The 127,873-nt window shown below is 49.5% G+C and overlaps 2 protein-coding genes and 2 non-coding genes across 7 annotated transcripts; 2 read left to right on the top strand and 2 right to left on the bottom strand.

The window, feature by feature from the left end:
* The first annotated feature begins 48,299 nt into the window (after nt 1-48,299).
* Nucleotides 48,300-91,711, top strand: LOC140207333 (C-type lectin domain family 7 member A-like). 3 transcript variants are annotated; one of them, XM_072275853.1, is made up of 8 exons: nt 48,301-48,371; nt 55,604-55,776; nt 68,230-68,324; nt 82,132-82,245; nt 84,333-84,452; nt 88,574-88,716; nt 89,511-89,575; nt 90,613-91,711. In XM_072275853.1, exons 3-8 carry the CDS (start codon nt 68,258-68,260, stop codon nt 90,800-90,802), a joined length of 699 nt encoding a protein of 232 aa, XP_072131954.1. In that variant the 5' UTR covers nt 48,301-48,371; nt 55,604-55,776; nt 68,230-68,257; the 3' UTR covers nt 90,803-91,711. The 3 variants fall into 3 exon arrangements, with proteins under 3 accessions (XP_072131955.1, XP_072131954.1, XP_072131953.1); XM_072275852.1 differs by having other exon boundaries at nt 68,235-68,324; XM_072275854.1 differs by lacking the exon at nt 84,333-84,452 and having other exon boundaries at nt 48,300-48,371; nt 68,235-68,324.
* A 6,426-nt stretch (nt 91,712-98,137) lies between these two features.
* trnac-gca (transfer RNA cysteine (anticodon GCA)) lies at nt 98,138-98,209 on the bottom strand. Its single transcript has one exon. It is a non-coding gene; the product is annotated as a tRNA-Cys (tRNA).
* Nucleotides 98,210-102,043: 3,834 nt separating this feature from the next.
* On the top strand, nt 102,044-102,113 carry trnac-gca (transfer RNA cysteine (anticodon GCA)). Its single transcript has one exon. It is a non-coding gene; the product is annotated as a tRNA-Cys (tRNA).
* Nucleotides 102,114-107,572: 5,459 nt separating this feature from the next.
* Nucleotides 107,573-118,691, bottom strand: LOC140207801 (uncharacterized). Of its 2 annotated transcripts, none has more exons than XM_072276365.1 (9): nt 118,624-118,691; nt 117,847-117,933; nt 117,293-117,364; nt 115,748-115,867; nt 112,971-113,087; nt 111,689-111,934; nt 110,597-110,739; nt 109,728-109,792; nt 107,573-108,676 (listed from the first exon to the last, which is right to left on the bottom strand). In XM_072276365.1, the coding sequence occupies exons 2-9, from the start codon at nt 117,911-117,913 to the stop codon at nt 108,487-108,489; spliced, it is 1,020 nt and encodes a 339-aa protein (XP_072132466.1). In that variant the 5' UTR covers nt 117,914-117,933; nt 118,624-118,691; the 3' UTR covers nt 107,573-108,486. The 2 variants fall into 2 exon arrangements, with proteins under 2 accessions (XP_072132466.1, XP_072132467.1); XM_072276366.1 differs by having other exon boundaries at nt 108,591-108,676; nt 109,704-109,792.
* Nucleotides 118,692-127,873: the final 9,182 nt, after the last annotated feature.

Here is a 127,873-nt window from a genome sequence, read left to right on the forward strand (position 1 = left end):
AAAAGATCACTCCGTACTTGCAGTTAGTTTTCTTCTTTCGCTTCGTCTTTCTCTCCTTTCATTTCGATAAGTGTATAACTCAGATAAATATTATTCGGGGATTTGTGACAAATATGATTACATGATATACAAACCCCATTTCCAGAAAAGTTGGAGTATTTTCCGAACTGCAATTAAAAAAAAATCTGTGATATGTTAATTCACGTGAACCTTTATTTAACTGAAAAAAGTACAAAGAAAAGATTTTCAATAGTTTTACTGGCCAACTTACTTTTAATTTATAAACATACACAAATTTCGAATTTAATGGCTGCAACACACTCAACAAAAGTTGGGACAGAGGCATGTTTACCATTGTGTTACATCATTTTCCTTTTAATAACACTTTTTAATCGTTTTGGAACTGAGGATACTAATTGTTGTAGATTTGCAATTGGAAATTTTGTCCATTCTTGCTTGATATAAGACTTCAGCGGCTCAACATTCCGTGGTCTCCGTTGTCTGATTCTCCTCTTCATGATGCGCCATACATTTTCAAGAGGAGATAGATCTGGACTGGCAGCAGGCCGGTCAAGCACACGCACTCTTGTCTACAAAGCCACGCTGTTATAGCCCGTGCCGAATGTGCTCTGGCATTGTCCTGGTGAAATAAGCATGGACGTCCCGGATGATACGTCGCCTTGATGGCAACATATGTCTCTAAAATCCTAATATACCCCTCAGACTCAATGGTACCTTCACATACATGCAACTCACCCATGCCGTGGGCACTGTTGCACCCCCATACCATCACAGATGCTGGCTTTTGCACCTTTCGCTGATAATAATCTGGATGGTCGTTTTCATCTTTGGCACGGAGAACTCGACGCCCGTTTTTTTTTTCCTGAAAACTAGCTGAATTGTGGACTCATCTGACCACAGCACACGGTTCCACAGTCTTTCGGCCCATCTAAGATGAGCTCGGCCCAGAGAACTCGCCGGTGTTTCTGCATAGAGTCGAGGTATGGCTTCCTCCTTGCGTAATACAGATTGAAGTTGTATTTCTGGGTGCAGCGACGGACTGTGTTGAGTGACAATGGTTTTCTGAAGTACTCCGGAGCCCAGGTGGCTATAATTGTCACAGTAGCATGACGGTTTCTTAGGCAGTGCCGCCTGAGGGCTCGAAGATCACGCGCATTCAACAGTGGTTCCCGACCTTGCCCCTTACACACTGAGATGTCTCTGAATTCTCTGCATCTTTTCACAATATTATGTACTGCAGATGTTGAAAGACCTAAATTCTCCGCAAGCATACGTTGAGAAATGTTCCTTTTGAACTAAATAACCATTCACTCGGGAATTTTGGAACAAAGGGGTGAGCCACGACCCATCCTTGCTTACAAAGACTGAGCCTTTGATGGACGCTACCTTTATACCAAGTCATGATACCTCACCTGCTACCAATTAGCCTGCTTAATGCGGAGTCCTCCAATCCGGTGTTACTTGAATAGTCTGTGCACTTTTCAATCTTTTTTTAACTCTGTCCCAACTTCTTTTGAGTGTGTTGCAACCATCAAATTCTAAATCTGTGTATATTTACAAAATACAATTAACTTCGTCAGTAAAACTATTGAAAATATTTTCTTTGTACTTTTGTCAGTAAAAAAAAGGTTCACGTGAATTAACATATCACAGATGTTTGCTTTTAGGCAGGATACTTCATAGTGTGGAGGAGCAGAGGGATCTCGGGGTACATGTCCACAGATCCCTGAAAGTTGCCTCACAGGTGGATAGGGTAGTTAAGAAATCTTATGGAGTGTTAGCTTTCATAAGTCGAGGGATAGAGTTTAAGAGTCGCGGTGTAATGATGCAGCTCTATAAAACTCTAGTTTATCCACACTTGGAGTACTATGTCCAGTTCTGGTCACCTCACTGTAGGAAGGATGTGGAAGCATTGGAAAGGGTACATAGGAGATTTACCAGGATGCTGCCTGGTTTAGAGAGTATGCATTATGATCAGACATTAAGAGAGCTAGGGCTTTACTCTTTGGAGAAAAGGAGGATGAGAGGAGACATGATAGAGGTGTACAAGATAATAAGAGGAATAGATAGAGTGGATAGCCAGAGCCTCCTCCCCAGGGCACCACTGCTCAATACAAGAGGACATGGCTTTAAGGTAAGGGGTGGGAAGTTGAAGGGGGATATTAGAGGAAGCTTTTTACTCAGAGAGTGGCTGGCGGTGGAATGCACTGCCTGAGTCAGTGGTGGAGGCAGATACACTAGCGAAGTTTAAGAGACTACAAGACAGGTATATGGAGGAATCTATGGTGGGGGCTTATATAGGAGGCAGAGTTTGAGGGTCGGCACAACATTGTGGGACGAAGGGCCTGTACTGTGCTGTACTATTCTATGTTCTATGTTCTATGTTCAATGTTATTGCATCTTGGAAAATATCCAAACTTTTCTGGAGATAGGGTTTGCATACAGTATTTGAAATACATCTTATGGAAATGTTTGATGATGAACTTCTGTAAAAAATACAAAAAATGCTGAAGATGAAAAAAGAATGGGTTCTACAACAGGAGGATGATCCTAAACACACCTCAAAATCCGCAACGGACTACTTCAAGAGGCGCACGATGAAGGATTTACCGTGGCTTTCATAGTCCACCGAACTCAACATCATCCAAAATATGTGGATAGACCTCAAAAGAGCAATGCATGCAAGACGGCCCAAGGATGTCACAGAACTAGAAACATTTTGCAATGTAGAATGGGAGAAAATCCCCCAAACAAGAATTGAAAAACGTTTAGCTGCCTACAGAAAACGTTTACACGCTACCACACTTGCCAAAGCGCCTGTTACAAAGTACTGACCATACAGGGTGCCCAAACGTTTGCTTCGGGCCCTCTTCCTTTCTGTTATTTTGAAACATTAAAATATGGAATTAAAAAAGTAATCTTGCTTAAAATATTACAGAAATGTGGCATCTTTAACATGATGCCTTTTGGAAATCAGGTCATCTTTTACTCGGTTATCTATTCACAGTAACAGGAATTTTGAGCAGGGGTGCCCAAACTTTTGCATGCCGCTGTATATGCATCAGGACCTCCGGCTGCTCACTCACCCACTTAAGAATCATTGAGAAGGAATGGTGTGCTGAGAGAAGAGGAAGGAAGGGGAGGAGAGTGGAGGCGACAGAACGGGTGTTCAGCTTGCAGCCGTTGGAGCAGAACGTGTGAGTCGCCATTTTCTTCCACCCTGTTTCTGACTGGAAGCTGTTTAAACACCAAAATCCCCTAACCTATGACTTTGAATCAGACACAGAGTATATCTCCCTCCACACCGACCCATTGCACACACCTGGGGTAAGGCACAGAATTAAGCTCCCTCCACACCGTCCCATCACACACTCCCGGGGTCAGACACAGTGTGAAGCTCCCTCCACAGTGTACCATCACACACTCCCAGTGGTCGGACACAGAATGCAGCTCCCTCCTCACCGTCCCAAAACCCACTCCCTTGTTTAGACACACTGTGAAACTCACAACATATTATCCCATCCTTCACCCGCGGTCAGATATTTGAAGTACACCCGCACCATCGCGGCAAACTCTACTGAAGTCAGAAAATGTGCACAGTCCCCACCCTCTGCCGCTCTCCTCACTCACCAATACCCAGCACTTCGGCGTTCCAGTAGTCTCGAACTGTGTGTGCCTCTCAGAGATGGTGTCTGTGTGTGTGTGACCGGATGGTGTGCTGCGTGAAGGGGAAAGGGAAGGAAGGGGAGGAGAGTGGAGGCCAGGGAAGGGGTTGTGAGATTGCACATACTGATGCAAATGGTGTGGAACCACCTGACCGGCCTGTGCATGCAGAGCTTGGAGAGGCTCAGAGCCTGGCGATAGATATTCGGTGGAAGGGGTAGGTGCAGCAACACACATCATTTTTCCCTCAGACTTCCCACAATTGCCGCTGAACACAGAGAGGCAGGCGCGAGGGGCGGTGGCCGAGATTTGAAGAGTTTTACTGGATGGAGCTTGTCACGGTGAAGGGCTGGGCGGTAAGGAAGTTAGGGAATGTGTGCAGGTGAGGCAATGGGTCACGAAGAATGGTAGGGTGAAAGGAAGGGAGGCGTGACGGAGACGAAAGAGGTGTAGTGGAGGGAGTATGTGACGGGGACGAGGAGTAGTGCAGGAGAGGGAGAGTTTGACGGATTCGGGGAGGGATTTTAGCGAGGGAGGGTACAGTGCATACAGGAAGGGGTGTTTCCGTGTTACTGTGAAAGGCCTGACTCTGCGTCGCTGTCTTTTGGTGGTGAGGTTCTGCTACGGAACAACGTCTCGTTGTATCGGTGTCACGATGCGGGGCGTGTTCCTGTCACGACAGGGGTTGTGTCAGTGATCTCAGAGCTTGGATACATAGATGGAATTGTGATTTAGAGGCTATTACCGAGACTTGGCTGGCACCAGGGCAGGAATGGATTCTCAATATTCCAGGATTTCAGTGCTCGAAAAAGAATGGGGGTGGGAAAAGATGGAGAGGGGTAGCTTTACTGGTTGTGGATAATATTACAGCTACAGAAAGGGTTGGTGATGTAGCAGAATCAGCATTTGAGTCAGTATGGGACGAATTCAGGAACAGGAAGGGAGCAGTTACTCCATTTGGTTAATTCTATAGCACCTCTCCTCGCAGCAGAGATACCGAGGAGCAGATTGGGAGGCATATTTTGGAAAGGTGCAAAAATAATAAGGTTGTTACCTTGGGAGACTTTAAATTCCCGAATATTGTTTGGCACCTGGTAAGTTCCAATGGTTCAGACGGGACAGAGTCTGTTAAGTGTGTCCAGGACGGATTCCTGTAACAGTATGTCGACCGGCCGACGAGGGTGAATGACATATTAGATCTAGAAGTAAGTGACGAACCGGATTTGCTCACAGATCTCTCAGTGGGTGTGCATCTGGCGGACAGCGACCACCGTTCCGAGGCCTTTAAAGTTATCGTGGAAAGGGATAGAATCAGAGAGGACAAGAATGTTTTTAATTGGGGAAGGGCAAAATATGAGGCTATAAGGCTAGAGCTTGTGGATGTGAATTGAGAAAGGTACTATGGACATTTGGTCGATGATTAGGGATACCTTTCAGAATGTTAGCGACAAATTTGTCCCGGTGAGGAAGATAAAGAATGGTAGGGTGAAGGAACCATGGGTGACAAGTGAGGTGGAGAATCTAGTCAGGTGGAAGAAGGCAGCATACATGAAGTTTATGAAGCAAAGAGCAGATGGGTCTATTGAGGAATATAGTAATAGCAAGAAGGAAGCTTCAGAAGGGGCTGAGGAGAGCAAGAAGGGGGCATGAGAAGGCCTTGGCGAGTAAGGTAAAGGAAAACTCCAAGCCATTCTTCAATTATGTGAAGAACAAAAGGATGACAGGAGTGCAGACAGGACCGATTAGAGATAAAAGTGGGAAGATATGCCTGGAGGCTGTGGAAGTGAGCGAGGTCCTCAATGAATACTTCTCTTCGGTATTCACCAATGAGAGGGAACCTGATGGTGAAGACAATATGAGAGAGGTTGATGTTCTGGGGCAGGTTGATGTTAAGAGAGAAGAGGTGTTGGAGTTGTTAAAATACATTAGGACAGAAAAGTCCCCAGGGCCTGACAGAATATTCCCCAGGTTGCTCCAATAGGCGAGAGAAGGGATTGCTGAGTCGCTGGCTAGGATCTTTATGTCCTCGTTGTCCACGGGGATGGTACTGGAAGATAGGAGGGAGGCGGAAGTTGTCTCCTTGTTAAAAAAAAGGTAGCAGGGATAGTCTGGATATTATTGTCCAGTGAGCCTTACGTCTGTGGTGGGAAAACTGTTAGAAAAGATTTTTAGAGATAGGTTCTATGGGCATTTAGATAATCATGGTCTGATCAAGAACAGTCAGCATGTCCTTGAGAAGGGCAGATCGTGTCTAACAAACCCGATTGAGTTCTTTGAGGAGGTGAAAAAGGGATATAGACGAGGGTAGTGCAGTGGATGTGATATATATGGATTTTAGGAAGGCATTTGACAGGTTTCCACACAGTAAGCTTATTCAGAAAGTCAGAAGGCATGGGCTCCAGGGCTGTTTGGCCAGGTGAATTCAGAATTGGCTCACCTGCAGAAAGCAGAGAGTCATGGTGGAGGAAGCGCATTTGGATTGGAGGATTATGACTAGTGTTGTCCCACAAGGATAGTTTTTGGGACCTCTACTTTTCGTGATGTTTATTAGTGATCTGGATGTCTCGGTAGAAGGTGGGTTGGCAAGCTTACAGATGACACAACGGTTGCTGGCGCTTTGGATAGTGCAGAGGATTGTCTAACATTGCAAACGACATTAATACAATGCAGAAGTGGGCTGAGAAGTGACAGATGGAGTTCAACCCGGAGAAGTGTGAGGTGGGACACTTTGGAAGGACAAACTCCAAGGCAGAGTACAAAGTAAATGACAGGATACTTGGTAGTGTGGAGGAGCAGAGGGATCTCGGGGTACATGTCCACAGATTCCTGAAAGTTGCCTCACAGGTGGAAAGGGTAGTTAAGAAAGCATATGGCGTGTTAGCTTTCATAAGTCAAGGGATAGAGTTTAAGAGTTGCGATGTAATAATGCAGCTCTATAAAGCTCAGGTTAGGCCACACTTGGAGTACTGTGTCCAGTTCTGGTCGCCTCACTATCGGAAGAATGTGGAAGCATCGGAAAGGGAATAGAGGAGATTTACCAGGATGCTGCCTGGTTTAGACAATATGCATTATGATCAGAGATTAAGCGAGCGAGGGCTTTATTCTTTGGAGAGTAGGAAGATGACAGGAGATATGATCAAGGTATACAAGCTGTTAAGAGGAATAGATAGAGTGGATAGCCAGCGCCTCTTCCGCAGGGCACCACTGCTCAATACAAGAGGACATGGCTTTAAGGTGAGGGCTGGGAAGTTCAAGAGGTATATGAGAGGAAGGTTCTTTACTCAGAGAGTAGTTGGTGCGTGGAATGCACTGCCTGAGTCAGTGGTGGAGGCAGATACACTAGTGAAAATTAAGAGACTATTAGACCGGTATATGGAGGAATTCAAGATGAGGCGGGGTATATGGGAAGCAAGGTTCAAGGGTCGGCACGACATTGTGGTCCGAACGGCCTGTACTGTGCTGCACTATTCCATGTTCTATGTTCTATGAAAACGAAACACTGTGAGGGGTCTTTCAGCATCACCCTGAAGTCGGTGACCGTGCCACAGTGAGGTCCGTGTGTCTCATTCACAGCCTTTGCCGTCTGTGAAGTGGTACTTCCCTCTGCTTGACAATGCATCGTCAATTTCCCTGATCTCCCCAACCCCCTGCTTTTCCCGTCAGGTGAGCGCAAATCTCTCTGATCTTTCTGCAGAGCAGAAAACCTTAATCACAGTACAGAACAGAACCTTAGGCCCAAAGATTGTGATATACCAATTTAACTGAATTCCTTCTGTTGACACAACGTCCGTCTCCCTCCAATCCCTGCATACCAACGTGACCGTTAAAGAGCCAATTAAACGCCTCTATGAATCTCCCTCCACCACCAGGGCTGGGAGTACTTTCCAATCACCAACCCATCTCTCTGAAAAAAAAAAAACTTGTCAAACTCATCTCCATTGAGCATACCCTCTCTCGCCTTAACCCGGGCCCTCTGGCATTAGACATTTCCACCCTAGAGTTAAGAGATACACGCCTTCTGTTCTATTTGCATCTGATTGTGATGTATACCTCAATAAGAAACTAAACCCAAGGTAATACCTATGCTTTTCTGTAATAACCTTGTATCCAATGGTATTACCATCACTAGATGCAACGCGGTCCCCTGCACAAACTTCTGTCCCCTGCCTTGTCTCATTCCGTAGGATAAGATCAAGTATTGCACTCTCTCGTTAGACTTCATACGCACTGATTAAGGAAACTGTCATGAAAACATTTGACAAACTAACCCACTTGTCCTTTCACAGTATGAGGATCACAGTCAATCCCTGGAAAGTTAAAATCACCCAGTATCACAACCTGATGTCACTTGCAACAGTCTGCAAAATTTCTACAGATTAATTCCCCTATGTCCCCGGGAATTTTCTTTTAGGCGGTCGATAATGTCGCCCCATGAACGAGTCCATGCATTTCTTATTCCTCAGTTCCACTCTTAAAGCCTCACCTGGACAAGTTCTGCAGTCTGTCCTAACTGAGCACCGCTGTGATGTTTCCCCGACGAGTGAAGCAGCCTCTCAGCCTAAATTATATATGCCTTAGCACGACTCTAAACAGCGGCAAACTGGAAGACTGAGCTAACAGACCTGCCCCTCCTGCACCAAAGTCTTACTGATTGCTAAACGATCGTGCTTCCAGGCGTTGGTCCCTGCCTTGTGATCACCTGCCTCACGGACAATACCTCTTGCATTGAGACGAACGCAGTTCAGAACACGAGTCACAGCAGGTTTACACTTTTGTTTACTAACGTTGTTGAACTCTGATCAACATATGACCCATCTGACTCCACTATCTGTTATGCCATTCTGTTTTTCATCCCCTGCAACTCCACACCGACACCTTTTAATGACAAACCTTCCACCTGGGATATTAGTTCCACTGTAGTTCAGGTATAAACTGAAACAGTTGCTCGCTGGGCCAGGAAACCACGGAGCTGCACAGCGTGCGGGGGGCGGGGAAGGAGGGGGGGGGGGTGGTTGTCGCGGCCTCCAGACTGTGTCTGTGCTGCCCCCCAGTGTTCGTTCGGCAGAAGACAAGCGATGTTCTGGCAGATTGTCGATTTCAGAGTCAAATTACGTAGGGCCTCAAGCTGTATATATATACGCGTGAGTTTGTGTGTGTATGTGTATGTATGTGTCTTTCTGTATGTGTGTCTGTGTGTATCCATATGATCCATATATCTGAAGCCCTCGTTCCGACACCAGCTCTTTAGCCCCTTGTTAAATTGAATTTTGTTTCTATTTCTGCAACACCTGCACATACAGAACTTTACAGAACCGCCTCCCTCTTCCTACCGATACACAGGGCCGAGTGATCGATATCCGGTGCTGGGGGCGAAGGGTGATGTAACACCACAGTCACCGGTCCGTCTTCCTCCCCACAATCATATGTACTCAGAGAGGGAGGAGTGTAGAAGAGGGAGAGGGTTGATGGAACCGTGGAGGGCTGTAGGAAATGGAGTGGGTCAGGGCGACGGGAAGAATACGCTGGGGAAGGAGGAGATAACGTAGACGACACGGGTGTAGGGGACGGATCGGTGATGGAGACGGGTTGTGTTGAAGAGGAAGCTGATGACGGAAACAGGGCGGGGTTTAGGGGATGACGCAGCTGCCGATGACGAGGTTGGACGCCGGGGAAAGAGGATTGACAACGAGGGGAGTTGTAGGGGACGAAGAGGCTGATGGAGACAGGGAAGGGTGCAGTGACTCCTGGTGGTAACAGAGACTGGCGGTGTGGAGAAGAGCGAGGGTGTCATGGAGACGGGCAAGAGTGAAAGGAAATGATAGGTTGACGAGACCGGGAAGTGGTGCAGAGGAGAGAGGGATTGATAGAGTCGGTGGAAGAGAAGAATAGGTGAGGAAGGGGTGTCTGACATGGGTAGCGATGCAGAGGAGGGAGTGGGTCACAGAGATGGGGAGAATTTTACCGGTGAGATGGGGTGACGTGAACCGGTTATGCTGTCGGGGTGGGAGTAGATGACGGAGACGTGGAGGGATGCAGGTGAGTACGTACACGAGTTGTGAAGTCACATTGCAGTTGAACAAGACGTCGGCGAGGGACACATTGTTCGGCACAGCTCGCCCCCTTCTCTTCTGTGACCTCTGTTCGAAGTCAGATGTAAGAATCATCCTTTAGGTTGGTAAACCCTCGCAAGGCATCAGGTTCCGAAGGTGTACCCGGTAGGGCACTGAAAACATTTGTCGATCAACAGGCTGGATTGTCCACGGAGTCAGTAGTGAGGAAGGCAAATGCAAAGGCAGCACTCAATTCCAGAGCAAGAATTTAATTTTACGGCACTGATCAGACATTATCTGGAGAAATGTGAGCAGTTTTAGGTCTCTTACATAATCCAGCCAGATGCGTTTGCATTGGAGCGGGTTGATAGAAGGTTCCGGACAAGGATGTCAGCACCTCAGTGGATCTATCTTGGGGCCAACATATTCATGCAAAAAATAAGGTGTCAAGAGGCCATTTCCCGGCGTGTGGTCAGCTGCTGCTTTCTCTTTAAGCCTCAGACGGCCAATTATTGCCTGTAACATACCTTAATCGAATGTCTGCAGTTAAAGGCCTGCGCACCATCCCAAACATCCACAGCTCTCTCGTTACAGAAGGGATTACAACGTCAGGAGTTTGAGAAGATTTGGTCTCTCATTGAAAACTCGCAAATGATCGCTGGGAGCATTCTGGCTTGTCGCATCGCCGCCTGGTGTGGAGGCTGCAACGCACAAGGTCGCCAGAGGCGGCAGTGGAGAGTAAACTCAACCAGCTCCATCACGAGCACAACAGTCCCCAGCATCGAGGACATCCTCAAGATGCGATTCCTGGAGAAGGCGGAATCCATCGCTCGGACAGCTCACTCCGGGACAAGCTCCCTGCTCTTTACTACCAGTGGAGAGTAGGCACAGGAGTCTGAAAACTCAACGATTCAGGAACCCCTTATTCTCATTCTCCATCATATTCTTGAATTCATGAGCACCACCTCGACATTTTAGCGGTATTTAGCATGTTTTTCTTTTGCATTTTACAGTAAGTTTACATTTTGCAGCTCCACTAATCCAACAAAAGATAAAATCTCAGGTGGTATAAGTCGCAGATTATAACACCGACAGCGAAGCCGGTGGAAAACACGCGATACAGGCGGACACGGTATTTGACACGCCGGCCTTCATCAGTCAGGACACTGAGTACGGGAGTCGGAGGTCACTTTGCAATTCTGCAAGATGTCGGCGAGGCCTCACTTAGAGTACGGTGTTCAGTTCTGGTCGCCCTGCTGTGGGGAAGATGGCGCTAAGCTAGGGAAAAAAAAGTGCAGAGGGAGAGATCGGACAATGCTGCCGCGACACGATGGACTGATTTATGGAGCGAGATAAAACGAATACGTGCACTCTATTCCCCCAGGGATGGGGGTACCGGGAACATTAGGGCACAAGATTCAGTTGAGCGGAGCTGAAAAGAGAAGAGGTAGAGAGAGTGGGAGTAGCTAAACGAAAGAATGGAATGGGGAGGGAGGGGTAGAGAGGGAGTAGAGAAATGCGGGAGAGAATGTGAAGAGATGGGAGAAGAGTTGTGGGGAAAGGAGCCAGAAAGCGAGGAGAAATAAAATGGAGATGCAATAGGTGAGGTGGGAGGGGAGGAAGATGAGAGAGAGGGTTTAGAGGGACGGAGGTAAAGGGATAGAGGAATGGCGAGTAAGAGTGCGATAGAAGGAAATAAGAGAGTTGGGATGGGGCGAGGGACAGAGAGGAAGCAGTACTGAGAGTCGGGAACAGAGATCGGCGAGAAAGAGGATGTTCCCATTTGATTAAAGCCGGCCCCTCGGGCTGTTGACAGAGGTCCGGTATCATACCAGAAATATCCGTGTACAAAGGTGCAGGCTTCTCACAGATGAAACGGTGCTGATCATTACTGCAACTCGGAAACCAACCGGGTTTCCATTCACTGCATTCGAACTTTCCAGCGTTCATTTTGTACACGACGTCAGAGGCCACTCTCCTGTCAATGAGGGGTAAACAAGCTCATAAGGGACAACCCTGTGTCAGTCCCCAGAATCACTGAACACTCCCTTACCAGTGACCCGTGGCAGGCCCCAAAATCTCCCACTGCCACACCGTCCCAGCACAGTCCTGTGTCAGTCTCCAGGAAACTCCCACTGACCCACTCTCTCCCTTCAGCCCTGCTTCAGTCCCCATATTAATCCCTTGCCCCACCCTGTCCCCACAGACCGGTGTCAGACACCAGAATAATCACAGTACCCGATGTTCTCCCCACAGTCCCGTGCCATTCCCCAAATTACCCCCGCAGCGCCACTCTCTTCCCAAGGCCCTATGTCATTCCCCACTATTTCACTGTCTGCCACAGGCCTGCTTTATACCCTAAAACACTCACACCCCCCACTCTCACCCTACAGATCTGTGTAAGTCCCCAGAGTACACCCACTACCTCACTCACATCGCACAGTCCCGCGTCGGTCCCCAAAATACTCGCACTTCCCACTCTTACCCCACAGCCTCGTGACAGTCCCCGAAATAATCTGACTGCCCAGTCATCTCTCTACAGACCTGTCAGAAACCAAAACACTCCCACTTCCCTCTCTTTTCCCACAGACCTCTGTCAATGCCCATACTATCCCACTGACAAATTCTCTCTCCTCGGATCTGTGTCAGTCCCCAAAGTACTCCCACTGCCTCACTCTCTCCCACAAACTGTGTCAGTTTCCAAAGAAACCCACAGCTCTACTCTCTGCCCAATGCCCCGTATCAGTCCCGAAAATGATCTCTCTGCTCAGCCTTCTCGCTACAGACCTGTGCCAATCACCAAAACAATCCCACTTCCCACTATCTTCCCACAGTCCACGTCCGTCCCCAAATTAATTCAACTACACACACTCTACCAAAATAATACAATTGCCCACTCTCATCCCAAATATCTCTGTGTCCCAAATTAATCCCAGTGCCGCACTCCGTCCACACAGTGCTCCACTGACAAATTTCCTCCCAACAGACCTCTTTTCACAAAGGGGGCGCTGAGCGTTGATGGCGGACCCAAATGCAAGACAGAGACACTGAAGTACTAGGAACAGGACTTAGCTAGAGTAGGGACGTGACAGGATTCAGGCAAGGAGCAGGGAGAAGATCGCAGACTTGGACATGGACAAGACAGTGAAACTGGACAAGGAACTATGCACCAGGAGCCTGGGCTAGAGTCCGGACAAGGACCAGAACCTGGGTCTTGCCCCGGGATCGGGCCCCAGAACCAGTCAAGGACATGGCATGACTACAGGACAGAGGCTGGGGTCTTGAGGCTGAGCTAGGAGACAGACTGCGGTCTTGAGTCTTGAGGCTGCAGGCTGGGATCTTGAGTCTTGGTATACGGAGGCTGATAACTCTGAGACTGGAGATCGGAGACAGACTGGGAACTGTACATCAACATAGAGCCGGGACTCATATTTAACACGACACTAACAGGAGACCGGACAGGACATAGACATAGAGCCGGGACTTATCCTTAGACAAGCCAGGACTCAACATGATCTCCACACCAAGGTGGGACAGATCCATCGGTCGGGTAACGGCAGGACGGCCGGACTACCCTACAGAGGCGAAGACAAGACGAGACAAGACAGGACACCCCCCGCTGGGCAACGGAAGAACGGCCTGACTTACCCCACGGAGGCGAGGACAAGACAAGACAGGTCCCCCCGCAGAGCCACAGCAGAGCGGCCTGACTTACCCCACGGAGGCGAGGACAGGAAGAGACAAACACCGAAAAACGACAGACAGTTCCATCTCTGCATCGGGGTTGCTCCAAGTCGCAATTCGGCCAGCAACCTCAGCTGGCTCCGGAAAGAAACGGATCCCTACCTCGCTCGGAGTGGCTGGCAGCCGCTCAGCTGGCCCGGGAAACTGCCGAATCTGTACCTCAAAGACAGCTACGACTACCGACAAAAAGGCTCCATGAAACGATGCTTCTCCAACACGGCCTAAAGATGGCAAGTGGCCGCTCTAGCCTTCCACCGGCAGGTTGCTCCCAGGAAATCTTGACAAGACAAACCAGCAGCCCACAGTCATCCCCAAGGCACTTATATTCCAAACAACAAGATGGGAATCAGGTGCCTATGATTAACTCAACCAAAACAAGGGACAGTTGGAAGACCCGGGGACCTGAGTACACGGACCGGACCGTGAACCTGAATGCGGACTTCACGGACCGGGCTATAACACGTCTGTCGGTCCCTAAAACCTCGCTGTCTCTCCGCAGTCCTTTCTGTGTCCCCAAAATGCCCCCAATCCCCACAGAACTAGTCAGTCCGCAAACTAATCCCTCTGCTCACTCTCTCTCGCAAACCGTGTCAGTTCCTAAATTATCCGCACTGCAAGGGAAGTTCCTACTTCCTGCTTCAGCGCCTAACTAAACTCACTGCCCACTCGCTGCTCGCAGCTTGCAACAATCCCCAAACTAATCCAACGACCAACTCTCTCCTCAGAAACTTGCATGACCCAAAATCTCACCCGGCTTGGCATTTTCCAATCCATTCCACAGCGTCACATCACACACTCCCTGGTTCTGAAACAGAGCGTAAACCCCTCCACAGCGTCCCATGACACAGTTCCGGGGTCAGACACAGAGAGAACCTCCCTGCACACCCTCCCATCACACATGCCAGGGTCTGACACAGAGTGAAGCACTTTCCTCTCCGTCCCATCACACACTCGCTGTTCAGACATTATGTGTATTTCCTCTTCACCCATTAATTACAAGAGCAAGACAATGTAAGTTCAAGGATGTAATTTTAAGGTTAATAAGGAACTGTGAGGCCACATTTAGAGAAGTGTGAGCAGGTTGGGATCCCTTATCGAACAAAGTGTGTGCTTATATTGGAAAGGGTTCAAAGGATGTTCACAGAAATAAGCGGAACAAGTGCTACACATACCTTTACACTTCCTCCCTTACCATCATTCAGGGCCCCGGACAGTCCTTCCAGGTGAGGCGACACTGCACCTGTGAGTCGACTGGGGTGATATATACTGCGTCCGCTGCTCCCGATGTGGCCTTCTATATACTGGCGAGACCCGACGCAGACTGGGTGACCGCTTTGCTGAACACCTACGCTCTGTCCGCCAGAGAAAGCAGGATCTCCCAGTGGCCACACATTTAGATTCCACATCCCATTCCCATTCTGACATGTCTATCCACGGCCTCCTCTACTGTAAAGATGAAGCCACACTCAGGTTGGAGGAACAACACCGTATATTCCGACTGGGTAGCCTCCAACCTGATGACATGAACATCGACTTCTCTAACTTCCGCTAATGCCCCACCTCCCCGTCGTACCCCATCCATTATTCATTTATAAACACACATTGTTTCTCTCTCTCTCCTTTTTCTCGATCTTTGCCTCTGAGTATACCCCTTGCCCATTCTCTGGGTTCCTCCCCCCCTTGTTTTTCTCCCCGGACCTCCCGCCCCATGTTCCTCTCACATCCCCTTTGCCAATCACCTGTCCAGCTCTTGGCTCCATCCCTCCCCCTCCTGTCTTCTCCTATCATTTTGTATCTTCCGTCCCCCTCCCACTTTCAAATCTCTTCCTAACTTTTCCTTCAGTTAGTCCTGACGAAGGGTCTCGGCCTGAAACCTCGACTATACCTCTTCCTACAGATGCTGCCTGGTCTGCTGCGTTCACCAGCAACTTTGATGTGTGTTGTCTACATAAATCATTCCAATATTGAATGGCTCGTCATAGGAAGACCGTTTGAGGATGCCGCAACTTCACTCGTTGGAATTCAGAATAATGAGGGGTGACCTTATTGAAAGTTTTCGGATGGTGAAAGGTCATGGCAGAGTTGGTGTGGAGAGAATGTTTCCTAATTTATGGGACTCTAGGATCAGAGACACAGCCTGAGAATACAGAGGTCTCATTTAGAAAGGTGAAGAGGAGGAACTTTCTTCGCCAGAACGTGGTGAATCTGCGGAAATCCAAGCCGCAGGCAGCAGTAAGGACCATACATTCCGTTTATTTAAGGCATAGATTGAAGACTTATTGATTATTCAAGGCATGAGGGTATACCGGGAGAAGGCGGGAGATTGGAGCTCAGAGGACAATGGATCAGCGATGAAATGGCCAGCGGACTCGATGGCCTAATTCTGCTCCAGTGTCGTATGGTTTTAATTGAAGTTCAGCGGTTAATGGGTGACAGCAACTCAGTGGATCTATAGTGGCCCAACATGTTCATGCAAACACAAAGAAGGTGCCATGTGCCCGAGTGATCAGGACAGGAATCCACGTTTCCGCACGTCCATTTCCCGGAGTACGGTTAACTGTCACTTTTCTTCTCAGATTCAGAGAGATAATTATTCAATGCCACATTCCATCATGGAAAGTCTATCGTTAAAGGACTCCAGCCGAGCACTCAGTGCTTAACCGTAAGAGTTCCGTCTCCAGTAAAACTGCTTGTGATGTCGTCTTTGGTTTGCGATCGTGACGTCTTGCTTACTTCGAGACTGAGTCTGAATTACTCCAGACCTTACTCTGCATTTCAGTTGAACGCCATCCGTAGCTGCCTTGTTACAGAAGGCATCCGAGCTTCAGGAGATTGAGAGGATGTGCCCTCTCAGTGAAGATGAGGAAAATTCCATCGATGTTCGGTGGAGAACTTTCTGACAGGCCGCATCGCCGCCTGGAGTGGATGCGGTAACGCACAGAGTAGTAACGGGATACAGAGGATTCCAGCCTCAGCCACCACTCTGACGTCACATCCCTCCACCATCGAAGACATTTTAAAGAGGCGATGCCCTGAGAATGTGGCAACCATCACTGAGGACCCTTCCTACTCGGGGAAACCCTCTGCTCATTACTACCATCGAGGGGTCGCATGAGTCTAAACACCCAGACACAACGATTCAGGAACTAGATTCTGCCCCTGCGCCACCCCATCTTTGAACGCACGACCACTGACTCGACATTTTTGCAGTATTTATTAATGTTTGTAATTTACATTAATTGTACACCTTAGCGCCGTACTGATGCTGCAAAACAACAAATTCCAGGCTGTATAAGCTTCAGATAATAAATCAAATATCGATTCCGGTGAAAAAAGAAATCCCATACGAGTGGACAGGACACCTGGCACGCTGGTCTTTACCAGTCAGGGCACAGAGTACAGGAGTCGGGAGATCACGTTGCAGTGGTACAAGGCGTCGGTGATGCCGCGCTGATTGAGGGAAAAACGGTGATCTAGATACAGGGAGCTCTACGGGGATATTGCCAGAACTCGAGGGACTGAGTGATGGGCAGAGTGAGGGAAGGTTACGACTTTGTTCCGTGGTGCGTAGTTGTAACCTTACAGAATTCCATAAACACAAGGGGGGCACAGACAGAGAGAATCGGCATAGTCTTTTACACAAGGTTGTGTTATGGAGAACCCGACGACACGAGATTGAGGTGAGAGTGGGTGTAAAGGAGAAAGAAAGAGAGATCAGAGGGAACGGGGGAGGGGCGGAGGAGAGAGCGCCGTAGACAGGGCGGGGGGGGGGGAGGTAGAGAGTGGTGAAAGAGGTGGGCAGAGGGAGCAGGGAGAGAGCGGGCGGAAAAAGCTCGAGTAAATAAGGGGAGTTGAGGGGTGGAGAGAAAGGTGGAGGGAGCGGGGAAGAGCGGGACGGGGAGAATGGCGAGAAAAAGGGAATAGATGGCGAGAGAGGTTTGACGATGTTTCGCGGGGAGAATATGATGGAGACAAGAGGAGGAGTATGAGTAGAAGGGAGGGGCAGAGAATGTGAGGAGGGAATTTGAAATGATCGGTGAGTGAGAGTGAATGGGGAGAGAAGGAGGAGAAATTGGGCTTAATCACTTGATTCACGGCGCCTCCAGTGGCTGTCGACAGAGCTCCTGGATCTTTTCAGGAATATCCGGGAACAAAGGTGCCGACTTCTCGCAGATGAAACGCCGATCTCGATCGCAACGGTAGTTCCGTCTGCTCGTTTCGCACTGACTGCAGGCCGGCGTTCCAGAGTGCACCTTGTACAGGAGACCCCAGTCAACATACCTATCCAAGAGGGTGAAGCAATTTTAACAGAGACAAAACAGGTTCAGCAGAGAACCCGAGCCGAGACCGCCCACACGCTAATCCCATGACATCGCTCTCTCCTAACAGTCTGTGTCAGTCCGCAAATCTTCCCACTCATGCACTCTCTATCCACAGCCGCGTGCCAGTACCCAGACAGATACCACGGTCCCAATGTCTCCCCACAATCCTGTATCAGTACCCAAGCTAATCGTAGTAACCCAATGTCACCCCACAGCCCCGTTTCACCGCAAACTAATCCTACAGAACCGCTTCCTCACCACAGTCCTCTGTCAGTCCCCATACGAATGGATCAGGCTCACCCTCTCCCCTCAGATCTATTTCAGACCCCGAACAAATCCCACTGTCCCACCGTCTCCCCACAGACTTATGGCTGTCTCGAAATGAATGCAACTGGTCCACACTCTTCCATCAGACCTGCGTCGGTCCCAGATTAATCCCGTTGCCCCTCCCTCTACCCAGAAATTCGTGTCAGTCTGTTAACATATCCCACTGCACCGCGCTCTCCCCAGTGCCTCTGGTCCGCCTCCAGACTTATACCACTGGCGCCCTCTCTGGCAGATCCGCGCGTCATTTTGCAAATTAATCCCATTAACCCCCTGTCTGGCCAACGCCTTGTATCGGTCTCCAAACACATCCAGTTGTCCTACTCTCGCCCGTCAGATCTATGTCATTCACCAAACTAATTCCATGGTTGCTCCCTCTCCTCACAGCCCGGCGCCAATCTCCAAAATAATCCCACTCCACCGCGATCTCCCCACCGACATGCATCATTACCAAAATAACATAATCCCTGTGTTCTGATCTCTCCCTACTGCCCATTGGCAGTTACCGAAATATTCCTACTGTCCTGTTCTTCCCCGACAGAAATGTGTCGGCCTCAAAATGTTCCCCTTGTAGCACACTCTCCCGACAACCACGCACAGTCTCTTCGTAAACTTATCCCATCTTCTCCCTTCAGGACTATGTCAATGCCCACCACACAGATCAGTCCAAATCTCACCCGTCTTCGCATTTTCCAATCCAGTACGCGCGGTTTCGGTGCAGAAGTTTGTGGAATACAAAGTTCTGGAAAATAAATTTATTTGATTTATGCCAAGAATCGAAAACTATGTATGGAGCTTCTCTCAGTTGATTACAACAGGAATCTGTGATGGGATGTTCGGAGAGAGCTTCACTGTGTGTCTGACCCCGGGTGTGTGTGATGGACGGTGTGGAGGGAGCGTTACTCTGCCCGAGCCTGAGATTGTGTGATGGGACGGTGCGGAAGGAAGTTCACCCTTTGTCAAACCCCTGGAGTGTACGATAGGATGGTGTGTAGCGAGTTTCACTCTGTGTCTGACCCCTGGTGTGTGTGTTGGTACGGTGTGGAGGGAGATTCAATCTGTGTCTGACCCCGGAAAAGTGTGATGGTACGATGTGAAGGGGACATCACTGTGTGTCTGACCCCGGGAGTGTGTGATGGTATGGTGTGGAGGGATATTTACCCTGCCTCAGACTTCGTGAGTGTGGGCTGGGAGTGGATGTCGGGTTTTCACTCTTTGTCTGACCCCTGCAATTTGTGATGGGACGCTTGGGATGGAGCTTCACTCTGTGTCTCACACCATGAGTATGTGATGGGATGGTGTGGAGGGAGTTTCACCCTGGCTCTGACCCCGAGTGAGTATGATGGGACCCTGTGAACGGAGCTTCACTCTGTGCCTGACCCCGGAAGTGTGTAATGGATGGTGTGGAGGGAAATTCACTCTGTGCCTGACCCCGGGAGTGTGTGATGGGACTGTGCGGAGGGAGATTCACTCTGAGTCTGACTCCGGGAGTGTGTGATGGGATAGTGTGGAGGGAATTTCACTCTGTCTCTGATCGCGGGAGTGTGTGATGGGTGTGTATTCTGGATGTTCACTCTGTGTCTGATCTCGCGGGTGTGTGATGTTTCCTGTGTTACGGTAGGATCTTCTCTTGCTGTGATACATACCGCTTCATCCCTTGAATCGATTTCCAGTAGCCTTGAATCAAGGTTTGAGCATTTTTGCAACGCCCAATGGAAAGATTTTTCAAACGTGGATACGTAATAACACCGGTCTTTATTTGTGATCCATCCCTCGGAACACGGTTGTCCTTGAAATCAGGAACAAGGAAGAGTGAAAAACAGAGTGAATCTTCCTTCACACTTTCCCATGACACACACGAGGGGTGACACACAGAGCGAATTTCTCTCCTCGCGGTCCAATCACGCACACCTGAGGTCAGACAGAGTAAATCTCCCCCAAACCGTCCCATCGCACATGAACAGGATCAGGCACAGAGCGAAGTTCCCTCCACATCATCCATCACGCACTCCCAGGGTTAGACACGGAGTAAATCTCTTACAAACTGGCCCAAAGCACACACTCCGGAGAGTCACAGAATGAAGTTCCCTCCACGACGTCCCATCACAAATTTACAGGGACAGGCAACGAGTGAAGTTCAATCCACATCATCCATCACAGACCCTCCGGTCAATCACAGATTGAGCTACCTCTACCCCCTCCCCAGATACACTCACGGAGTCAGATACAAAATGATGCTCGTTCCATACCGTCCCATCACAGAGTCGGGATGTCAGACACAGAATGATGCTCCCTCCACACCGTGCCATCACAGACTCCAGGGATCAAATACTGAATGAATCTCACTCCACAGCGCCTTATCACACAGCCTCTGCGTTAGACCTAGAGTGAAGTTCCCTCCCCACTCTCCCACAGCAATGGGTTCTGGCACAGAGTGATGACCCAACGAATACATTCACTGGGTCAGAGGCGTACTTTCCTATCTAGACTCTCACGGAATCAGATAGTGACTGATGTTCTCGTCCCACCACACGTTCCCGGGGTCAGAAACATAGTGAAGCTCCCACCACACCCTCTCTTTCCAGCGCACACTACTGGGGCCAGACGTGGAGGGATTCTTCACCTCTGCCACTCGTCAGAAATTGGCAAATTTCACCCTTCGTCCATTTGAAAGTTCTGAGCTTCGTTTCGAAGATGGAGAGGTTGTTTTTGAAGACGGAAAGATTCTGAAGACAGTCGTAGTTGGTGAGATTCAGCTCATGGATCTGTTGTCCATATTCGGTCTGTGTCCTGTTCATCTCCAAATACTGTTCCCAAAGCAGCTGGTATTTTATGTCGGAGATGATCTGAGACTGACGAATCTGTGATACTGAGAGAGATGGTGAAGGGTGTTTTGCGTTTATAGTGACAGGTGAGACAGCGTCACGGTGCTGGGCGGTTCTCGGTAATCGGAGTGTTAGTGTCATCTTGTGGTGCGATAAGATTCATATTGAGGAGCGTGTAGGTGTCACGGTGCGCTGCGCTGCGGTGGATGTTGAGAAGCGTGCAGTTGTCACGGTGACGAGATTTACAGTGAGAGGCGTGCTTTCGTTACGGTACAGATCTTTCCTGTGGACTGGTGAGGGGCCTGTCAGTGTCAGGAGAGAGCGGCGTGTTGATGACAAGGGAACGGGTGTGTTGGTGCCACAGTGAGGGGCAACTCTGCCACAGTGAGGTGCCTGTCTGTGTCAAGCTGACGGGTATATCAGTGTCCCGCGAGGTTTTGGTTGGCGTTACGATGGGGGTTCCGTCAGTATCACGATGATGACTGATTCTGTGACACAGTGAGAGATAGGTCAGAGTTGCGGTGAGGGACGTGTCTTCGTCACTATGATAGGTGGTTCTGTATCTCCGTGAGAGGTGTGCCGAGTCACTGTGAGGTTTACCTGGATGTCATGGTGAGGGATTTGTCGGAATCACAGTGAGGGGTCTCTCGGTATAACGGTGAGTGGAGTGTCTGTGCCATCGTGTTTGGTGCGCTGGTGTCACAGATGAAGGTGTCGCCGCTAGGAGCGTAACAGTAACACGGCCAGGGGCATGTCGATGTTACAGTGAGGGGTACACTGCTGCCATGTCTGTGTAACTGTGAGGGTCGTGTCCGTGTCACGGTTAGGAGCACTTGTGTGTCGTGTACAAAGGTCTGTCGGTGCTATGGTGAGAGGGTGGTTAGTGCTATGGTGAATGGCGAGTCGGTGTGAGAATGAAACTTGATTGTGTAACAGTACATGTCGTGTCATTGTCACGGTTAGGGGGATTGTCCGTGTCAGGTCGAGGGGCGTGTGTTATCACGGTGAGGTTTTACGCAAACTCTTCATTCCCCTCTGTTTGTTTATGTTCTGACTCCATACGGAGCCCGTTCGACTCACCAAATATCGAGAGCCCGGCAACTATCGCGATGAGAGCCAACGTAACTAGGCAGATTAGGCAGATCTTACAGTGTGATCTGTTTCCGTCGTTCTCTTCCGGCTCCTGTTGATGCGGACCTGTAGGGAGACCATTCAGCGTGCGTGTGAATGCAGCTGTGACCCTCAGAGGGACTCCCGAGCACCCACCGTCCACGATATCTCCTTTTCCCACGATGACGCCCTCCCTATCGCAATCTCATCTACTTTCTAGCCGTCTTCGCTGAGAGTCTCAAATCCTACACTTGGCAAATGCTGACTAATGTCTGACTGTCTTTGTTTCTCTTTCTTAGCTGATCTATGAAGTTTGAATCGTGGTGAACTGCATTTGGGCGTTTGACCAGGTTCCTCAGGGAAGGTTTATCCAGAAGATCATGATACAGGGGATCCACGGGAATTGGCTGTCTGGTTTCAGAGTTTATCATTTTTTCACAGTTGTGTTATTGTTTGCCAGCTTTGTTCTTGTTTACACGTGGGATACATGACGGACTTGTGCGGATGAACATGTTGTGGGCGGAACGGTATTGTTGAGATGAGCAAACACATTACAGTCCCAGCGAGCCGGGTTGAATTCCCGCTGCCGGCTGAAATGAGTTTGCGCCGTATCCCCGTGACTCAGCGGGATTCCTCCGAGTGCCCCGGTTTGCTCCCACAGTCCAAAGACGTACCAGTCGGGACGTTGACAGGTAAATTGCCCCGACATTAGGGTAGGATTAATCTGGGGAATTGCCCGGCAGCGCGGCCTGAAGTGCTGGAAGACCCGATTCCACACTGTTTACTTAATACATATGTAAATCTTAGTACAATTTCAAAACACTGAATCTCAAGGTTGTATATGATGCATAGGACCGACTTCAAAGAAACTGGAGATGAGTGGGTTGGTAAAATGGCAGATGACATAAAGATTGGTTGTGTGGTGGATAGTGTGGAGGATCGGCGATACATTCAATGGGTTTGGATCCGTTAAAGATCTGAGTCAAAAATGGTAGATGAGTTTATCCCGGGTTAGTGTGAGGTTTTGCGCTCTGGAAATTCAGTTGTATAGGGACAGGACACCTGCAACGGCAAGGCGCTTAACTATGCATTCGAAAGAGATTTTGGCTTTATTACGCAGGTCAATGGGGTGTTACAGAGTTGACTGCAGACGGGCCTTTTATATAAATCTTCTGGTGGGAGCTTCATTCACAAGATTGCGATGCATGGGATTCACGGTGAATGGGCCATTTGGATTCGAAGTTGACTTGCCCACCGAACAGAGTGGGCGGCGGTCGCAGGTTGGCCGCCCGTGACTGGTTGTGTTCCGCACGGATCGGTGCCGCCTGTGGCAAAGACTTGGACGGAAGCTTCGTGTTCAACACGGCTTTGTGCGTTTAGGACATGCTGCCTCGCAGATACCGTAAAGTATTTGCACACACAGAACACAGACTGACCAGCACAGCCCCTCGGCCCACAAAGTTGTCCCCGATACATGAATTCCTCATCAAATGGATAACCATCCTCATCTCTTTTGCCTACACAATCTCCATATCTCTCCGTTTCCTTCACATTCATCGGCTTACCTAAATATCTCGTTAAACTCTTTACTGTGCCTGTCTCTAACCCCAACCCAGGAAGCGCAAATCCAGGCACCACTCTCTGTGTCCAAACAACAGACTCTTTACACCTCTATTCAAACCTCACCAATTCATTTCGGTTGCATGCACTCTGGGATTTGATATTTCAGCCCCAGGGGAGAAAATAAAAAAAAATACGGTTTGTCTGTCTATCTCTTTTTCTCATAATCTTACAAAACTCTATCCGATCTCCTCTCGTCATCCTCAGAGCCGGTGATGACAACTCAATTCTGTACATCCTCTCCGCACAGCTTGTGCCCTCTCATCCAGGCAGTATCCTGGTGAACCACTTCTGCAGCTTCTCCAAAGCCTCGGCTCCTTTCTGTAATGGGGCGACCAGCAATGAACAGGAGGCAAAGTGTGGGGATAAAAGGTGTCTTTCCTGGTTGGCTGCCGCTGACTTGTGATGTTCCACAGGGTTTCTGAGTTGTGACCGATTCTTTTTATTTTATGTCAAAAACTTGGATGATTGAATTAATGCGCTGTGTGGAGATTGGTGGAGGACAGGCAGCTTTGAGGAAGGAAGGGGCCGTAGAAGGACAGGAGTCACAGGTGGACAGGGCGGTGAAGAAGGTGTTTGGCACACTCGCGTTCACCAGTCAGGGCACTGAGTTCGGGAGTTGGGAAGTCACTTTGCAGTTGTACAAGATGCCGGTGAGGCCGGAATCGGAGCTGGGTGTTTAGCTTTGTTGGCCGTGCTGTAGGAAAAATGTCACTCAGCTGGAAAAAGTGCAGAGGGAAATTTACGAGGATGTTGCGGGGACTCGAGGGACCTAGTTAGGAGATGTCGTGCAGTTCTGAACTTTAATCCTTGGAGCGTAAGACTGACCTTACAGAGGGACATTCTTCCTTGGAGTGTGCTGGTGACCTTACAGAGGTGTATAAAACCACGAGGGGCACAGACAGGGTGAATGCGCATATCAAGGAGAATCGCGGAAGAGAGTGCACACGCAGAAAGTGAGAGAGTAAAAAAATAATTGGGTACCCTTGTGACAAAAGTTTGTAACCAATTGGCGGTCCGTATGTGGAACGAGATGCAAGAAATGTAGCTGAAGGAGAGAAATGTTAAGCACTTAAAAATACACACACTTCCGCATAAGACATAATGAGGTCATAATGGTGAACTCTGACCTGTTTGGGCATTGGTTGTCTGCTTGCGGGGTCCTGCGGCAAGGGAGGGGCCTCGTCCTCATCGATGACGGGCTCGTCTTTCGGACAGTTCACCTCTGCGTAGGTGGAGCTCAGACCAGCTGGGGCGTCGAGCGAGGGAGGATGAGAGAGAAGGGAAGAGAAAGAGGAGGGAGGACAGCGACAGCGAGCAGTTAGAGGCGAAGGGAGAGCAGGGAGAGAGAGTATGTTAAGTGAAGCGGTGAAAGGATGAAAGACAAAGAGAAAGAAGTTGAAGGAACGGGTGAAGACGGGGGAGAAAAAAGATGAGAGATGGATGGAAAAGAGGAGACAATGATGAACGATAGGGGCAATGGACGACGAATTGGGAGTGAGTGAATGGGGAGAGAGTATGGGTATGAGATACGGAGAGAGTGGCAGAGGGAAGAACGGAAGGGAGAGGGAGAGGGGAGAGAGAAAGCAAAGAGAGCGGAGGAAGATAGGAGACAGATGGAAGGAGAAAATTAGGAGTGCGAGTGGGTAAGAGGCAGAAGAAGAGAGAGAATGTGAGAGGGGGAAAGGAGAGGAGGGAAAGCATGAGCGAGAGGGAAAAAAGGGAAGGGATCATCAAAGAGATGATGTTGCGGAGCGGGAGATAAGCGGAAAATGGGGCGAAGGGGAGAGAACAAGGAGAAAGTGAAGGAAGGAGAAACGGGGCAAATTGCAGAAGGTCAGAGAATGAGCACAGAATGAGGGAAAGAGTGCGAAGGAGAGAGCGAGAGTGAGGAAGGGAGAATGGTGGAGTGTGATAGAGGGGCCAATACGGAGAGTCGGGCAAGTGAGGGAAGGGAGAGTGGTTGATATTGGGGGAAAAGGGGGAGTGGGTGGAAGAAGGGCGGGAAAGAGGAGGGGAGAGTTTAGTGGGAAGGGAGAGAGGGATGGGGAGAGAGAGAGGGGTGTTGATAGACGAGCGAGTTTACAGAGAGTGGGCAAAAGAAGGGGAATGGAGAGAGGGGTAGTGGGAGAAAGTGGTAGAAAAGATGGAGCGGTTTAGAAGGGAAGGGAGAGTGGAGGGAATGAGGTGTGAGGAGAAGGGGGCAAAGGAGAGGGGAGAAGGGAGGGGAAGTAGGGAGAGAGAGGAGGTATAGGAGAAGAGAAAGAGGGAAACAGGGTGCTCAGAAGAGAGAGAAAGATGGTTAGAATTTTCGGAGAATCGTTCAAATTCTGCAACGCTGTCTCCTCTCCGCCTCCTTCATGTCCCCCCTCGTCCTCAGCACCCCTCCAATGGTGTTCCCGACTTACCAACCCCTCCCACAGATGTCCCTCCTTTCCTCACCGACCGCTCCAACGGCGCTCCTTCTGCTCCGTGCCCGACACAGCTCCCCGTCCTCAATCTCCCTTTATCCTCACCGATGATTCACACGGCAATCCCTCCTCACCCAATTCCATGGCACACCCTCCACTCCACGCCTCCCAGAGCACCCCTCCTTTCCGACGCCTTCCACAGCACTGCCCCATTGCCGATCCCACAACGCTTCGTCCACACATCCCCTCGCAGACCGCACCGTCCCCACCAAACACAGCTCCTTGCTGCCATGGTGCTGAATGCCCACCGTACCTCACAGAGCGCACCCTCCACACCGACACTCCCACGGACCTCCCACATCATGGCCAAAGCCACCGGTTCCCTCCGTCTTATTCTGCAGCAGCTTATCAATAGGGTCAACTGTGCGCATGCGCTGAGATCTCTCGACGGGAGCGGACACGTTACCTAAACACAGTCAATTCAACAAAAATGATACTGACCTCCATCTCTCCGGACCCGAGGAGCGGAGAGGGCCGTGACGTTAAGTTCCACGTACGATACATCAGGTTCAGCTGGGAACACAACAGTAAGGGTGAGAATCAGGTTGAAGATCCCTCCGCACCGTCGCATGTTACACTCCCGGGTTCAGACACAGAGTAAAACTCCCTCCACAACTTCACATGACACACTCCCGGGGTCAGACACAGACTGAAGCTCCCTCTACACCGTCCCATAACAGCCTTCTGGGGCAGGCACAGAGTGAAACTCCCTCCACGCAGTCCAATCACCTATTTCCTAGAGAGAAACACAGTGAATCTCTCTCCACACTGTCCCTTCACAGATTCCAGAGTCAGTCACTGAGTAAATCTCCCTTCACAGCGACTCGTCATAAGCTCCTGGTGTCAGGCACCGAGTAAAGCGCCCTTAGCACTGACCGACCAACCCTCCTCCCCGGTGTCAGGCACAGTGTGTAGCTCAGTACACGCTGTCCCATCTCATATTTCCAGGGTAACAGACACAGTGTTTAGCTCTCTCCCTCTCTCTGCACCACTCACCTCTCGAAGGAGATTGTGAGTCCGCTCCTGTGAAACGCATGTTCGCGTAGGTCTCGCTCTCATCCATCGTATCGAGTTCTTGATCTCCTGAAAGGGATAGGAGAGTGATTGAGTGTGTGTGGGATGAATGTGGTGGGGGCAGGATAGTGTGAAATAGAGGGAGAAGAGTGATATGGAGAGTGACTGGACACAGGACACAAACCCAACCCACTCTCCCTCTTCCTCGTCCTCTGTCTTTTCTGTCTTCCCTTCCTTATCGCACGGCAGTCTCTCTCTCTCTGTCTCTCTCTCTCTCTCTCTCTCTCTCTCTCCCTCTCTCTCTCGCTCTCTCTATCTATCTCTCCCTCTCATTCCCCTCTCTCTCTCTCTCTTTCTCTTTCTCCCTCCTTCCCCTTCTTTCTCCTATGTCCCATTCCTCATTTCTCTTGCATTCCCTCTCTGTCTCCTTCCACATCTCCCACCATATTTATCGCTTCCGACTTGTCGAAGGTGGGGAAGGCGTTGGGTGTTTTTTTTGGCTCGGGTCAGCCATCCCTCTCTCACATTCTTCAGTGCAATTCCCCACCTCACCCCCTCGTTCACTCCGTCTCGCTACTTCCTGTTTGTGTCCCTTCTGTCCACACGCTCCTTCGCTTCCCCTTTCCCTCCCCCACACCGTTCCTCTTTCCCCCTGCACTACTCGTCCCTCCGTGCCCCTCCCCCACCTGTCTCTCACACTCCCACCCTCACCCCCACCCGCTCCTTTTCTCCCTCTCACCATTACACCCTTCCCCACCACCTCCCTACCTCCAGCCGTTCCTGAAGTCTTGAATTGTGTGTCTGCTTCTAAGATTCCGTGTGTGTGTGTCTGAGAGCCGTTGCGAAGCAGAGGAAACAGGAAGGAAGCGGAGGCATGGAGTGGGCGGGGACCGGGTGGTGAGATTGCACATAGGAGAGGAATCACATGGTAGTTTTATCCACACAGAACTGTTGAGAGCCTCAGAACCGAGAGACCGGTATCCGATATAAAGGGAGTAAACCCCTATCGTACTCAGAAATCCCGGTGAACACAGAGAGGGTGAATTGGAGAGGAGGGGCTTGGGTTGGACCCAGAGATCTGGAGGTCTGCTGGGGATGGAGTGGTCTACGTAAACAGGGAGTAGCTTCAGGGAGTTTGGGGATGAGGGAGATCGGTACAGTCGAGTAAGGAGGTGAAGGATTTAATAGAGGTTTAGGGAAAGGAGGGTGTGATGGAGACGGGGGATTACTCTGAGGTAGAAAGGGGTAGTCGGTGACAGAGAGTCGGTGTAAGGGATTATGGAGGGGCCGGATACTCCAGCGCTGTCAGGAGCTCATGCAGCTGGTCAGTGGTGAGGGGTGAGAGATTTTCTGCGATCTCTGTTTCGGGGCACAGGGTCAGAACGCCCTTGAGGTGGGTGAACGCTCACCAGGTGTCAGGCCCCGATGGTGTACCTGGAGTGGGCCCTGCAGACCTGTGCCGACCAGCAGACCGGATTGCCCGAGCGTCTTCCTCAGTCTCTCACTTCTGCATTGGAAGCATCCCATCCGCTTCAAAAGGGCGACGATCATACCAGTATTCAGGAAGGGTGGGCTAAGCTGCTTCTGCGACCATCGAGTGTAAAATAACGCGTTAGTGTTTATTGGCTGGAACATAGTAATCTACAGCACATTACAGGCCATTCGGCCCACAATGTGGTGCCGTCCAAGTAACCTTCCCCAGCAGCTGCCAAGAATTTCCCTATCACATAGCCCTCTATTTTACTGAGCTCCATGGACCTATCCAAGAGTCTCTAAAAGACCCGTTTTATCAGCCTCCACCACCGTCGCTGTCAGTGCGTTCCCCGCACTCACCACTCCCTGTGTGAAATCCTTACCCCCGACATCGCCTGTGTACCTACTTCCAAGCACCTTAAAACTGTGTGTTCCCGTGTTAGCCATTTCAGCCCTGGGGATAAAAGCTTCTGCCTATCCACAAGATCAACGCCTCTCATCATCTGATACACCTCCATCAGGTCACAGCTCATCCTCCGTAGCTCCAAGGAGAAAAGGCCGCGTTCACAGAACCTATTCTCGTAAGCCATGTTCCCCAATCCAGGCAACGGCCTTGTAAATATCCTCTGCACCCTCTCTATAGTATTCACATATTTCTTGTAGTGAGGTGACCAGAAATGAACACACTATTCCAAGTGCGGTCTGACCAAGTTTTTCTATAGTTTTAACATTACCTCCCACGGTTGATGAAGGCCAATACATCGTAAGCCTTTTAACACGGACCCAACGATCTCTATAATACTCCACACTGCCAAGAGTCTCGCCAATAATATTAAGTCCTGTCTTCATATTTGACCTGCCGAAATGAACCACTTCACACTGATATGGTTGAACTCCTCTCGCCAGTTGTCAGCCCAGTTCTGCATCCTATCCATATTGCGCAGTAATCTCTGACAGCCCTCCACACTATCCACAACACCCGCAACTTTTGTGACATTGACAAAGAGACTAAGCCACCTTCCAGCTTTCACAACGAGCAGGAGTCCCAGAACAGATCCCTCTGTTATACAGCAGGTCTCTGGCCTCCATGCAGAAGGACATCGACCCTCTGCAATGTGTCTGTCTCCACAATAGTTCTACTACTGTTGTCATCTCAGTTGCTCTCCTCTGGGCCCCGGACCATCTGGAAAATAGCAATACTTACGTCAGGCTGCGGTAACCTGGCAACAGCTCAGCGTTCAGCACAATTATTTCCTCAGTTCGAATCAACAAGCTGCAGATCCTGGGCTGTGCGAGGGCAAGAATAGTAGGATCAGGCAGATGAATGCGTAGCTGAGAGTCTGGTGCAGGAGGCAGGGCTTCAGATTCTTGGAACATTGGGATCTCTTCTGGGGGAAGTATGACCTGCTCAAAATGGCCAGGTTACCCCCAAATCCGAAGGGGACAAATATCCTGGCGGGAAAGTTTAATAGAGCTGTTAGGGAGAGTTTAAACCAATTTGGCAAAGGGGTGGAAACCGGAATGACAGAGCGGAGGGAAGGGAAAACAGAAATAAATCTAATATAATGAGCAGTAAAGATTTCAGGAAAGACAGGCAGGTGATGGGGCAAATTTGTAGCCATTGGGTGTCATGGTCCGGATCGGGGTGCCTTTAAATTTACCTTGTTTATGATACGATCTGGACGGTTGATTCCTTGTTTTCCCGTGTCCGTCGACTTTGATATTTAGAGGCAATTAACGCACGGCTGAACCGGTAGTTTATAGTCTCCTGCTTTCACCCGTTCGGCGCGGGAGTGTCTGCAAAGTCACGGCGGCCAATGTCACCAGGCAGGAACAAGCCGAATCTCTGCCGAAGCGAGTGCCGGAAATTCGCCTCTCCTCACCGGAGCAACCCTGTCCAGTTACCTCGCCATAGCGAGCCTACAAAGTTTCCTCGCTGAGGTGGGTCCGTCAGTTAACCTGCCGGAGGGAATCAAGAAACGCTGTCCAGTACCCGGGACTAGTCGAGAGCTCGCCACTACCCGGAGGTTCCAAGTCATGTCCTGTCTCCGGCGGCATGCAAGCACCTAGTCAAGTCCTGCCTCCGGCGGCATGCAAGCACCCAGTCAAGTCCTAGTCCTGGCGGCATTCAAGCACCAAGTCGAGTCCTGTTCCTGGCGGCATGCAAGCACCAACTCAAGTCCTAGTCCTGGCGGCGTTCAAGCACCAAGTCGAATCCTGACCCTGGCGGCTTCCCAGTTCTAAGTCAGGTCCTGGCCCTGGTGGTCTGTGATTCCTGTCCTACCCCCCCTGCCTGAATCCCTTCTCTGCCCCTCTCGCCTCTAGCCCTTGTCTGCAGCCCCCGCCTGCACTCCGGTGTAGTACCATCGCTGCAGCTAGATAGGTACTGTCTGGTGTTCATTCGTGTTGGTCTTGTCTTGTCTTGTCCCCGCCTCGGTGGGGTAAGTCAGGCCGACTTGCCGTTGCCCCGCGGGCAGTCATGTCTTGTCTTGTCCTGCCTCCGTGGGGTAATCAGGCCGTCTTGCCATTGCCCCGCGGGGAGCCATGTCTTGTCTTGTCTTGTCCTTGCCTCCGTGGGGTAAGTCAGGCCGTCTTGCCGTTGCCCAGCGGAGGGTCATGAGTCCCTGCCCTATGTCCTGTACCCAAGGAGGGGTCCCGACTCTCTGTTCTGTGTGCGATCCCGGCCCTATGTCCTGTACCCAAGGAGGGGTCCCGACTCTCTGTTCTGTGTTTGAGTCCCGGCCCTATGTCCTGTACGCAAGGAGGGGTCCCGACTCTGTGTTCTGTGTATGTGCCCATGGTTCCCTGTATCTGCTCCCCGAGACCGAGGATCTGTGTTACTATGTTCCTCCTCTCCCTAGCCCATGTCCTGTCCTTGCCTGGTTCTGGGATCCGAGCCCATGGCAAGACCCAGGTACTGAGCACTTGCCGAGTCTGTGGCTCGGAGCCTATACCCTAGTCTCTTCAAGTCTCCTCCAGTTCTGGGAGCCGATTCCGAGACCTAGCCCAGACCCTTGATCCCAGCCTAGTCGTAGTCCTGAGTCCCTGTCCAGTTCGGTATTTCCTGCTCCTGCCTTGCTCTCCAGGTATCGAACAATAAACTAAATCTAAGTAGCCTCTCAAGATGTGTCTTGCATTTGGGTCCACTCTTGCTCCCAATGCCCCCACCAGTGTGACATTGGAATGAGTTGCAGTGCAAAAAAGTTGCAGTGAAATCAAAGCGAGAAGTATCAAATACTGGTCTTAAGGTGTTATACTTAAATGCACGCAGCATAAGCAATAAGGTGGATGAAATTGTCGTACAGGTACAGATTGGCAGGTATGATACTGTGGCCATGACTGAAACCTGGCTAAAGGATGCATGTCTCTGGGAGCTGAACGCCCAAGGATACGCGGTGTATCGGAAGGATAGGCAGGGAGGCAGAAGGGGAGGTGTAGCTTTATTGATAAGAAATTACATTAAATCATTAGAAAGAGGTGCTATAGGATCGGGAGGTCAGACAGTTTATGGGTTGAGCTAAGTAATAGCAGGGGTGAAAGGACCATGTTGGCAGTTATTTATAGGTCTCCAAACCAGCTACAGGGATGTGGACTACAAATTACAACTGGAAATAGAAAAGGCTTGTCAGAAGGGCAGTGTTATGATAATTGTGGGGGATTTTAACATGCGAGTGGATTGGGAAAATCAGGTCGGCACTGGATCTCACGAGAGAGAATTTGTAGAATGTCTGCGAGATGGCTTTGCAGAACAGCTTGTTGTTGAGCCCACTAGGGGATCGGCTGTACTGGATTGGGTATTGTGTAATGAACCGGGGGTGATTGGAGAGATTGAGGTGAAGGAGTCTTTTGGAGGCAGTGATCATAACATGATTGAGTTCACTGTGAAATTTGACAAAGAGCAGCCGAAATCTGATGTGTCGGTATTTCAGTGGAGTAAAGGAAATTACAGTGGCATGAGAGAGGAACTGGCCAAAGTAGACTGGAAAGAAACACTGGTGGGAAAGACAGCAGAGCAGCAGTGGCTGGAGTTTATGCGAGAGGTGAGGAAGGTGCAAGACAGGTATATTCCAAAAAAGAAGAAATTTTCGAGTGGAAAAAGGATGCAACGGCGGTTGACAAGAGAAGTAAAAGCCAAAGTTAAAGCAAAGGAGTGGGTATGCAAGGAAGCAAAAAAAGAAGTGTGAAGATGGAGGATTGTGGAAATTTTTAAAACCTTACAAAAGGAAACCAAAAAGGTCATTAAGAGGGAAACGATTAACTATGAAAGGAAGCTAGCAAATAATATCAAGGAGGATACTAAATGCTTTATCAAGTATATAAAGAGCAAACGACAGGTGAGAGTAGATATAGGACCGATAGAAAATGACACTGGAGAAATTGTAATGGGAGATAAGGAGATGGTAAAGGAACTGAACGAGTATTTTGCATCAGTCTTCACTGAGGAATACATCAGCAGTATACCGGACACTCAAGGGTGGCAGGCAGGAGAAGTCTGCGCAGTCACAATTACGACAGAGAACGTACTCAGGAAGCTGAATAGTAGGTAAATCTCCGAGACCAGATGGAATGCACCCGCGTGTTCTGAAGGAAGTAGCTGTGGAGATTGCGGAGGCATTAGCGAAGATCTTTCAGAAGTCGATAGCTTCTGGCATGGTTTTGGAGGATTGGAAGATTGCAAATGTCACTCCGCTATTTAAGAAGGGGCAGGGAAGCAAAAAGGAAATTATAGATCTGTTAGATTGACATCGGTGGTTGGGAAGTTTTTGGAGTCGATTCTCAAAGATGAGGTTACAGAGTACCTGGAGGCATATGCCAAGATAAGCAGAACTCAGCATGGAACCCTTAAACGAAAATCCTGCCTGACAAACCCATTACAATTTTTTGAGGAAATTACCAGTAGGCTAGACAAGGGAGATGCTGTGGGTGTTGTATATTTGGATTTTCAGAAGGCCTTTGACAAGGTGCCAAACATGAGGCTACTTAAAAAGAGCCCATGGAATTACGGGAAAGTTACATACGTGGATTGAGCGTTGGCTGGTTGGCAGGAAACAGAGACTGGAAATAAAGGGATCCTATTCTAGTTGGCTGCCGGTTACCAGTGGTGTTCCACTGGGGTCCGTGTTGGGGCCGCTTCTATTTACATTGTACATCAACGATTTGGATTATGGAATAGATGGCTTTGTGGCTAATTTTGCTGACGATATGAAGATAGGTCGAGGGGTCGGTAGTGAAGAGGAAACGGAGAGTCTGCAGAGAGACTTGGATAGATTGGATGAATGGGCAGAGAAGCGGCAAATGAAGTACAATGTTGGAAAGCGAATGGTTGTGCACTTTGGCAGAAAAAAAAAATGAACGGGCATCTATTATTTAAATGGGGAAAGACTTCAAAGTTCGGAGATGCAACGGGACTTGGGAGTCCTCGTACAGGATGCCCTTAAAGTTAACCTCCAAGTTGAGTCTGTAGTGAAGAAGGCGAATGCAATGTTGGCATTCATTTCTGGAGGAATAGAGTATAGGAGCAGGGATGTAATGTTGTGGCTCTATAAGGCGCTGGTGAAATCTCACTTGGAGTTCTGTGGGCAGTTTTGGTCTCCTTATTTAAGTAAGGATGTGCTGACGTTGGAGAGGGTACAGAGAAGATTCACTAGAATGCTTCCAGAAATGAGAGGGTTAACATAAGAGGAACATTTGTCCGCTCTTGGACTGTATTCCTTGGAGTTTTGAAGACTGAGCGGAGACCTCATAGAAAGATTTCGAATATTGAAAGGCGTGGGCAGAGTGGATGTGGCAAAGTTGTTTCCCATGATGGGGGAGTCTAGTCCGAGAGGGCATGACTTAAGGATTAAAGGGCGCCCATTCAGAACAGAAATGCGAAGTTGTTCTTTTTTTTTAGTCAGAGGGTGGTGAATCTATGGAATTTTGTTGCCACGGGCAGCAGTGGAGGTCAAGTCATTGGGTGTATTTAAGGCAGAGATTGATAGGTAACTGAGTAGCCAGGGCATCAAAGATTATGGTGAAAAGGCGTGGGAGTGGGACTAAATGGAAGAATGGATCTGCTCATGATAAAATGGCGAAGCATACTCGATGGGCCGAATGGCCATCTTCTGCCTCTTTGTCTTATGATCTTATGGTCTAAAAGGGTGCATAGGAGACTTACAAGCATGTTGCCTCGATTGGAGACCATGTCTAATGAGAATAGGTTGAGTGAACTCGGCCTTTTCTCCTTGGAGCGACGGAGATGAGAGGTGACCTGATAAAGGTGTATAAGTTGATAAGAGGTTTGCTCTCCTGGATAGTCAGAGGCTTCTTTCCAGGGCTGAAATTGTTGCCACAAGAGGACACGGGCTTAAGTTGTTGGGGAGTAGGTAAAGAGGAGATGTCAGGGGAAGTTTTTTACTGAGACAGTGGTAAGTGCGTGTAATCGGCTGTAGGTAACAGTGGTGGAGTCGGATACGATAGAATCTTTTAAGAGACTTTTGGATAGGTACATGGAGCATTGAAAAATAGAGTGGTATGTGTAAGCCTGGTAATTTCTAAGGTAGGGGCATGCTCGGCACAAATTAGTGGGCTGAAGGGCCTGTATTGTGCTATAGGTTTTCCGTTATTCTAAACATTTTGGTTCACCTGCATGGAGCCCAGCCGAAAGTTCGCATATCCTTTTTCTTTTTTATCTAAGAGGGACAAATCGACTCATAGATCACACAAATTAGGCCTCACCAGTGTCTTTTAAAAGCTTGCAGTCAAATGTTTGCATTTATATTCTCGCCCTCTGGAAAGGAGCGCGAACGTTTGATTTGCCTTTCTCACCACCGACTCCACCTGTAAGTGAACCAGCAGGGAATTGTGCAATAGGATCCACAAATACCTTTGCGCCTCAGCAATGTGCTGCCCAATATAGATCCTGAGAGATGCTATCACCCAGGAAATGTAAGAGACTTTATTAGAGAGGCTTACGGGGTCATGTTGGTCAAAACTAAGACACAGTTAGCAATCAGAAGGTTAAACATGTTCTCAATAGTGTGCTGAACTGCATACATTTCAATAAATGAAGTCCGCAGGAGAGGCGGATAGTTGTGTTGAAGATGAGGCAACTGGTTTACAAACAGAGGCTTTGTGTCGTGAGGAGAGGCTATTGACGGCAAATTTGCAGTCAGTAGGATGAGTTGCAATGTAGGAGGTGGACACAATCGAGGATGATTTCAGGCGTGAAGATGTTATATTTGAATGCACACGGTACACGGGATAAGAAGATGAATTTAGCGCAGTTGCTGATTGGGAAATATGATGTTGCATGCATTACTGAATGATGGCTGCAGGAGAGATTCACATGGGCATCGGATTGATTAACCAATAGAAAACAGAGAATGGGATACATGGGCGTTACTCTGTTTCGCAATCAGTGATGAGCACTGTGCGCAGGCGTCGGTGCTGGGTTTGCGGCTGCTCAAGATATACATTAATAATCTGGAAGAGGGGATCCAGTGTCGTGAATCTGAGTTTGCTGATGATACTAAATTGATTGGAAAAACTAAGTGTGTAGAAGATACTGAGAGTCTGCAGAGAGAGATAAACAATTTGACAATAGACAATAGACAATAGGCAAAAGAAAATAGATGCAGGAGTAGGCCATTCGGCCTTTCGAGCCAGCACCACCATTCACTGTGATCATGGCTGATCATCCACAATCTGTATCCAGGTCCTGCCTTATCCCCATCACCTTTGATTCCGCTGTCTTTAAGAACTCTATCCATCTCTTTCTTGAAAGCATCCAGACACTTGGCCTCCACAGCCTTCTGGGCCAGAACATTCCATATATCCACTGCTCTCTGGGTGAAAAGTTTTTCCTCAACTCCGTTCTAAATGGCCTACCCCTTATTCGTAAACTGTGGCCTCTGGTTCTGGACTCATCGTTTAACGGGAACAAGCGTCCTATCTCCAGCGTGTCCAATCCCTTAATAATCTTATATGTTTCAATAAGATCCCCTGTCAGCCTTCTAAATTCCAGAGTATACAAGCCCAGTCGCTCCAATCTTTCGACATATGACAGTCCCGCCATCCCGGGAATAAACCTTGTGAATCTACGCTGCACTCCCTCAATAGCAAGAATGTCCTTCCTCAAATTTGGAGACCAAAACTGCACACAGTACTCCTGGTGTGGTCTCACCAGGGCCCTGTACAGCTGCAGAAGGACCTCTTTGCTCTTATACTCAATTCCCCTTGTTATGAAGGCCAGCATGCCATTAGCTTGCTACACTGCCTGCTGTACTTTCATGCTTGCTTTCAGTGACTGATGTACAAGAACACCTAGATCTCGTTGTACTTCTCCTTTTCCTAACTTGACTCCATTTAAGTAATAATCTGCCTTCCTGTTCATACCACCGAAGTGGATAACCTCACATTTATCCACATTAAACTGCATCTGCCATGCATCTGCCCACTCACTCAGCCTGTCCAAGTCACCCTGCATTCTCATAATATCCTCCTCACATTTCACACTGCCACCCAGCTTTGTGTCATTGGCAAATGTGCTAATGCTACTTTTAATTCCCTCATCTAAATCATTAATATATATCGTAAACAGCTGCGGTCCCAGCACTGAACCCTGCGGTACCCCACTGGTCACGGCCTGCCATTCCGAAAGGGACTCGTTAATCGCTACTCTTTGTTTCTGTCAGCCAGGCAATTTCCATGTCAGTGCTCTGCCCTCAAAACCACGTGCCCTAATTTTGCCCACTAATCTCCTATGTGGGACTTTATCAAAGGCTTTCTGAAAGTCCAGGTACACTGCATCCACTGGCTCTGCCTTGTCCATTTTCATAATTACATTCTCAAAAAAATCCGGAAGATTAGTCAAGCACGATTTCCCCTTCGTAAATCCATGCTGACTTCGACCTATCCTGGCTGTGCATTTAGATCTCTGCAGGGGCTCAAAAGCGAAAGATTTGATAACCTCTGGCAGATTCCATTCTCCCCGCAATTAACTGTGAACATCAAGAGAGAGATTTGACAGTGGGGGAAAGCCACTGAGACGTGGAGGCCTGCATGGATTGTTGTTGGTCACGGAGACGGAAGGGTCCACGGTGAGTTAAGGGATGAAGGAGACTTGGAAGTCTGCAGGGGAGGAATGGGTCACGGAGACGGGGCAGCTTGGAAGGGAAGAGGGTGACGGAGACGAGGGTGTGTGTGACAGTGACGGGGAGGAGAGTAGCAGAGTGACATTTTGACAGAAACTGGGAGGGTATCTGGAGGGGGTTATGGAGACGGGGAGGAGTGTGTCCGTATCACGGTGCATGGCGTCGATATTAACGTGTCACGATGAGGGGCGCGTTGTTTTCACTGCGAGGGATGTCGGTGTCACGGTGAGGTGCGTGTCACTGTAACCATAATGGGTCACTCAGGATCCCGTTGAGGGCTGTGTCCGCGTCACGGTGAAGGCTGTGTGGCTCGTTCACTGCCTATGCAACCTGTGAAGTGGCCGTTCGCTTTTTTCACAATCTATCGTAAAAATTCTTGAGCTACACCACCCTTTACCCTTCCTACGCAATGACTTCAAATCACTCTTTGCTCCCGTACAGAACAGAGGACGTAAATTGCCGAACAGAACAGACGCATCGGGCCGAAACGTTGTGATATACCAATTCAACTAAATCACTTCTGCCTGCACAACATCCAGCTCTCTGCATACCCTGTACACACACGTCCCTGTAAAAGAGCCACTTGAAACCTTCTCTCGCTGTTTTTGTCAATGAAGCGAATGTGACTAGAAAAACAGCCCTCACCCTTGAATTGTTTCCGCTTCATCACGACTAATACAACTGTAACACGGAATGTTGAGTGTTCCGCCGGTTCTGCAACCTCGTCTCACTAAGGTCTACAATATCATAATTCCCGTCGCAGACCCTGCCCTGAGCTCATCTGCCTTTCGTACAATACTTCTGCATTGAAACGCACTCAGCTCAGAACATGAGACCCAGCAGGCTCAACCTTTTGCTTCCTGACGTTGTCTAAGGTCATAACAACATCTGGCCCAATAACCACTCCACTGTCATTTCCTGTGCAGAGGCTCCTTGTGGCCAACCCTTTCTTTGACAGGTATAACAGCTTCGATACTTCTGGATGGGAGGAGAGAGGAGCAAGCAGAGGAAAATCTCACGGGTCATGTCTCTGACACTGAGTGTAGTTCTGTGGCTCAGAAGGGAATAGATTGTGGGATGGTGGAGATGTGACGAGCTGTAGCGATAGGGTTTTCTTGGTTACGGAACCGAAAAGAGGTTCTGAGGACCAGGACGAGATTCCTCGTTGGTATGTTGCCGTTATTGGTGACAGTAGTCATATAGTCATCTTTGGTTATCGTTACAGTTGCACTATGAATAATTAAATAGTAATAAAACCATAAATAGTTAAATAGTAATATGTAAATTATGCCAGGAAATAATTCCAGGACCAGCCTATTGGCTCAGGGTGTCTGGCCCTGCAAGGGAGGAGTTGTAAAGTTTGTTGGCCACAGGCAGGAATGAACTCCTATGACGCTCTGTGTTGCATCTCGGTGGAATGAGTCTCTGGCTGAATGTACTCCTGTGCCCACCCAGTACATTATGTAGTGGATGGGAGACATTGTCCAAGACGGCATGCAACTTGGACAGCATCCGCTTTTCGGACACCACGGTCCGAAAGTCCAGTTCCATCCCCACAACATCACTGGCCTTATGAATGAGTTTGTTGATTCTGTTGGTGCCTGCTACCCTCAGCCTGCTGCCCCAGCACAAAACAGCAAACATGATCACACTGGCTACCACAGACTCGCAGAACATCCTCAGCATCGTCCGGCAGATGTTAAAGAACCTCAGTCTCCTCAGGAAATAGAAACGGCTCTGACCCTTCTTGTAAACAGCCTCAGCGTTCCTCACTGCTATCGGTAGGAGCAGAGAGGCTGTTCTGAGAAGTTATTCATGTGCAGATGTGGCTAGAAATAGAAAGAACATTGACATTAACACGGGATTATGGACTTAGCGTCGGAACGAAGGCTTCCGATATGTGGATCGTTGGGCTCTATTTCAAGGAAGGTGCGACCTCTGCAGACGAGACGTTTGCATTTCAGTTCAATTGATTTCAATTTAAGTTTAATTGTAATTCCATCATACATGAACTCCCGTGAATACAGCCAGGACAAAGCTGCAAAACACAATACCAACACACATACTCGTATATATGCATCTATGCAGCTTCTTGAGACCCAGGGGACTTTGAATGCCACCAAAATCTATAATCCAAGGCAATAAAGCTTGTTCTGCCGAACGAACACTAGGGGGCGTCACAGACTCTTGCCTGGAGGCCGCGCAACACCGCCTCCATTGTGTCAGCCCCTTAATTTCCTCTAGCATTTCCTCTTTCAGTTTTAGATTATGAGAGCACTCAGTCCTCTCTTATTGTCATTTAGAAATGCATGCATACATGAGGAAATGATACAAAGTTTCTCCAGAGTGATATTACAGAAAACAGGACAAACCAAAGACTAACACTGACAGAACCACATAATTATAACATATAGTTACTGCAGTGCAAAGCAAAACCATGAATTGATAAAGAACAGACCATGGGCACGGTTAAAAAAAATTCTCAAAGACCACGAGTCGATCGATTCCCGATTCCCCGATAGAGAAACTCCCTGCTATAAACCTCCAGGCACCGTCAACTGCCGATGCCTTGGAAGCAGCCGACCACAGCCGACACGGAGTCCGTCCATCCGAAAACTTCGTGCCTCCGACTAGCCTCTCCGATACAACCTCCCGAGCGCCATCCTCTGCCGAGCGCCTTCGACCTCGCCCCGGCCGCTGAAACACGCAAAGCCGTGGATCAGGCCTTCTGCTCCGGAGATTCCGGTTACCACACAGTAGCAGCGACAGCGAAGCGGGAATATCAGAAGTTTCTCCAGATGTTCCTCCGCACTATCACGTATGTCTCCATCAAATCAGAATTGTGTACGGTCCCCTACTTCACAGATGACAGATACCACCCACCGGGGAGTCTGTGCGCCTGAACTGGAATGGAACTAATATCCAAACGGGAAGTTTGCTATTAAAATAGGGAGTGGTGGGGTTTATTCTAGAGTTACAGGGGAATGAAAACCAGAATGGCATATCATGCAGTGGAGTGGTTAATGGGACAAAGTCAGAAAGCAAAAGGCTGAGCCTGTTGGGACTCATGTTCGGAGCTGCGTACATTTCAATACAGAAAGTAGCGTCCTAAAGCCAGATGAGCTGATGGCAGGGACCAACGCCTGGGAGCATGGCATTTCAACATAGAGAGCAAAACCTATAAGTAGAGCTCGGAATTTTTCCGTTTCTTTTCTCTGTAGCGGGGCAGTCTGAGGGAGCAGCTACAGTTGTTTATATCATTACGAGAGACACAGACAGAGCAGATAACAGGTATTTTTAGCCCGAGGATGGAAATGTCGAATAACAGAGGTGAGAGCTGGTAATTTCAAGGGAGAGGAGTTTGGCAAGTTTCTGTTGTCACAGAGAGTGGGTTGTGATTGAAACGTGCTGCCAGCGCTGGTGGTGGAGGGAGGGTCATAAAGGCGTTTAAGAGGCTTCTTAACAGGCACGTGGGTGTGCAGGGAATTATGAGAGACGGGCGTTGTGTCGGCAGAACGGATTAAGTTTAATTGGAATATCACGACTTCATGAGCCGAAGGGTCTGTTCTCTTCTGTGATCCACGTTTTTTGATCTGCCGAAACAGCAGAAAGAGATTTCAACCCATCGTTAGAAACGTAGAAAACAGGCCCTTCAGATCACAAGGCCGTTTCGAACATGACCTTACCTGAGAAATTACCTGGGGTTACCATTGCCCTCTATGGGAGGAGCAGGAGGTTTGGCAAATCAAGGAATTTGACGATCTATTGACGTACACAGGGAAAAGCCACAAAAGAGCTCAGACGCTGTGAACGAGACAAACAACACTCACCGTGACACTCAAGGTCTCTTTACAGTGTTTCGGTGACACCGACACAACCCTCCCCGTGACAGGAACACGCCCCTCTTCGGCACACCGACACGTCCTGCACCATAACAGGAATCCACCATATCAACGATACCGACACAGATTTAGGCGGTTCACCGTAGCACGGACACACTCCTCCCTGTATGCATAACTCCCTCCCTTTTCAAAACCCCTCCCCTTCTGCGACAACCTCTCACTCTCCTGCACTACTCCCCGTCATTCCCTACCTTCCCTACGGCACACCCCGTCTCCGTGACCGGCTGCATCCTCTAGAGACTTCCCCAACTCAGTCGCCACTGCACATGTCTCCCTTTCTGTGATCACAGACAATTGTGGAGAGTGTGAGGGAGATTTGACGTCTGACGCTACGCCGCCCTTCACCCGGATATCTATCACCAGGTTCTGAGTCTCTCCACAAAGCTGCATGCACTGGCTGGTGGAGTGCTTCTACTCCAGTTGATAGTGGCTGCAACCTCACCACCCTTTCCCTGGCCTCCTCTCTCCGCCCCTACCCTCCTCTTCCCGCAGCACACCACCCGTCACCACACACAAACACCATCTCCGAGAGACACACAATTCGAGACAACTGGAACGCCGTTGTGCGGGGAATTGGTGAGCGGGGAGATGGGAGGAGGGAGAGAGCTGCGCAACTGTTCTGACTCCAGTACAGTGTGTTGCAATAGTGCAGGGGGTACATCACATTTCTGACTCCGGGAGCGTGATGGCAAAATATTCAGGGAGCTTAATTGCTTGACTGACCCCGCAAGTGAGTGGTGGGATGATCTGCACGGAGCTTCACTGAGTGTCTGACCCCGGGAGTGTGTGACGGGACTGTGTGGAGGGAGATTAACTCTGTGTCTGACCCCGGGAGTGTGTGACGGGACTGTGTGGAGGGAGATTCACTCTGTGTCTGACCCCGGGAGTGTCTGATGGGACGGTGTGGAGGGAGATTCACTCTGTGTCTGAGCCTGGGAGTGTCTGATGGGACGGTGTGGAGGGAGATTCACTCTGTGTCTGACCCCGGAAGTCTATGAACGGGCGGTTTGGAGGGCGCTTCACTCTGCGTCTGACGCCGGCAGTGCGTGATGGGACGGTGTGGAAGGAGCGGCACTGCATCTGACCCCTGGGTCTGTGTTATGTAGCGGGAGCTTCACACTGTGTCAGATTCTGGGAGTGTGTGACCGGATGGTACGGAGGGTGTGTCACGGGATGGTACGGAGATTGCCTCACAATCCTCAACGGGACAGGGTACGACCACTTACGATGACAGTTTCACACATCACACCGTGGCACCGACACATATCTCACCGTGAGATGAACCCGCTCCTCATCTTACCCCGACACACCGACACGCCCTCCCCGTCCCTGTAACTCACTTCCTCTTCAAATTACTCCGCGTTTCTCTCAACCCTGTAGTCTACTAATCTTCTCCCAGTTTATCACATCCTAACTCCACTGCACCCCTCCCGTCTCTGTCACTACCTCCCTCAAAAACTCCCTATAACCCTTGACCCACTCCCTCGCCCACAACCCTCCCCCCGCTACGATCTGTCAACTGTATCAAGGCTCAAGTCTGTGAATTGTTGACCAGCAGAAGAGCTGAGGTACCATCCTCCTCTTTAACCCGTGATCATCACAGGACAGGCATAGCGAGAGGAAGCGTCAGTTTTTGATTAACATCGGGAGTGTGTGGGAGAAGGTACGGAGGGAGAGTCACTCTGTGTTTGACCCGTTGAGTCCATGACGGGGTTGCCTGGAGGGGGATTCACTACCTGTCTGACCACTGGGCTGTGAGACGGAGCAACACAGCTTCACTCTGTGCCTCACTCCGGGAATGCCTGATTGGACGGTATGGATCCAGATTCACGATGTGTCTGACCGCGGGAGTGCGTGATGAGACAGTAGTCAGAGAGATTCACACCTTGACTGATTCCTGAAGTGTGTTTCTGGACCGTGGAGAGAGTGTGTCACTCTGTGTCTTACCCTGGGAGTCTGTGATGGGATGGTGTGTAGGGAGCATCGCTCTGAGTCTGCCCCCTTTCATTTTTTGATGGGTCGGTATGAAAACAACTTTAATCTGTGTACTAGCGCAGTTTTTATTATTATTATTATGTTCTGGGACTGTGTTTTAGGATCTTCACTCTCTGTGTTATCCGGGTAATGTGTTTTGGGTGGGTGTGTTGGGAACTTTTCTGAATGTCTGACATCAGGATTATTTGATGGAACAGTACATAGGGAGCTTCACTCTGTCTCTGACCCGGCGAGTCGGTTTCATTGGTCGATTCGGAGGGATCCTCTCTTTACAACTGATCCCAGAAATGTGTGACGGGTCGGTGTGAAGGGTTCCCCATTCTGTGTCTGACTACCGGCGAATGCAATGGCCGGTGCGGAGAGAGATTCACCGTTCCTTGTTCATATTTTCCAGAGCAGGCGATGTGGCGAAGCAACATTTTTCAAACTCTGATTGAAAGCGTCTGGGAATAAAATCAAAAGAGGAAGAGTTACGAGTCAGATACACAGAAGATATATTCACAACAGACTGAATCTCCCTCCACACTTTCCCATCACAAACTCCCGCTGTCAGACACAGAGTGAATCTCCCTCCACACCAACTCATCACGCACGCCCGTGGTCAGACACAGAGTGAAGCTCCCTCCACTCCGTCCCAACACACACGCCCGGGGTCAGACACAGAGTGAATCTCCCTCCACTCCGTCCCATCACACACTCCCGGGGTCAGACACAGAATGAATCTCCCTCCACTCCGTCCCAACACACACGCCCGTGGTCAGACACAGACTGAATCTCCCTCCACTCCGTCCCAACACACACGCCCGTGGTCAGACACAGAGTGAAGCTCCCTCCACTCCGTCCCAACACACACTCCCGGGTCAGACACAGAGTGAAGCTCCCTCCACTCCGTCCCAACACACACGCCCGTGGTCAGACACAGAGTGAAGCTCCCTCCACTCCGTCCCAACACACACGCCCGTGGTCAGACACAGAGTGAATCTCCCTCCGCACCGTCCCAACACACACGCCCGTGGTCAGACACAGAGTGAAGCTCCCTCCACTCCGTCCCAACACACACGCCCGTGGTCAGACACAGAGTGAATCTCCCTCCACACCGTCCCAACACACACGCCCGTGGTCAGACACAGACTGAATCTCCCTCCACACCGTTGGTGCTAGTTTTGCCACTTCTACCGGATATCGCTCGCTCGGTACTGAGCATCACTACGTCTCTGTATGTACAAGCCGGTCGTGTGGTTTCACACCAGTTCCGCCCAGTGCAGCAAACTCACCAGCCAATCACAGCCCTTCCTCTCCTCCTCCTCCCTCCTCAGTTCTACGTCGAGTCACAAGCCGATATTATCTCTGAGACAGGCACGCAATTAGAGGCTACAGAAAGACTGAAGTGATGGTGAGTGGTGAAAAGGGGAGAGAAGGAGTAAGTAGGGAGATTCTTTCAGTTTCTGGATCCGTTGTTGTGTTATGGAACTGTGGGGAGAGAGCTTCACTCTGTGTCTGAGCACAGGTTGTGAGCCGGGACGGTGTGGAGGGCGCTTCCATCTGTCTCTGACGCTGGGTATGTGTCATGGGACTGTGAGAGGGCGAATCACTCTGTGTCTGACCACGGGAGTGTGTGATGGGCTGCTGTGGAGGGAGATTCACTCTGTGTCTGAGGCCGGGAGTGTGTGATGGGACAGTGCAGTGGGGGATTCACTCTGTGTATGATTCTGAGTACTGCGAGATGGGATGGTCTGCAGGGAGCTGTACTTGTGTCTGACCCCGGGTGCGGTTGGTCGGACGGTGCCGAGGGCTCTCTGTCTCTCTCTCTCTCTCTCACACACACACACACACACACACACACACACACACACACGCTCTCTCTCTCTCTCTCTCTCTCTCTTTCTCACACACACAGCCGATCCAGCACATGATCTCCCGCTCCACCACCCTCTTAGCTATTACCCCCATACCCATTTAATTTCACCTCCCCCCTTACTTACTGTGGAGGATGTAACTAACCCGGCTGTCCAGTGGGCGGCGCCTTTCCTGTGATCGAGACTGACGGCCCGGCCACATTTCAGCCCGGTGAATTTTCACTGTGAGCGGGAGGGTGGGAAGGGAGAAAGTAGGGTAGAGAGGGTGGGGAGACACACGAGAAGGCGTCATGAGGAGGGCAGTGAGATAGAAAGGCATAGGAGGGAGAGGTGTAAGCGGAAAAAAGGAGGGGGCTGTCGAGAGGAGCGAAATTGAAGCGGGTTAGAGACATTCCTGGGAGAGAAATCGGGAGATAGTGAGCGGAGAGTGAGGGACGCAGAGAGAGAAAATGACAGACAGCAGGTCATGGAGGGTTTTTGAGAGAGCTCCTGGGCTCCGTCTGTTTGGCTGACGTCCCTGCTATTTTTATTTTCTGCTGTCTGTTTGACCGCCCAGTCAGTGTAACCGCACGCTTTCAAGACTTCTTTGAAATAATGAAAACCCCCCGCTAATGTTCCAATGGGTGCGGTGTGTGAAACTTCAGATACCGATCAGCGTGCGTTGGTTCAAACTTCAATATCTAAACGTCCGCTGTTTTTGCTAAATACTACACGGTCTGAAAATGGCAAACTATTGCTCTGACGTCTTCTCGGAGGGAAGGGGCTGGCTTACTTCGGTGTGTGTTGCGGGTTTGTCCCGGGGCCGTGGTTTCTAGAGCACAGAGGGTCTGAAGCCCCGGAGATAAGCAGAGCAATGGGAGCGCTGACGCTCAAACCAGGAATCACCGGGAGGTTGGGGTTGTGGGGGGTGGTGTTCGGTACCAATCTCTTGGAGAATGAAGTCTCTGCGTCTGTGACAACATATCCGTCCGCCTTTCTTTCCTTGTTCACTCGTCATCCCTCAATCTTCCCCTTTTTCCATTGCTTTCTCTCTCCCTTCTTCTCTTCCTATGTCATTCCAACTTCTATATTCCTTCTCCCTCAATCGACCCTTCCCTGCATCCCTCCTCCCTCTCTGTACCGCTTTCTCTTCTCCCTTTCTTCCTTCGGCCCCTCTCTGCCCGTTTTTTTTTAAATTCTCACTCTCTGTTTCTCCTGCTCGCGCTCTGTTTTCTCACTCTATCCTCTAATTTCTCTCCAAGACTCCACCCCTCCCTATTTTAGCCCCTCTCTCTCCCTGTTCCTTCCCACTTCTGGCCCTCTATTTCTTTCATTCCGCTCCCCCTTTCTGACTCCTGTAACCCACGTCTCTCTTTCCGCCAAGCCCTAACCTTTCCCTCACTCTCGCCTCCCTCTGAATCTCCACACTCTTCCTATTCTTTACTCCGCCACTCTCATCGCTCCAGAATAACCCTCTCTCTCAACCTTAATCTCCCTCTTCCCCATCACTTCCTCCCCTGCTCTCGGCTCCTCTCTTTATCATTTGCTCATCTGGTGTTTGTTCGGTCGGTCTGACTCCGCTGTCAACACGGGCTGCCTCTGACGACAGTTGGTTCCCCTCGCTGCGCTCAGAGACGCAGAGAATCCGAGACAGGATTAACGACAGCGAGATCTACATGAATATGCAGCTTGTAAATCTGGACGCATGGTTTCCATCGAGAAGAGAGAGGGGCGGAGACGGAGGAAAGGAATTTCAATCTCTTTCTGTCCCCAGGAATGGGTACTGGGACAGGGTGGAGTGAGCTTCACTCTGTCCCAGGAAAGGACGGTGTGATAGGACGGTGTGGACGGAACAGAACTCTGTGTCTGACCCTGGGCATGTGTGATGGCACCATGCAGAGGGAGCTTCGCCCTGTGTCTGAACACAAGACTGTGTGATGGGGCGGTGTGGAGGGAGCTTCATTATGTGTCTGACCCTGGAAGTTTGTGATGGGAGGGTGTGGAGGGAGCTTCACTCTGTTTCTGACCCCAGGAGAGTGTGATGGGATGGTGTCGAGGGAGATTCACTCTGTGTCTGAACCCGTGAGTGCGTGATTGGACGGGCTGCAGGGAGCTTCACTCTGTGTCTGACCACGGGACTGTTGTTCGCACGGTGCAGTGGCTCTCTCTCTCTTCCTCTCGCTCTCTCTCACGCACACACACACACACATACACACACACACACACACACACACACACCCACACACCCATAAAGCCGCTGCAGCACATCGCCTCCCGCACCACCGCCCCCTTAGTCACGACGCTCTCCGCGTTTATTTCCGTAGCCCCATTTCCTCTCAGCTCCCCCTTACTTACTGTGGAGGATATAACGAATCCGGCTGCCCAGTGGGCGGCGCCTCTCCTGGGAACGGGACAGACGGCCTGGTCACATTTCAGTAGGGTGAACGTTTACTGTGAGTGGCAGAGAGTGGGAAGGGATAAAGGAGGGTAGAGCGTGTGGAGAGATAGAAAGAGAATGTTTCGTGAGGAGGGCGGTGAGATTGAAAGGGATCCGGAGAGAGAGCAGAGTGAGGCAGGGAGCTGGAGAAGGGAGCGATATTGAAGCGGGATAGATACACTGATTGAAGTGGCTGTTGTCAGATCTGAGATAGAAAGGATTCGCAGGTTTTTCCGTTTTTTTTAAAGGGCCAGCCATTTGGGAGCGGAAGAGCTGAAGACAACCGGTCAGCGAGAGCGTTTTAAAAGAAGTTTCGTCTAGCGAAGCGGCCATCTTCGTAGCTTCCATCTTCGGAGTGGACTGAGTCAGAGTTAGACGGCTTTGGCTCAACAGGCTTCGGCCAGAACAGGCAGAGGCGAGGGGATGTTCCGGTAAGTTGTTGTTGTTGTTATTGTTGTTTTTTCATCTCATTAGATTTCTTTTTTAACTAATATGTTTAGAGAGAATGTCAGGCAGGATGTTGGAATGCTCCTCCTGCAGGTTGTGGAAAGTCAGGGTGACCTCTGGTGTCCCTGACAACGACACCTGAAAGAATTGCATCCAGCTACAGCTCCTAACCAAACCGGATTACGGAACTGAAACGGGAGCTGGACGACCTCCGGATCATTCGGGAGAATGAGGTGTTTATAGACAGAAGCTTCAGGAAGGTAGTCACGCCAAAGGAGCATTGCGCAGGAAATTGGTTACCGTCAGGCGAGGGAGGGGGAAAGGACAGGAAGCGCAGGGTCCCCCTGTGGTCATTTCCCTCAACAACAAGTACAGACGTTTGTATACCGATTTGTTGACTTACCTGGGACAAGCTGCGACAGCCGGATCTCTGGCACTGAGTCTGGTTCTGCAGTGCAGAAGGGAGGGTGGAAGAAGAGGTGAGCGGTAGTGATAGGGGACTCGATAGTTAGAGGTACAGACCGGAGATTCTGTGGCCGTGGCAGGGACTCCGGGATGGTTTGATGCCTCTTGGAAGCCATGTTCAGGAATGTCTCTGATCGCCTGCATAGCATTCTGAAATGGGGGGGTGATCAGCCAGATATTATGGTGCCAATGACTTAGGAGGAAACAGCGAAGAGGTCCTGAAGAGTGAGTATCGAGAGCTTGGTAGGAAGTTAAACAGCAAGACCTCGAGGGTGATAATCTCGGATCTGGGAATATATATCCAAAATTACCTAAAATTTGTGGCACAGGTAGTAAACACACCTAATGGTGCACTGCCCTTTGTAAATCAAAGTACTGAGTACAGGAGTTGGACTGTTATGGTGAGGTTGTATAAGACATTGGTGAGGCCGCATTTGGAGTATAGTGTGCAGTTTTGATCACCTAATTACAGGAAGGTCATTAATAAGGTTGAACGAGTGCAGAGAAGGTTTACGATGATGCTGCCGGGGCTTGAGAAACTGAGTTTCAGAGAAAGGTTGAATAGGCTGGGACACTATTCTCTGTGCGCAGAAAAAGGGGAGATTTGATAGAGGAATATAACATTATGATGGGTATAGATAGAGTGACTGCAAGCAGGCTTTTATCACTGAGGCTAGGGGAGAAAAAAAAACAGACGATATGGGTTGTGCGAAGGGGGAAGAGTTTAAAGGGAACATTGGGGGGAGGGGTTTCTTCACACAGAGGAGGTGGGAGTGTGGAATGAGCTGCCAGATGAAGTGGTAAATGCGGTACACTTTTAACTTTTAAGATAAACTTGGGATGGTACATGGATGAGAGGCGTATGGAGGGATATGGTCCAGATGCAGATCAGTGGGACTAGGCATAAAAATGGTCCGGCAGAGCCAAGAAGGGCCAAAGGGCCTGTTTCTGTGCTCTAATGTTCTATGGATCTATTGTTCGATGGAGGGAGCTTCACACTGTGCCTGACCCCGGGAGTGTGTGATGGGACGGTGTGGGGGGAGCTTCACTCTGTTTCTGACCCCGGGAGTGTGTGATGTGACGGTGCGGAGGGAGATTCACTCTGTGTCTGAACCCGGGAGTTTGTGATGGGACGGTGTGGAGGGAGATTCACTCTGTGTGTCTGACCCCGGGAGTGTGTGATGGGACGGTGTGGAGGGAGATTCACTCTGTTTCTGACCCCGGGAGTGTGTGATGTGACGGTGCGGAGGGAGATTCACTCTGTGTCTGAACCCGGGAGTGCCTGACGGAGCGGCGTGGAGGGAGCTTCTCTCTGTGTGTCTTTGTGAGTGTGTGATGGGAAAGTACGGAGGGAGATTCACTCCGTGTCTCACCCCCGGAGTGTGTGATGCGAAGGTGTGGAGGGAGCTTCACTCTGTGTCTGACCCGGGGAGTGTGTGATGGGACGGTGTGGAGAGAGATTCACTCCGTGTCTCACCCCCGGAGTGTGTGATGGGACGGTGAGGAGGGAGCTTCGCTCTGTGTCTGACCCGGGGAGTGTGTGATGCGAAGGTGTGGAGAGAGATTCACTCCGTGTCTCACCCCCGGAGTGTGTGATGAGACGGTTTGGAGAGAGATTCACTATATCTGACTCCGGGAGAGTGTTTGACTGTTCATTCTGTCGATGCCGAGGTACATCTCTCTCTCTCTCTCTCTCTCTTTCTCTCTCTCTCTCTCTCTCTCTCGCTCTGCCAATCTCCCTCTCTCCCCCCCCTCTCTCTCTCTCTCTCTTTCTCTGTCTCTCTCTCTCTGTCTCCCTCTCTCCCTCTCTCTCACTCACACATACACACACACACACACACACACACACACACACACACACACAGCTGCTCCAGCACGTCGCCACGCACACTACCAGCCCCTTCGCCAAATACTCCACACACCCCTCATTTCCAACATCCCGCTTCTTTTTCCCACTCTGTGTGCGCGGACGTGAAAGGGCAGAGTGAAGGTGGTTTTCAGAGGGTTTGGGGACAGAAAGAGAAGGCTGATTGAGCAGGGAAGTCAGATGTAAAGGCACACGGCGAGAGGGGTGGAGAGAGGGAGGGACAGCGAGGGAGTTGCGAAACTCAAGCGGGATCGGTACATTCATGGGGATAGATAGGGAGACAGTGACTTATGCAGAGAGCGAAAGGGATAGACAGGAAATAATGGAGGGTGTTTGATTGAGCTCCGGAACTCCCTCTTTTAGGCTGACGTCCCTGTTATTGTTTTGCTGTCTTGATGAAGAACCAGTCAGAGTAGTCGCACGCTTTCAAGACTTCTCTCAAATACTGATAACCCCCAACTTATATTCTAATTGGAAATGAGAGTCAAACAGTAGGTACAGATCAGCGTGCGAATGGTTTCCTGTAAACTTCAATGTCCACATACCCGTTCTTTTTTTTTTTTGTTAAACACTGCACAGTCTAAAAATGGCAATCTGTTTTCCGCGACCTTTCCGGTGTAAACTTGGTGCAGATTGGAGAGAGAGAGAGAGACTGCGAGGAGTTGTTCATTTCACTCGGGGGTGGGGGTTCGCTTGCTTCGTTGGGTGTTGGGTGTTTGTACCTGGGGGTACAATTCTCCCGGATAATAGGTGCTCTGTATGAGTGACATATATCCCTCTGTCATTTGCTCCTTCTTCACTCGTTGCAATTCTCTCTAATCATCTTCTTGCACTCCCTTCTCCCGCCCTTCTCATTCTATCTCCCTCCATCGTCCCTCCCCTGCATCCCACCTCCCTCTCTTTAGCACTCTCTCTCCTCCCCATCATGCTCTTCGCCCCCTCCATGCCCTTTTCTCTCTCGCTTTCTCCCTTTTTTACCCGTCAACTCACCCTCACATTATTCCCTCTGTCCGCTAATTTCTCTTCAAATATCCTGGGCTTTCCCCCCCCCCCCTCTTTACTCATTCTCTCCCACACCCGACCCTCCCCCTCTTTCTTTTCCCTCCCCTTTTATAGTCCCTTGTCACTCAGTTCACTCTCTCGAACTCCCCCAAATCTCTCTCGTTCTCCCCTCCCCCTCTTTCTCCCTTCTATCACAACTCCTCCCCCCGTCACTGACAACTCTCGAGAACACCCGCTCTCTCACCTTCAACCTTCGTCCTGCCCGGCACATCCCGTCCCTGCTCCTGGCCTCTCTCTTTATTATCCCTTCATCTGGTGTTTGCTGGTGTCGGTCTGACCCCCTGTAAACACGGGCTTCCTCTGACAACGGTCGCTTACCCTATCAGAGCTGAGAACTCAGAAAATTCTCGACGGGATGGACGACAGGGAGACATACATGAATGTGAAGATCACAAAAACGGACTCACGGTCTCCATCCCGCGGTGAGTGGGGCAGAAGGAGGGATGGAGGGAGTTTCACTGTGTGTCTGAGCTCAGGTGTGTGTGATGGGACTGTGTGGAGGGAGTTTTACTCTGTGTCTGACCCCGGGAGTGTGTGACGTGACTGCGTGGAGGGAGTTTTACTCCCTGTCCGAGCCCGGGTGTGTGTGATGGGACGGTGTGGAGGGAGCTCCATTCTGAGTTTCATCACGGGAATGTGCGATGGGACGGTGTGTAGTGAGCTCCGTTATGTGTCTGACCCCGGGAATGTGTGACAGGACGGTGTGGAGGGAGTGTCACTCTGTGTCTGATCCCGGGAGTTAGCGAAGGGACGGTGTGGATAGAGATTCTCTGCGTGTCTGATCTCGGGCGTGTTTGATGGGACGGTGTGGAGGGAGATTCACTCTGTGTCGGATCCCGGGTTCGGAGATGGGAAGGTATGGAGGGAGATTCACTCTGTGTCTGACCCCGGGAGTGTGTGATGGCCCGGTGTGGAGGGATATTCTTTCTGTGTTTAACCCCCGGGGCCACTCTGTGTCTCACCCGGGAGCGTGGGCTGGGATGGTGTGGAGGCAGCTTCACTCTGTGTCTGACCTCAGCAGTGTGTGATTGGACGTTGTGGAGGAAGCTTCACTCTGTGTCTGATCCCGGGAATTTGTGATGGGACAGTGTTGAGGGAGATTCACTCTGTGTATGATCCAGAGTACTGTGAGATGGGACGGTCTGCATTTAGCTGTGCTTGCGTCTGAACCCGGGTGTGGTTGGTCGGATGGTGCCGAGGGCCGAGGGCTCTCTGTCTCTCTCTCTCTCTCTCTCTCTCTCTCTCTCTCTCTCTCTCCCTCTCTTTCTTTCTTTCTTTCACACACACACACAGCCGATCCAGCACATCACCTCCCGCACCACCACCCTCTTAGCTATTATCCTCACACCCATTTCCTTTCACCTCCCCCCCTTACTGTGGAGGATGTAACTAATCTAGCTGTAGAGTGCGCAGCGCCTTTCCTGTGAACGGGACTGACGGCCTGGTCACATTTCAGTCCGGTGAACGTTCAGTGTGGGCGGGAGGGTGCGAAGGGAGAAAGTAGGGTAGAGAGGGTGGGGAGACAAAAGAGAAGTCTTCATGAGGAGGGCAGTGAGATAGAAAGGCAAAGGAGGGAGAGGGGTAAGAGGGAAAAGGAGGGGGCTGTCGAGAGGAGCGAAATTGAAGCGGGTTAGAGACATTCATGGGAGAGAAATCGGGAGATAGTGAGCGGAGAGTGAGGGAAGCAGAGAGAGAAAATGACAGACAGCAGGTAATGGAGGGTTTTTGAGAGCTCCTGGGCTCCGTCTGTTTGGCTGACGTCCCTGCTATTTTTATTTTCTGTTGTCTGTATGACCGCCCAGTCAGTGTAACCGCACGCTTTCAAGACTTCTTTGAACTAATGAAAACACCCCCGCTAATGTTCCAATGGGTGCAGTGTGGAAACTTCAGATACTGATCAGCGTGCGTTGGTTCAAACTTCAATATCTAAACGTGCGCTTTTTTGGCTAAATACTACACGGTCTAAAAATGGCAAACTATTGCTCTGACGTCTTCTCGGATGGAAGGAGCTGGCTTACTTCGGTGGGTGTTGCTGGCTTGTCCCCGGGCCGTGGTTTCTGCAGCACAGAGGGTCTGAAGCCCCGGCGATAAGCAGAGCAATGGGAGCGCTGACGCTCAAACCAGGAACCAGCTGGAGGTTGGGGTTGTGGGGGGTGGTGTTCGGTACAAATGTCTCGGACAATAAAGTCTCTGCATCTGTGACAACATATCCGTCCGCCTTTCACTCCTTGTTCACTCATCATCCCTCAATCTTCCCCTTCTTCCATTGCTTTCTCACTCCCTTCTTCTCGTCCAATGTCATTCCAACTTCTACATTCCTTCTCCCTCAATCGACCCTTCCCTGCATCCCTCCTCCCTCTCTGTAGTGCTTTCTCTTCTCCCTTTCTTCCTTCGGCCCCTCCCTGCCCGTTTTTTTTATTCTTACTCTCTGTTTCTCCTGCTCGCCTTCCGTTTTTTCACTCTATCCCCTAATTTTTCTCCAAGACTCCACCGTCCCTATTTTAACCCCTCTCTCGCCCCCTTCCCTCCCACTTCTCGCCCTCCATTCCTTCATTCCGCTCCCCCTTTCTGACTCCTGTAACCCAGGTCTCTCTTTCCGCCAAGCCCTAACCTTTCCCTCACTCTCCCCTCACTCTAAATCTCTACACTTTCCGTATTCTTCACCCCGCCACTCTCATCTCTCCAGACCACCCCCTCTCTCACCCTCAATCTCTCTCTTCCCCCCCTCTCGGTTGCTCTCTTTATCAGCGGCTCAGGTGCTGTTGGTTTGTGTCGATCAACAAGGGCTTCCTCTGACAACGGTTTCTTCCCCTCCCCCTCACTGAGCTCAGAGACGCAGAGAATCCGAGACAGGATTGACGACAGCGAAACTTACATGAATGTGCAGCTCGTAAAACCGGACTCATCGCCGCAATCGAGAAGTGAGAGGGGCAGAGATGGAGGGAGCGACTTCTAATTTCTTTCTGACTTCAGGAATGGGTAATGGGACAGGGTGGAGGGAGTTTCACACTGCGTCTGACAGCGGGAATGTGTAATGGGACAATGTGGAGTGAGCTTCACTCTGTCTCAACAAAGGACAGTGTGATGGGACGTTGTGGACGGAACTGGACTCTGTGTCTGACCCTGGGCGTGTGTGATGGCACCATGCAGAGGGAGCTTCACCCTGTGGCTGAACACAGTACTGTGTCATGGGACGGCGTGGAGGGAGTTTCACTCTGTGCCTGAACCCGGGACTGTGCGATGGGACGGCGTGGAGGGAGATTCACTCTGTGTCTGACCCCGGGGGAGTTGTTCGGACGGTGCAAGGGCTCAAGGGCTCTCTCTCTCTCTCTCTCTCTCTCTCTCTCTCTCTCTCTCTCTCTCTCCCTCTCTCTCTCTCGACCACACACACACACAAGGCCGCCGCAGCACTTCGCCTCCCGCACCACCACCCCCTTAGCCACTACGCTCCCCGGTCCCACCTTTATTTCAAAAGTCCCTATTTCCTTTCACTTCCCCATTACTTAATGAGGAAGATGTACCGAAGTGGGCGGCTCCTTTCCTGGAAACAGAACAGAACAGTCATATTTCAATCAGGTGACCGTTTACTGTGAGCGGGAGAGAGTGGGAAGGGATAAAGGAGGGTAGAGCGTGTGGAGAGATAGAAAGAGGATGCTTCTTCAGTAAGGCATTGAGATTTAAAGGGCACCGGAGAGAGGGCAGAGAGCGGGGGGAGCTAGAGAGAGGAGCGAAATTGAAGCGGGATACGTACATTCATCGAAGTGGTCGTCGTCAGATCTGAGATAGAAAGGATTCGCAAACTTTTCCGTTTTTTTTTTAAAGGGCCAACCAATTGGGAGCGGAGGAGCTGAAGACAGCCGGTCGGCTAGCGAGCTTTAAAAGAATATTCTTCTAGCGAAGCGGCCATCTTCGTAGCTGCTATCGTCGGAGTCGACAGCGTCAGAGCTAGACGGTTTTGGCTCAACAGGCTTCGGCGAGAACAGGCAGAGGCGAGGGTAGGTTCCCTAAGTTGTTGTTGTTGTTGTTTTTATTTTTCTCATTAGATTTGTTTTTTTTTTAACTAGCAAGTTTAGAGAGAATGTCAGACAGGATGTTGGAATGCTGCTCTTGCAGGATGTGGGAAGTCAGGGAGACCTCTGGTGTCCCTGACAAAGATACTTGCATGAAGTGCATTTAGCTACAGCTCCTAAAAAAAACGCGTTGGGGAACTGGAACGGGAGCTGGGTGACCTCCGGATCATTCGGGAGAATGAAGTGTTTATAGACAGTAGCTTCAGGGAGGTAGTTACGCCAAAGGAGCAGTGCGCAGGAAATTGGGTTAGCGTCAGGTGAGGGAAGGGGAAAGTGCAAGCAGAGTATGGTTCCCCTGTAGCCATTCCTCTCAACAACAAGTAAACCGATTTGGTGACTTACCTGGGACAAGCTGCGATAGCCGGATCTCTGGCACTGAGTCTGGTTCTGCAGTGCAGAAGGGAGGGTGGATGAAGAGGAGAGCGGTAGTGATAGAAACATAGAAACATATAAACTAGGTGCAGAAGTAGGCAATTCGGCCCTTCGAGCCTGCACCGCCATTTATTATGATCATGGCTGATCATCCAACTCAGAATCCCGCCCCAACCTTCCCTCCATACACCCTGATCCCGAAGCCACAAGGGCCATAGCTAACTCCCTCTTAAATATAGCCAATGAACTGGCCTCAACTGTTTCCTGTGGCAGAGAATTCCACAGATTCATCATTCTCTGTGTTAAGAAGTTTTTCCTAATCTCGGTTCTAAAAGGCTTCCCCTTTATCGTCAAACTGTGACCCCTCATTCTGTACTTCCCCAACATCGGACAATCTTCCTGCATCTAGCTTGTTCAATCCCTTTAGGATTTTATACGTTTCAATCAGATCCCCCCTCAATCTTCTAAAATTCCAACGAGTACAAGCCCAGTTCATCCAGTTTTTCTTCATATGAAAGTCCTGCCATCCCAGGAATCAATCTGGTGAACCTTCCTTGTACTCGCTCTATGGCAAGGATGTCCTTCCTCAGATTAGGGGACCAAAACTGCACACAATACTCCAGGTGTGGTCTCACCAGGCCTTGTACAACTGCAGTAGTACCTCCCTGCTCCTGTACTCGAATCCTCTCGCTATAAATGCCAGCATACCATTCGCCTTTTTCACCGCCTGCTGTACCTGCATGCCCACTTTCAATGACTGGTGTACAATGACACAGGTCTCGTTGCACCTCCCCTTTTCCTAATCGGCCACCATTCAGATAATAATCTGTTTTCCTATTTTTGCCACCAAAGTGGATAACTTCACATTTATCCACATTAAATTGCATCTGCCATGAATTTGCCCACTCACCAATCTATCCAAGTCACCCTGCATCCTCTTAGCATCCTCCTCACAGCTAACACTGCCCCCCAGCTTCGTGTCATCCGCAAACTTGGAGATGCTGCACTTAATTCCCTCATCCAAGTCATTAATATATATTGTACACAACTGGGGTCCCAGCACTGAGCCTTGCGGTACCCCATTAGTCGCTGCCTGCCATTCTGAAAAGGTTTCGTTTATTCCCACTTTTTGCTTCCTGTCTGCTAACCAATTCTCTATCCACATCAATACCTTACCGCCAACACTGTGTGCTTTAAGTTTGCACACTAATCTCCTGTGTGGGACCTTGTCAAAAGCCTTTTGAAAATCCCAATATACCACATCCACTGGCTCTCCCCTATCCACTCTACTAGTTACATCCTCAAAAAATTCTATGAGATTCGTCAGACATGATTTTCCTTTCACAATCCATGCTGACTTTGTCCGATGATTTCACCGCTTTCCAAATGTGCTGTTATCACATCTTTGAAAACTGACTCCAGCAGTTTCCCCAACACCAACGTTACGCTAACCGGTCTATAATTCCCCGGTTTCTCTCTCCCCCTTTTTAAAAAAGTGGGGTTACATTAGCCACGCTCCAATCCTCAGGAACTAGTCCAGAATCTAAAGAGTTTGAAAAATTATCACTAATGCATCCACTATTTCTTGGGCTACTTCCTTAAGCACGCTGGGATGCAGACCATCTGGCCCTGGGGATTTATCTGCCTTCAATCCCTTCAATTTACCTAACAGCACTTCCATACTAACATGTATTTCGCTCAGTTCCTCCATCTTACTGGACCCTCTGTTCCCTACTATTTCTGGAAGATTATTTATGTCCTCCTTAGTGAAGACAGAACCAAAGTAATTTTTCAATTGGTCTGCCATGTCCTTGCTCCCCATAATCAGTTCACCTGTTTCTGTCTGTAGGGGACCTACATTGTCTTTACAGCTTTTTTTTTCCTTTTTACATATCTATGAAAGCTTTTACAGTCAGTTTTTATGTTCCCTGCTAGTTTTCTCTCATAATCTTTTTACCCCTTCCTAATTAAGCCCTTTGTCCTCCTCTGCTGAATCTGAATTTCTCCCAGTCCTCAGGTGAGCCACTTTTTCTGGCTAATTTGTATGCTTCTTCTTTGGAATTGATACTATCCCTAATTTCTCTTGTCAGCCACGGGTGCACTGCCTTCCTTGACTTATTCTTTTGCCAAACTGGGATGAACAATTGTTGTAGTTCATCCATGCAACCTTTAAATGCTTGCCATTGCATATCCACCGTCAATCCTTTAAGTGTCATTTGCCAGTCAATCTTACCTAATTCACGTCTCATACCTTCAAAGTTACCCCTTTTTTAAGTTCAGACCTTTGTTTCTGAATTAACTATGTCACTCTCCATCTTAATGAAGAATTCCGCATATTATGGTCACTCTTACCCAAGGGGCCTCTCACGACAAGATTGCTAATTAACCCTTCCTCATTGCTCAAACCCAGTCCAGAATAGCCTGTTCTCTAATTGGTTCCTCGACATGTTGGTTCAAAAAACCATCTCGCATACATTCCAAGAAATCCTCTTCCTCAGCACCTTTACCAATTTGGTTTACCCAATCTACATGTAGATTGAAGTCACCCATTATAACTGCTGTTCCTTTATTGCACACATTTCTAATTTCCTGTTAATACCATCTCCGACCTCACTACTACTGTTAGGTGGCCTGTACACAACTCCCACCAGCGTCTTCTGCCCTTAGTGTTACGCAGCTCTACCCATATCGATTCCACATCTTCCCGGCTTATGTCCTTCCTTTCTATTGCGTTAATCTCATCTTTAACCAGCAACGCCACCCCACCTCCTTTTCTTTCATGTCTATCCCTCCTGAATATTGAATATCCCTAAATGCTGAGCTCCCATCCTTGGTCACCCTGGAGCCATGTCTCTGTGATCCCAACTATATCATAATCATTAATAACAATCTGCACTTTCAATTCATCCACCTTATTACGAATGTTCCTTGCATTGACACACAAAGCCTTCAGGCGCTCTTTTACAACTCTCTTAGACCTTATACAGTTATGTTGGAAAGTGGCCCTGGATTTGTCGGCCTGCCGCTTTTACTTTTCTCCTTATTACTCTTTGCTTCCTCTCTCACTTTACACCCCTCTGTCTCTCTGCACTCGTTCCCATCCCCCTGTTGTGAACTAACCTCCTCTCGCCTAGCCTCTTTAATTTGATTCCCACCCCACAACCATTCTAGTTTAAAGTCACCTCAGTAGCCCTCGCTAATCTCCCTGCCAGGATATTGCTCCCCCTAGGATTCAAATGTAACCCGTCCTTTTGTACAGGTCACACCTGCGCCAAAAGAGGTTCCAATGATCCAAAAACTTGAATCCCTGCCCCTGCTCCAATCCCTCAGCCACGCATTTATCCTCCACCTCATCGAATTCCTACTGTCACTGTCGCGTGGCACAGGCAGTAATCCGAGATTACTACTTTTGCGGTCCTTTTTCTCAACTCCCTTCCTAGCTCCCTATATTCTCCTTTCAGGACCTCATCCCTTTTCCTACCTATGTCGTTGGTACCTATATGAACCACGACCTCTGGCTTCTCACCCTCTCACTTCAGGATGTCTTGAACACGATCAGAAATATCCCGGACCCTGGCACCAGGGAGGCAAACTACCATCCGGGTCTCTGGACTGCGTCCACAGAATCGCCTATCTGACCCCCTTACTATCGAGTCCCCTATCACAACTGCCCTCTTCTTCTTTGCCCTACCCTTCTGAGCTACAGGGCCAGACTCTGTGCCGGAGGCACGGCCACTGTCGCTTCCCCCGGTAAACTGTTCCCCCCCCCCTCCCAACAGTACTCGAACAGGAGTACCTATTGTTAAGGGGCACAGCCACGGGGTACTCTCTATTACCTGACTCTTGCCCTTCCCCCTCCTTACCGTGAACCACTTGTCTGCCTCCCGTGGCCCCGGTGTGACCACCTGCCTATAACTCCTCTCATCAACTCCTCACTCTCCCTGACAGACGAAGGTCATCGAGCTGCAGCTCCAGTTCCGTAACGCGGTCCCTTAGGAGCTGCATCTCGATGCACTTGCGCAGATGTAGACGTCCGGGAGGCTTGGAGACTCCAGGGCCTCCCGCATCCGACACCGAGAACAGCAAACTGCCCTCACACTACTCATACTGCCCCTCTCCTCAAATAACAACTGAAAATGAATGCCAAACCTTCCTCGCCTCGCCCGTTTCCGCCTAAGCCCATTGAGCCGAAGCCCTTAAGTCTTCACTCTGCTCCGGGCTCCCTCCGCCGCCCGCAAACTACGCTGCCTGCTCTATGAGGCTCTGTTCCTTTTAAATCTGCCGCGCTGCACTGCCCGACGTCACACGCCTGCGCAGTCCCGCCTCTCTGAACGCCGTTGGAGAAAAAAAAAACGAAAATTTCAAAAATATCTTTCTCGGCACTCCCACTCCGACTCTCAGACTTCCTTCTTCGAATCAAACCCGAAGCAGGACTTCTGCCCTTTTAAATCTGCCGCGCTGCACTGCCCAACGTCACACGACTGCGCAGTCCCGCCTCTCTGAACGCCGATAGGGGACTCGATAGTTAGAGCTACAGACAGGAGATTCTGTGGTCGTGGCAGAGACTCCCGGATGGCTTGATGCCTCCCGGATGCCCAATGACGTAGGAGGAAAGAGCGAAGAGGTCCTGAAGAGTGACAATAGAGAGCTTGGTAGGAAGTAAAACAGCAAGACTTCGAGGGTGATAATCTCGGATTATCACTCTATCTCATCAAAATAATGATGGGTATAGATAGAGTGAATGCAAGCAGGCTTTTTCCACTGAGGCAAGGGGAGAGAAAAAAAAAACAGAGGACATGGGTTAAGGGTGAAGGGGAAAAAGTTTAAAGGGAACATGGGGGGTGGTGCTTCTTCACACAGAGAATGGTGGGAGTGTGGAATGAGCTGCCAGATGAAGTCGTGAATGCGGGCTCATTTTTAACTTTTGAGATAAACTTGGACAGGTACATGAATGAGAGGTGTATGGACGGATATGATCCAGATGCAGGTCAGTGGGACTAGGCAGAAAAAAAAAATGGTCCGGCACAACCAAGAAGGGCCAAAAGGCCTGATTCTGTGCTCTAATGTTCTATGGATCTATGGTTCGATGGAGGGAGATTCACACTGTGTCCAGTCCCGGGAGAGTGTGACGGAACGGTATGCAGCCAGCATTAGTCTGTGTATCTTCTTGGCAGTGTGCGAAAAGACACTGTTGACAAAGCTTTACTCTGTGTCTGACCTCGGGAGTGTAAGAAGAGACAGTGTGGACTGAACATCACTCTGTGTCTGAAGCCGGGAGTGTGTGATGGGACGGTTTGGGGGTAGCTTCACTCTGTGTCTGAAGCCGGGAGTGTGTGATGGGACGGTTTGGGGGTAGCTTCACTCTGTGTCTGACCTCGGGAGTGTGTGATGGGGCCGTGTGGATAGAAGTTTACTCGGAGTCTGAACTGCTGAGCGCTTGACGGAGAGGCGTGGAGGGAGCGTCTCTCTCTGTGTCTTCGTGAGCGTGTGATGGGAAAGTGCGGAGGGAATTTCACTCTGCCGGGATTGTGTGATGGGACGGTGTGCTGTGAGCTTCACTTTGTGTCCGTTCCAAGGAGTTCGTGATGTGACAGTGTGGAGGGAGCTTCACTCTGTGTCTGTGTGTCTGATCCCGGGAGTGTTTGAGTGTTTTTTTCTGACGATGCCGAGGCTCGCTCACTCTCTCTCTCTCTCTCTCTCTCTCTCTCTCTCTCTCTCTCTCATACACACACACACACACACACACACACACACACACACACACACACACACAGATACACACAGCCGCTCCAGCACATCGCCGCGCACACCACCACCCGCTTCGCCAACTCCCTCCTCATTTCCAAAACCCACTTCTCCTTTCGCCTCCGCCCTTCCTGACTGTGGAGAATGTAACCGATCCCAACTGTTCAGCGTGCGGCACTTTTTCCTGGAAACGACCCCGTCACATTTCCGTGAAGTGAAAGCTCAGTGTCAGCGGAGAGAGAGAGGGAAGAAAGAAAGTGGGTTAGTGTAGGTGGGGAGACAGAAAGAGAAGGCTTAGTGAAGGGGGGAATGAGATAGAAATGTTTAGGGAGAGAGAGGGAGGGAGCGGTAGAGATCTGCGAAATTAAAGCTGGATAGATACACTAATGACTGATAGACAGGGAAGGAGTGGTTTGATGTCGGCCAAGTCAGTGTCGGCACACGCTTTCAAGACATCTCTGAAAAACTGATATTAGCTGAATTATTTTGTAATTGGAGATCAGCGTCAAGCCACAGATACCGCTCAGTCTGCGCTGTTTACGTGTAAACTTCAATAGCCACATGTTTATTTTATTTGTTAAACACTGCATACTCTAAAATAAAAAGCTATCTGTTTTTGGCGGATTCTTCTGGTGTAAATTTGGTTTAGATTTGAGAGAGAGAGAGAGAGAGAGAGAGAGAGAGAGAGAGAGAGAGAGAGAGAGAGGTATATAGACAGAATAGTACAGCACAGTACAGGTCCTTCGGCCCACAATGATGACCGACCCTCAGACCCTGCCTCCCATACTTCCATCACACACTCCCGGTGTCAGACAGAGTGAAATTCCCTCCACACCGGCCCACCACACACTCCCGGGGTCAGACACAGAGTTAAGCTCTCTCCACAACGTCTCATCACACACTCACGGAGACAAACACAGAAAGAGTCTCCATGCACGCCATGCCATCACACATTCCCGTGGTCAGAGGTAAAGTGTAGCTCACTGCTCCCCACCACGCCGCCCTCAACCCCCGCCTGCACACACTCCCGGAGTCAGACACAGTGAGAATCCCGCTGCACGCTTTCAGATGACACATTCCCGTGGTCAGACACGAAGTGAAACACGCTGCCCACCGTCCCATCACACACCGCCTGGGGCAGACACAGAGTGAAGCTCCCATCACATCCTCGCACGACACTCTTCAGTGGTCAGACACTGAGAGAAGCGCCCTCCACACCGCCGCATCACACAATCCCGGGCTCAGAAAAACTGTGAAGATCCCTCAACATCGTCTGATCACACAATCGCACGGTCAGACACAGAGTAAATCTCCCACCACACGTCTGACACCCAGTGTTTGTGATGGGACGGTGCGGAGGGAGCTTCACTCTGTGTCTGACCGCGGGAGTGCGTGATGGAACAGTGAGGTGGGGTTTCACTCTGTTCCTGAACCCGGGAGTATTTGTTCTGCGGATAATAAATGTTCTGCGGATGATAAATCTCTCTCTCTCTCTCTCTCTCTCTCTCGCTCTCTCTCTCTCTCTTTCTCTCTCTCTCTATCTCTCTCTCTCACTCTCTCTCTTTCTCTCTCTCTCTCTCTCTCACATACACACACACACACACACACACACACACACACACACACACACACACACACACGCGCGCGCACACACACACGTACACACAATTTCCAGCACGTCGCCACGAACGCCACCACACTATTTGCCAACACTACCCGCCCCCCGATTTCCAAACCCCGCTTCTCCAGTCGCCTCCGGTCCCATTTACTGTGGAGAATGTAACCGATCCCAGCTGTTCCGCCGGCGGCACCTTTCCTGGAAACGACTGTCACATTTCCGTGAAGTGAAAGATCAGTGTGAGCGGAGAGAGTGGGAAGAAAGAAAGTGGGGTAGAGAGGTTGGGAGGACTGAAAGAGAAGGTTCAGTGATGGGGGAAATGAGATAGAAATGGTTAGGGAGAGAGAGGGGAGAGAGAGGGTTGGAGCGGCAGAGAGCTGCGAAATTGAAGCGGGTTAGATACATTCATGGGTGATAGATAGGGAGATAGTGGTGAGCGTCAAGCCGCAGATAAAGCTCAGCCTGTGCTGGTTCCGTGTAAACTTCAATAGCCGCATGTCCATTTTCTTTGTTAAACAATGCAGAGTCTAAAAAAAACGGCGAACTGTTTTTGGCGAATTCTTCTGGTCTAATTTTGGTGTATATCTGAGAGAGAGAGGGAGAGATAGCAGTACCGCCCCTTCGGCGCACAATGGAGGCGACTGTCCCAACACACACTCGCAGAGGCAGACACGGAGAGAATCGCCTTGCACGCCGTCCCATCACACATTCTCGTGATCAGACGCAGAGTGAAACTCGCTCCCCACCATCCCGACACAAACTGCCGGGGTCAGAGACAGAGCGAGCCTCCCTCCACACTGTCCCATCACGCACTCCCAGGGTCAGGCAGACAGAGTGAACCGCCCTCCACACTGTCCCATCACGCACTCGCGGGGACAGACGTAGAGTGAAGCTCACGCCACACCGTCCCAGCACACAGTCCCGGGGTCAGAAGCAAAGTGCAGCTCAGTCCACACCGCCCTTTCACACACTACCGGGATGGGACACAGAGAGAATATCCCTGCACGCCGTCATATCATACATTCCCGTGGTCAGACGCAGAGTGATGCTCCTTCCGCACCTTCCTATCACATATTCCCGGTTTCAGACGCACAGTGAATCTCCCATCACTGGGAGAGGGATAACGAGAGAGAGAGAGAGAGAGCGAGAGAGAGAGAGAGAGAGAGAGAGAGAGAGAGAGAGAGATGGATAGAATAGCAGCACAGTACAGACCCATCAGCCTACAGTGTTGTGCCTACCCTCAAACTCTGCCTCCCATATAACTCCTCACCTTAAGTTACTCCATCTACCTGTCTAGTAGTATCTTAAATATCACTACTGTATCTGCCTCCACCACTGACTCAGGCAGTGCATCCCACTTTACTCTCCGAGTAAAAAGCCTTCCTACTCCTTACTGTAAAGCCATGTCCTCTTGCATTGAGCAGTGGTGCCCTGGGGAGGAGGCGCTGGCTATACCCTTTAGTTATTCCTCTTAATATATTATATAATTCTATCAAGTCTCCTCTCATCATCCATCTCTCCACAGAGTAAAGCCCTAGCTCCCTTAATCTCTGATAATAATCCATACTCTCTGAACCAGGACGCGTCCTGGTAAATTTCCTCTCTACCCTTTCCAATGTTTCCACATCCTTCCTGTAGTGAGGCGAACAGAACTGGACACAATACCTCAAGTGTGGCCTCAGCAGAGTTTTATAGATCTGTATCATTACCTCCGGACACTTAAACTCTATCCCTCGACTTATGAAAGCTAACAAGCAAAAGCTTTCTTAACTACCCTATCTACCTGTGAGGCAACGTTCAAGGAATCTGGGGACTTGCACATCTGCCACTTCTCAGACCACTTCTGCATCCTATCAATAACTCTCTGTAATCCTCGACAATCCACTACACTATCTATAACACCACCAAACTTTGTGTCGTCGGCAAACTTGCCAACCCACCTTTCTTCCGCCATATCCGGGTCGTTAACAAAAATCACGAAAAGTAGTTGTCCCAGAACCGATCCTTGTGGGACACCACTAGTGACAACTCCACAATCCGAATGTATTCCCTCTACCGCGACAATCTGCCTTCTGCAGGCAAGCCGATTCTGAATCCACCCGGCCAAACCTCCCTGGAACTCATGCCTTCTGACTTCCTGAAAAAGGCTACCGCATTGAACCTTGTCAAATGCCTTACTCAAATCCATGCAGATCACATCCACTGCACTACCATCATCTATATGCCTGGTCACCTCCTCAAAGTACTCTATCAGGTTTGTTAGACACGATCTGCCCTTCACAAAGCCATGCCGACTGTCCCTAATCTGACCATGATTCTCTAAATGCCCAGAGATCCGACCTTTAAGAATCTTTTCCGACAGCTTTCCTACACAGACGTAAGGTTCACTGTTCTATAATTACCCGGACTATCCCGACTACGTTTTTTGAACAATGGACAACATTCACCTCCCTCCAATCCTCCGGTACCATTCCCGTAGACAACGAGGACATAAAGGTCCTCGCCAGATGGTCAGCAATCTCTTCCCTCGCCCCCCGAAGCAGCTTTGTGTTTATTCCGTCAGGCCCCAGGGACTTACCTTTTCTAATGTATTTTAATACCTCCAACACCTGCTGTCCCTTAATATCAACATGCTCCAGAACATCAACCTCACTCATATTGTCCTCACCGTAATCAAGTTCTCTCTCAATGGTGAATACCGAAGAGAAGTATCCATTGAGGACCTCACTCACTTCCACAGCCTCCAGGCACATCTTCCCACCTTTAGCTCTAATCGGTCCAACCTTCACTCCTGTCATCCTTTTGTTCTTCACATAATTGACGAAGGCTTTGGGGTTTTCCTTCAATCGGTTTTCTTTTCCTTACCTTTCCTACTCACCAAGACCTCTCATGCCCCCTTCTTGCTCTTATCAGCCCCTTCTTAAGCTCCTTTATTGCTACCCTTTATTCCCCAATTGACCCATCTGATCCTTGCTTCCTAAACCACATGTATGCTGCCTCCTTCCACCTGACTAGATTTACCACCTCACTTGTCACCCATGGTTCCTTCACCCTACCATTCTGTATCTTCCTCACCGGAACAAATGTATCTCTAAAATCCTGCAAGAGATCCCTAAACATCGACCATACATCTGGAGTACATTTCCCTGCAAATACATCATGATAATTCACAATTCACACCCGCTAGTTCTAGCCTTATCGGCTCATAATTTGCCCTTCTCCAAATAAGTTTTTTTTTTTATCTGTCCTCTCAGATTCTATCCTTTTCTATGATAATGCTAAAGGCCAGGGAACTCTGGTAATCCACCGTAACCCGATCCTCACCCATTGAGAGATCTCTGACATGACCCGGTCCGCAACCTAATAATGGATCTAGTATGGCATTCCCCCCAAGCCGGCCTGTCTACATACTGTGACAGGAATCCGTCCTAACACACTTAGCAAACTCTGCCCCGTTCAGACCGTTGGAACTAATCAGGTACGAATCAACGTTAGGGAAGTTAAAGTCACCCATGATAACAACCCTGTTATTTTCGCACCTTTCCAAAATCTGCCCCCCAATCTGCTCCCCGGTATCTCTGCTGCTACGAGGGGGCTTATAGATTACTCCCAATAGAGTAACCGCTCCAATCCTGTTCCTGATTTCCACCGATACTGACTCAAATGAGGATCCTGCTACATTTACTACCATTTCCGAGACTGTAATAATTTCCCTGACCAGTAATGAAAAGCATCCTCCCCTTCTCCCACCCTCTTTATCCCTTTTAAAGCCCTGAACTCCAGGAGTATAGAGAATCCATTACTGCCCTGGTAAAGCCAGGTCTCCGTAATGACAACTACATCATAATTCTATCTATGTATCCAACTATAGAGTGTATACCTGGATACATACAAAGAGGGTATTCCGTGTATAGAGGGTCCTAATCCCCAGCGATGAGCAGAGCAGTGGGAGAGAACGACGATCAAACCAGGATCCAAACGCGGGTGGAGAGATGTCGAGCCGGATAATAGGGCTCTGAATGAGAGACACGTATCCCTCTGTCTTTCACTCCATCTTCACTCATTGCATCCCTCAACAATTCCCTTCTTCCACTCATGTCCCCCTCCCTTCTATTTCTATCTCCCTCTAACGTCCCTGCCCTATATTCCTCCCCCCTCTCTGTAGCACTCTCTCTCATCCCTCTCATTCTCTCCGTCCCCTCCATGTCACATTCTCTCTCTCCATTTCTTTCCCCGGTCAGCTCTCCCTGTGCTTTCTCCCTCTCTCCCCTAATTTATCTTCAACTATCCCCCGCGTTTATCCCCACGTTGCACCCATTGTCTCCTATATCTGACCCACACCGGTCCTGCTCTCCGCTCCTCCTTTTCTGTCCCCTGTCACCCAATTCTCTATCCCCGATCTCCCCAACTTTCTCTCATTCTGCACTCCTGCTTTTTCTCTTCACTCTAACAGCTCCTCCCCCCGCCGCTCTCACCTCTCGAGAATACCCGCTCTCACACCCTTAATCTTCGTCCTGGCCGGCACTTCCTCCCCAAGCGCTCGGCCTCTTTCTTTATAGGCCTTTGTTTGGTGTTTGCTGGTGTCGGTCTGACCCCCTGTCGTAACTGTCTTCCTCTGACAACGGTTGCTTTCCCTTTCTGAGCTCAGAGACGCAGAGAATCCTCAACAGGATGGACGACAGCGAGACTTACATGAATGTGAATTTCACAAAAACGGACTCACGGTTTCCTTCCCGAGGTGAGTGTGGCAGAGAGACGGTGTGGAGGGAGATTCACTCTGTGTCTGATCCCGGGAGTGTGTGATAGGATAGTGAGGAGGGAGATTCACTCTGTGTCTGACACCGGGAGTGTGTGATGGAACGGTGTGGAGGGAGATTCACTCTGTGTCTGATCCCGGGAGTGTGTGTTGGGACGGTGTGGAGGGAGCTTCACGCTGTGCCTGACAATATACAATAGCCATGAGGTGTAGCAGTAGGCCAACCTGCCCTTCGAGCCAGCACCGCCATTAATTGTATTCATGGCTGATCATCCACAATCAGTACCCTGTTCTTGAATTCTCCCCATATCCCTTGACTCCACTATATTTAAGAGCTCTATCTAACTCTTTCTTGAAAGCATCCAGAAAATTGGCCTCCACTGCCTCCTGAGGTAGAGCATTCCACAGTTAAGAACTCTCTGGGTGAAAACGTTTTTCCTCAACTAAATAGCCTACCCGTTATGCTTAAACTATGGGCTCAAGTTCTGGATTCACGCAGCATCTAGCATGTCCAATTCTTTAATAATCTTGTGTGTTTCAATCAGATCCTCTCTTATCCTACTATTTCCCAGTGTAAACAAGCCCATTCGCTCCAATCTTTCAACATATGACAGTCCCGCCATCCCGGGAATTAACCTCGTTAACCTATGCTGCACTCCCTTATTAGCAAGGATCTCCTTCCTCAAATTTGGACATCAAAACTTCATACAATGCTCCAGGTGTGGTCTAACCAGGGCACTGTACAACTGCAGAAGGACCTCTTTGTACCTGCACTCAACTCCCCTTGTTATGAAGGCAAACATGCCATTAGCTTTCTGCACTGCCTGCTGTACGTGCATGCTTGCTTTCAGTGACTAATGAACAAGGACATCTAGATCTCGTTGTACTTCCCCTTTCCGCAACTTGACACCATTCAGATAGTGCTATGCCTGCCTGGACTTGCCACCAAAGTGGATAACCTCATATTTATGTCATCTGCAATTTTTTTTTTATGTCACTTTCAATCCCTTCGTGTAAGTCATTAATGCATATTGTTAATGGCTGCAGTCCCAGCACCGAGCCTTGCGGTACCCTACTAGTCATTGTCTGACAGTCTGAAAGGGACCCGTTAATCCCTACACTTTGTTTCCTGTCTGCCAAACAATTTTATATCCATGTCAGTCCCCTCCCCTCAATACCTTGTGTTCCAGTTGTGCCCACCAATCTCCTGTGTGGGACCTTATCAAAGGCTTTCTGAAAGTCCAGGTACATTACATCCATTGGCTCTCCCTTGTCCGTTTTTATAGTTACATCGTCAAAAAAAAAAATCCAGCCGAATAGTCAAGCATGATTTCCCCTTCGTAAATCCATGCTGACTCGGACCGATTCTGTAACTACAATCTAAATGTGCTGCTATTTCATCTTTTATAATTGACTCCAGCATCTTCCTCACCACTGATGTCAGGCTAACTGGTCTATAATTTCTTGTTTTCTCTCTCATAATTTCTTAGAAATTGCATAACATTAGATACCCTCCAATACGCAGGAACTGATCCTGAATCTATAGAACATTAGAAAATAATTACCCTTGTGTCCACCATTTCTAAAGCCACCTCCTTAGGTACCCTGGGATGCAGAGCATCAGGCCCTGGTGATTTATCAGCCTTCAGTCCCATCAGACTATCCAATATCATTTTCTGCCTAATATCAATTTCCTTCAGTTCCTCCGTTACCCGAGGTCCTCTGGCCACTATTACATCTGGGAACACACATCAAAGTTGCTGATGAACGCAGCAGGTCAAGCAGCATCTGTAGGACGAGGTGCAGTCGACGTTTCAGGCCGAGACATCTGGGATATGGTTTGTGTCTTCGCAAGTTAAGACAGATCCAAAGAAACTGTTCAAGACGTCTGTCATTTCTTTTTTTTTTTTTCCCAGAATAACATCTGTCTTCAAGGGCCCAACTTTGGCTTAACTACTTTTTTTCCTCTTCACATACCTAAAGAAGATTTTACTATCCTCCTTTATATTCTTGGCCAGCTTAGCTTCTTACCTGATATTTTCTTTTCGTTTTTTAGTTACCTTCTGTTGCTCCTTAAGTCCCCCAATACTCTGGCTTGCCGCTCATCTTTGCTGTGTTATACTTCTCCTTTATCTTTATACTGACCCCGGGTGTGTGTGATGGGACGGTGTGGAGGGAGATTCACTCTATCCCTGACCCTGGCTGTGAGTGATGGGACGGTGTGGAGGGAGATTCACTCTGTATCTGACCACGAGGTGCGTGATGGACAGGTGTGGATAGAGCTTCATCCTGTGTCTTAACCCGAGAGAGTGTGATGGCACGGTGTGGAGCGAGATTCAGTCTGTGTCTTATCCCAGGACTGTGTGAAGGGACAGTATGGAGGGAGATTCACTCTGTGTCTGACCGCGGGATTGTGTGATGGTAGAGTGTGGAGGGAGATTCACTCTGTGTCTGGCCCCGGGAGTGTGTAACGGGACGGTGTGGAGGGAAATTCACTCTGTTTCTGACCCCGGGATTTTTAGGTCGGCCGGTATGGAAGCAACTTCATTCTGTGCCTAACGTAGTTTATATGTACTAGGACTGTGTTTTGGGAACTTCAATCTGTGTCTTATCCAGTAAAGTGTTTTGGGAGAGTGTGCTGGGAATATCTTCTGTATGTCTGACACTAGTATTATTTGATGGGACAATACAGAGGGAACTTCGCTCTCTCTCTGACCCGGCGAATCTGTGTGATCGGACGGTTCGGAGAGATCTTCACTTTAAAAGTGATCCCAGAAATGCGTGACCAGTCGGTCTGGAGGGATCCCCTTTTGTGCCTTACGACAGGCGGATGCAATGGGCGATGCGGACAGATATTCATTTTTCCTTGCTTCTATTTTCCAGAGTAGGCGTTGTGGCGAAGCAATATATTTGAAAATGTGATTTAAAGCCTCTCGAAATAAATTCAAAAGAGGAAGAGGTATGTGTGAGATACAGAGAGGTTCCCTCCATAACGTCCCATTACACATTCCCGGGGTCAGATACAGAGTGATTTTCCCTCTACACTGACCAATCACACACTCCCGGGGTCAGACACAGAGTGAAGCTCCCTCCACACCGTCCAATCACATACTCCCGGGGTCAGACACAGAGTGAATCTCCCTCCGCACGGTCCCATCACACTCTCCCGGATTCAGACACAGAGTGAATCTCCCTTTACACCGTCGCATCACACACACCCGGGGTCAGACACAGAGTGAACCTCCCTCCGCACCGTCCCATCACACACTCCCGGGGTCAGACACAGAGTGAAGCTCCCTCCACACCGTCCAATCACATACTCCCGGGGTCAGACACAGAGTGAATCTCCCTCCGCCCCGTCCCATCACACTCTCCCGGATTCAGACACAGAGTGAATCTCCCTTCACACCCCTCCCATCACACACTCCCGGGGTCAGACACAGAGTGAATCTCCCTCCGCACCGTCCCATCACACCTTCCCAGGGTCAGGCACAGAGTGAAGCTCCCTCCACACCTTCGGTGTTGCATCTGCACACTTCAACCGGATATCTGTGTCTCGGTTCCGAGCTTCTCTACTTCTCTGTGTGTACAGGATGGTCGTGTGGTTTCACATCTCTTCCTCCCAGTGTCTGCAAACTCACAACCCCTTCACAGCGCTCCCTCCCCTCCGCCTCCCTCCTCCGTTCTACGTCTGGTCAGAAACACATATTATCTCTGAGACAGGCACACAATTACAGACTGCATGAAAGCTGAAGTCATGGTGTGTGGTGAGAAGGGAGAGAGGGAGTAAAGAGGGTGATTCGTTCTGTTTCTGAATCCGTTGGTGTGTGATGGGACAGCTAGGGCGGAGCTTCCCTCTGTTTATGACCCCAGAAGTGAGGGATGGGACGGTGCGGAGGGAGCTTCATTCTCGGTCTGACCCCGGGAGTGTGTGATGGGACGATTCACAGGGAGCTTCACTCTGTGTCTGACCCCAGGGCGTGTGATGGGACGGTGTGGAGGGAGCTTCGCTCCGTGTCTGACCCCGTGAGCTCGTGAATATGTGACGTGATGCTGTGTTGGGAGCTTCACTTTGTGTCTGATCCTGAGGACTGTGAGATGGGCGGTCTGGACGGCGCTGTACTTGTGTCTGAGCCCGGAAGTAATTGTTTGGGCGGTGCCGATGGTCGTGCGCTCTCTCTCTCTCTCCTCTCTCTCTCTCTTTTTCTCAGACACGCAGACAGACAGACAGACAGACACAGACACAGACACACACACACACACACACACACACACACACACACACACACACACACACACGTATCAGCCGCTCCAGCACATCGCCTGCCGCGCCACCAGCTCCTTAGCCACTACCCACCCCCCCCCCCACGATTTCCAAAGTTCCCATTTCATTTCACCTCCTCCCTTACTTACTGTGGAGGATGTAACTAATCCGGCTGTCCAGTGCGCGGCGCCTTTCCTGGGAACGGAACTGAGTGTGAGTGGCCGGTCACATTTCATTCCGGTGAACGTTCACTATAAACGGGGGAGAGTGGGAAGGGAAAAAAGTAGGGTAGAGAGTGTGGAGAGATAGAAAGAGAAGGCTAACCAAGGAGGGCAGTGAGATTGCAAGATGAGTTGTCCTGTACCCCATGACGGATTAAAGAACCGGGCACAACTGGAAAACACTTTTGAGTCTAGTATTGCTATCAACTAATAGTAGTTATTATTAACTATGCAAGCAGTTATATATATAACTGGGGTCATTCTCTGTGAGAACAGAGAAGCTGGCAGTATCCTTGCAAAAGTGTAAACATGTTGCAGAGAAACCATAAGGCCATCTCACAGCTGTCTTCGCCTCTGTGTCTTTTAATATTATGGTGCTTGTGCGGAACAAATCTCTCTCTCTCTCTTTCTAAAGGTATAGTCCCTGATACAATATGACCCCAAGGGATACATAACAATATGGAGAGAGGGTAGAGAGAGGGAAGGAGCTGGAGAGGAGAGAACGTGAAGCGGGTAGGTACATGGCACGGGGATAGATAGGGGGAAAGTGACGGATTCAGAGAGCAAAAGGTGCAGACAGAAGGTGATGGACGGTTTGTGAAAGAGCTTCTGAACTCCATTTGAAGTCCGTGCTATTTTTATTGCTTGTTGTCTATATGGCGGCTCAGTCAGTGTATCTGCACGCTTTCAAAACTTCTCTGAAATAATGATAACCACAGGCTTATGTTCCAATGGGTGAAGAGAGTCAAATCTCAGATACTGATCAGCGCGCGCTGGTTTCCTGTAAACCTCAATACCTAAATGTCCGCTTTCTTTGATAAGTGCTGCACAGTCTAAAAATGGCAATCTATTGCTGTACCGTCTTCTTGGAGGGAGGGGGTTCGCTTACTGCGGTAAGAATTGCGGGTTTGCCCCGGGGCCTGGTTTCCAGAGCACAGAGAATTTGAAGCCCCGGCAATAAGCAGAGCAATGGGAGCGCTGACGCTCAAACCAGGAATCATCTGGAGGTTGGGGTTGGACGGGGTGGTGGTCGTTGCAAATCTCTCGGACAATAAAATCTCTGTATCAGTGCCAACATATCCGGCCGTCTCTACCTCCCTGTTCAATTGTCATCCCTCACTATTCCGCTTCTTCCATTCCTTTCTTTCTGCCTTCTTCTATTCCTATGTCGTTCCAACTTTCATATTCCTTCTCCCTCAATCGTCCCTTCCCTGCATGGGTGAGGAGCTTCAGTATTTATCTGACACTGGCAGTGCGTGAAGGGACGGTACGGAGAGAGCTTCAGTACTTATCTGACCCCGAACTGTAATAGGACGGTGTGAAGGGAGCATCACTATATGTCTGATCCCGGGAGTCTGTGATGGGGTGGTGTGCAGGGAGTTTTGCTCTGTGTCTGAACCTGGGAGCGTGTAATAGGCCGGTGAGTGAGATCGATCAGCAGGAGTATAGGGGCTTTGGGGCTTTACTCCTCCAGGGTGAGGGGTGCTGCAAGCGGAGCAGGCATTGTTAGAGTGAAGAGTATTTAGTGGAAATTAGAGGGGTTGATGCTTCAAGGCGGATTGGCTTTTCGGCCTAGTCCCACTGACCTGCACACGGACCATATCCCTCCATTCACCTCCCATCCATGTAGCTGTCCAATTTATTTATTTTTTTTAAAAAAGGAACCCGCATTTACCACCTTGTCTGGCAGCTCATCCCACACCCCCACCACTCTCTGTGTGAAGAAGCCCCCCCAACAATTGTTCCCTTTAAACATTCTCCCTTCACTCTTAACCTATGTCCTCAGTGGGAAAAGCCTGCTTGCATTCACTCTATCCATACCCATCATAATTTTATATACCTCCATGAAATCTCCCCTCATTCCCCTCCGGGGAATGAAGTCCTAACCTATTCACCTTTCTCTGTAACTAAGTTTCTCAGGTCCCGGCAACATCCTTGTAAACCTTATCTGCACTCTTTCAACCTTATTTATATCCTTCCTGTAATTTGGTGACCAAAACTGAACACAATACTCCAGATTCGGCCTCACCAATGCCTTATACAATCTCATCATAACATTACGGCTCTTATACTCAATACTTTGATTAATAAAGGCCAATGTACCAAAAGCTCTCTTTACGACCCTATCTAACTGTGACGCCATTTTTTAGGGAATTTTATATCTGTATTCCCAGGTCACTGTGTCCTACTGCACTCCTCAGTTCCTTACCATTAACCCTGTATGCTCTTCCTTGGTTTGTCCTTCCAACGTGCAATACCTCACACTTGTCTGTATTAAACTCCGTCTGCCATTTTTCAGTCCATTTTTCCAGCTGGTCCAAATCCGTCTGCAAGCTTTGAAAACCTTCCTCACTGTCCACCACACCTCCAGTCTTTGAATCATCTGCAAATTTGCTGATCCAATTTATGACATTATCATACAGAACATTGATATAGATGACAAATAACCATGGACCCAGCACTGATCCCTGTGGCACACCACTAGTCACAGGCCTCCACTCTGAGAACCATCCTCTACTACCAGTCTTTGGCTTCTTCCATTGAGCCAATGCCTAATCCAATTTAACACCTCTCCATGTGTACCTAGCGAATAAATTTTCCTAACTAACCTCCCATGCGGGACTTTGTCAAAGGCCTTACTGAAGTCCATGTAGACAGCATCCACTGCCTTCCTTTCATCCACTTATCTGATAGCCTCCTCGAAAAAATCCAATAGATTGTTCAAACATGACCTACCACGCACAAAACCATGTTGACTCTCCCTAATAAGTCCCTGTCTATCCAAATGCTTGGAGATTCCGTCTCTTAGTACTCTCTCCAATAACTTACCCACTACCAACGTCAAACTTACTGGCCAATAATTTCCCGGATTAACTTTCGACCCTTTTTTTTAAACAAAGGAACAACATCAGCCATTCTCCAATCCTCCACACCTCACCCGTAAACACTGACATTTTAAATATATCTGCCAGGGCACCTGCAATTTCAACACTAGTCTCCTTCAAGGTCCGAGGGAACACCCTGTCAGGTCCCGGGGATTTATCCACTTTAATTTGCCTCAAGATAGCAAGCACCTCCTCCGTTTCAATCTGTACAATTTCCATGATCGGACTACTTGTTTCCCTTAATTCCATAGGCTTCATTCCAGTTTCCTAGTCCATACAGGCGCAAAAAAAAAAACAAAACAAAAAACATTTATGATCTCTGCCGCCGGAACATCAACCGTCTCGAATTCACCGCACGTTGTTCCCATTCCAACCTCACTCCTTCCGAACGCTCTGCTCTCCACTCCCTCCGCACTAATCCTAACCTTACTATTAAACCCGCCGATAAGGGGGGTGTTGTTGTAGTCTGGTGTACTGACCTCTACCTTGCCAAGGCACAGAGACAACTCGCGTGTACCTCCTCGATCGTGACCCCTCTAAGGAGCACCAGGCCATTGTCTCCCACACCATCACCGACTTTATCCCCTCAGGGGTTCTTCCATCCACTGCTACCAACCTTATAGTTCCCACACCTCGCACTTCCCGTTTCTACCTCCTTCCCAAGATCAATAAACCTGCCTGTCTTGGGAGACCTATTGTCTTAGTTGCTTCTGCCCCACCGAACTCGTTTCTGCCTACCTCGACACAGTTTTATCCTCCCTTGTTCAATCCCTTCCTACGTTTGTTCGGGACGCGTATCACGCTCATAAACCTTTCAATGATTTTAAGTTCCCTGACCCCCACCGCTTTATTTTCACCATCTATGTCCAGTCCCTATATACATCCACCCCCATCAGGAAGGTCTCAAAGCTCTCCGCTTCTTTTTGGATTCCAGACCTAATCACTTCTCCTCTACCATCACTCTGCTCCGTCTAAGTTTAAGAGTATTAGTCCTTAATCTTAATAATTTCTCCTTTGGCTCATCCCACTTCCTCCATACTAAAGGTGTAGCTATGGGCACCCGTATGCGTCCTAGCTATGCCTGCCTTTTTGTTGGCTTTGTTGAACAATCTATGTTCCGAACCTATTCTGGTATCTGACACCACTTTTCCTTCGCTACATCGACGACTGCATTGGCGCTGCTTCCTGCACGCACGCTGAGCTCGTTGACATTATTAACTCTGCCTTCAACTCTCACCCTGCCCTCAGGTTTACCTGGTCCATCTCCGACACATTCCTCCCCTTTCTAGATCTTTCTATCTCTATCTCTGGAGACAGCTTATCTTCTGATATATACTATAAGCCTACTGACTCTCACAGCTTTCTGGACTATTCCTCTTCTCACCCTGTCTCTAGCAAAAACGCCATCCCCTTCTCTCAATTCCTTCGTCTCCGCCGCATCTGCTCTCCGGATGAGGTTTTTCATTCCAGGATGAGGGAGATGTCTTCCTTTTTTAAAGAAAGGCACTTTCCTTCCTCCACCATCAACTCTGCTCTCAAACGCATCTCCCCCATTTCACGTACATCTTCTCTCACTCCATCCTCCTGCCACCCCACTAGGAATAGGGTTCCCCTTGTCCTCACCAAAAACCCCACCAGCCTCCGGGTCCAGCATGTTATTCCCCGTAACTTCCGCCACCTCCAACGGGATCCTACAACTAAGCACATAATTCCCTCCACTCCCTCTCCTTTCCGCAGGGATCGCTCCCTACGCGACTCCCTTGTCCATTCGCTCCCCATTCCTCCCCACTGATCTACCTCCTGGCACTTATCCTCGTAAGTGGAAAAAGTGCTAAACATGCCCTTACACTTCCTCCCTTACCACCATTCAGGGCCCCAGACAGTCCTTCCAGGTGAGGCGACACTTCACCTGTGAGTTGGCTAAGGAGATATACTTCGTCCGGTGCTCCCGATGTGGCCTTCTATATATTGGCGCGACCCGACGCAGACTGGGAGACCGTTTTGCTGAACACCTTAGCTCTGTCCGCCAGAGAAAGCAGGATCTCCCAGTTGCCACGCATTTTAATTCCACATCCCATTCCCATTCTGACATGTCTATCCACGGTCTCCTCTACTGTAAAGATGAAGCTACACTCAGGTTGGAGGAACAACACCTTATATTCCGTCTGGGTAGCCTCCAACCTGATGACATGAACATTGACTTCTATAAATTCTGCTAATGCCCCACATTCCCCTCGTTCCCCATCCGTTGTTCATTTATACACACGCATTCTTTCTCTCACTCTTCCTTTTCTCCTTCTATCCCTCTGACTACACCCCTTGCCCATCCCCTGGGTCCTCACCCCCCCACCTTTTCTTTCTCCCTGGGCCTCCTAAATCCCCTCATACCCCCTTTGCCAATCACCTGTCCATCCCTCCCCCTCCTGTCTTCTCCTATCATTTGGATCTCCCCCTCCCTCTCCAACTTTCAAATCTCTTACTAGCTTTTCCTTCAGTTAGTCCTGACGAAGGGTCTCGGCCTGAAACGTCGACCGAATCTCTTACTAGAGATGCTGCCTGGCCTGCTGCGTTCGCCAGCAACTTTGATTTACGATCTCCCCCATTTCTTTTGGTTCCGCACATAGCGACCACTCTGATTTTCAGGAGGACGGATTTTATCCCTTACAATCCTTCACTTTGACTGCCAAGGTAACCTCATGTCTCCCTGTTTCCTATACATGTAATACAACTCTCTCTTCTACGTGGATTACTGGACTCTCCTACAAGGAAGGTGCGACCTCCCCAGACGAGACGTTTTAATTTCAGTAATTTTAAATCAATTTAAGTTTAATTGTAATTACATCATACATGAATACCCGTGAATACAGCCTGCACAAAAACATAGAATATAGAATAGTACAGAACGGTACAGGCCCTTCAGCCCACAGTGTTGTGCCGACTCTCAAACACAGCCTCCCATATAAGCCCCACCTTAAATTCATCCATACACCTGTCTAGTAGTCTCTTAAATTTCACCAGTGTATCTGCCTCCACCACTACTCAGGCAGCGCATTCCACGCACCAACTACTCTCTGAGTAAAGAACCTTGCTCTAATATCCCCCTTGAACTTCCCACCCCTTACCTTAAAGCTATGTCCTCTTGTGTTGACCAGTGGTGCCCTGGGGAAGAAGCGCTGGCTATCCACTCTATCTATTCCTCTTATTATCTTGTACACATCTATCGTGTCTCCTCTCATCCTCCTTCTCCCCAAAGAGTAAAACCCTAGCTCCCATAAGCTCTGATCAATGCATACTCTCTAAACCAGGCAGCATCCGGGTAAATCTCCTCTCTACTCTTTCCAATGTTTCCACATCTTTCCTATAGTGAGGCGACCGGAACTGGACACATTACTCCAAGTGTGGTCTAACCAGAGTTTTATAAAACCACATCATTACATCGCGACTCTTAAACTCTATCCCTCGACTTATGAAAGCTAACACACCATAAGCTGTCTTAACGGCCCTATCCACCTGTGAGGCAACTTTCAGGGATCTGTGGACGTGTACCCCCAGATCCCTCTGCTCCTCCACACGTCCATGTATCCTGCCATTTACTTTGTACCCTGCCTTGGAGTTTGTCCTTCCAAAGTGCACCACCTCACACTTCTCCGCGTTGAACTCCATCTGCCACTTATCAGCCCAAATCTGCATCCTATCAATGTCTCTCTCTGCAATCTTTGACAATCCTCTACACTATCTACACCACCACTACTTCCGAATGAATTTCGTTAATAAGAATCACGAAAGGTAGAGGTCCCAGAACAGACCCTTGTGGGACACCGCTAGTCACAATCCTCCAATATGAATGTACTCCCTCCACCACGACCCTCTGTCTTCTGCAGGCAAGCAAATTCTGAATCCACCTGGCCAAACTTCCCTGGATCCCATGCCTTCTGACTTTCTGAATAAGCCTACCACTCTGCTTAAAGTCGGTGTTAAAGGGAACAGCCTACACTGTGAATTGTGGGAAGTATTGAAGGAGAGAGGGACTTTGGTCTACAAGGCTGGGATACACATACTGTGAATGGGACTGGGCGCCAGCGCCCTCAATGGGACACTGTAAAAACCCTTACGGTGACACTGCCCCACACACCTCACCGTGACACCGACACGTCCTTCATCGTGACATCGATATACCGTCACGACCTGTATCGTAACACTGACACACCCCTTCCCGACTCCATTACCCCTTCCCTTCATGAAGACCTCCCATCTCCAGGCGACACCCTCTCCCGTGCACAATTGCTCTTCTTCGGAATCCACTAACTCCGCTACGCTCCTCCCCGTCCCGGTGACCAACTCTATCCCCTAGAGATCTCCATATCTCAGAGTTTTCACTTTCCTCCTATGGTTACCCATAGCCGCCCATTTTTCTAAGCTCCATGTGCCTATCTAGGAGTCTCTAAAAAGACCATTTCAGATCCGCCTCCAGCACTGTCCCCTGCAGCCCATTCCACTGATTCACAACTCTCTACGTTGAAAACTTACCGCTGACATCTCCTGTGTACCTACTCACAGGAACCAGAAAAACCCTGGGAAAATGTCTCTGAACATTCACACGATCAGTGTCTCTCGTCATCTTATACTGTCCATCAGGTCACCTCTGTCCTCCGTCACTCCTTGGAGAAAAGACCGAGTTCACTCAACCAATTCTCATATGGCATTGCTCCCCAATCCAAGCAACATCCTTGTAAAAATCCTCTGCTGCCTTTCTATGATACCGACATCGTTCCTGTAAAGAGACGACCAGAATTGAGCACAGTACACCAAGTGGGGTCTGACCAGGGTCCTATATAATTGCAACATTACCTCTCAGCTCCTAAATTTATCCCACGATTGATGCCGTGACAGTGACGCTTTCTTCATCGTGACAATGATACACCGACACGTCCTGCATCGTAACTCTGACACACGCCTCCCCGTCTCCATTATCCCCTTCCCCTCAAAAACACCTCCGAACTCAGTGACACACGTCCTCCTCTGCACACCTCCATGTCTCTGTCACGCCCTGACTCCACTACGCTCCTCACCGTCTCCGTGACCAACTCCATCCCCGGGACACCTCCACATCTTAGAGCTCACAACTGGCCCCTTCCACAGGTTATTAATCTCTCGGCTCTGAGTGTCTCCACAGCTCTGAATGCACAGGCCGGTCGTTTGGACAGAAAAAAAAGAAACTTGCATCAAAGGTTGCAATCTTAACACCCTTTGTCTGGGCTCCTCCCTCCTCCGATTCTGTCGGGTTTCAACACATTCACAATCCCCGGGAGACACACATAATTCGGGATTACTGAAATCCGAAGTGCTGGTTATTAATGAGCGGTGAGAATCAGGGAAGATGGGAGCTTCGCCCTTTTTTTCACACCGGCAGAGTGTCAGGCGATAGTTTGGCGTTTAATCAGACTCCAGTCAGAGATAGGGAACGAGAAAGTTGGAACTTACCCTTTATGGGAGCGTGCATTAAAATCAGTACCTTACGGAACTTCCGGCGTTGAGCAGCAAACAATCATGGGACGGGATTCATTACAAGTGCAAACAAATTTAGGCAGCGGCAAGTGGAGCGGCGAAGCTCGGAGCGGACATAGGAAGACCATACAGTTTAGCAAGCGGGTCATGAGGCAGTATAGACCCAATCTGGAGGAGAGCTAATATCCGAGCGGGGTGGTTTGCCAGTACTGAGCAGGAGGGTTTTTGGACAGAGTTTGTTAAACTCGAGCTGCTGGGAGATAGGGCACAGAGTTGCAGAGCAGATAGTGGAGTCAATCTGGAGACGGATATTCCAGAGACGTCAGAAAATGGCAGGCATCACATGGTCGAGCAAGACGTGGAAAGTGTCCCGTAGTGCTTATCATTCAGTGTTGGGAGTTTTACATACAGGCAGGTGAGCTCAGGGCATGAATCAACACTTCGCCGTTTGATATTGTAGCCATTATTGAAACTCGCCTGCAGGAGTAGCAAGCAGGACAGCTCAATGTTTCGGGGTTCACTATTATCAGACGTCAAAAGTCGTAAGGAGTTAAGGGAGGAGGGGTGACTCTACGAGGCAGGAAAAATGTTACCGCAGTACACAGTGAAGACAGACAAAGAAAGTCTTCGAAGTGAGAATTTTTGGGTGGAAATAAGGAATAAGAAATGTATGACCACGTTCTTCGGGCTTCATTATAGACCAGCGAACTCTGACCTTAACCTGTGCCTCTGGTGGCGGTCCCACCTAATCTCCGTGTAAAAAAGCCTGCCTGTTGTGTTCTGTGATTTACGTTCACTGCTTTGCATCAGCGAAAGAGAGTGATTTGAACTCAGAAGGTGGGAAGAGCAGAGGTGGGGTAGGTCAGGGAATATGATGATGGACTGACAATGTCAAGGAACGATTTTGTCCTCAGGCAACATAGGCAGTGAACGACCCACAAGAAGAGACAGATCAGTCGCAAGCATATGGCTAATCTGCGTTTTAACAACGGCCCTCGTTATCACGGGTATCTGCTGGTGGATTCATGGTGAGTTGAACAACGGCCGAAACGAGTAAATCGTAGGGAATAAAAATGGCGACTGTAATAGCGACACGTTCTCAACATTTCCCAGAAACACCCTTTACGGTAATATCAACACATCCCTCACTGTGGTACTGACGGGTCTCTCAGCATGACAACGACTCACCCCTCACTGTGATACAGACACAACCCCCACCAACACATCCCTCAACATGGTACCGATATATCCCGCAACGTGATACCAACACACAACGTAATGGAATAAATATTCACTGTAACACTGTCACGCCCCTCGCCTTGGCACCGACACGTCACGCCCTGTGACGTGGACACATCCGTCACTGTGACACAGACACGACCATCACTTTGAATCCGACTCAGCTCTTATCATGGCGGCCGCTCCACCAAAACACCGACATAACAGTCACCGTCACAAAGACTCAACCCCCGCCATCACACCGAAAAGCCCCTCAGTGTGTCACCCACTCAGTCCTCACCGTGACAACAACATTAAACTTACTATGACACTGACCCATCCACTGTGACCACAACAGACCCTTCCCCGTTACACAGACACACCCCTCACCGTGACAACGACATTTTCCCGCTTAAACACCAATACACCGCACACTACGACACAGACGCTCGTGTCACTGCAACACCGACAAACTTGCCACTGTGACCTCGACATATCTCCCACCGTGACACCGAGATACACCGCGATGTGACCCGGTACACCTGTCATTCGGACCCAGAAACGCCTGTCACAGTGACAGTTACACATCCCTCACTGAAACATCGACTCGCTGTGACAGGGAATCAATTATCACCGCGATACTGACGCAGCCCCGATCGTGACACCAACAAAAAACACGCTGGTACCGTGATATACCCCTCAGCGTGTCCCAGCCACGTACCTCACGGTGGCTCCGACGCCCCTCACGGTGCCACCAACACACCCCTCGCTGTGACATCCTCACCGTGTCACTGACACAGCACTCTCCGTGACCCGAACAGTAGATTGACGCTGACACAGTGTCAACGCCAAACATAGCTCACCATCTCAGATCAGCTCCGACCGAAACTACAAACTCCTCAGGGAAGAATATCAAGAGATGAACAGGACCCAACGCCAATGTCGACTACCAGTCCATGAGTTAACCTCAACCTTTGAATCAAAGATATCTGCGATTTCCCAGCCGGATCTCTCCCAGAGAACCTGGCTAAGGCGACTCCCAAACACAGCTCACAGTGACACCGACATGCCCTTTACCGTGACACTAAGACACAAGCACTGTAACACCGAGAGGCTCCTCAAAGCGAACCGTCCAGCTCCGCGCCGTGACAAAGACTCACACGTCACTGTAACACCCCTTACCGAGACAGCATTGCCCCTCAACATAACACTGATACACCGCTCACTGAGGCAACTACCCACACTTAACCCTGACACAGGCAAACCCCTTACCGTGATACCGGCACCTAAATTCACAATGACACAGACATAGTACTCTCCACGACACGGACACACACACGCGTCAGCCTGAGACAGTCATACACAGCGTGGCCATGACATGCTTCTCACGATGACACAGACACGCACCGCTCAATGAGACCAACACCCACACAATATACAGATACTCCACTCACTGCGACATCGCCAGAACCGTCATTCTAAAATTTCCCGCACTCTGACATTTCCTTCGCCGTGACGTGGAGATACACTTCATTGTAACCCGGCACACTTCTCGCCAGGGCACAGAAACTCCTATCACAGTGACACCGACACGTCCTTCTCAGAATGTAGAACACGGCCCGCTATCAGACAGGGAACCAATCATCACCACGATGCTGACACAGACCCCATTGTATCAACAACAAAACCTTCACCAGGTCATTGATATATCCCTCAGCTTGAGACAGACACGCTCCTCATGTTTGCGCAGACGTCTCACACTGTGCCACCAGCACATCGTTCACTGTGACACCATTCACCGTGACAATCACACAACACTCTCTGTGACCCGTTCGGTAGCATGACGCTGACTCACGTGTCACTGTAAACGATACACATCCTTCACGATCTCTCCCAGTATCACAGATTCGTCAGTCTATGATCACCTCTGACCGAAACTGTACTGAGACGGGAAGGAAAGACAGATCTGTCAACGAAATCAAGGCTCAGATCTGTGATCTAATGAGCAGCAAAAGAGGTGAGGCATCATCCCCCTCTTTAACCCGCTCCTCATCACAGGGCAGGCATAGAGAGAGGAAGCTCACTCTGTGCTTGACATCGGGAGCGTGTGAAGAGGTGGGATGGAGGGAGATTCACTCTGTGTTTGACAGGCTGAGTGTGTGATGGTGAAGCCTGGTGGAAGTTTAACTCTATCACGAAACCCAGGAGAGTGTGATGCGGCGCTGTGGAGGTGGATTCATTGTGACAGATGACGGGAATTTGAGACGTAACATCACAGCTTCACTCTATGTCTGAATCAGGGAATCTCTGATGGGACTGGATGGATCCAGCTTCACTCTGTATCTGACAGTGGGACAGCACCCAGAGAGCTTCACCACATGCCTGATCCCTGAAGTCTGTTATGGTACCATGTAGAGTGATTTTCACTTTGTAGAATCTAGGAGGATGTGACGGAATTCTGCAGAGAAGGCTTCACTCTGTATCTGACCCCGGGAGTGTCTGATGGGACGGTGTGGCTTCAGTCTGTCTCTGACTTCCGGGAGTGAGTGAGGGGACGGTGCAGTGGGAGCTTCGTTCAGTGTCTGAATCAGTGAGTGTCTGATGGGATTGTGTGGATGGAGCCTCACTCTGTGTCTGAATCCGGGAATGTGTGATGGGACCGTGGAGAGGCAGTTAATCTCTGTGTCTGAATCCAGGAATGTGTGATGGGATAGCGCAGAGGGCCACTCACTCTTTCTGACACCGGATTGGGTGATTGGATGCTGTGGAGGGAGTCTGACCCCGTGAGTGTGCCCGGCATGGTATGGGCTGCTCAGAGAGAGCTTCAATCTGTGACTCACCAGGGGGTGTGTGACACTTTCCTTGGTGGTGTGATGAGAAGACGTAGAGGGAGGATTACTCTCCCTCTGACATTTGTCGTGTGTGCTGAGGGAGTTTCTTTCCGTGTCTGACCGCTGGGGTGTTTGATGGGGTCGCGGAGAGAGTGATTGACAGTGCGTCTGACCAAGGCTGTGTGTGATTGGACTTTGTGGAGGGATCTATATTCTGTTCTCTGACCCAGGGAGTATGTCAGGGGCGCTGTGGAGGGAGCTTCACGCGGTGTCTGACCCTGGGAGTGTGTGATGAGACAGTGTGGAAGGAGAAACACCCAGTATCTGACCCCGGAAAAGCGTGACGGTACGGTGTGCAGTGATCGTCACTCCAGGTCTGACCGCTGGAATGTGGGATGAGGCCATGGGGAGAAAGATTCACTCTGTGTCTCATCCAGGCAATGTGTGACGAGGCTTTGTAGGGGGAGCGAAACCGGGTTTCCATACCTCTATAACTCTAGGAATGAATGCCCACATTGCATTCCCGTTTTCAACATCAACTCAACCTGGATGTTCATCTGTTTGATATTTGCACAAGGACACCAAAGTCCCTTTGCATTTCTGCATTTTGAATTCCCTGCGAACCTGAATAATAGTCTGCCTGTTTATTTCTGCTACCAAAACACATGATCATACACTTTCTGTCATTGTATTTCATTAAACGTTTCTTTGCCCATTCCCCGAAACTACCTAAGTCTCTTTGCAGGCTCTCTGCCTCCTCAACACTACCCGCTCTTGTATCATCGGCAGGTTTAGGCACTAATCAATCAATACCGTTGTCCAAATCAATGAATCCGTCGTATAAATCAGCGGTCCCAACACCGACGGGTGTAAACTCCACGGGTAACCGGGAGCCAGCCAGAAATTAATTCATTTATGCCCATTTTTTTTTTTTTTTGCTAACCTGCCAATGCCCGAGCCATGCTAATAACCTCCCTGTAATTCCAGAGAACATAGAACATAGAATAGTACAGCACAGTGCAGGCCCTTCGGCCCACAATGTTGTGCCGACCCTCAAACCCTGCCTCCCATATAAGCCCCCACCTTAGGTTCCTCCATATACCTGTCTAGTAGTCTCTTAAACTTCACTAGTGTATCTGCCTCCACCACTGACTCAGGCAGTGCATTCCACCACCAACCACTCTCTGAGTTCAAAAAACTTCCTCTAATATCCCCCTTGAACTTCCCAGCCCTCACCTTAAAGCCATGTCCTCTTGTATTGAGCAGTGGTGCCCTGGGGAAGAGGCGCTGGCTATCCACTCTAACTATTCCTCTTATTATCTTGTACAGATCCATCATGTCTCCTCTCATCCTCCTTCTCTCCAACGAGTAAAGCCCTTGCTTCCTTAATCTCTGAGTCTCTTATTTTCATGGTCTCTTATTTTTTATAGGCAGCCTCATGAGCGGCATCTTGTCAAAGGCCTTCTGAAAATCCAAGTACACCATGTGTACTGCATCTCCTTTATGTACCGTCCTTGTAATTTCCTCAAAGAATTGCACTAGGTTTGTTAGGCAGGATATTCCTTTGAGGACAACACGCTGGCGTTGGCCTCTCTTCTCCTGTGCCTCCAGGTACTCTGCAGTCCCACTGCGATCAACCGATTCCACCAACTTCCAAATCAAAGTTGCCAGGCTCACAGATCTAAAGTTTCCTTTTTTTCTGCCTGCCACTCTTCTTAAAGAGCGGAATAACGTCTGCAATTTTCCAGTCAGCCGGTACAATGCCAGAATCTATCGATTCTTGAAAGATAATCGGCAATGTGTCCGCAACCTCTCCAGCTACTTCCATCACAACCCGAGGGTGCACTCCATCAGGTCCAGGAGATTTTTGCACCCTCAGACCATTAAGCTTCCTGAGCATCTTCTCTGCCATAATTGTCACTGCACAAATTTCATTTCCTTGACACTCTTGAATGTCCTGTATACTGCAGACGAATTCCTCTGTGAAAGCTGATGCAAAATACGCATTCAGTTCCAATGCTCCTTCTCATTAAAATATTTCCAGCATTATTCTCTGTTGGGCCCATATCTACCCTCGGCTCCCTTTTACCGTTGATATACTCAAAAAAAAAAAACTGTTAGTATCTTCTTTGATATTGGTCACAAGCTGCTTTTCATAATTCATCTTTTCCTTCCTTATGACCTTCTTAGTTTCCTTCTGCAAGATTTTAAAAAACTCGGAAGTCCTCCATGTTCCCACTAGCTTTGGCGTCCTTCTGTGCCCTCTCTTTTGCTTTTACTTCGGCTCTGACTTCACTTGTCAGCCATGGTAGTGTCTTTCTTCTATACGATAATGTCTTCTTATTTGGAATATATCTGTCTTGCATTTCACTCAGTTTTCGCAGAAATCCTAGCCACTGCTGCTCATCTGTCCTTGTTGCTTGTGCCCTCACCGCAACACCGACATGACCCTCACTGTGACACGGAAACAAGCATCACCGTGATACTGACACAAACTCACACCTCACGGTGGCAGCGCGCTCTGGACTGTGACACCGATAGGCCCCTCATTCCTGATACTAACAGGCCCCTTACCGTGGCACATACACGATCAGTACCGTGACATACAAACCCACCACTGGGACACGAAACCATCACATCCTCATTGTAACATAGCACTCGTCACCGTGACGCCTACACGCTCCTCAGTATGAACTCCACACTACCACACCATGACACTGACATACCTCTTTCCGCGACCCGCCCAGTAAAGTACTGCTGTCTTACACGTCACTGTAAATGCTGAAAATCCTTGGCCATCTCTCTCAGTATCACAGATTCTTCAGTCTCCTATCATCTCCGACATAAAATACCAGCTACTTTAGGAACAGTACAGGGAGATGAAGAGAACACAGTTGCAATATCAACAGCAGGACTATGAGTTGAACTGGACTCTTGAATCAAAGGCTGAAATTTGCCAATTTCTGACGAGTAGCAGAGGTAAAACGACATCGCCCTTGCCCGCTCCTCATCACAGAGGGAGAGAGAGAGAGAGAGAGAGAGAGAGAGAGAGAGAGAGAGAGAGAGAGAGAGAGAGAGGGAGAGCGAGATAGAGATGTGATGGGTCGGTGTAGAATGAGCTACACCTTGCGTCTCAGCTGGGTGTGTGCGATGAAACGGTGTGGTGGGATTTTGACGATGTGTCTGGTCCATGGTGTATGCGAAGCGAGAGTGTGGAGGGAGCGTCATTGTGTGTCTCACCCCGGGCGTATGTCTGCCATGGGAAGGTGCGGAGGGAGATTCATTGTTCCGTATTCCTGATTTCCAGATCAACCGTGTTCCAAGCACTGGATCAGAAATAAAGACCGGTGTTATTATGTCTCCACGGTTGACACATCTTCCTTCAGAGCGATGCAAGAATGCTCAAACAGTGATTCAAGGCTTCTCGAAATCAATTCAAGGGATGAAGCGGTATGTGTCACGCCACGAGAAGATCCCGCAGTAACACAGGAATCAACACACACCACCGAGGTCAGATACAGAGTGTAAACTCACAATACACTCCCAGCACACATTCCTGGAGTCAGACCAGAGTGAATCTCCCTCCTCACTGTCCCTTCAAACATTCCCGGGATTAGACACAGAGTGAATCTCCCTGCAGACCGTCCCATCACACACTCCCAGGCTTAGACACAGAGTGAATCTCCCTCCACACCGTCCCATCACACAATCCCGGGGTCAGACACAGAGTGAAGCTCCCTCCACACCGTCCCATCACACACTCCCGGGGTCAGACACAGAGTGAAGATCCCTCCACACATACTCCCGCTACCAGACGCACTATTAAGTCCCCTTCACAGTATGCCATCACGCTCTGCCGGGATCAGACGCAGAGTGAAGCTCCCTCCACACCGTCCCATCACAGACTCCAGGGGCCATACACAGAGTGAAGCTCCCTCTACACCGGCCCATCACACACTCCCGGTATCAGGCACACTATTAAGTCCTTTCACAGTATGCCCTCACACACTCCAGGGGCCATACATAGATTGAAGCTCCCTCCTCACCACCCTATCACACACTCCTGGTATCAGACTCAGAGTAAAGCACTCTCGACTCCATCCCATCACACACTCCCGCGGTCAGAAACCGAATGAAGCTCTCTCCGCACCGTCCCATCACAATTCCGGTTGTAAATAAACTGAAAGAAGCTCCGTCAACAGTTTTCTATTTTTGGCGTAAATCAAATAATTTTAATTTCTCAGAACTTTGTCTCCCGCAAACTTGTGGACGGAGACCGTTCATATTGGATTGGAAAATGCGAGAACTGGTGAGATTTGGACTGATCTGTGGGGTGAGAGTTGGGCATCGACATAGCCCTGACGGGAGAAAATGGGATTAGTTTACGATTAGACTACACTAGGTTGTCGGAGAGTGTGGTACAAAGGGAACTTTTTCGGGCCTGCGTGTTTGTCGGGGAAAGACAGGGCAGTGGAATTATTTCCGATACTGTCAGGAGGCCGTGGGGAGAGATCAGTACACGGAGATTATGTTGTTTCTGACGCATGTCGGGGTGGAGAGCGCGGTGAAGTGGGATTATTTTGGAGATAGTCGCTGGGTTGTGAGGAGAGGGAGCAACAGCGGGAATAGTTTGGTGAATGATATAGATCTGAGGGGCAAGAGTAGGACAACTGGATTAGTTTGGAGACCGATACAGAGCGGTGGGCACAGAGTGTGTTGATGGGATTAGCTTGTGAACGGACGCACGGATGCGGAGAGAGGGTGCCAGCGGTATAAGTCTGGAGATGGACCAGAGGCGATGGTGAGAGCGCGGTGCAGTGAGATATGTTCGCAGACAGACACAAATCTCTGAGTCGAGGGAGGGGCAACGGGATTAATCTGGGACGACATAGGGTTGAGGGAAGAGTGTTGACCAGTGGTATTCATTTCGGGACAGCCAAAAGTCTGTGGTGAAACGGTGGGACAGTGGTGTTTGTTCCAGGACTGAAACAGATCTGAGGGGAGAGGGTGGCCCTGTTCGATTTGTAGGGGACTGACAGAGGACTGTGGTTTGGAGGCAGTTCTGTCAGTTCCTTTGCGAATACATGGGGCTGTGGGGTGATATTGGGTCAGTACGATTATTGGGGGGATGACACAGGATTGTCGGGAGACATTGGGATCGTGGTATCTGTCTGGGTACTGTCACGGGGCTGTGGAGAGAGAGTGGGTGAGTGGGATGAGTTTGCGGACTGACACACGCTGTTAAGAGAGAGCGATGTTATGGGATTAGCTTGTGGACGGTCTCGGCTCGGGTTCTCTGCTGGAGCTGTGTTGTCTCTGTTTAAATTGTTTAATCCTCTTGGACAGGAATGTGGCCTTGGCTATCTTGTACAAGGTGTCTTCTGTAACATCGGACTGCAAAGACTGCTATTCGTACCCAGGGAGTTACCCTTGCAATCGTGATCGGCGTTTCATCTGCGAGAAGTCAGCACCTTTGCTCCCGGAGATTCCTGAAAGGATCCACAATCTCTGTCAACAGCCAATGGAGACGACATGAATCAAATGACTAACCCCAGTTTTTCCTCCTTCTCTCTCCTTCTCTCTCACTCCTGGATCCTTTCAATTTTCCTCCCAACGCTCTCTGCCCCTCCTTCCTACTCCATCTCCTCCCCTTGTCGCAACCATATTCTCCCCACCACACACCGACAAACCTCTCTCTCTATGTATCACCTTCTTTCTCGCCATTTCCTCCTTCCCGCTTTTTTCCGCTCCATCTAACTTTCTCTCTACCCCTTCACCTCCTCTTATTTCTTCGCCCTTTCTCCGCTCGCTCTTCCTCTGTTCGCTCTGTCCACAACTTTCAAGTCTATGCCCAGTTCTGACGCCTCTCTACCCCTCTCTCTCACTTCCCTCCCCGTTCTCTCTGAACCATCCGTCTCCCTTATCTCTCTCTCTCTCGTTCTCCTTTCCACCCACTCTCAGCTCAATCCTGTGCTGTCCGGTTCTCGATAACCCAACCCTGGGTAAAAGACTATGCCTATTTCCTCTGTCTGTGGCCGTCTTGTGTTTATGGAACTCTGTAAATTTACAAATACGCTCCAGGGATTAAAGTTCCAACCTTCCCTCACTCTCTCCATAACTCAGTCCCTCCAGTTCTGGCAATATCCCCGCAGAACTTCCTGTACACGCTATCCAGTTCAATGGCATTTCCCATAAAGCACAGCGGCCTTGCAGACCTGTTGTCGCACTGCAACGTCATCTCCCGACTCCTGTAGTCAGTGCCCTGACTGGTGAAGACCAGCCTGCCGGGTGTCCTCTCCACACGTATCAGATATTTTCCACCCGAATCGCTATTTGTTTTATTATCTGATACTTATGCAGCCTGGAATGTGTTCTTTAGCAACATCGGTACAGCGCAAAGATGTAAAATTACTGTGAATTACAAAAAAAAGACAATAAAAACATTAAAAAGTCGATGTTGGTGCGGAAGAGTTCAAAAATGTGTTGTTGCAGGTTTAGAAGTTGTTTTCGAATCGTTGAGTGTTCAGGCTTCTGTACCTCTTCCCCGATGGTAGTTTTGAGCAGGGACCTTGTCCCGGGGTGAGGGGCTTTACTGATGGAGCCGCCTTCTCGAGGTATCGCATCTTGAACATGTCCTCGATGCTGGGGAAGGTGACGCCTTTGATACCGATTGATCTACATCCCTCTGCAGCCTCCTGTGACTCTGTCCGCTGCAGCCTTCTCTCCAGGCGGCGATGCTACAAGTCAGCATGCTCCCGACAGTTCATCTGTAGAGATTTCCTAGTCTTCAGAGAATGGACAAATCTTCTCAGAACCCTGACTTCGCCATACCTGTCTGTAACTAGAGAGCTATGGGTGGTGGTGAACAGGTGTAGAGTATATCTGGAATGCACTCAGACTCAGACTTGAAAAAAACAAGCCGGCAGTAAGGAAATCCGAAGACTAAATCACAGTCTGTATTACTAGAAATGAATCCCCTACAGCACGACCCCTTTAACTACTGACAGGCAATAATTGGCAGTGAGGGCCCTCAGGGGAAAGTGACAGCTAACCACACTCCCGGAAATGGAGATACCGAATCCTGGATGCCGCCGATAAAAAAAAAAAAGAAGTATATATATACTTTCTTCGTGTTTGCATGCCCAGTGTCGATCCTGCGAGATGCTGACACACAGCAACACATGAACGTAAAATGCGATCATAGGACGGAGAGGCAGAATTGAGCTACCTGGCCCATTGGGTCTGCTCCGCCATTTCATCATGGTCCATAGAACCATAGAAACTACAGCACAGAAACAGGCCCTTTGGTCCTTCTTGGCTGTGCCAAACCATTTTCTGCCTAGTCCCACTGACCTGCACACGGACCATATCCCTCCATACACCTCCCATCCAAGTATCTGTCCAATTTATTCTTAAATGTTAAAAAGGAACCCACATTTACCACCTCGTCTGGCAGCTCATTCCATATTCCCACCACTCTCTGTGTGAAGAAGCCCCCCTCTAATGTTCCCTTTAAACTTTACCCCCCTCACCCTTAATCCATGTCCTCTGTTTTTGTTCTCCCCTTGCCTCAGTGGAAAAAGCCTGCCTGTATACACTCTGTCTATACCCATCATAATCTTATATACCTCTATCAAATCTCCCCTCATTCTTCTACGCTCCAAAGAATAAAGTCCTAACCTATTCAACCTTTCTCTGTAACTGAGTTTCTCAAGTTCTGGCAACATCCTTGTAAACCTTCTCTGCACTCTTTCAACCTTATTTATATCCTTCCTGTAATTTGGAGACCAAAACTGAACACAATACTCCAGATTCGGCCTCAAATTCGGCTCTTATACTCAATACTTGGATTATTAAAGGCCAATGTACCAAAAGCTCTCTTTACGACCCTATCTACCTGTGACGACACTTTTAGGGAATTTTGTATCTGTATTCCCAGATCCCTCTGTTCCACTGCACTCCTCAGTGCCTTACCATTAACCCTATATGTTCTACCTTGGTTTGTCCTTCCAACGTGCAATACCTCACACTTGTCAGTATTAAAGTCCGTCTGCTATTTTTCAGCCCATTTTTCCAGCTGGTCCAAGTCCCTCTGCAGGCTCTGAAAACCTTCCTCACTGTCTACTACACCTCCAATCTTTGTATCATCAGCAAACTTGCTGATCCAATTTACCACTTTATCATCCAGATCATTGATATAGATGACAAATAACAATGGACCCAGCACTGATCCCTGTGGCACACCACCAGTCACAGGCCTCCACTCAGAGAAGCAATTCTCTACCACCACTATCTGGTTTCTTCCATCGAGCCAATGTCTAATCCAATTTACCACCTCTCCATGTATACCTAGCGACTGAATTTTCCTAACTAACCTCCCATGCGGGACCTCGTCAAAGGCCTTACTGAAGTCCATGTAGACAACATCCACTGCCTTCCCTTCATCCACTTTCCTGGTAACCTCCTCGAAAAACTCCAATAGTTTGGTCAAACATGACCTACCACGCACAAAACCATGTTGACTCTCCCTAATAAGTCCCTGTGTATCCAAATGCTTGTAGATTCTGTCTCTTAGTACTCCCTCCAATAATTTACCTACTACTGACGTTAAACTCACCGGCCTATAATTTCCCGGATTACTTTTCGATCCTTTTTTAAACAACGGAACAACATGAGCCACTCTCCAATCCTTCGGCACTTCACCCGTAGACAGCGACATTTTAAATATTTCTGCTAGGGCCCCCGCAATATTAACACTAGTCTCCTTCAACGTCCGAGGGAACACTCTGTCAGGTCCCCGGGATTTATCCACTTTTATTTTCCTGAAGACAGCAAGAACCTCCTCCTTTTCAATCTGTACAGTTTCCATGGTCTCACGACTTGATTCCCTCAATTCCATAGATTTCATGCCAGCTTCCTTAGTAAATACAGACGCAAAAAAAAACTATTTCAGATCTCCCCAATTTCCTTCGGTTCAGCACAAAGCCGACCACTCTGATCTTCAAGAGGACCAATTTTATCCCTTACAATCCTTTTGCTCTTAATATACTTGTGAAAGCTCTTTGGATTATCCTTCACTTTGACTGCCAAGGCACCCTCATGTCTTCTTTTAGCCCTCCTGATTTCTTTCTTAAGTATTTTCTTGCACTGCTTATACTCCTCAAGCACCTGATTTACCCCCTGTTTCCTATGCATTTCATACAACTCCCTCTTCTTCTTTATCAGCTCCCTATTCTTCTTCATCTGAGTTGCAATATCCCTTGAGAACCAAGGTTCCTTATTACTATTCAATTTGCCTTTAATCCTGACAGGAACATACAAACTCTGCACTCTCAAAATTTCCCCTTTGAAGGCTTCCCACCTACCAATCACATCTTTGCCAGAGAACAATCTGTCCGAATCCACGCTTTTTAGAACCTTCTCATTTCTTCAAATTTGGCCTTCTTCCAGTTCAGAACCTCAACCCTAGGACCAGATCTATTTCCCTCTCAGCCCCGATATCCCGCTGTCTCCCTTTATCCCTTTATGACCGAACTAATCAGGAATCTCTCAGCCTCGGCCATAAATTGCATGCCTTAACCTTCGCAGCCGGTTGCGGCAACAAGTTCCATCGATACACCCCATTCAGGCAAAATAAATTGCTCCGAATCTCGGTTATAAAATAACGGCCCTCTATTCCATGTTAACCGACTGGCCTTAGACTCTCCCACCATAGGGAAACTTCCCACTACATCTACTTTATCGAAACACATCCCCACCGCCCCATTATTCTTCTGAGATACAGCCATCAAACTTTCCTGATTTGCTAAGCGTTTCAATCCCGGAATAATTACCATGAACTTCCCTTCAACACTTCCCAGTGCAAACACATCTGACCGGATTAGATACAGGACCCAGAGACGCTCACAGTCCTCCGTGAGGCCTCGCCAGTGCTTTATAAACCATTAACTTTACATCCGTGATTTTATATTCTAGTTCGCTTAACATGAATGCTAACATTGCATTTGGCTACCTGCGACTGAGGAAATTGCAGTTCCCATGCCAAGCAATGATGTAGACAGTCAGGATGCTCTCAATTCTACCGGGGTAGAAAGTTTTTAGGTTTCGGGAGCTCATACCAAGCTTTGTCAAACTCTGAGGAGAAAGAGGCGCCGTTGTGACTTTTTCTCCACAGAGCCGGTAGGTATAGACCACATAAGATCCTCGGTGATTTTTACGCCGAAGATCGAAAGGTTGTTCACCCTCTCAACAGCAGATCTAATGATGTCAACAGAGCTCAGCCTGACTCCATTCCTCTTGTGGTCCACAAACAGCTTCTTTGTTTTGGCGACATTGAGGGAACTACACCCGCCCCTTCTCCGTCATCCCCTGTCGTCCCCGATGCCCATTCCCCGATACCCACCTCATTCTCTGCAGCCCCCACGGCTCCGTTACTACCCACTGCCACCCAAACGCCTCCCTCTCTGTGTTCACAGGGAACATGGAAGAGGAAGAGGAACTGTTGGGAGAATGGGTAAAGCTGCTGTCGGTGTTCAACTTCTTCCCGTCCACCTGATATCGATCTTTCGGGCTCAGTCTCTTTGCATTTCTATGTGAACCGGCGGGTCGTGTGGTTCCCCACGGTTTCCTCCCTGTGAGTGCAACCTCAGCACCACTTCACTGCACTCCTTCTCGCCATGGCCCTTCTGCGTTACCTCCACTCACACACAGATACTATCTCTGATGGGACAATGTGGAGGGAGCTTCACTCTCTGTCTGACCTCAGGAGTGTGTGATGGGACGATATGGAGGGGACTTCATTCTTTGTCTGACCACAGGAGTGTGTGATGGGACGGTGTGGAGGGAGATTCACTCCGTGTCTGACCCCGGGAATGTGTGATGGGACCATGCGGAGGGAGATTCACTCTGTGTCTGACCCCGGTAGTGTGTGCTGGGACGGTGTGGCTGGAGCTTTACTTTGTATCTGTCCGTGAGAATATATGACCCTCCGGACCGTGTGATGGGACGCTGAGTTAGGAGATGCACTGTGTCTAATCCCGGGAGTGTGTGATTGGACCTTGTTCAGGGAGGCTGTCTCTGTCTCTGACCCCGGGTGGTGATATCGGACTGTCACATTTCCGGCAGGTCAATATCCTGTAGGAGCGGTAGAGAATGGGAAGGGGGGAATAGGAGTGCAGAGAGTTTAGGGGAGAAAGGAAAATGGGAGATATTCAGAGACGGCTTAGTGAGGAGTAGAGTGAGATGGAAAGGCAGACGGATAGAGAAGTTAGAGATTCAGAAAGCAGCAAAACTGGACCTTCTGTGGGGATAGTGACGAAGTTTGTGAGGGGAGACATTGAGGGATGCAGAGGGAGAAGGGGATAGACAAAATGTGACAGCGGCAGTTTGAGAGTGGGGACACAGAAATGGAGAGGTAGAGTGTGGAAGAGGTTGATAGGAGGGTGAAGGAAGGGGCGAGAGGAAAATAGTATGGAAGGGAGTGCGAAGGAGGGAATAGGGAATGGGAGAGATGGAGAGGGCGAGAATGGGAGAAGATATCTGGAGAGAGTAGAGAGAGGGGAGGGGTGAAGAGAGAGAAGAGCGCTGGGGGTCGTTAGGTTGTAAGGAGAGAAAGGCTGTGACAGAGCTGGCGTTGATGGCGAGCGGGCGAGTAATGCGATAGAGCGGATTTCAGGAACGTAGAGCGATATGTCTATGGAATTTGTCAGTCTTATAGGTCATTGTTTAACAAGTAGTAGTAAATCACGGAAATTGGAAGTGTCCGTGTTGTCCAGAAGACGTTTCGCCACTCACCCTCCGGATGAGGTTTATTCAGTTCTGATCCATGCTGGGTAGTTTTCCGGCTGATAAACTCTGTGAGTAGTTTGAAGGTACAGAAATCAGGTGAAGGTCGGGAAGAGTCGTAGAGGCGTTGAGAGGGTCATTAGTCTTATCTTTGCATGAACGGAGGTGTGACCTACTGTGGGGACGCCGGGGTTGGGATCTGAGGACTGCATTGCAAGTACCTGATAAGTGGTGTCGTGCCCCACCCCCTCTGTTCAGGGGTGGGTTTCACAGTCTGACAAAGATGGCAATTTTTAACTCCTCTTTCAAAGCACCTGTCCTCTCTGTTCATGATGTGCACATTGCTGTCTTCAAAGGAGTGTCCCTTGTCCTTTAGGTGAAGATATACAGCCGAATATCGACCTGAGGGGTGAGTGCTCCTACTGTGGGCCATCCGCTTGTGAAGTGTTTGTTTTGTCTCACCGATATACTGAACTGTGACGTTCCCATTGCATTCGATAGCATATAAGCATTGCTCAGCTTATATCTGGGTTTATGATCCTTGGAGTGAACGGGTTTCTGTCTGAATGACTGTGTAGGTTTAAAGAACACAAGGATTTGATATTTGTTGAAAACTTATCCTAGTATCTCTGAAACTCCAGCTACGTCTGGGAAGTATGTGTTTTCCGTCTCCTCTGCTCCTTATTGCTGTCTGCTGGGCTGACGTCACTGCTGATCATTTATGTTGCTGTCTTGACGAAGGTCCAGTCAGGCTGACCGCACGCTTTCTAGACTTATTTCAAATATCTGTGCTCCCTGCCTTTAGCTGTAATATTGGTGGGCTTATTCTCGGCGCGGTAATATTCGTGTTCTGACAATGCAAAATTGTGTTCTAGTGGGTGGTAAGAGTCAAACCTTAGAGAGGATCTGTCTGTGTTGGTTTCCTGCAAAACCCAATATCCAGCTCAAACACGAGGAATAGTAAGAGATTTCAGAGTAGGAGGCTGGGGGGGCGGGGTGTGTCCAAAATGATATGAGAAGACAGGAGGGCGAGGAATGGAGCCAAGAGCTGGAGAGTTGATTGGCAAAAGGGATATGTAAGTTTTGAAGGGGGCACCTGGATTTGAACCAGGGACCTCTTGATCTGCAGTCAAATGCTCTACCACTGAGCTATACCCCCACATCTAAACCTCTTACCAGCTGTTCTTTCAGTTAGTCTTGACGAAAGGTCTCGGCCCGAAACGTCGACTGTACTTCTTCCTAGAGATGCTGCCTGGAGTACTGCGTTTACCAGCAAATTTGATGTGTGTTGCCAGACAGAGAGAGAAATCTATGCTCTGTGGCTGATCTCCGGAATGTGCAATGGGTAGGTGCGATTGGAGCAACACCCACAGTGTGACACTGTTGTATGTGATGGGACTGTATCGGAGAGCGACACCCAGTGTGCTAAACTGACAGTGTGTGATGTTAACGTGTGGAGGAAGAGTCAGTAAGTGTCTGTACCCGGGTGTGCGTGATGCGGTGCTCCGGAGATAGATTCGTTCAGCGTCTGACGGCAGTGCCTCATTCGGCGATGGACATTGTGTGTTTGTGATGGACGGTGCCGGGGACTCCACTCACTGTCTGATCCCAGGTATGTGTGACGTAACAGTGTGAATGGAGATTCGGTGTGTTTCTGACCCCGAGAGTCAGTGATGGGACGGAGTGGAGGGAATTTCACTCTGTGTCTGACCACTGGCGACTGTGATGGGACGGTGCGGAGTGAACAACAGTCTGTGTCTGACCACGGGTATGTGTGATGGGACGGTTTTTAAGGGAATGTCAATCTGTATCTATCCACGGGGATGTGTGCAGGGACTGGTGTGGAGGGAGTTTCATTCTTTATTTGACACCAGGTGAGTGTGACAGGACGGTGTGAAAGGATGCCTTTTTCCCAGTAAAATTAATGGAGGGAGATTCACTGTTCCCTGCTCACGATATTCAGATCCAGCGTGTTCCCAGGAGGGGATCAGAAATGAAGACCGGTGTTATTGCATACACACATTTGAAATATCTTACGATGGAACCAAACAACATTGTACAAACTCTCAATCAAAGTTTCTGCAATAAATTAAAATGAGGAAGAGGTAGGTGCTAGAAGATATATCAACATTAGAGTGCAGATTCCTCTACACCGTCCTATTAGATATTCCGGGGTCAGACATAGAGTAAAGTTCCGTCCACACTGCTCCATCACACACTCCCAGGTTCAGACGCAGAGTGAAGCTCCCTCCACACCGTCACACTATACACTACAGGGTCAGACATGGAGTGAATCTCCCTTCACACCTTCCCATCACACCATCCCGGGGTCAGCCACACAGAGTGAATCTCCCTCCACTCCGTCCCACCACACACTCCCGGGGTCAAAACAAAGTGAATCTCCCTCCACACCGTCCCATCACACACTCCCGGTGTCAGACACATATTGAAGCTCCTTCCACACCGTCCTATCAGCATCTCCGGGGGTTAGAGAGCGAGAGATTTTCCTTAAATAGAGCTCGAATTCAATAATTAATGATAGCAATTTAATTTGACAGAATTCTGCTAACAAAGCTGTCGACGACCAAGACAGTTCATACTGGATTGGATAATGCAAAGCCAGGTGAAATTTGGGCTCATGTAGGATTTTGAGGAGCGAATGGGTCGTGGGTTTTATTTGGGGACTGATACAAGCTGCGAGAATTGAGTAGACAGTGGAATAATTTTGTGTAATGTTACGGGGGTCCGGGTGAGACTGGGGAGAGCAAACATTTTGGGAACAGACACGCGGCTTTGAGATACAGAGTAGATCAGTGGGAATATTTTGGGGAAGCAGACCGGCGTGTGGGGACAGTGAAGCAGTCAGGTTAGTATGGAGACTGATACGGTTCCGTGGCGAGAAAGTCGGAGTGTGGGAATATCTTGGGGACTGGTACGGGGCCGTGGGGAGAGGCCGGTGCTCATGCGTTCAAAATATAATGGACGAGGGGAAGAAGATGTTCCTGAATCATTGAGTTTTTATATTCCTCTGCCTCTCCCCCGATGGTAGCAAAGAGCAAGGAGTTTGTCCCGGATGGTGAGCGGCCTCAGTAAATGATGCCGCCTTCTCGAAGCATCGCATCTTGAGAATGTCCTCGATGCTGGAGAGCGTTCTGCCCGTGATGGAGCTGGTTCGGTCTACATCCCTCTGCAGCCTCTTGCGACCCCGTGCGTTGTAGCCTCCACACCAGGCGGCGATGCGACAAGCCAGAATTCTCCCGACGGTCATCTGGCGAACTTTGCGAGTTTTCAGTGAAGGACCTGGAGAACCCTTCTGCAATGAGAGAGCTTTGGGTGGTGGTGAATGCTAGAGCAGCGTAATGTCTGCAATATGCTCAGACACAGACTCGAAATGAACAAGACGACAGTATCGATAACCAAAAACAAAATCACCAGCAGTAGTACCAGCAATGCATTCTCTACGGTTGAGCACTGAGTGCTCAGCACGGGGCCTTTAACGATAGACGTTCAATGAAGTAATGTTGAATGGCAATAATTGTCAGTCTGAGTCTGAAAGTGAAAGCGGCAGCTAACTACATTCCGGGGAATAGGCGTCCCGACACTTGGATAACTTCCGCTGTTCAATCGGGAACATGACACCTTCTTCGTGTTTGCATGAATGTGTTTGGCCCAGAATAGATCCACTGAGATGTTGACACCCACCAACACAGCAACTTACATAAGTCCATAAGATATGGGGGCAGTGATAGGCCCTCCAGGCTGCTGCGCCATTGCATCATCTCTGATCCATTTCCCTCTCAGCCATGATCTCCTGCCTTTTCAACAAATTCCTTCATGCCCTGACTAATCAAGAATCTGTCAAACTCTGACACTTAAAGGCGATCTCCGTCACCGTGACTCATTCCTTTCCCGACACACTTCCCTTCTCCTTTATCCCCTACTTTCCTTGCACCCCTCCCTATCTCTGTTACCTGCTCAATCCATTAACATTATCCCTATCTCCGTCGCCACCCCATTCGTCTCCCTTTCTGTGTTGATGGGCAATTGTGGGGACTGTGAGTGAGAGATGGCGTCTGGTGTTACACCTCCCCCCTTCCACCGGATATCTATCACCAGGTTCTGAGCCTCGCCAAGCTCTGCACGCACAGGGCGGTCATGCGGTGGAACAACACTTACATCAGTGACTGCAGTCTCATCACCCTTTACCTGGCCTCCTCTCTCCTCCCCTTCCTTCCTCTTCTCGCAGCACACCATCCCGTCACACACACACACCATCTCCGAGAAACACACACAACTCGAGAGTACTGGAACGCCGAAGTGCTGGGTATTGGTGAGTGGAGAGATCGGGAGAGGGACGGAGCTGCGCGGTGTGAATCTCCCTCCACACCGTCCTATCACACACTCCTGGGGTCAGACACAGAGTGAATCTCCCTCCACACCGTCCCATCACACACTCCCGGGGTCAGACACAGAGTGAATCTCCCTCCACACCGTCCTATCACACACTCCCAGGGTCAGACACAGAGTGAATCTCCCTCCACACCGTCCCATCACACACTTCCGGGGTCAGACACAGAGTGAATCTCCCTCCACACCGTCCCATCACACACTCCCGGGGTCAGACACAGAGTGAATCTCCCTCCGCACCGTCCCATCACACACTCCCGGGGTCAGGTACAGAGTGAATCTCCCTCCACACTGCCCCACCACGCACGGTCAGTATAGCACCCTGGGTGTCGCACTCCCCTACAGTCCCATCACATACAACAGTGTCACACTGTGGGTGTTGCTCCAATCGCACCATCCCATTGCACATTCCGGAGATCAGCCACAGAGCATAGTTTCCTCTCTCTGTCTGGCAACACACATCAAAGTTGCTGGTGAACGCAGTAGTCCAGGCAGCATCTCTAGGAAGAGGTACAGTCGACGTTTCGGGCCGAGACCTTTCGTCAGGAATAACTGAATGAATAGCTGGTAAGAGATTTACATGTTGGTGTATAGCTCAGTGGTTGAGCATTTGACTGCAGATCAAGATGTCCCTGGTTCAAATCCAGGTGTCCACTTCAAAACTTACATATCCCTTTTGCCAATCAACTCTCCAGCTCTTGGCTGCATCCCTCGCCCTCCTGTCTTCTCCTATCATTTTGGATACTCTCCCCCCGCCTCCCCTACTTTCAAATCTCTTACTATTCCTCGTGTTTGAGCTGGATATTGGGTTTTGCAGGAAACCAACACAGACAGATCCCTCTCTAAGGTATGACTCTTATCACCCATTAGAACACAATTTTGCGTTATCAGAACACGAATATCACCGCTCGAAGAATAAGCCAACCAATATTACAGTTAAAAGCAGGGAGCACAGATTTTTGAAATACGTCTTGAAAGCGTGCGGTCAACCTGACTGGACCTTCGTCAAGACAGCAACATAAATGATCAGCAGTGACGTCAGCCCAGCAGACAGCAATAAGGAGCAGAGGAGACGGAAAACACAGACTTCCCAGACGTAGCTGGAGTTTCAGCGATACCAGGAAAGGTTTTCAGCAAATATCAAATCCTTGTGTTCTTTAAACCTACACAGTCATTCAGACAGAAACCCGTTCACTCCAAGGATCATAAACCCAGATATAAACTGAGCAATGCTTATATGCTATCGATTGCAAGGGAACGTCACAGTTCTGTGTATCGGCGAGACAAAACAAACACTTCACAAGCGGATGGCCCACAGTAGGAGCACTCACCCCTCAGGTCGATATTCGGCGGTATATCTACACCTAAAGGACAATGGACACTCCTTTGAAGACAGCAATGTGCACATCATGAACAGAGAGGACAGGTGCTTTGAAAGAGGGGTTAAAAATTGCCATCTTTGTCAGACCGTAAAACCCACCCCTGAACAGAGGGGGTGGGGCACGACACCACTTATCAGCTACTTGCAATGCAGTCCTCAGATCCCAACCCCGGCGTCCCCACAGTAGGTCACACCGCCGTTCATGCAAAGATAAGACTAATGACCCTCTCATCACCTCTACGACTCTTCCCGACCTTCACCTGGTTTCTGTACCTTCAAACAACTCACAGAGTTTATCAGCCGGAAAACTACCCAGCATGGATCAGAACTGAATAAACCTCATCCGGAGGGTGAGTGGCGAAACGTCTTCTGGACAACACGGACACGTCCAATTTCCGTGATATACTACTACTTGTTAAACAATGAACTATAAGACTGACAAATTTCATAGACATATCGCTCTACGTTCCTGAAATCCTCTCTATCCCATTTCTCGCCCGCTCGCCATCAACGCCAGCTCTATCACAGCCTTTCTCTCCTTACGACCTAACGGCCCCCAGCGCTCTTCTCTCTCTTCACCCCTCCCCTCTCTCTACTCTCTCCAGATATCTTCTCCCACTCTCGCCCTCTCCATCTCTCCCATTCCCTATTCCCTCCATCGCACTCCCTTCCATACTATTTTCCTCTCGCCCCTTCCTTCATCCTCCCTATCAACCTCCTCCACACTCTACCTCTCCATTTATGTGCCCCACTCTCAAACTGCCGCTGTCACATTTTGTCTATCCCCTTCTCCCTCTGCATCCCCCAATGTCTCCCCTCACAAACTTCGTCACTATCCCCACAGAAGGTCCAGTTTTGCTCCTTTCTGAATCTCTAACTTCTTTATCCGTCTGCCTTTCCATTTCACTCGACTCCTCACTGAGCCGTCTCTGAATTTCTCCCATTTTCCTTTCTCCCCAAAACTCTCTGCACTCCTTTTCCCCCCTTCCCATTCTCTACCGCTCCTACAGGATATTGACCTGCCGGAAATGTGACAGTTCGATACCACCACCCGGGGTCAGAGACAGAGACGCCCTCCCTGAACAAGGCCCCATCACACACTCCCGGGATCAGACACAGATTGTATCTCCTACCTCAGCATCCCATCAAACGGTCCGGAGGGTCACATATTCTCACGGACAGATACAAAGTAAAACTCCAGCCACACCGTCCCATCACACACTCCCGGGGTCAGAAACACAATGAAGCTCCCGCCATACCGTCTCATCACACACTTTCGTGGTCAGACACCGAGTGAATTTCCCTCCACGCTGTCCAATCCCACACCCTTGAGGTCAGAAACAGTATGAAGCTTCCGGCACACCGTCCTATCACACAGTCTGGGGTCAGACACAGACTGAAACTCCCTCGACACCATCCCATCACACACTCTCGGGGTCAGACACCGAGTGAATCTCCCTCCACACCGTCCCATCACACACACCCGATATCAAACATAGAGTGAATCTTCCTCCGCATGGTCCCATCAAACACTCCCGGGGTCAGACACGGAGTGAATCTCCCTCCACACCGTCCCATCACACACTCCTGTGGTCAGACATAGAGTGAAGCTCCCTCCACAACATCCCATCAGAGATAGTATCTGTGTGTGAGTGGATGTAATGCAGAAGGACCATGGCGAGATGGAGTGCAGTGAGGTCGTACTAAGTTTGCACTCACAGGGAGGAAACCGTGTGGAACCACACCACCCGCCTGTTCACATGGAAATGCAGAGAGACTGAGCCCGAGAGATCGATATCCGGTGGACGGGAAGAAGTTGAACACCAGACAGCAACTCTACCCATTCTCCCCACATTTCCCTGTGAACACAGAGACGGAGGCGTTTGGGTGGCAGTGGGTAGTAACGGAGACGTGAGAGCTGCAGGGAATGAGGTGCGTATTGGGGAATGGGCATCGGGGACGACAGGGGATGATGGAGAAGGGGCGGGTGTAGTTCCCTCAATGTCGCCAAAACAAAGAAGCTGTTTGTGGACATAGAACACAGAACATAGAATAGTACAGCACAAAACAGGCCCTTCGGCCCACAATGTTGTGGCGGCCCTCAAGCCCTGCCTCCCATATAAGCCCCCACCTTAAATTCCTCCATATACCTGTCTAGTTGTCTCTTAAACTTCACCAGTGTATCTGCCTCCACCACTGACTCAGGCAGTGCATTCCACGCACCAACCACTCTCTGAGTAAAAAACCTTCCTCTAATATCCCCCTTGAACTTCGCACCCCTTACCTTAAAGCCATGTCCTCTTGTATTGAGCAGTGGTGCCCTGGGGAAGAGGCGCTGGCTATCCACTCTATCTATTCCTCTTATTATCTTGTACACCTCTATCATGTCTCCTCTCATCCTCTTTCTCGCCAAAGAGTAAAGCCCTAGCTCCCTTAATTTCTGATCATAATGCATACTTTCTAAACCAGGCAGCCTTCCGTCTGTGGTGGGGAAGCTGTTGGAAAAGATTCTTAAAGATAGGATCTATAAGCATTTAGAGAATCATTGTCTGATCAGGGACAGTCAGCATGGCTTTGTGAAGGGCAGATCGTGTCTAACAAGCCTGATAATGTTCTTTGAGGAGGTGACCAGGCATATAGATGAGGGTAGTGCAGTGGATGTGATCTATATGGATTTTTGTAAGGCATTTGACAAGGTTCCACACGGTAGGCTTATTCAGAAAGTTAAAAGGCATGGGATCCAGGGAAGTTTGGCCAGGTGGATTCAGAATTGGCTTGCCTGCAGAAGGCAGAGGGTGGTGGTGGAGGGAGTACATTTAGATTGGAGGATTGTGACTAATGGTGTCCCACAAGGATCTGTTCTGGGACCTCTACTTTTCGTGATTTTTATCAATGACCTGGATGTGGGGGCAGAAGGGTGGGTTGGCAATTTTGGACACGACACAAAATTTGGTGGTTTGTAGATAGTGTAGACGATTGTCAAAGATTGCAGAGAGACAGCGATAGGATGCAGAAGTGGGCTGAAAAGTGGCAGATGGAATTCAAACGGGAGAAGAGTGAGGTGGTACACTTTGGAAGGGCAAACTCCAAGGCAGAGTACAGAGTAAATAGCAAAAGCAAAGGTGCTGACCACTAGAGGAATGGAGTCAAGCTGAGCTCAATTGACGTCATTACATCTGCTGTTGAGAGGGTGAGCAACCTTTAGATCTTCGGCATAAAAATCACCGAGGATCTTATGTGGTCTATACCTACCGGCTCTGTGATGAAAAAGTCACAACGGCCCCTCTTTCACCTCAGAGTTTGACGAAGTTTGGTATGAGCTCCCCAAACCTTAAAACTTTCTACCCCGGTAGAATTGAGAGCATCCTGACTGTCTACATATTTGCCTCGCATGGGAATTGTAATTTCCTCAATCGCAGGTAGCTAAATGCAATGTTAGCATTCATGTTAAGTGCACTAGAATATAAAATCACGGATGTAAAGTTAATGGTTTATAAAGCACTGGCGAGGCCTCCTGGAGGACTGTGAGCGTCTCTGGGCCCTGTATCTAATCTGGCCAGATGTGCCTGCACTGGGAAGTGTTGAAAGGAAGTTCATGGGAATTATTCCGGGATTGTAACGCTTATCAAATCAGGAAAGTTTGATGGCTGTATCTCAGAAGAACATGGGGCGGTGGGGATGGGGGCTTCGATAAAATAGACGTGGAGAGCAGTTTGCGTGTGGTGGCAGAGTCTATGGCCAGTGTGTTAACATGGAATAGAGGGCCATCATTTTATAACCGAGATTTGGAGCAATTTATTTTACCTGAATGGGGTGTATCGATGGAATTTGTTGCCACAATCGGCTGTGAATGTTAAGGCAAGAAATTTATGGCAGAGATTGAGAGATTCCTTATTAGTCAGGTCATAAAGGGATACATGGAGACAGCAGGATATTGGGGCTGAGAGAGAAATAGATCGACCATGATGAAATGGCGGAGCAGACCCAATGGGCCAAGTAGCTTAATTCAGCCTCTCCATCCTATGATCGCATTTCACGTTCCTGTCTTGCTGTGTGTCAGCATCTCGGAGGATCTACAGTGGGCATGCAAACACGAAGAAAACATTTTTTTTTTTTATCTGCGGCATCCACGGTTCGGAATCTCCAGTTCCGGGAGTGTGGTTAGCTGTCACTTTCCCCTAAAGGCTCTTACTGCCAATTATTGCCTGTCAGTAGTTAAAGGGGCCGTGCTGTAGGGGATCCATTTCTGGTTCTACAGATTGTGATTTAATCTTCGGATTTCCTTACTGCCGGTTTGTTTATTTCAAGTCTGAGTCTGAGTGCATTCCAGACATACTCTACGCCTGTTCACCACCAGCCATAGCTCTCTCGTTTCAGAAAGTGTTGCAAATTCAGGAGTCTGAGAAAATTTGCCCTTTCATTGAAGACTAGGACATGTCTACAGATGAACGTTGGGAGCATGCTGACTTGTAGCATCGCCGCCTGGAGTGGAGGTTGCAAGGGGCAGGGTCACAGGAGGCTGCAGAGGGATGTAGATCACCCGGTGTCAAGGGCCCCACCTTCCCCAGCATCGAGGAGATCTTCATCAGTGAGGCCCCTCACCCCGGGACAAGGTCCCTGCTCAAAACTACCATCGGGAAAGAGGTACAGAAGCCTGAACACTCAGCGATTCAGAAACACCTTCTTCCCTTCCACTACCACATTTTTGACCTCCTGTGCACCAACATCGACATTTTAAGGTTTTTATTATCTTTGTTTTTTTGTAATTCACATTAATTTTACATCTTTTCGCTGTACCGATGCTGCGAAAGAACGCATTCCAGGCTGCATAAGTATCAGATAATAAAACAAATAGCGATTCCGTTGGAAGACATCCGATACGTGTGGAGAGGACACCCGGCAGGCTGGTCTTCACCAGTCAGGGCACTGAGTACAGGAGTCGGGAGATGACGTTGCAGTGCGACAACACGTCGGCAAGGCCGCTCTGCTTTATGGGAAATGCCATTGAACTGGATAGCGTGTACAGGAAGTTCTGCGGGGATATTGCCAGACCTCGAGGGACTGAGTTGTGGAGAGAGTGAGGGGAGTCTGGGACTTTATTCCCTGGAGCGTATTTGTAAATTTACAGAGTTCGATAAACAAAAGAGAGGCACAGACACAGGGAATAGGCATAGTCTTTTACCCAGGGTTGGGTTATCGAGGACCGGACAGCACAGGCTTGAGCTGAGAGTGGGTGGAAAGGAGAACGAGAGAGAGTGATAAGGGAGACGGATGGTTCACAGAGAACGGGGAGGGAAGTCAGAGAGAGGGGTAGAGAGGCAACAGAACGGGGGATAGAGTTGAAAGTTGTGGACAGAGCGAGCAGAGGAAGAGCGGGCTGAGAAAGGGCGAAGACATAAGAGGAGGTGAAGGGGTAGAGAGAAAGTTAGATGGAGCGGAAAGAAAATGGGAAGGAGGAAATGGCGAGAAAGAAGGTGATACACAGAGAGAGAGGTTTGTCGGTGTGTGGTGGGGAGAATATTGTTACGACAAGAGGAGGGGATGGAGTAGGAGGGAGAGGCAGAGAGGGTTTGGAGGAAAATTTGAAAGTATCCAGGAGTGAGAGTGAAGGAGAGAGAAGGAGGAGAAACTGGGGTTAGTCATTTGATTCATGTCGTCTCCACTGGCTGTTGACAGAGATCGTGGAACATTTCAGGAATCTCCGGGAGCAAAGGTGCCGCCTTCTCGCAGATGAAACGCCGATCATGTTTGCAAGGGTCTTTCCCTGCGTACGAGTCGCAGTCTTTGCAGTTGGACGTTCCAGAGGACTGCTTGTACAGGAGACCCCAGGCAACATTCCTGTCCAAGAGGGTTAAACAATTTAAACAGAGACAAAGCAGCTCCAGCAGAGAACCGGAGCCGAGACCGTCCACAAGCTAATCCCATAACATCGCTCTCTCCTAACAGCCTGAGTCAGTCCGCAGACTTATCTCACTTACCTACTCTCTCTCCACAGCCCCGTGACAGTACCCAGACAGATACCACGATCCCAATGTCTCCTGACAATCTTGTGTCAGTCCCCAAACTAATTGTTCTGACCCAATGATACCCTACAGCCACGTGTCTCCCCAAACGAATCCCACAGAACCGCTTCCTCACCACAGTCGTCTGTCAGTCCCCATACCAATCGAACAGGCCCACCCTCTCTTTTCAGATCTGTTTCAGTCCCCGAACAAACCCCACTGTCTCACTGTCCCACTGTCTCCCCACAGACTTCTGGCTGTCCCGAAACGAATTCCTCTGGTCGACACTCTTCCTTCGGTCCTGTGTCAGTCCCAGATTAATCGTGTTGCCCCTCCCTCGACCCAAAGCTTCCTGTCAGTCTTCGAACATATCCCACTACACCGGGGTCTCACCGTCGCCTCTGGTCCGCCTGCAGACTTATACCACAGGCACCCTCTCTCGCCATCCGTCCGTCAGTTCGCAAACTAATCCTATTAACCCACTCTGTGTCCACCGCCCTGTATCGGTCTCCAAACTACTCCAGCTGTCCTACTCTCGCCCCTCAGATCTTTGTCATTCATCAAACAAATCCCGCTGTTGCTCCTTCTCCTCACAGTCCGGCGACTATCTCCAAAATAATCCCACTTCACCGCGCTCTCGTCACCGACATGCGTCAGTACCGATAAAATCCCTGTCTGCTCAACACTCTGCACTGCCCCCTGGCGGTTTCCGAAATATTCCCACTGGACTGTCTTTCCCCGACAGACACATGTCGGCCTCAAAATGCTTCCATTGCAGCACACTCTCCCGACAACCACGTACAGTCTCATCACAAACTAATCCCATTCTCTCCCGTCACGACTAAGTCAACGCGAACTCTCACCCCACAGATCAGTCCATATCTCACCCGCCTTCGCATTTTCCAATCCAGTATGCGCGGCTTCGGGACACAAGTTTGTCGGATACAAATCTCTGGGAAATTAAATTTATTTGATTAATGCCAAGAATCGAAAGGTATCTACAAAGCTTCTCTCTGCTGATTACAACACGAATCTGTGATGGGACGGTGTGGAGGGAACTTCACTCTGTGTCTGACCCCGGGAGTGTGTGATGGGCGGTGTGGAGGGAGATTCACTCTGTGTCTGACCCCGAGAGTTAGTGATGGGACGGTGTGGAGGGAGATTCACTCTATATCTGAACCCGGGACTGTGTGATAGAACGGTGTCGAGGTAGCTTCACTCTGTGTCTGACCACGGGAGTGTGTGCTGGGACTGTGCAGAGGCAGATTCAGTCCGTGACTGACCCCGGAAGTGTATGATGCGACGGTGTGGAGGGATCTTAACTCTGTGTCTGACACAGGAGGTGTGTGATTGGACGGTTTGAGAGAGATTCGCTCTGTGTCTGACCCCGGGAGTGTGGGATGAGACGGTGTGAAGGGAGATTCACTCTGTGTCTGACCTCGGAAGTGTGTGATGGGACTGCGTGGAGTGATCTTAACTCTGTGTCTGACACAGGACGTGTGTGGTTGTACGGTTTGAGAGAGATTTGCTCTGTGTCTGACTCCGGGAGTGTGTTCTGGGACGGTGTGGAGGTAACTTCGCACTGTGTCTGACCCCGGGAGTGTGATATGGGACGGTGGGGAGGCAACTTCACTCTGTGCCTGACTCCGGGAGTGTGTGCAAGGAGTGTATTGTGGGTGTACACGCTCTGTCTGACCCCGGGGTTTTTTGATGATTCCTGTGTTACTGTGGGATATTCTCGTGGTTTGACACATACCGCTTCATCCCTTGAAATGATTTCCAGAAGCCTTGAATCACGGTTTGAGCATTCCCGCACCGCTGAGTAGAAAGATGTCCCAAAGGTGGACACATAATAACACCGGTCTTTGTTTGAGATCCAGTCCTTGGAACACGTTTGCTCTGGAAATCAGGAACAAAGACGAGTGAGAAACTGCGCGAATCTCCCTTCGCAAATTCCCATCACACACACCGGGGGTGACACACAGAGGGAATTTCCTTCCACGCGGTCTCATCACGTACACCTGAGATCAGGCACAGAGAGAATCTCCCCCCGCACAATCTCATCACACTTTACCAGGGTCAGACACACTGTGACGTCCATCCACACCATCCATCACACACTACCTGGGTCAGAAACAGAGTGAATTTCGTACCACACTCTCTAATCGCACACACCCGGGGAGAGACACAGAATGAAATTCGCTCCACAACATCCTATCACAGATTTATAGGGTCAGGCATGGAGTGAAGTTCCCTCAGCATCGTCCATCTCCGATCAGTCACAGATTGATCTACCTCTGCCCCCTCCACTGATACACTCATAGAGTCAGACACAAAGTGAAGCTTGCTCCACACCGTCCCATCACAGACTCGGGGTGTCAGACGCAAAGTGATGCTCCCTCCACACCGTGCCATCACAGACTCGCGGTGTCAGACGCAGAATGATGCTCCCTCCACACCGTCCCATCACAGACTCGCGGTGTCAGACACAGAATGATGCTCGCTCCACACCGTCCCATCACAGACCCCAGGGATCAAACACGGAGTGAAGCTCACTCCACAGCACCTCATCACACAGCCTCTGCGTCAGACCCAGAGTGAAGTTCCCTCCGCCCTCTGCCATCACACAGCAATGGGGTCAGACACAGAGAGATGATCACTCAGATGTGTGAAATCAGACACATTCACCGGAAGGCACAGTGTCCTACCTAGTCACTCACGGATTCAGACAGTGACTGACATTCTTATCCCCCCACACGCTCCCGGGGTCAGAAACATAGTGAAGCTCCCACCACACCCTCCTTTCCCAGCGCACACTTCCGTGGTCAGACGTGGAGAGATGCTTCACCTCTGCTGCTCGTCAGAAATTGGCAAAATTCATCCTTCGTCCATTTGAAAGTTCTGAGCTTCGTTTCGAAGACGGAGAGGTTGTTTTTGAGGACGGAAAGATTCCGGAGACAGTCGTAGTTGGTGAGATTCAGCTCATGGACTTGTTGTCGATATTGGGTCTGTGTCCTGTTCATCTCCGAATACTGTTCCCAAAGCAGCTGGTATTTTTTGTCGGAGGTGATCTGAGACTGACGAATCTGTGATACTGAGAGAGATGGTGAAGGATGTTTTGCGTTTATAGTGACAGGTGAGACAGCGTCACGGTGCTGGGCGGTTCTCGGTAATCGGTGTGTCAGTGTCACCTTGTGGTGCGATAAGATTCATATTGAGGAGCGTGTCGGTGTCACGGTGCGCTGCGATGCGGTGGACGTTGAGAAGCGTGCAGTTGTCACGGTGACGAGAGTTACGGTGAGAGGCGTGCTTTTGTTACGGTACAGATCTTTCCTGTGGACTGGTGAGAGGCCTGTCAGTGTCAGGAGAGAGCGGCGTGTTGATGACAAGGGGACGGGTGTGTTGGTGTCACAGTGAGGGGCAACTCTGCCACAGTGAGGTGCCTGTCTGTGTCAAGCTGACGGGCATATCAGTGTCCCGCGAGGTTTTGGTTGGCGTTACGATGGGGGTTCCGTCAGTATCACGATGATGACTGATTCTGTGACACAGTGAGAGATAGGTCACAGTTCCGGTGAGGGACGTGTCTTCGTCACTATGATAGGTGGTTCTGTATCTCCGTGAGAGGTGTGCCGAGTCACTGTGAGGTTTACCTGGATGTCATGGTGAGGGATTTGTCGGAATCACAGTGAGGGGTCTCTCGGTATAACGGTGAGTGGAGTGTCTGTGCCATCGTGTTTGGTGCGCTGGTGTCACAGATGAAGGTGTCGCCGCTAGGAGCGTAACAGTAACACAGCCAGGGGCATGTCGATGTTACAGTGAGGGGTACACTGCTGCCACGTCTGTGTAACTGTGAGGGTCGTGTCCGTGTCACGGTTAGGAGCACTTGTGTGTCGTGTACAAAGGTCTGTCGGTGCTATGGTGAGAGGGTGGTTAGTGCTATGGTGAATGGCGAGTCGGTGTGAGAATGAAACTTGATTGTGTAACAGTACAGGTCGTGTCATTGTCACGGTTCGGGGGATTGTCCGTGTCAGGTCGAGGGGCGTGTGTTATCACGGTGAGGTTTTACGCAAACTCTTCATTCCCCTCTGTTTGTTTATGTTCTGACTCCATACGGAGCCCGTTCGACTCACCAAATATCGAGAGCCCGGCAACTATCGCGATGAGAGCCAACGTAACTAGGCAGATTAGGCAGATCTTACGGTGTGATCTGTTTCCGTCGTTCTCTTCCGGCTCCTGTTGATGCGGACCTGTAGGGAGACCATTCAGCGTGCGTGTGAATGCAGCTGTGACCCTCAGAGGGACTCCCTAGCACCCACCGTCCACGATATCTCCTTTTCCCACGATGACGCCCTCCCTATCGCAATCTCATCTACTTTCTAGCCGTCTTCGCTGAGAGTCTCAAATCCTACACTTGGCAAATGCTGACTAATGTCTGACTGTCTTTGTTTCTCTTTCTTAGCTGATCTATGGAGTTTGAATCGTGGTGAACTGCATTTGGGCGTTTGACCAGGTTCCTCAGGGAAGGTTTATCCAGAAGATCATGATACAGGGGATCCACGGGAATTGGCTGTCTGGTTTCAGAGTTTATCATTTTTTCACAGTTGTGTTATTGTTTGCCAGCTTTGTTCTTGTTTACACGTGGGATACATGACGGACTTGTGCGGATGAACATGTTGTGGGCGGAACGGTATTGTTGAGATTAGCAAACACATTACAGTCCCAGCGAGCCGGGTTGAATTCCCGCTGCCGGCTGAAATGAGTTTGCGCCTTATCCCCGTGACTCAGCGGAATCTTCCGAGTGCCCCGGTTTGCTCCCACAGTCCAAAGACGTACCAGTAGGGACGTTGACAGGTAAATTGCCCCGACATTAGGCTAGGATTAATCTGGGGAATTGCCCGGCAGCGCGGCCTGAAGTGCTGGAAGACCCGATTCCACACCGTTTACTTAATACATATGTAAATCTTAGTACAATTTCAAAACACTGAATCTCAAGGTTGTATATGATGCATAGGACCGACTTCAAAGAAACTGGAGATGAGTGGGTTGGTAAAATGGCAGATGACATAAAGATTGGTTGTGTGGTGGATAGTGTGGAGGATCGGCGATACATTCAGTGGGTTTGGATCTGTTAAAGATCTGAGTCAATAATGGTAGATGAGTTTATCCCGGGTTAGTGTGAGGTTTTGCGCTCTGGAAATTCAGTTGTATAGGGACAGGACACCTGTAACGACAAGGCGCTTAACTGTGCATTCGAAAGAGATTTTGGCTTTATTACACAGGTCAATGGGGTGTAACAGAGTTGACTGCAGACGGGCCTTTTATATAAATCTTCTGGTGGGAGTTTCATTCACAAGATTGCGATGCATGGGATTCACGGTGAATGGGCCATTTGGATTCGAAGTTGACTTGCCCACCGAACAGAGTGGGCGGCGGTCGCAGGTTGGCCGCCCGTGACTGGTTGTGTTCCGCACGGATCGGTGCCGCCTGTGGCAAAGACTTGGACGGAAGCTTCGTGTTCAACACGGCTTTGTGCGTTTAGGACATGCTGCCTCGCAGATACCGTAAAGTATTTGCACACACAGAACACAGACTGACCAGCACAGCCCTTCGGCCCACAAAGTTGTCCCCGATACATGAATTCCTCATCAAATGGATAACCATCCTCATCTCTTTTGCCTACACAATCTCCATATCTCTCCGTTTCCTTCACATTCATCGGCTTACCTAAATATCTCGTTAAACTCTCTACTGTGCCTGTCTCTAACCCCAACCCAGGAAGAACAAATCCAGGCAAAACCCTCTGTGTCCAAACAACAGACTCTTTACACCTCGATTCAAACCTCACCCATTCACTTCGGTTGCATGCACTCTGGGATTTGATATTTCAGCCCCATGGGAGAAAAAAAAAAGATACGGTTTGTCCGTCTATCTCTTTTTCTCATAATCTAACAAAACTCTATCAGATCTCCTCTCGTCATCCTCAGAGCCGGTGAAGACAACTCAATTCTCTACATCCTCTCAGCACAGCTTGTGCCCTCTCATCTAGGCAGCATCCTGGTGAATCACTTCGGCAGCCTCTCCAAAGCTTCGGCTCCTTTCTGTAATGGGGCGACCAGCAATGAACAGAAGGCAAAGTGTGGGGATAAAGGGTGTGTTTCCTGGTTGGCTGCCGGTGACTTGTGGTGTTCCACAGTGTTCCGTGTTGTGAATTATTCCTTTTTATATGATGTCAAAGACTTGGATGATTGAATTTTTGCGCTGTGTGGAGACTGGTGGAGGAACGGTAGCTTTGAGGAAGGCAGGAGGCCGTAGAAGGACAGGAGTCACAGGTGGACAGGGCGGTGAAGAAGGTGTTTGGCACGCTCGCGTTCACCGGTCAGGACACTGAGTTCGGGAGTTGGGAGGTCACTTTGCAGTTGTACAAGATGCCGGCGAGGCCGGAGTCGGAGCTGGGTGTTTAGCTTTGTTGGCCGTGCTGTAGGAAAAATGTCAGTCAGCTGGAAAAAGTGCAGAGGGAAATTTACGAGGATGTTGCGGGGACTCCGGGGACCTAGTTAGGAGATGTCGTGTAGTTCTGAACTTTAATCCTTGGAGCGTAGGACTGACCTTACAGAGGGACATTCTTCCTTGGAGTGCACTGGTGACCTTACAGAGGTGTATAAAACCACGAGGGGCACAGACAGGGTGAATGTGCATATCAAGGAGAATCGCGGAAGAGAGTGCACACGCAGAAAGTGAGAGAGTAAAAAATAATTGGGTACCCTTGTGACAAAAGTTTGTAACCAATTGGCGGTCCGTATGTGGAACGAGATGCAAGAAATGTGGCTGAAGGAGAGAAATGTTAAGTACTTAAAAATACACACACTTCCGCATATGACATAATGACGTCATAATGGTGAACCCTGACCTGTTTGGGCATTGGTTGTCTGCTTGCGGGGTCCTGCGGCAATGGGAGGGGCCTCGTCCTCATCGATGACGGGCTCGTCTTTCGGACAGTTCACCTCTGCGTAGGTGGAACTCAGACCAGCTGGGGCGTCGAGCGAGGGAGGATGAGAGAGAAGGGAAGAGAAAGAGGAGTGAGGACAGCGACAACGAGCAGTTAGAGGCGAAGGGAGAGCAGGGAGAGAATGTTAAGTGAAGCGGAGAAAGGATGAAAGACAAAGAGAAAGAAGTTGAAGGAACGGGTGAAGACGGGGGAGAAAAAGGATGAGAGATGGATGGAAAAGAGGAGACAATGATGAACGATAGGGGCAATGGACGACGAATTGGGAGTGAGTGAATGGGGAGAGAGTATGGGTATGAGATACGGAGAGAGTGGCAGAGGGAAGAACGGAAGGGAGAGGGAGAGGGGCGAGAGAAAGTAAAGAGAGCGGAGGAAGATAGGAGACAGATGGAAGGAGAAAATTGGGAGTGCGAGGGGGTAAGAGGCAGAAGAAGAGAGAGAATCTGAGAGAGGGGAAGGGAGAGGAGGGAAAGCCTGAGCGAGAGGGAAAAAGGGGAAGGGATCATCAAAGAGATGATGTTGCGGAGCGGGATATAAGCGGAAAATGGGGCGAAGGGGAGAGAACAAGGAGAAAGTGAAGGAAGGAGAAACGGGGCAAATTGCAGAAGGTCAGAGAGAGTTTAGAGAAAGTGGACGAAGAAGGGAAATGGAGAGAGGGGTAGTGGGAGAAAGTGGTAGAAAAGATGGAGCGGTTTAGAAAAGAAGGGAGAGTGGAGGGAATGGGGTGTGAGGAGCAGGGGGCAAAGGAGAGGGGAGCAGGGAGGGGAAGTAAGGAGAGAGAGCAGGTATAGGAGAAGAGAAAGAGGGAGACAGGGTGATCAGAAGAGAGAGAAAGATGGTTAGAATTTTCGGAGAATCGTTCAAATTCTGCAACGCTGTCTCCTCTCCGCCTCCTCCATGCCCCCACCCGTCCTCAGCACCCCTCCAATGGTGTTCCAGACTTACCAACCCTTCCCACAGATGTCCCTCCTTTCCTCACCGACCGCTCCAACGGCGCTCCTTCTGCTCCGTGCCCGACACAGCTCCCCGTCCTCAACCTCTCTTTATCCTCACCGATGATTCACACGGCAATCCCTCCTCACCCAGTTCTATGGCACACCCACCACTCCACGCCCCCCAGAGCACCCCTCCTTTCCGACGCCTTCCACAGCACTGCCCCATTCCCGATCCCACAACGCTTCGTCGACACATCCCCTCGCAGACCGCACCGTCCCCACCAAACACAGCTCCATGTTGCCATGGTGCTGAATACCCACCGTACCTCACAAAGCGCACCCTCCACACCGACACTCCCACAGACCTCCGCCATCATGGCCAAAGCCACCGGTTCCCTCCTTCTTATTCTACAGCAGCTTATCATTAGGGTCAACTGTGCGCATGCGCTGAGATCTCTCGACAGGAGTGGACACGTTACCTAAACACAGTCAATTCAACAAAAATGATACTGACCTCCATCTCTCCGGACCCGAGGAGCGGAGAGGGCCGTGACGTTAAGTTCCACGTACGATACATCAGGTTCAGCTGGGAACACAACAGTAAGGGTGAGAATCAGGTTGAAGATCCCTCCGCACCGTCGCATGATACACTCCCGGGTTCAGACACAGAGTAAAACTCCCTCCACAACTTCACATGACACACTCCCGGGGTCAGACACAGACTGAAGCTCCCTCCACACTGTCCATAACACCCTCCTGGGGTAGGCACAGAGTAAAACTTCCTCCACGCAGTCCAATCACCTATTTCCTAGAGAGAAACACAGTGAATCTCTCTCCACACTGTCCCTTCACAGATTCCCGAGTCAGACACTGAGTAAATCTCCCTTCACAGCGACTCGTCATAAGCTCCTGGTGTCAGGCACCGAGTAAAGCGCCCTCAGCACTGACCGACCAACCGTCCTCCCCAGTGTCAGGCACAGTGTGTAGCTCCGTACACGCTGTCCCACCTCATATTTCCAGGGTGTCAGACACAGTGTTTAGCTCTCTCCCTCTCTCTGCACCACTCACTTCTCGAAGGAGATTGTGAGTCCGCTCCTGTGAAACGCATGTTCGCGTAGGTCTCGCTCTCATCCATCGTATTGAGTTCTTGATCTCCTGAAAGGGATAGGAGAGTGATTGAGTGTGTGTGGGATGAATGTGGTGGGGGGCAGGGTAGTGCGAAATAGAGGGAGAAGAGTGATATGGAGCGTGACTGGACACAGGACACAAACCCAACCCACTCTCTCTCTTCCTCGTCCTCTGTCTTTTCTGTCTTCCCTTCCTTATCGCACGGCAGTCTCTCTCTCTCTCTCTCTCTCTCTCTCTCTCTCTCTCTCTCTCTCTCTCTCTCTCTCTCTCTCTCTCTCTCTCTCTCTCTCTCTCTCTCTCTTTCTCTTTCTCCCTCCTTCCCCTTCTTTCTCCTATGTCCCATTCCTCATTTCTCTTGCATTCCCTCTCTGTCTCCTTCCACATCTCCCACCATATTTATCGCTTCCGACTTGTCGAAGGTGGGGAAGGCGTTGGGTGTTTTTTTTGGCTCGGGACAGCCATCCCTCTCTCACATTCTGCAGTGCAATTCCCCACCTCACCCCCTCGTTCACTCCGTCTCGCTACTTCCTGTTTGTGTCCCTTCTGTCCACACCCTCCTTCGCTTCCCCTTTCCCTCCCCCACACCGTTCCTCTTTCCCCCTGCACTACTCGTCCCTCCGTGCCCCTCCCCACACCTGTCTCTCACACTCCCACCCTCACCCCCACCCGCTCCTTTTCTCCCTCTCACCATTCCACCCTTCCCCACCACCTCCCTACCTCCAGCTGTTCCTGAAGTCTTGAATTGTGTGTCTGCTTCTAAGATTCCGTGTCTGTGTGTCTGAGAGCCGTTGCGAAGCAGAGGAAAGAGGAAGGAAGCGGAGGCGTGGAGTGGGCGGGGACCGGGTGGTGAGATTGCACATAGGAGAGGAATCACATGGTAGTTTTATCCACACAGAACTGTTGAGAGCCTCAGAACCGAGAGACCGGTATCCGATATAAAGGGAGTAAACCCCTATCGTACTCAGAAATCCCGGTGAACACAGAGAGGGTGAATTGGAGAGGAGGGGCTTGGGTTGGACCCAGAGATCTGGAGGTCTGCTGGGGATGGAGTGGTCTACGTAAACAGGGAGTAGTTTGGGGATGAGGGAGATCGGTACAGTCGAGTAAGGAGGTGAAGGATTTAATAGAGGTTTAGGGAAAGGAGGGGGTGATGGAGACGGGGGAGTACTCCGAGGTAGAAAGGGGTAGTCGGTGACAGAGAGTCGGTGTAAGGGATTATGGAGGGGCCGGATACTCCAGCGCTGTCAGGAGCTCATGCAGCTGGTCAGTGGTGAGGGGTGAGAGATTTTCTGCGATCTCTGTTTCGGGGCATAGGGCCAGAACGCCCTTGAGGTGGGTGAACGCTCACCAGGTGTCAGGCCCCGATGATGTACCTGGAGTGAGCCCTGCAGACCTGTGTCGACAAACAGACTGGATTGCCCCAGGCTCTTCCTCAATCTCTCACTTCTGCCTTGGAAGGATCCCATCCGCTTCAAAAGGGCGACGATCATACCAGTGTTCAGGGAAGGTGGGCTAAGCTGCTTCTGCGACCATCGAGTGTAAAATAACGCGTTAGTGTTTATTGGCTGGAACATAGTAATCCACAGCACATTACAGGCCATTCGGCCCACAACGTTGTGCCGTCCAAGTAACCTTCCCCAGAAGCTGCCAAGAATTTCCCTATCACATAGCCCTCTATTTTACTGAGCTCCATGGACCTATCCAAGAGTCTCTAAAAGACCCGTTTGTATCAGCCTCCACCACCGTCGCTGTCAGTGCGTTCCCCGCACTCACCACTCCCTGTGTGAAATCCTTACCCCCGACATCTCCTGTGTACCTACTTCCAAGCACCTTAAAACTGTGAGTTCCCGTGTTAGCCATTTCAGCCCTGGGGATAAAAGCTTCTGCCTATCCACAAGATCAACGCCTCTCATCATCTGATACACCTCCATCAGGTCACAGCTCATCCTCCGTAGCTCCGAGGAGAAAAGGCCGCGTTACCAGAACCTATTCTCGTAAACCATGTTCCCCAAATCAGGCAACGGCCTTGTAAATATCCTCTGCACCCTCTCTATAGTATTCACATATTTCTTGTAGTGAGGTGACCAGAAATGAACACACTATTCCAAGTGCGGTCTGACCAAGTTTTTCTATAGTTTTAACATTACCTCCCACGGTTGATGAAGGCCAATACATCGTAAGCCTTTTTGACACGGACCCAACGATCTCTATAATACTCCACACTGCCAAGAGTCTCGCCAATAATATTAAGTCCTGTCTTCATATTTGACCTGCCGAAATGAACCACTTCACACTGATATGGTTGAACTCCTCTCGCCAGTTGTCAGCCCAGTTCTGCATCCTATCCATATCGCGCAGTAATCTCTGACAGCCCTCCACACTATCCACAACACCCGCAACTTTTGTGACATTGACAAAGAGACTAAGCCACCTTCCAGCTTTCACAACGAGCAGGAGTCCCAGAACAGATCCCTCTGTTATACAGCAGGTCACTGGCCTCCATGCAGAAGGACATCGACCCTCTGCAATGTGTCTGTCTCCACAATAGTTCTACTACTGTTGTCATCTCAGTTGCTCTCCTCTGGGCCCCGGACCATCTGGAAAATAGCAGAACTTACGTCAGGCTGCGGTTACCTGGCAACAGCTCAGCGTTCAGCACAATTATTTCCTCAGTTCGAATCAACAAGCTGCAGATCCTGGGCTGTGCGAGGGCAAGAATAGTCGGATCAGGCAGATGAATGCGTAGCTGAGAGTCTGGTGCAGGGGGCAGGGCTTCAGATTCTTGGAACATTGGGATCTCTTCTGGGGGAAGTATGACCTGCTCAAAATGGCCAGGTTACCCCCAAACCCGAAGGGGACAAATATCCTGGCGGGAAAGTTTAATAGAGCTGTTAGGGAGAGTTTAAACCAATTTGGCAAAGGGGTGGAAACCGGAATGACAGAGCGGAGGGAAGGGAAAACAGAGATAAATCTAATATAATGAGCAGTAAAGATTTCAGGAAAGACAGGCAGGTGATGGGGCAAATTTGTAGCCATTGGGTGTCATGGTCCGGATCGGGGTGCCTTTAAATTTACCTTGTTTATGATACGATCTGGACGGTTGATTCCCTGTTTTCCCGTGTCCGTCGACTTTGATATTTAGAGGCAATTAACGCACGGCTGAACCGGTAGTTTATAATCTCCTGCTTTCACCCGTTCGGCGCGGGTGTGTCTGCAAAGTCACGGCGGCCAATGTCACCAGGCAGGAACAAGCCGAATCTCTGCCGAAGCGAGTGCCGGAAATTCGCCTCTCCTCACCGGAGCAACCCTGTCCAGTTACCTCGCCATAGCGAGCCTACAAAGTTTCCTCGCTGAGGTGGGTCCGTCAGTTAACCTGCCGGAGGGAATCAAGAAACGCTGTCCAGTACCCGGGACTAGTCGAGAGCTCGCCACTACCCGGAGGCTCCAAGTCATGTCCTGTCTCCGGCGGCATGCAAGCACCTAGTAAAGTCCTGCGTACGGCGGCATGCAAGCACCCAGTCAAGTCCTAGTCCTGGCGGCATTCAAGCACCAAGTCGAGTCCTGTTCCTGGCGGCATGCAAGCACCAACTCAAGTCCTAGTCCTGGCGGCGTTCAAGCACCAAGTCGAGTCCTGACCCTGGCGGCTTCCCAGTTCTAAGTCAGGTCCTGGCCCTGGTGGTCTGTGATTCCTGTCCTAACCCCCCTGTCTGAATCCCTTCTCTGCCCCTCTCGCCTCTAGCCCTTGTCTGCAGCCCCCGCCTGCACTCCGGTGTAGTACCATCGCTGCAGCTAGATAGGTACTGTCTGGTGTTCATTCGTGTTGGTCTTGTCTTGTCTTGTCCCCGCCTCGGTGGGGTAAGTCAGGCCGACTTGCCGTTGCCCCGCGGGCAGTCATGTCTTGTCTTGTCCTGCCTCCGTGGGGTAATCAGGCCGTCTTGCCGTTGCCCCGCGGGGAGCCATGTCTTGTCTTGTCTTGTCCTTGCCTCCGTGGGGTAAGTCAGGCCGTCTTGCCGTTACCCAGCGGAGGGTCATGAGTCCCTGCCCTATGTCCTGTACCCAAGGAGGGGTCCCGACTCTCTGTTCTGTGTGCGATCCCGGCCCTATGTCCTGTACCCAAGGAGGGGTCCCGACTCTCTGTTCTGTGTTTGAGTCCCGGCCCTATGTCCTGTACGCAAGGAGGGGTCCCGACTCTGTGTTCTGTGTATGTGCCCATGGTTCCCTGTATCTGCTCCCCGAGACCGAGGATCTGTGTTACTATGTTCCTCCTCTCCCTAGCCCATGTCCTGTCCTTGACTGGTTCTGGGATCCGAGCCCATGGCAAGACCCAGGTACTGAGCACTTGCCGAGTCTGTGGCTCGGAGCCTATACCCTAGTCTCTTCAAGTCTCCTCCAGTTCTGGGAGCCGATTCCGAGTCCTAGCCCAGACCCTTGATCCCAGCCTAGTCGTAGTCCTGAGTCCCTGTCCAGTTCGGTATTTCCTGCTCCTGCCTTGCTCTCCAGGTATCGAACAATAAACTAAATCTAAGTAGCCTCTCAAGATGTGTCTTGCATTTGGGTCCACTCTTGCTCCCAATGCCCCCACCAGTGTGACATTGGAATGAGTTGCAGTGCAAAAAAGTTGCAGTGAAATCAAAGCGAGAAGTATCAAATACTGGTCTTAAGGTGTTATACTTAAATGCACGCAGCATAAGCAATAAGGTGGATGAAATTGTCGTACAGGTACAGATTGGCAGGTATGATACTGTGGCCATGACTGAAACCTGGCTAAAGGATGCATGTCTCTGGGAGCTGAACGCCCAAGGATACGCGGTGTATCGGAAGGATAGGCAGGGAGGCAGAAGGGGAGGTGTAGCTTTATTGATAAGAAATTACATTAAATCATTAGAAAGAGGTGCTATAGGATCGGGAGGTCAGACAGTTTATGGGTTGAGCTAAGTAATAGCAGGGGTGAAAGGACCATGTTGGCAGTTATTTATAGGCCTCCAAACCAGCTGCAGGGATGTGGACTACAAATTACAACTGGAAATAGAAAAGGCTTGTCAGAAGGGCAGTGTTATGATAATTGTGGGGGATTTTAACATGCGAGTGGATTGGGAAAATCAGGTCGGCACTGGATCTCACGAGAGAGAATTTGTAGAATGTCTGCGAGATGGCTTTTCAGAACAGCTTGTTGTTGAGCCCACTAGGGGATCGGCTGTACTGGATTGGGTATTGTGTAATGAACCGGAGGTGATTGGAGAGATTGAGGTGAAGGAGCCCTTAGGAGGCAGTGATCATAACATGATTGAGTTCACTGTGAAATTTGACAAAGAGTAGCCGAAATCTGATGTGTCGGTATTTCAGTGGAGTAAAGGAAATTACAGTGGCATGAGAGAGGAACTGGCCAAAGTTGACTGGAAAGACACACTGGTGGGAAAGACAGCAGAGCAGCAGTGGCTGGAGTTTATGCGAGAGGTGCGGAAGGTGCAAGACAGGTATATTCCAGAAAAGAAGAAATTTTCGAGTGGAAAAAGGATGCAACGGCGGCTGTCAAGAGAAGTAAAAGCCAAAGTTAAAGCAAAGGAGAGAGCATACAAGGAAGCAAAAAATAGTGTGAAGACAGAGGATTGTGGAAATTTTTAAAACCTTACAAAAGGAAACCAAAAAGGTCATTAAGAGGGAAACGATTAACTATGAAAGGAAGCTGGCAAATAATATCAAGGAGGATACTAAATGCTTTTTCAAGTATATAAAGAGCAAACAACAGGTGAGAGTAGATATAGGACTGATAGAAAATGATAGTGGAGAAATTATAATGGGAGATAAGGAGATGGCAAAGGAACTGAACGAGTATTTTGCATCAGTCTTCACTGAGGAACACATCAGCAGTATACCGGACACTCAAGGGCGGCAGGCAGGAGAAGTCTGCGCTGTCACAATTACGACAGAGAACGCACTCAGGAAGCTGAATAGTAGGTAAATCTCCGAGACCAGATGGAATGCACCCGCGTGTTCTGAAGGAAGTAGCTGTGGAGATTGCGGAGGCATTAGCGAAGATCTTTCAAAAGTCGATAGCTTCTAGCATGGTTCTGGAGGATTGGAAGATTGCAAATGTCACTCCGCTATTTAAGAAGGGGCAGGGAAGCAGAAAGGAAATTATAGATCTGTTAGCTTGACATCGGTGGTTGGGAAGTTTTTGGAGTCGATTATCAAAGATGAGGTTACAGAGTACCTGGAGGCATATGCCAAGATAAGCAGAACTCAGCATGGAACCCTTAAACGAAAATCCTGCCTGACAAACCCATTACAATTTTTTGAGGAAATTACCAGCAGGCTAGACAAGGGAGATGCTGTGGGTGTTGTATATTTGGATTTTCAGAAGGCCCTTGATAAGGTGCCAAACATGAGGCTACTTAACAAGAGCCCATGGAATTACGGGAAAGTTACATACGTGGATTGAGCGTTGGCTGCTTGGCAGGAAACAGAGACTGGGAATAAAGGGATCCTATTCTAGTTGGCTGCCGGTTACCAGTGGTGTTCCACAGGGGTCCGTGTTGGGGCCGCTTCTATTTACATTGTACATCAACGATTTGGATTATGGAATAGATGGCTTTGTGGCCAATTTTGCTGACGATATGAAGATAGGTCGAGGGGTCGGTAGTGCTGAGGAAACGGAGAGTCTGCAGAGAGACTTGGATAGATTGGATGAATGGGCAGAGAAGCGGCAAATGAAGTACAATGTTGGAAAGCGAATGGTTGTGCACTTTGGCAGAAAAAAAAATGAACGGGCATCCATTATTTAAATGGGGAAAGACTTCAAAGTTCGGAGATGCAACGGGACTTGGGAGTCCTCGTACAGGATGCCCTTAAAGTTAACCTCCAAGTTGAGTCTGTAGTGAAGAAGGCTAATGCAATGTTGGCATTCATTTCTAGAGGAATAGAGTATAGGAGCAGGGATGTAATGTTGAGGCTCCATAAGGCGCTGGTGAAATCTCACTTGGATTTCTGTGGGCAGTTCTGGTCTCCTTATTTAAGAAAAGATGTGCTGACGTTGGAGAGGGTACAGAGAAGATTCACTAGAATGCTTCCAGAAATGAGAGGGTTAACATAAGAGGAAAATTTGTCCGCTCTTGGACTGTATTCCTTGGAGTTTTGAAGACTGAGCGGAGACCTCATAGAAAGATTTCGAATATTGAAAGGCATGGGTAGAGTGGATGTGGCAAAGTTGTTTCCCATGATGGGGGAGTCTAGTCCTAGAGGGCATGACTTAAGGATTAAAGGGCGCCCATTCAGAACAGAAATGCGAAGTTGCTTTTTTTTTTGTCAGAGGGTGGTGAATCTATGGAATTTTGTTGCCACGGGCAGCAGTGGAGGCCAAGTCATTGGATGTATTTAAGGCAGAGATTGATAGGTAATTGAGTAGCCAGGGCATCAAAGATTATGGTGAGTAGGCGTGGGAGTGGGACTAAATGGAAGAATGGATCTGCTCATGATAAAATGGCGAAGCATACTCGATGGGCCGAATGGCCGTCTTCTGCCTCTTTGTCTTATGATCTTATGGTCTAAAAGGGTGCATAGGAGACTTACAAGCATGTTGCCTGGATTGGAGACCATGTCTAATGAGAATAGGTTGAGTGAACTCGGCCTTTTCTCCTTGGAGCGATGGAGATGAGAGGTGACCTGATAAAGGTGTATAAGTTGATAAGAAGTTTGCTCTCCTGGATAGTCAGAGGCTTCTTTCCAGGGCTGAAATTGTTGCCACAAGAGGACACGGGTTTAAGTTGTTGGGGAGTAGGTAAAGAGGAGATTTCAGGGGGAAGTTTTTTACTCAGACAGTGGTAAGTGCGTGTAATCGGCTGTAGGCAACAGTGGTGGAGTCGGATACGATACAATCTTTTAAGAGACTTTTGGATAGGTACATGGAGCATTGAAAAATAGAGTGCTATGTGTAAGCCTGGTAATTTCTAAGGTAGGGACATGCTCGGCACAACTTAGTGGGCTGAAGGGCCTGTATTGTGCTGTAGGTTTTCCGTATTTCTAAACATTTTGGTTCACCTGCATGGAACCCAGCCGAAAGTTCGCATATCCTTTTTCTTTTTTATCTAAGAGGGACAAATCGACTCATAGATCACACAAATTAGGCCTCACCAGTGTCTTTTAAAAGCTTGCAGTCAAATGTTTGCATTTATATTCTCGCCCTCTGGAAAGGAGCGCGAACGTTTGATTTGCCTTTCTCAACACCGACTCCACCTGTAAGTGAACCAGCAGGGAATTGTGCAATAGGATCCACAAATCCCTTTGCGCCTCAGCAATGTGCTGCCCAGTATAGATCCTGAGAGATGCTATCACCCAGGAAATGTAAGAGACTTTATTAGAGAGGCTTACGGGGTCATGTTGGTCAAAACTAAGACACAGTTAGCAATCAGAAGGTTAAACATGTTCTCAATAGTGTGCTGAACTGCATACATTTCAATAAATGAAGTCCGCAGGAGAGGCGGATAATTGTGTTGAAGATGAGGCAACTGGTTTACAAACAGAGGCTTTGTGTCGTGAGGAGAGGCTATTGACGGCAAATTTGCAGTCAGTAGGATGAGTTGCAATGTAGGAGGTGGACACAATCGAGGATGATTTCAGGCGTGAAGGTGTTATATTTGAATGCACACGGTACACGGGATAAGAAGATGAATTTAGCGCAGTTGCTGATTGGGAAATATGATGTTGCATGCATTACTGAATGATGGCTGCAGGAGAGATTCGCATGGGTATCGGATTGATTAACCAATAGAAAACAGAGAATGGGATACATGGGCGTTTCTCTGTTTCGCAATCAGTGATGAGCACTGTGCGCAGGCGTCGGTGCTGGGTTTGCGGCTGCTCAAGATATACATTAATAATCTGGAAGAGGGGATCCAGTGTCGTGAATCTGAGTTTGCTGATGATACTAAATTGATCGGAAAAACTAAGTGTGTAGAAGATACTGAGAGTCTGCAGAGAGAGATAAACAATTTGACAATAGACAATAGACAATAGGCAAAAGAAAATAGATGCAGGAGTAGGCCATTCGGCCTTTCGAACCAGCACCACCATTCACTGTGATCATGGCTGATCATCCACAATCTGTATCCAGGTCCTGCCTTATCCCCATCACCTTTGATTCCGCTGTCTTTAAGAACTCTATCCATCTCTTTCTTGAAAGCATCCAGACACTTGGCCTCCACAGCCTTCTGGGCCAAAACATTCCATATATCCACTGCTCTCTGGGTGAAAAGTTTTTCCTCAACTCCGTTCTAAATGGCCTACCCCTTATTCGTAAACTGTGGCCTCTGGTTCTGGACTCATCGTTTAACGGGAACAAGCGTCCTATCTCCAGCGTGTCCAATCCCTTAATAATCTTATATGTTTCAATAAGATCCCCTGTCAGCCTTCTAAATTCCAGAGTATACAAGCCCAGTCGCTCCAATCTTTCGACATATGACAGTCCCGCCATCCCGGAAATAAACCTTGTGAATCTACGCTGCACTCCCTCAATAGCAAGAATGTCCTTCCTCAAATTTGGAGACCAAAACTGCACACAGTACTCCTGGTGTGGTCTCACCGGGGCCCTGTACAGCTGCAGAAGGACCTCTTTGCTCTTATACTCAATTCCCCTTGTTATGAAGGCCAGCATGCCATTAGCTTGCTACACTGCCTGCTGTACTTTCATGCTTGCTTTCAGTGACTGATGTACAAGAACACCTAGATCTCGTTGTACTTCTCCTTTTCCTAACTTGACTCCATTTAAGTAATAATCTGCCTTCCTGTTCATACCACCGAAGTGGATAACCTCACATTTATCCACATTAAACTGCATCTGCCATGCATCTGCCCACTCACTCAGCCTGTCCAAGTCACCCTGCATTCTCATAATATCCTCCTCACATTTCACACTGCCACCCAGCTTTGTGTCATTGGCAAATGTGCTAATGCTACTTTTAATTCCCTCATCTAA

Source organism: Mobula birostris, chromosome 13 (genome assembly GCF_030028105.1).
Source record: "Mobula birostris isolate sMobBir1 chromosome 13, sMobBir1.hap1, whole genome shotgun sequence".
Classification (NCBI taxonomy): domain Eukaryota; kingdom Metazoa; phylum Chordata; class Chondrichthyes; order Myliobatiformes; family Myliobatidae; genus Mobula; species Mobula birostris.

Excerpts from the sequence above, each read along its gene's own strand:
- LOC140207801 (XM_072276365.1), bottom strand. The coding sequence starts at position 117,913 with ATGGATGAGAGCGAGACCTACGCGAACATGCGTTTCACAGGAGCGGAC. Across the intron at positions 113,088-115,747 it reads GACAACCAATGCCCAAACAG|GTCCGCATCAACAGGAGCCG; the intron begins GTCAGGGTTCAC and ends GTCTCCCTACAG. Across the intron at positions 111,935-112,970 it reads TGCCGGGCTCTCGATATTTG|TATCACAGATTCGTCAGTCT; the intron begins GTGAGTCGAACG and ends CATCTCTCTCAG.
- LOC140207333 (XM_072275853.1), top strand. The coding sequence starts at position 68,258 with ATGGACGACAGCGAGACTTACATGAATGTGAATTTCACAAAAACGGAC. Across the intron at positions 88,717-89,510 it reads TCAATTCAAGGGATGAAGCG|AACTTTGTCTCCCGCAAACT; the intron begins GTATGTGTCACG and ends TTAATTTCTCAG. Across the intron at positions 89,576-90,612 it reads ATTGGAAAATGCGAGAACTG|GAATGTGGCCTTGGCTATCT; the intron begins GTGAGATTTGGA and ends CCTCTTGGACAG.